Here is a 144,179-nt window from a genome sequence, read left to right as displayed (position 1 = left end):
AAGAACGGCTATCAAGGATGGGGCAGCTTTGGAAGGGACACACATGGAGTAGTGAGGGAGGAAGGAGACAACTACCTCATCAGATAGCTCAGCAGAATCAACCCTGGCGATGAATGGGATGACAGGTGTCAGTCAAATTGCTTCACATCTTCTTTATCCTTCTTGACCTCTAATGACTTCAGAGACCACTATCCTTGTTGAAACTTCTGCTTCCTTGGTTTCATGGCACGGATATTTAATTCTGTCTTCTTTTTCTTCCCTTCACCCATCCCAACTACTTTAGATGCTCCTTAACTAGTACACATGAGGATAGTTACTAGCATTTACGGAGACCTCAATACGTGCAAGAAGTTTCCTAAGACCCTTCCATGTTTTGTTTCATTTTGATCTACACAAGAAGCCTTTAATGAGTACTATTATTCCTTCCTCCCCACCCGCAACAAAGATAGTAAAGTTAAGAAAGGGTTAGCAAATCAGGGATGTGGCTCAAGCGGTAGAGTGCTTGCCTAGAAATCTCTCTCAGAGAGATTGCTAGAAGCTCAGTCTAAGCTCAGAAGCTTTCTTCTCATTTCCTAAATGTTAGTTTTCCCCCTCAATTCTTTGATTAATTTCAATATTTTAAGCATTTCTTTCTCTTTATTCTGTGTGTCCTCTCCAGGACATCCAGTTTACTTCCATTCTTTGAATCCTTAGATGTATATGATAACTCTGTGTCAGGTCAACTTATCCACAGGTGGTCACCAACGTGGACTGACACATACAAGGGTGTTATTTCTCAGGCCCATCAGGCAGTCATAACACTGCTGAGAAACAAGGAGAGACCTGAGACACAACAACAGGACAGAGTTTGTTTCATTTCAAGGATACCAGCGGGATTCAGAAAATCACTTTTTAGGATTTTGGGTTCCATGTATGCTGGAAAGGAATAAAGGAAAGAAGGAGCCAGAGCAGCCTATAGTACCAGTCAGACATATGCAAAAGGGAAGTGGGAAAGAAGTAGGAAGAGCCTCAGATTGTATTAGAGACATTCACAGGATATGGCTCATGCCTAGACAGACACTGAATAGAACAGCTCAGACAGGGCCATAACCCCTGCCAGTGCTGCAGTAGACTGACGGTAAAAGAGCAGAAAGATACCTGCCAACTACACTCCTTGTAGCTGCTCCTTCTTCCAGAGCTGAGCAACACTCCATGACAACCTCAAAGCCCAAGTCTAATTCCTAATTCCTGTTTGAACTCCAGTCACAAACTGCCTGCGCCCTGTATTCATTTATATCCCTCAGAACCTTAAATTCAACATGTCCCACAATTAGCTCAGGATCTTTGTTCATCACTCCTTAAAGTTCAATATGATTGGCCGGGAGTGTGGCCTAGTGGTAGAGTGCTTGCCTAGCAGCATGAAGACCTGGATTCGAGTCCTCGGTACCACCTACATAGAAAAAAGCCAGAAATGGTGCTGAAGCTCAAGTGGTAGAACTCTAGCCTTGAGAAAAAGAACCCAAGGACAGTGCTCAGGCACTGAGTCCATGCCCAGGACTGGCAAAAAGAAAAAAAGTTCAATATGCGTTATTGGGTCACCATCTCAAATCATCCCTCCTTTTGCCTCATGTCTATACAAATAATTGACTATCTGCAATGGATTTCATGATTGAAATGTTTATGTAATTACTGGTCATTTTTCATACAAACATACATACATATATATATACATACCATAATATATATTATTTCACTCTGTTTTATAATGGTTTTGTTGTTGTTGTTATTGTTATAGTAATACTGGGATTTGAAATCAGGGCCTTGAACTTTCTAGGGTTTCTTCACTGTGTTATAATAGGTTTATATCTCTTCTAATTGGACCACCAACAGTAATTCCCTGTACCCCCAAATTAACAGATATAGAATGCTATATGATAGTATAGTAAATGCTTCAAAGTGAAACTATAGTCTCTGAATTATTAAAAAAAATATCAGAAAAGGATATTTGGTCCTTGTGTGAGAGAAGCCATTGCAAAAGGAAAGTATTAGAAAAAAAAAGTAGAGCATTATTCACTCAGAGATGGCCTCCATGGCCAACAAAGATGTAGGCAGAGTAAAACATCATGTTATGTTCAAATAAAACAACAACAATCCTCAGTGGCCTGGGAAAGGCAAACAGAAAGGTGCTTCATGTTTCCTGAAATGTGAGGACCTTTGGGTTCACGATTTTTGTTTTAAGCACAGTCCACTTGAACCATATCTGCTGGATACATTTCAAGTTTAGTCCCTGACTACCAGAATGATCTCTGACCTCACCTCACACTTCCCATCTCCTTTGAACCTGAGAGGCAAGCTTTTTCTGTCCACTCTTCAGGGAGGGATTGTTTATTGTCTCTGGGAAGAGAAACTTGAGAAGGCCAGTAGCATGGGCCTCTCCCGCAGGCACAATGACTGCTTGATGGACCCGAGAAACAACTACAGAACAGAGTCTATTTCGTTTCAAGGATAGCAGAGGTCTTCAGAAAAATCACTTCTGAGTATCTTTGAGTTCAGTTTTAATATATGCCATTTGAGCTGCATGACTATACTACGTTCTGAGGGAAAATTTAATCTGCTGACTCACTTACCCTTTTTCTTCTCAACTCACCCAAGATACAGAAGTAAACATTTCTCTTCTTTCTGAAATGCTTAATTCTAAAATCTTTTGGTATTTATAACATTGTTCCATGTTTTTATTTGATTGTTTCTAGTGTCAGTCTATTGTTCACTTCACAACTTTCCTAGGGTTTTTTTTTTTTTTTTTTACTGAAACTTGATCTTTGTTTCAGGCACATCTGTAGCCTGATTTTTTTCTCCCTTGTATATGCTGTGCTGGAGAGACACATTTTATTCCTTTCGACTGCAAAGAATAAAAGCTACGGTGGCACTTTTTTTTTTTTTTTAAATCCCAGCAGTGAGGAGGCTGAGGCAGAAGGATCAAGAATTTGAGGCCAGCCTGGGCTACAACAGTGAAAAACCAAAGGGGAGAAAAAAGAAAAAGAATGAAGGGAATAGGAGGTGCAGGTGGCCTCTAGGTAGCCACTCATGCTGTTTAGACTCAAACAGACCACAGTCTGAAGGAACACTTTTCTGGTAGAACAAATGCCTGGCTTTCTATAGTTCAGCTAGACATCATACTTAAATCGCCACAAATAAACTTGTAGAATCCTCACTAATTTCAATCATTATGATAAATAAATGTGAATGGGCTAAGGCTTCCCTTTAAAATAACATCCTGGGCCAAGAGTTTGGCCTAGTGGTAGAGTGCTTGCCTAGCATGCATGAAGACCCGTCCAGGTTCAACTCCTCAGTACCACATACATAGAGAAAAGCCAGAAGAGGGCCTGTGGCTCAAGTGGTAGAGCTTTAGCCTGGAGAAAACCCAAGGATAGCTCTCAGGCCCCGGGACTGGCAAAAAAAATAAATAACATCTTGTTACTGGTGAATTTTATAAAAGAAAAAGAGCCCTGATTCTTGATGTCTTGAGCAAATGAGTGAATGAAAACACACACATACAAAAGTAAAGTGGCAAAGCAGGGAACTTAATAGAGAGACAAAAACACCATTAAAGGACATAATGGGCCTGACCTAGTAGCTCAAGAGCAAGCAAATGATTAAAATGTTCAGTTTTCCAGGGCTCAGAAAGTATAGGAAGAGTTCATAAGTAATTAATTATTGTAGGCTGTTCTTTGGCCAATGAGTGATTATGAGGGATTGGCAGATATTTGGAAGTGATCTGAGCATGTACAAGGCTGTCATCCCATAGTTTTATTAAGTATACATATGAGGCACAATGCATACTCATGAGGCCTTAAGTAGGAGTTTGCTGGTGCGTAAAGGTCAAGCTAATAATGTGAAGGGCTTTATTGTGCAGGAACTGACCTGAAGTTTTTTCACCTCTAGGAAGAATGGAAAACTGACCAGTAATTACCCTCAATAAGGAGTGGCTTTGGGAATGTACTCAGAAAGAGATAGGACTCAAGGAATGTGATTAGGACCAGGGGTTGGTTTCAGCATTCCTTCCCTATAGTTAACCTGCCTGAATCTCTCACAGTCCTTTCCAAAAAGTTACCTGGGAAATAGACTGAGGGAGGATGTGTGTTTAAGAGCCTCACAGTGGAGTCTAGTGCCAGTAGCTCACGTGCCAGTCACTTACACCTATAATCCTAGCCACTCAGGAGACTGAAAGCTGAGGATCATGATTCAAAGACAGCTGAATTTGGGGACATTACCAAAAATATGGTGCTATCATTCTTTTTTCATATATTTTTATTGTAGTTAATAGAAGGGTTACATTATGTTCGCCAGATAGGTGTATTACTTCACAAACATTGATACCTTTCTCATGTTTTGGTCCCCATTACCCTTCCCCCACCCCTGCCCCTCATCTTGTTTTCCCCCCTTCCCTATCCTATTTCAAATAACTAAATAAACATATATATTTATATATTATATCAGAAAACAAGGTAAACTACTGTAACAGTATGAGATAACCAAGAGACAGCAAAAGAGATGAGAGATAACATAGTACATTAAGGACAACAATCACAGGACCTTTAGAGGACACAAGAGAAAGCACCAGGAGAAAGACTGTATAACTGCAAAGAATGTGGCAAAACTGGTGGTCAATTTGGTTCATTTTGATAGAAACAAAAGCCATATAAGGTGCTATCATTCTTAAGGCCAAAGACTCCCTGTGGGTACCGAAAAGTAGGATGCATCATGGAAATAACAGCAGCTTAGGCAGCCATGAGGGGGGAGAAGATCTGTCTTAGGAGGATAAATTTCTATTCTCGACTACAAGTCATAAACATAAATGAAGATTTTCTGTTCTTACCTGTACCAGGTGTCTTCTTTCACCCACATCACAGAAAAAGAATCAGAGTAGAAAATCATTTTAGTTATGAAGATTCTATTGCAGATATCTGCAGAAATACCTAGAATGAGGCAAGTTACCTGGCAGAGTAATTGTAGAGTTAAGGCAGGATGCAGTCACCTAATAAAGAATTAGATTAGCACAAGTCTTGTGTATTTTTAAATCCTGGAACAAAAAGAGACTGTCAAAATGAATAGCTCTATAAAATGCTCTTATCTGGTTTGAAGATATTTTAAACTTATTTGAAAAATTATTGCAATAAGAGATAAATCTATTTTGTTCACAGGAGAAAAGAATGGCAGAATGAATAATGCATATTTCAATAGATTTCCATGTTATAATTCTATTTTTTTCAGAAGATTATATTCTCTATTCTATGTATGGTGCAAAACAGAGAGCTGGGAATGAAGACCCTCTAGAAAAAAGTCCTATTGTATGTAATTATGTCTTACTTTATCTAAAGAGACAACTCTAGTGAGAATTTGCTTTAATTTTATTATTTATGGTTTTATGAAGAATTCATTAATTGCATGTTCTATAAAAGCATTGCTTCAGATCTACAAATGACATTTTATACTTATGCAAACAAAGAAATAGATAATCCTGAAATTTTAATAGGGCAAGAATAAAGATTTCAGGAAAGTAGGCCATGCTGTCGGTCCCTGCTTCCTATGGGGAGTCCCCTAAGGTACATTGGTGATTGGAAGGTAAAGTTATTTGTTCTGTTTTGTTTTGTAACTGTATTTGTTTGTGTATCTTCTGGGTTTTTTTGGTGCCGGAGATTGAATCCAGATCTTTGTACTTTCTAGACTAGTTCTTTGCCACTGAGCAACATCCCAGGCTCAATTATTTTTTTATATTGTTTATTTTATCTTATTTTACCGTCAGGGTAATGTATAGAGGGGTTACAGTTACATTCAAAAGGTAGTGAGTATATTAATTCTTGAACATTGTTACCCTTTCCCATGTTTTTCTCCCACTTTTCCTACCCTCGCCCCACTCCCAAGTTGGAAAGTTAATCTCCAAAATATTGTCTTGTGAACATCACTGTTACACTGGTTCACCCTTTATCCTTTGTCTCATCATCTTGTTTTTCCCCTCCCCTTCCCTGGTTAAAATAAGCAAGTAAATGTATATATAATACCCAAAAGTTATTTGTTTTAATATAAATCTATCAGCTAACTTTTTAGGAGTATTTTAGATACTGATGCCAAAGATTATCAGTGAGATTAGTTACAGGCTTAGATCATGGAGTTAACAAAGAGACATTTCTACAATTATTTGTAGCACTTTAAGGGGAATCCTGTGTTTGTTCATTTCCTTCTTTGGCAAAGTCACCTGCTGATTGATGACAAGCAAATGAAATGTTAAGCTGTTCTATTTACTTATAAAAACAAAACTGTAGCCAAACAAGGTGGCTCACACCTGTAATCCTAGCTACTCAGGAGGCTGAGATCTGAGGATCATGGTTCAAAGACAGCCCAGGCACAAAAAAGTGAGACTCTTATCTCCAACTAAACACCAGAAAACCGGAAGTGGCACTGTGACTCAAGGGGCAGGGTGGTAGCCTTGGGCTCAGGGACAACACCCTGACTCAGAGTTCAAGTCCCATGACAAAAGGTAGGGAAAGGAGTCATTAGTGGGGTGAGATTGAGTGTAACACCAGCCTGCCCTACTGTTGGCCTAGGCCTATAGAGTGTCTTGAATCTTTATTTGCAAATATCTCCATCAGGGAGAACAAAGATGGAGCTTCCAAACCTGTATAGCTTGAGACCATATTGATCCATATGATTATATCTGAACTACCATGTGAGCATGCCTGCCTGATGGATTATGATGATGACAACAATGAGGGTGGAAGTGATGATAATGCATAGATGTCTTCAAGTAGTTCCTAATTTTTTTTTCTGTTTCTCCTCTTCCTGTGGTTTTAGAATTGGTTAAGTGTCTCTTATACTAAAACTGAATCCTCATTGTTGGGTATTAAGAGCATAGAAATTTAATCTGACTCTAGTGTACAGAGGCAGGGCCTTGGGAAACAGATTAGAATAGGTAAAGTCAGCAGGGTGGAGCCTGCATGATTGAATCGTAGAGGCTTTATAAGAAGAGAGATAGCAGAACACACACTCTACACTCAAGGCCTCTCTCTCTCTCTCTCTCTCCTCTCTCTCTCTCTCTCTCTCTCTCTCTCTCTCTCTCTCTGTGTCTCTCTATCTCTCTGTCTTTCTCCCTCTCCCTCCCTCCTCCTCCCTCTCTCCCTTCCTTCCTTCTTTCCCTTCCCTCCCTCCTCCTCCTTTATACACACACACACACACACACACACACACACACACACACACACACACACACACAGTCCCTGTCTCTTACTGTATGATTCCTAGCACAGTCATAAGACATCAAGTCTATCACTAAATGTACCCTCTTAACCTTGGATTTATAGTACTATAAGCCAGCCTCAGTTACTGGTAGCATAATTATGCAAAACATGCTAACATGTTACTTTTTGGTCTGGATCTGGAAAGTTTTAAAAGTGGATATTTAAAACCTCAGACTCTTCCCTCAGAGGAAGACTAGTGAACAGTACGAAGTTCTAAACCTTCTCTTTTGTTTGTTACTGATATTCAGCTGGACAAAGGTAAGAACTGCTTTTCTCATGACAAGGAGATGGAAAATAGAACAGGAAGGGGGGGTTAGGAAGATCAGTATCTGACAGAGATCTTCAGTAAGACCAAGTATGGTAGTATAGCTGCAGTTCCAGCACTTGAAAGGTTGACATACAAACTCGTGAATCTAAAGGATTAATTAGGAGGAGAAGGATCAGAGAAAAGGGAAAAAGAGAAATTGGAATACATTGCAATTATAGATAAAAACAAGAAGCACAAAGAAAGCCACTGGTGGATAGAGGGTTAGAGAGCTAGGAAAAGAGAAACAAGCTTTGTTGGAGGTAGGTTACTAGGAGGAGGTTGAGATAGAAAAAGAGGGTGAAAGAATGTGAATATGACTGGTGTAGATTGTTTGCCATATGAAAACAATAATAAAACCTGTTGAAGTTGTTTTAGGAAGGGAAAAAGGGAAGGAAGAGTGAAAGAGGAGGGGAGAGGTGAGGCTGATTGGAATATGTCATGAACATTCTGGGGAAGTGTTACAGTGAAATCCCCATACATTTTAAGAAAAAGAAAAGAAAAAGAAGTAAACAAACAAAAAAAAAGAAAAGAAAAAGAAGTACACAAATAAAAGCAGCAGTAATAAAAACAAAACAAGCTATGTGATCTTGAGTAACTTATCTAAGTTCCCCAAACTCTCTAGAAAGGGGATAAAGGTAATTCTCCTGGTAACTGACCCAGCAGTCCTGATGTTAAAGAAGCAAGATTAGCCACCCATGGAAAGTCTAAGCATTATGCCTGACACATACATTTCCAACCATTTTTCTTTTTCTTTTTTTTTTCTGTTTTCAGGCTTATATTCAAGTCTCTCTCCAATCTTACATGCTTTGCATATCATATGATTCCCAGATAAACTTTCAACATGGGCCTGGAGATTCTTGAACTTTCTGTAATGGACAATACTTTTTCAAACTGCACTACCAACATTGCTTATGCAATTGTTTGTTTTCCTATTGACCAATTTGTTTTAGTGAAAATAACAATGGAAGTTTTTATAGAGTTACACCCTGTGGGGGGAAAATAGGATAATATTTGCATTCATCAGATTGAAATCCAAGACATAAATACATCCTCTCCTCAGAGCTAAAAGCTGAAAGGAGGAGTCCCATTTTTATTTAAGACATGTTAATCTTGTGATTGCTCAAGGTTGCCATGGTTCCTGTTTGAAATATTTCTCAGTGCTTCCAAGACTTTAAGCTTGTGTCTCTACATCTGAACAAGTGGAAATAGCCCCATTGGCTTGAGACCCAGAGGCAGGGAGGGCAGATTCTTGGGAAACAGATAGGGCTGCAACTAGAAATGAAAGCTAGGACTTTGGAATTCCTGTCACAAACTGAGCCTTGCTGCCCCTGGCATTGCCTATTTCTATCTCCTTCTCGATGGTCAGGGAAGTTTATGTAGAAAACCAGAGAGGAATTGTTTTCCCTTTCTCTCCAGACTATGCTTTAAACTTAAAAGATGTAACCTTTTTCTTGTAGTTTTTGCTGGTACTGAGGTTTGAATTAAGGGCCTCATGCTTGCTCGGCTGGTGATTTCCCACTTGAACCATGTCTCCAGCCTGTTTTTTTTTTCTGGTTACACTGGCAAAAGAGTATTATAGGCCTTTCTTCCTGGGCTAGTTTCAAACCACAATCCTCTGGATCTTAGCCACTTAAATATCTAGGATTATAGACATGAGACATAGGCATCTGACTTAGTGGGGTTTTTGTTGTTTTGTTTTGTTTTACTAAAGGTTTTGTTTTTCTCAGTAAATTTTTATGGCCATGATCTTATTAGAGAGAGAAGGATTAAAGGATATCAATAAAATAAAAGACTGGTGTTGGGCACAGTGGCTCACACCTGTAATCTTAGCTACTCAGGAGGCTGAGATCTGAAGATGGCAGTTCAATGCCAACTGGGGCACTAAAAAGTCTGTGAGATTCTTATCTCCAATTAATCACCAGACAACTGGAAGTGCTGCTGTGGCTCCAGGGGCAAGGCTCAGGAACAGCTCCCAGGCCCAGAGTTAAAAAAAAAAAAAAGACTGCAAAGTTATAGCCTAAAAAGTAAAAGACTAAACCTATGAAAATTAATTTTGACAGTTCATATTCTTACAATAATTAAGTTCTTAAGCATAGAATTCCTTCAACAGAAATTAAAATTGTATTGTTGCTCTGAAAGTCCATATATATGTGTTTATGTGTATGTATATATACATGTATGTATGTATATATGTGTATATATTTGGGGGCATAGAATCTCTGCTTCGTCCAGTCCAGCCTTTACTTTGTTTATGCTTCTAGCACAGCTGGGATAACAAATGCACACTACTACACCCAGCTGTTTTTCCTTTTTCAGGGGAGAAGAAAAGTTATTCAGTCTCTGGAGTAGGTAGGATTACTGACATGAATTACTAGAGCTGGGCCAAAATTGTGTTTTTGATGACATCTGTGTTCCGTGACACTTTCTTTTTGACAAGTTCTTAGAACTCTTTGGTCTCTGATGTACACAGAAAGTAAAAAAATAATATACATATGGTGGTAATTACTCTTGGTTGCTTAAAAATGATCCCAAGATTTTATAATTTGATGCATTTCATAAGTCATTTTAAAAGACTTTCCTTTGTAAATTTAATATACAAGGCATACCATTATCTTTCTTCTGTTATTCTAAGTTGAATAAAATAGACTGGTTTGTGTAATAGAGTGCCAGCTTTGAGACTCTAAACTAGAACTCTGAGTTCAAGTCCCAGTAATGACATGGAACTATGATCCATGTAAAATCTAATCTATAATCTGTGAAAAATGTAAAAACTTGAAAAAAATAAAAATTATTATCAAATATCAGTTTTTACAGATCAAACATTTCACTGGGTAATGGTACCTTGTGTATGTTCAGTACCACAGTGACTTTGAGTATAGTGGCTGCCAACTCTCCAATTAACAGATTGTTTGATGAATCTATTGAAAACTGGGGCAGTTCTCAAGTGGTAATCCCACTAATAGATCATATGCTTGCTAAATTAACTTTGAGCCACTATATCCAGGCAGAGTAGATTTTAAAAAATGAAAGGAAAACAGAAAGTCAAGAGCACAGATTCAATTTTTTTATTTTACACAGAAATAGCCTGTGGCCACTCACACAGAAGAAGATGAACAGAAACAGGCATCGATGGAGGCCTGGAGCTCACAGATAATCACACTGGAGGTCTAGTTGAAGTGGCCGAATGAGGTAGAACGAGGCCTAGTCTTGGATCATGTACAGGAAGTGAGTGCAGAGCTCTCTGGCCACGATGAATTTACTGCTGTCTATGCAATGCTCATTCAACGATATGTGATGACCGATGTTTGTTTTTCAAAGCAGCATGCTAGGATCATTTCATTTGGACATTCTAGAACAACACACAAAGCAAGGACCCACAGGGGCTTGCATTGTATCTCACCAAGAGTTGCCCAGAAAACCTCATTTCCTGATTATGGCTGATCACTAATCATTAGCTTTAATATTTCCCTAATTTCTTTGCTTTTCTTTTTCTACTTTTTTCCTTTTCTTTCAACAAGAGTGGTATTAAATGATTGTTCATCATTTCACACATTATTTATGGCTTAACAACTCCTCATTTTTAAGTGCTTTTTATGAAGCTTAAATTAAACTTAGCTCCATTAGATTTAGTTTCCCTGAGGATTGACAAGGAAAGACGTATTTTTCTGCTTTTGAGAAGTGGGTGATGCTAGCGGTCTCAGGAATATAGACAGTAAAAGAGGACAGGAAAAATCAAAAGCCGATAATATGAATTTAGAAGATGTTATGCTTTGCTTCAGACTTAGATTCATAGGATTAAGCCTTCTGGGGGGAAATCTGGTAACATTTCTGAAAATGTGAGGGCAAAAATTAATAAACTCCTTGTAGGTATAGCATGATATAGAAAATAAAATAATAACAATTTGTTTTACTTTCAGCTGATTTTCTCAGACAAAGTATTTTTTACTGGGACCAGGAGTTTGGCCTAGTGGTAGAGTGCTTGCCTAGCATGCATGAAGACCTGGGTTCAATTTCTTGGTACCACATGCATAGAGAAAGCAGGAAATAGTGCTATGGCTCAAGTGGTAGAGCTCTGGCCTTGAAAAAGCCCAAGGACAGTGCTCAGGCCCTGAGATCAAGCCCCAGGACTGGCAAAAAAAAAAAAAGTGTTTTTTATATAGATTATTCCATTATCTCTTATTTTTAGACAAAATTTATTCTTAGTTAGAAGGTAGTAATTGTAATTCGACCAATCAGACTTCAAGCTATAATATAAGTTCATGAAATTGTAATTTATTAGATCAATTTTAAATGATTGTTTTATCTTTAAAATTCGTACTTAAGCAGACCTAAAAGAGTTAAATGAGGCATCCACTACCTAATTTTAACCACATTTATTGAGGCCAAAGAGTATATTTGCTAGTGAAATATACAAAATAACCATGGAAAAAATTTTGAATCAATGATCAAGTTGATTCCTGAGGTGGTACTTACTTTCTCTTCCAAATTCAACAGCAGGAGGGGAAGAAAGCTTATTCTAAGGAGAATTTTCTTTTCTATTCTTTTTTTTTAATGCTTTTTAACAAAATTCTTGGGATGATGTCATTCTTTAAGGAAATAGAAGAGGCAACTCAAATTTGTATATAGAACAATAAAAGATCCCCGTACTGCAAAGACAGTTTTTAGCAGAAAGAACAACACTGGAAGAATATCAATACCAAACTTTAAACTCTATTACAGAGCTACAGTAACCAAAACAGCTTGGTACTGGCACAAGAACAGGCCTGAGGACAAATGGAATAAAACTGAAGATCCAGACATCAACCCACAGAACTATGGCCACCTAATTTTTGATAAGGGAGACAAAAAATAGAATGGAAGAAAGATAGCCTCTTCAACAAGTGGTGCTGGCAGAACTGGTTAAGCACCTCCAGAAAACTAAAGTTGGATCCTTCTTTGTTACCCTGAACCAGGGATAACTCCAAATGGATCAAAGACCTCGAGGTAAAAGCAGATACACTGAAAACTTTACAAGAAGGAATAGGAGACACACTAGGGATCCTTAGCACAGGTTGAAACTTTCTTGATAAAAACCCTGAAACACATCAAATCAAAGAAAGTTTGCATAAATGGGACTGCATTAAACTGCAGAGCTTCTGTATGGCAAAGGGAATAGCTAGCAAGCTAAATAGAAAGCCCACAGAGTGGGAGATCTTCACTAATCATACAACAGACAAAGGCCTCATATCTAAAATATATCAACAGCTAAAACAATTGTATCACTCCAAAACTAACCTCCAAAGAAACAGCCATCCCATTAAATGATGGGCCAAAGACTTAAAGAGAGTCTTCTCTGAAGAAGTAAGAATGGCCTATAGACACATGAAGAAATGCTCGACATCTCTGGCCATAAAAGAAATGCAAATCAAAACAACTCTAAGATTCCACCTCATTTCAGTTAGAATAGCCATGATCAAGAAATCTAATAACAACAGATGCTGGAGGGGATGTGGCCAGGAGGGATAACTATTACACTGTTGGTGGGAGTGTAAACTCATTCAGCTACTATGGAAAGCAGTATGGCATTTCTTCAAAAGAAGCATAGAGCTCTCCTATGATCCAGCAATAGGACATACTAAATCCACTACCACAAGGATGTTCATTGCAGCACTATGTATCATAGCGAAAATATGGAACCAACCCAGATGCCCCTCGGCAGATGTTTGGATCAGCCAGATGTGGTATTTATACACAATCAAATTCTTTGCTGCCATCAAAAACCCAAAAAACAAACAACATCACCCCATTTGTAAGGAAATGTAAAGACTTGGAAAAAATCATATTAGGTGAAGTAAGCCAGACCTAAAGAAACATAGGCTCAATGGTTTCTCTCATTTGTCATAATTAGTATAAACCTTGGACTTTCCTAGCAGAGGATTACAATAGGTCAAAACCTAGATTCATAAGGCCATATAGGATGAGGCTAAATGAAAGGATCTCCAGGATATGGAAACAAGAGCCATATAATGTGTGATTGTTGTTCTTGATGTACTATGTTATTTCTCATCTCTTTTGCTTTCCCTTGAATATTTTCATATTGTTACAGTATCTTACCTTGTTATCTGGTATATTGTATATATGTTTATTTGTTTATTTGAAATAGAACGGGGAAGGGGGAAATAAGATGAGGGGAAGGGATGAGGGAAGGAAATGGGGACAAAAACATGAGAAGGGGTATCAATGTGTGTGAAGTCATGCACCTTCTATCTGGTGAGTATAATGTAATCCTCCTATAATTACAATTTAAAAAAGGAATTAAACAATGATAAAGTTATGATAAAAATTGTTGGGATGATGTATAGAAGGGTTACAGTAGCATTAGTCAGGTAGTGGGTATATTAATTCTTGAACATGGATACCCCTTCCCATTTTCCCTCCCCCAACCCCCTCCCAATCACCTTGAGATGAGGTATTACTCAGAATAAGACCTTGCTGCTTCAGATTCCCAAGTGTTGGGTTTATAGATGTACGACACCATACACAAACAAATAAAAATAAACAATAAAACAAAACCTACAAACCTCTAAAAGTTGGGCATTGTGATATAAGCCTATAATCCCAGTTACCAAAAAGACTGAGTCAGGAGGGTTATAAATCATAAGACAGAGTGTTTAGCATAACAAGACTTTGTCTCAAGATAAAATAAACTGAGGATGTAGTTTAGTGGTAGAGAACTTGCTTGTCATACTTGGGGCCCTAGGTTCAATTCTAAGTATCAAAGAAAAAGAAAACAAAAACATATTTTGTATTGTAAAGGTGATGTAGAGAGGGGTTATAGTTACATAGGTAATGAGTGCATTTCTTTTTGAATAGTATTGCCCCCTCCCTCATTTTATCTTACTTCTTCCCCTGCACACCCCACCTCAAATTGTACAGTTCATTTCCATCTTGGTGTCTGGTATCAGTATTGTATTGGTTCACCTTTTGTCTTGCAGTTTCTGGGACTATTCTCCACAAATCAGATAAGCTTATATGCAAGGCGAAGGGTACCAAAATAAAAAACAGTGACAACAAGGCATAAACCAAAAGGGAAAATAAAAAGAGAAAAAAATAAATAACTGAAAACAGTACATTATAAAAAAAACCCTCGTTTCCATTTCTTAGAGTTCATTTTGATAAGCTTCTTTTTATATGGTCACATACACCTAGCTATTGAGTTATTTTGATCCTCTGCTATGAACATCATATGCTATGATGTTCAAATGATGACATATTCTAGTTATTACAAATGAGGGAAAACACGCTGCCTGTGTTTCCTTGGGTCTGGCTTGCTTCACTTAATTTGTTTCCAAGTCTCTGCATTTCCTTGAAAATGGGGCAGTGCCATTCTTTCCAATGACAGCATAGAATTCCATTGTGTATATGTACCATATTTTCTTGATCAATTCTTGTACTGAGGGGCATCTGGATTAGTTCCATATCTTAGCTATAACAAATAATTCTGCAATGACCATGGTTGTACTAGTAGTTTTAGTGTAGTCCTGTTTGTGGTCATTTGGGTAAATTCCCAGGAGTAGGATTGCTGGGTCATAGGGGAGTTCTATGTTAACTCTTTTCAGGAACCTCCCTACCACTTTCCAGAGTGGTTGAACAAGTTTACATTCCCACCAACAGTATAGTAGCATTCCCTTTTGGCCATATCCCCTCCAGCATCTGCTATTATTGTTTTCTTGATAATGGCTATTCTAACTGGAGTGAAGTATAATCTCAATGTTGTTTTGATTCACATTTCTTTTATGGCCAGAGATGTTGAACATTTCTTCATGTATGTATTGGCCATTCTTATTTCCTCTTCAAAGAAGTTTTTCTTTAAGTCTTTAGCCTCTTATTAATGGCGTTGCTATTCCTTTGAGTACTTGTTTTTTGGGGGCTTACTTTTTTGAGTTCTCAGTATATTTTAGATACACCATTGTAGAGCTAGTAAAGAGCTTCTCCAAATCTGTAGAATCTGTCTTGCTAGCCATCTACATTGTTCTTTTATAGTCTATATTTATATATATATTTACCTGTCATATTGCTGCTTATTCTTTTTTGACTTTTTAAAAATACTTTTTAAATTTCAATGTATATATGTTACAGTTATATTCAGTTATAAGTTACATATTTATATATATATATAACTTTTTTAAGCTTCCATCTAGGATCATCTTCTTTCCACCAAAAGCTGACAAAAGTTAGATTCTCAACTTCTCTATTCCAGAATTTGTAAATGGCCTTGTAGGAAAATCTCCTTAACTGCCTTGCTTTTACATCTACAGGTTTTCTTCCCTTTTCTTATAATGTCCCTTGTAATTCTTATTCATTCTTTACTTCTTTAATGCCTCATTATTGTTTCTCTCTTGACATTTTATCCAAGTTGGTGATTGCAGATCTCATTATTGTTCACAGAGGGAGTATTCACTCAATTACCATTTTTACCATGTCAGAGGTAAAAAAAAATACGTTAAAAGTATAAGTGCAATATCTGCTGTATTTCTCAGAAATAAATGTAGTGTCTTTACAATGATCCAGAAGATCCACTCAGCTTTACCTCTATAATTCTACCCTTGCTAGCTCCAGTCTAGCCACATTGGCTTCTTACAAGTTGCATGCATGCAACATCACATACACTTAATAACAGGTCCTTTGCACTTGATCCCATTATTTAGGAGACCTTTCTCATAGAAATTTACATGGATTTTATCACTTCCTTTAAAGTTCTCTTCAAAGGTTAAAAATCATAGGTCATATTTTTAGGCACTCTTATTAATAGTAGTCTTACCCTTCTTTATCCTGCTGATTTGGAGGCACATTTTTTTATTAGCACACATTTGTTCTAAAGACAGGCTCATTGTGACATTCAGACAAGTATACCTTGTATCCAAATCTATCTCCCACTCTTTGTTATTGTCCCTTATCACCCTACATTTGTTTGTTTGTTTGTTTATATTGTGTAGATCCTGAGGCTTGAAATCAGGGCCTAAATGTTGCCATAGATTCACTTTCTGTATCTTTTTTTTTTTCATTTTTCTCTTTTTTATTGTAATTAATAGAAGGGTTACATTATATTCACCAGATAGAAGGTACATTTCTTAACAAACATTGCTACCCCTTCTCATGTTTTTGTCCCCATTTCCCTCCCCCACCCCTCCCCTCATCTTGTTTTCCCCCTTCCCTATCCTATTTCAAATAAACAAGTAAGTATATATACAATATATCAGTACTTTCTGTATCTTTGATAGCTAATTGGAGATCAACAGCGTCTCACAGACTTTTCTGCCCAGGCTGACTTTGAACCTCCATCGTCAGGTCTCACCCTCCTAAGTGTCTAGTATTAAAGATGTGAGCCACAAACACCTGGCTTCCCTCTCCCTTCTGAAAATAATTTCAACAAGCTTCTTTGTTCTATTTTTATAAAACTAAATAAACAACATTGCCTGTATTCATTTTCATTCATGATTTATTAGCCTTCCTCACTCCTGCCTCATCAAATTATCTTGAGCTAAGGCATAGCCCAAGCGGTAGAGCACCTGCCTAGCAATTTGCAGACCCTGAATTCTAACCCAGTACCACAAAACCAAACTAACAAAATCCCAAATAATCTTGAGCTAAGTGTGAAACAGATTATATAATTTGAGTTCGTGGACCTCTAATTAAACTTCTGATTAAAGGGGGTGGGGGAAGGGAAGTGGGGACAAAAACATGAGAAGGAGTATTAATGTGTGAGAAGTAATGCAACTACTATCTGGTGAATAGAATTGTAACCCCTCTATATATTACAATAAAAATTTTTAAAAAAACCTTTTGATTAATGTAACCTCTGTTTATATTATATTATATTTCTCCCCCTGTAATTTAGTATGGGGGACATAGAGTTGTTTATTAAATAGCTGTTAAAGTACTTTTTATAGCAGGATACAAAATTAACCCACAAAAATCAAGTCATTCTGTATACCAACAACACACAAACAGAGAGGGAAATCAGGAAAACAACTCCATTTGCAGTAGCCTAAGCAGGGGAAGAAAAGAGACAGGATCTAGGAATAAAACTAACCAAGAAGCAAAAGACCTTTCTAGTGAAAACTATAACAATTTGAAGAAAGAAACCAAGGATGACATCAGGAAGTAGAAAGATCTTCCAAGTTCATGGATATGTAGAATATTGTAAAATGACCATAGTGCTAGAAATGATCTACAAATTCAATGCAATCCCTATCAAAATGCCAATGAAGTTCTTTATCAACACAGAGAAAGCCATCCAAAAATTGATATGGGACAACCACAGACCCAGAATAGCCAAAACAATTCTATGCAAAGAAAAATAATGCTCGGGCTGGGAGTTTGGCCTAGAGGTAGAGTGCTTGCCTAGCATGCACGAAGACCCGGGTTCGATTCCTTGGTACCACATACTTAGAAAAAGCCAGAAGTGGTGCTGAGGCTCAAGTGCTAGAGCTCTAGCCTTGAGAAAGTCCAAGGACAGTGCTCAGGCCCTGAGCTCAAGCCCAGGACTGGCAAAAAAAAAAAAAAAAAGAAAAGTAATGCTGGTGGCATCAGAGTCCCAGACCTCAAGCTCTATTACATAGCTAATAGCTTAGGACTGGCAAAGAAATAGACCCAAAGATCAATGGACCAGACTAGAAGACCGGGGAATACAACCACGTATTTACAGTTGTCTGACCTTTGATAGGGGAGCCAAAGAGATACAGTGGGGGAAAAAAAAGCCTCTTCAACAATTGGTGTTGGGAAAAGTGAGTGTCCATATGCAGAAAACTAAGAGTGGATACCTGTCTGTCACCATGTACAAATATCAACTCAGATATTTAGATCAAAGACCTCTACATTAAACTTGAAACTTCCAAATTACTGCATAGGCAGAAATTTTTAAAAAGAGTCCGAGGGCACAGCAGATAGGAGGAAAACTTGACAAATGTGATTACATTCAAAACTTTCTGCAAAGAAAAAAATATAATTAGTATATTAGAAAAACAACCTATAGACTGGAAGAAGATCTTTACCAGCAATATATCAGAGAAAGGCCTAATGTCCAAAATATACAAGGAGCTCAGGATACTAGCTCCTTCCAAAGCTAATAAACCAATTACTAAATGGGCAAAGGAAGTAATGAGAGACTTCTCAGAAGAGGTAAGAATGGCAAAGACACACATGAAGAAATGCCCATATCCCTGGCTATAAAGGAAATATAAATCAAAACAACTCTGAGATTTCTTTTCACCCCAGTTAAAAGTGACCAATATTGTGAATTTGAATAACAACAAATGTTGGGGGCGCGGTATGCAGAAAAAAGAATCTTATTGCACTGTTGGAGGGAATGTAAACTGGTACAACCATGCTGACAACAGTCTGGAGGTTCCTTAGAAAACATACAATGCAATCATACCTCTCCTGGGCATCTACCCAGAACATCACAAGCCAGGATACAGTAAAGACACCTGGACATTCATGTTCATTGGCTATTCACTATAGCCGAGTTGCGGAAACAGCTCAGGTGCTCTACAATAGATTAATGGATAAAAAAAAAAGTGGTACTTATACACAATGGAATTTTACTGCTGTGTCATTTGCAGAGGAAAGAACGGACCTAGAACAAATCATGTTAAGTGAGGCAAACCAAGCAAAGAGAAAGCAATGGCCCGTTTTCTCTCATATGTGGAAGTCACATTTAGAACATAATGAGTTATACAGGTCTTTAGGCATTCACACAGTGAGACCAATGGAGGATATTCTTGGGAAAGGACAGGAAGGCACAATGCCTATGTGCATCTGATCATTCAAAATAATATTTATTGAAATGGCTAGATGAAATATCTCTGATACTGTAGGCTGACTGTTTTCATGATATAATAAATAATGTGTCAATACCTTTCAATGGCATATTCCTTAGGTGACATTACTTTAATCAAAGGAATTAATATATAATGATTAAATTCTAAGCATAATGACAGATGTTGAGGGAGCTGGTAGCTTGGAAGAAATAAAATTCTGTAAATATCTCTTCAGAAATCAAACCATGGAGGCATTTACCTGCCCAGCCAACATCAGTTGCCCACAAAGGGGACTGCAAGTTTAACATTTAGATTTCTAAGAAAAAGAATAGGGGAAATGGAGCTATGGCTCAATGTCATAGAGCACTAGCCTTGAGCACAAAAGCTCAGGGACAATGCCCAGGCCCTGAGTTCAAGCCCCAGACTATTGCTCTTATCTTTTAGGGATTGTTTTTCTTCATAGAAATGTTCTGAAATGCTTCAACACTAATTAGCACTTTGTAAAAGTTAGCTTACAAGAGGACGGGAGTATGGCCTAGTGGTAGAGTGCTTGTCTAGCATGCTCAAAACCCTGGGTTCAGTTCCTTAGTACCACACACACACACACACACACACACACACACACAAATTAGGCAACAGATAAATTTTAAAGAGCAAGAAAGGAAAATGAGAAAAGAATATATGCTAAATAGGAGAAGAGTGAAATGAAAAGGCCATGGGGATGATATCCACTAGTGCTTTTTCTTGTCATCATTTGTCCATTCATTGGATCTGCTCAGTTTTCTGTCCACCTTCATGCTTAAAGTTTAGGTGCAGCAAGTGTTGCTTACATAGTTATCAAATAACTAATTGATAGCCAAGGAAAAATAATAAACAGTTAAGGAATAAACAATGAAGACCAGAATGAAATTCATTGAAGAATATATTTTGAGTTCCTAAAGCAAATACTAAGAATAAATAATCCTAGTTTAAGCCTATATCAAAATGCACATTAGAGTAACTAGGGAAATTAGATTTATTGGGATATGCTAAAAACATATGTGAAAATGTAACAATGAAATACCCTACCTCCATATAACTAATAACCATCTTTTTTGCCAGTCCTGGGCTTGGGCTCAGGGCATGAGCACTGTCCTTGAGTTTTCTCAAGGCTAGAGCTCTACCACTTGAGCCACAGCACCACTTCCAGCCTTTCTGTGTATGTGGTGCTGTGAAACTGAACCTGGGTTTTCATGCATGCTAGGCAAGTACTCTACCACTAGGCCAAACTCCCAGCCCCTTGCTCAAGGCTAGCACTCTGCCACTTGAGCCACAGCACTAATTCTGGCTGTGTGTGTGTGTGTGTGTGTGTGTGTGTGCACGCAGTACTAAGGAACTGAACCCAGGGTTTTGAGCATGCTAGACAAGCACTCTACCACTAGGCCATACTCCCATCCCCTTGTAAGCTAATTTTTACAAAGTGCTAATTAGTGTTGAAGCATTTCAGAACATTTCTATGAAGAAAAACAATCCCTAAAAGATAAGAGCAATAGTCTTTTTTGAAGAATAACCTATGTAGAATTGACACCCAACAATAGATACTGAAAATAAAATGTGTTTTCTTCAGAGCAGAAGTTTTCCTCTGATTTTACAACGTGCAATCTTTGTTTCTTTGATAATTTCACATCTTTGGCATGACTAAAGGATTTTCAATTCAAATTAAAATCCTTGGACTTGACTAGTCCCTCTCCTTCCCCTGCTGATTTGAACCCTTGGGATTCTTTCTTTTCATTGCCAAGGATTAAATTCTGTGTGAAAGCCTTCAAGGCAACAGACAGCTGTACTAGAAATGAGATACAAAACTATCCAAAAAAGAAGCAATCTAAAAGCTAATATGTGAAAATAATTGAATTCTGATTCATATTGGGAAAAGTCTGATTTCAAACTGAGTTTCTTATTGACTATTTTTGGTCATTAGAAAAACTCCATCATTTATATCTAACAAGAAATTGTTATTCTCCTTTGCCAAAGATGCCAGTTTGGCATGTTTTAAATACCAAACAAACATCTCCATAGAGAATGGCCTGCTGCCAATAGCTGGGGTCCAGGAATCCCAAGTGATGTCATATCTAAAGCTTATTCTCACATACCAGACTCTTCATGTACTTTAACAGCAAACATGATTTAATCAAATGTGTGTATGTGTGTGTGTGTGTGTGTGTGTGTGTGTGTGTTTTAAAGAAAAAGGAAAGAAAAAAAAAGGACCTGCCTTGGTTTTTACCAAATTATAATTGAGAACAGAATGGTTCTGTGTTCTATATACATTCTAAAGTGAAGCATCTTAAGCTACTCACATTATGACTAAGAGACTTGTTTTGACCGTCCTACATGTGTGCAACTATTTAGACAACTTTAGGGTTGGTAGATGAGTGATGGGGAGGGGTGAATCTGCATTAGAATTCAGTCTGATCCTGCTTGTGGGGCTGGTTTTTATTAAGTCACACATCAGTGGTCAGCAGACCTACATGATCCCATATCCCCTCCTTAGATCACACATACAAATGGCACTGAGTTGTGAGTAATGTGCAACAGTGCATATCATAGTTCTTAATTAGTAACTTACTATCAGCCTGTCATCTCTCTGTCCTTAAATAAAAAACATATTTTACAATAATTTTACATGTGGTCAATTAGTGTATGAAGTCCTAAATTGTACCAAGAGAAATTGATGGCCAGTTTAGACCTGATGACATAGTATCATGACAACTGTATCATCTCAACTGTACTCAGTATATTAATCCAAAAATCCACGAGGAACTGTAATTGAATTTAGAAGAATATATTTGATGGGTAAGAGGTGAGCTGTAGCTATTAGCTTTTATAAAATAGCTCCTCCAAAATGCCTTTTCATTGTTATTTGTCATATACAATACCATCAATTTTTGCTCTCTGTGAGAAAGCATAGCCTGGAGCAAAATCAGTTAGGTTATTGTGTCAGGATGCCCAAATGAGTAGATGACCCCTCAATGGGGAAACCTAAGGGCCTTTTACTTTCCTTATACTTGCCTGGGCTTCAGTTCTATGGAAAAGTATGGTGGGGAGTCATGCTATAACATGAGTTAATATTTGATGAATGATTCAGTCTTGCAGGCCTACACAGTCACATCAGTTATATGTCTCAGCTAAGACTGCCTGGGTTCATATGGGAGGGTCATTAAGTAAACCTTTCAAGATGACAGTTCAGTTATTCTGTCTCATTTCTCAGCAAGATTTGAAAGGGAAAATCAATGGTTACATACACATACACACACACACACACACACACACACACACACACACACTTTCACATATCTATGTTTCTAGAAAGTCAATGTTGACTTTTCATAAGTTCTTTTCCAGGGAAAAAGCCGCAAAACGAATCGGACACATTTATATCTAAATCCTTATAACATTTTCATAAAATACTGGGATAACTTTATTATTAGGTGCTTAATATTTAGGGGTAATTTAGGCAAAGTGATGCTGAACAGTATATAGAATAGTATAGTATTCGTCTGAATTAAACCTAGGACTTGTTCAAATATCTTAGCGAGGGGAATGGATCTTCCAGCTGGAGAGTGAAATGGAGAACATAGATACTGATATTCAGTGTCCTGCTAGACCCAGACCTTATTTCCAGTCTAACCATAATGAGAGCTCTGCTTTTAACCACAGACTCAGAGTGTTCTGGCCTCTCCCAAAAAATGAGACTGTCAGGCTCTTCCTTAAATTCTTTCTCCCTACCACAAACTCCCATGCCCCAGGCCCTCTACACATACCTACCAGCTGGTAACCACCAATTCCCTCAAGACAGGGCTGACAAGAGAACTCTGCCTGTGGAAAAGATGGTGTTTAGCAGAGGCAGGAGCTTTTCAGCCACATTTTTCCTTTGGTCTATGTGGCTTTTTGCTTGAACCTAGGTCTTGCCAAAAGATAGAAAGTATTCATTGTAGAAAACGAGAGACATACATAAAAATTACTTTTTTAACATAATGTTTTAAATTTCACCATCAAGTGATGACTGTCAATATTTTCTTTCAGTAGAAACTTAAAAAAAAATGTAAATAAAACATGTTTATTGAAGCCAGGCGTGGAAGCTCACACCTGTAATCCTAGCTACTCAAGAGGCTGAGATCTGAGGATTGTGGTTCAAAGCCAGCCTGGGCACAATAGACCATTAGACTCTTATTTACAATTAATCACTAGAAAACAGGAAGTGGGGCTGTAGCTCCAGGGGTAGGGAGGAGCTGAAGAGTTTCAGGGACAACGCCCAGGCCAGAGTTCAAACCCCATGACCCACAAAAAAAAAAAAAAAATTATAGTAATCAAAGAGGAAACAAAAAACAGCAGAGTTGGAGGGGGAAGGATAAACATCTAAATACTAAATTGAAGATGGAAGAATGTTATCCCAATTTTTAATCACTAAAGGTTAACTCAAAAGGTTATGAGGGAGAATACTTCAAAGACAAATTAGGAACTAGTATAAGACTAACACATTTGTAAAATAATGAAAAGATAATTAGCAATGGTATAACATACAATATTTAAATATTAAGAGATTATTTGCCATTGTACAGGACCAAATTCTATGGTAAATTAACAACCTAAAGAATAAAGGAGAAACCTCTACATTTTCCAAGATGCACAGACACTCAATGCAGTAAGTGCAGTATTCATAACATGGCAGTGCAGTTTCTAACATTGGATTCCTTTGTTAAGCTTTAGTGAGAATTTAGAAAAACAGCAAGCAGCTGGACAATGTTGGAATACCCATTGTTTAGACAATTGTCCGTGCTGCCAGGCTTTGGCAAACAAACATTATTCTCAAGGGGAAAAATGAGGCAACAGTTAACCTCTAGTTAAGTATCTTGAGTCTATAGGACATTGATCCTGACACCACCAGCCCCTCCCTTTGCTCAGAGTGTTACCTCCCAGGTCCCAGTTACTGCTAGCGCAGGATGAGTGGGGACAGACCTGGGCTAGAGTTAGAAAGAGCTAAAATACAGGCCATGAGGGAAGATGGTGGGCTGTGAAGTCAGTCAGAAGCTTCCTTCCAATCAGAAAGTTGTCATTTTTGGTCGCTGAGACAAGCCACATGAACCTATTTCTTATAATAGTGTTTATGAAAGTGCTTATTACCATTTATAATTTTTATATTTAATATATTTCTATTTGTCTTTTTGCGTTGCGATGGAGTTTTGCCTAAAGTTTTGCTAGGCAGGTGTTCTACAGCGGAAGACATGCCCTCTGCCCATTTTTGCTTTCATTTTATTTTCAAACAGGATATTGCTTTTCTTCTTGATGGGCCTGGTCCATGACCCTATTGATATTTCTGTGTAGCTGGGATGACAGATGTGTGCCACTGTGCCTACTTTTTATTTATTTATTTATTTATTACTGGTTGGGATGTTATTTTGTGAGCTTTTTACCCCAGCTGGCCTTGAAATCTGATCTTCCTAATTTCAGTCATCCCAACTAGCTACGAGGACAAGCATGAGCCAACTTACCTAGCTTTTATTTGCAAATATGTTTATCATGTACTTTGTTCAAATTCACTCCATATATAATACTGTTTCTTATGTTTGTCTTTCTTTTTTTTTTTTTGAGATGGAATTGTATTTCAATAGAGGTTCCAGTTTCTACTCTTGGGTGTGTCATCTTTATCATTATTCAGTTGGACTTGTGCTATGATAAGCCAGATAGATTCCCTCTATTCCAGGATTTTTTGTTTTGTTTTTTGGTCAGTCATGCGGATTGAACTCGGGGCGTGGGTGCTGTCCCTGAGCTCTTCAGCCCAACATCAGGGCTCTATTAGTGGTAAATTGGAGATAAGAGTTTCACAGAGTTTCGGAGTTTTGGAGTTTTATTCCTGACTGGCTTTGTACCGTGATCCTCAGATCTCCTCCTGAGTAGCTAGGATTACAGACGTGAGCTACCAGTGCCATGACTGTACTCTTTAAACATTCATTAAACAAAAAAGCCTTCAATAACTTCTTTTATTGAGACTCTAATATGTGCTAATTACTATGCCAAGTGATATGTTTACAAACGAATAAATTCTGTCTGCATGATGAAGTTTAGGAAAAGGCTTAGGCAAATATAAAGAATTGTAACAGGTAGAGCCAATAAAAATGTGGGATTCTCAGTGAAATGTGAGTCAAAGATGATGTTGGTTTAATTCCAAAATGCTTCCTGATAGGGAAAGAATGTAAATTAAGGAATTGGAAAAGTCAGAGTAGAAGGGTAATTAGGAAACTTTATTTTCATGCCATGAATTATCTATACAATTTCAAGGAAGAGAGTCAGTTTTTTTTTAATACTTTATTTTCTTTAACTGTAAAACATATTTCAAGCCTCACCAGGCTACAACAATAACAACAAAACCACTGTCTAGAATGTATGGATTCTAGTAAAACGCACAGGAGGAATGATAAACTATGTATTTCTTTGTACAGCATTTTTCATCTGCATAGCTAATAAAAAACTTGTGGGTAATCAGGAAGATATTGGTAATTATTGCTAACTAAAATGAAATACATAAATACACATAAATTTAAATATAAATATATATAAATAATGAGCTATATTAGGAGTTCAAAAAACTAGTAGAAGCCAGGCACGGTGGCCCACACCTGTAATCCTAGCTACTCAAGTGGCTGAGATCTGAGGATGGCAGTTCAAAGCCAGCCCCAGCACTAAAGAACACGAAACTCTCCAATTAATCACTAGAAAACAGGAAGTGGGGCTGTGGCTCCAGAGGGAGAGCGGTAGCCTTGAGTTGAAGAGCTCAGGGAAGGTGCCAGGCCAAGTTCAAGCCTCATGACCCCACAAAAACAAAACAAAACAACAACAACAAAAACTAGTAGAAAACTAGTAGAAAAAAAAGAAACTAAACAATTAAATGAAAATTAAGGAAATTGAAAATAATAATAAAAACATAACCCCAAAACTACTGTTGTTTTTTTAAAAATAACCTAGATAAGCCAGATGAGGTGGCTCACGCCTGTAATCCTAGCTACTCAGGAAGCTGAGATCTGAGGAACAAGGTTCAAAGCCAATCTGGGCACTAAAGTCTGAGAGACTTTTATTTCCCATTAACCATTAGAAAACCAGAAGTGGTGCAGTGGCTCAAGGGGTAGGGCAGTAGCCTTGAGCTAAAGAGTTTAGGGACAAGGCCCAGAGTTCAAGCCCCACTACTGACAACAACAACCAATATAGATAGAAAGAAAAGTATGGGCTAATTTCAGATGTGAATTTAGATATACAATGTCTAAATTAAACATTAGCAGATAATGTAGCTCTCACATTCAAATCAATCACCAGGTCCTGATTTTTAGGAAATCAGCCTAGAGCTCAGATAAAAGCAATGTAAAGCTATGTTCAGGAGTGTAGGTTCTCTATGCTGAAGTCTTTCTTATTGTTTGAAGTTATGCTGTGCTCCTTAAGTAAATAAAATTTAGATGACCAAGTCAGAGATAAGGCACTCCTTTACTTTTTTATTTTTATTTTGCCAGTCCTGGGTCTTGAACACAGGGTCTGGGCACTGTTCTTGGGCTTTCTCAAGGCTAGAGCTCTACCACTTGAGCCACAGCACCATTAATGGCTTTTTTCTAAGTACTGAGGAACCAAACCCTAGTCTTCATGCATGCAAGGCAAGCAATCCACCACTACGCTAAACTCCCAGCCCTATAAGGTACTCCTTTAAATACAAAGAATTTTTTTGTTTGTTTTTATTTTTGTTTTTTTGTAAGTGGTAGAGCCACTTATTCCTTCAGAGACCTCTGAGTATTGTCCAACCAACTTCAGGGTCTGGAGAATTCTATGTTAATATCAAACAATAACTTTGATGCAATCTTTCAAGACTTTGGGACTGACCCCATTTTCTTACCTGTAGTATTGTCTCTTTGATGACCTGATTATTCCAGATGTCTGCTGGTTATATAAGGGCCAAACAGTCTCCAGCAATGTATGGCTATAATTATTCTATACTGATCTATTATGAGGTGTGAAGGAGCCTGAGTTTTCTACTCCACATTAAAGTGAGTTCTCCGTACAACTTTGTGGGTAGAGACCTCATCAGAACTACAGCAATCGATTCTTCGTTAACTTTGCTATTAGAAGAAAGCAAGAAAGCATTCATGGATTTCTTCCAAAATAGTGGATAAACTATAATAGACTGAATTAAACTTAATGGATTTCTTCCCACTCAGTGGATTTGCCGGCCGAAATTCTTTTCGTTGGTTCCAAATTTTGAATGATTTCCTGTCCCTTGTGCATACATTATGGTGTGAGGATGATGGATCTGATTGGTTCCAAGGTGGTCTCGGAATACAAACTACCCATGGGAAATTCACATGCAGATAATGAGGTGGTGGCTACATCCAAACTGTGGGTCAAAATGCAACTCAATTTGTTTACAGGCTCTGTTCTGGCCCTTGAAGTACAATGGCCATGTAAATGTCACAGGTCCTTTCTCATGCAGAAGACCATTTCTAAATGATCTTGGTGTTCCTTGTGAAGACTGGTGCGTGAGCACATATTTGCAAAACTTTATTTTTATGAAAATTCTGTCACTTTAATAGCCTGTCATAGGATAAAATTAATGAATGTTGAATATCCGAAGGATATGGTTTTATTTACTTATTTGGGAATAAGTAGCCTCACCCAGTTCTAGTATGCTGCTCTTATCACAACTTTCTGTTAAGTTTTGTGTTCTTTTCCTGGTATTACTAGCAACATTGTTAAATTTCAGACACTGGTTTTTTTTTGGAAGGCTTTTCTCTTAAATGCTTCCCATCCACCCACCCAATCAACAAACAAGCAAACAGGAAAAGCTCAACAAACTGAGACAGCATAACCAAACTCAGATACTTATTCAGAATCACTTTCTCACTAAGAAAGTCATAATTACAGGTTTTACATCTGTGCCAGGTTCTGACCATATGTTCATTTCCCAGCAGAAGCATGCTTCCGTGATACCTTAGCAAGGTTCCTATATTACACTCCTGCCATCATTTCACATGACAATTCTTTACTGATTTCCACAGACTTAGAATTATGCCTGCTGGTAATTGATGGATTATAAGTGTCTGTAATCATATGGAAGTCTCTGATTACCTTCATCTGCAACAAACGTGGTGAAACTTGAACCAAATTGTTTGCCAGCTTGCCATTTGTCCTCTGCTTACAGTAAGACCATGTAGGTTCACCTTTGAGGTAAATGGGAAACATTGTCTCCTATTTTGTATTCTTTAATATACTAAAAATCGAACAACCCTATTGAACAGTTTTGTCTCTTTAAGAAGTCCCAGAAGATACACAGTTAATGATACCAACAGTGGATCAATCTTATTTTCCCTTAAATTCTCTTAAAATTTCTAAGAATAATAAAATAATACATTTCTCACCCCAGTGCAGCAGCCTACAAGGTATTATGTTTGTGTAATTCTATTTATTTTGTAGGGAAGAATATATTTTAACCTAATAAAACAAAAATCATGTGTAATATGACTCAGATAAGATCCATCATTGTAATTAATGTGTCTATTTTACAGGTTTTGTGCTTTTTGTTGTTGTTGTTGTTTTCCCTTTTAGTTTTGTGGCAGTAACATGTAGTACTGTTCATGAAATACAAGTCATCATGTGCTTAGGATGAACATACTAGCAAACAGTGTTATTAGTTGACTGCCATGACCCATTTCCATAAACAAGAAAAGAAAACAGTACCATTCGGGTTTTCATCCAAGTGAAGATGGCTATAATTTCTGTTTCTAAGTGAGGAAAATGGGAATGGGAAGAGGAGTCAGGTAGAACAATGAATGGGAAGGGAAGAAAAAGAGGGATAGAATTTGGAATCTATAAGATCTAGGTCAAAACCATTTGAAAATATGTTAAGACTTAGATGAACTACCCATCTGTAATAAGGTAAATGCTAAATTAATATCTTGTTAGAACACATTGAAAACACTGCCAATGGCTATCATCTCTGGGGAGTTTTAATTAATACTGAGCTAGGGAGAAATGATGATATGTTTCCACTGAAGAGTCTACAGATGTAGGAGGCCATGAGGACCAAATCTCCCAGATCTTCTAAAGAAAGGGGCAGCTTAGGAAGTCCTTCTAGTCAATCAATATTTACTCACTGGAAATATATTTTAGCTAGTCATTATTGTTAAAAATGATCTGTATATGTATCTCTCTCACACACACAGCATAAAGAACCATTGTGAAAACTATGAGAGAAAGAAGGGGAGAAGTGGGAATATAATAGAAGGGCGAACATGTTCAATGTATATTGTGTACATGTATGGAATTATCACAACTCCTTCTTATTATTGTTTGTTAATAAACAGTGGTTAATATGCATTATACTCATAAACTGACATATTGAATTGCAGCAAATATTATGAACTTAATTTTGAAAGCAAATCATAATCATTGAGGTAGTTTCTTTTAATCCTAACTGTATAATGAAAAGTGCTTTTTAATGGTGCCACCATAAGTGAGAGAAATTTCATATATGGTGCAATGCAAAATAGTAACATATTGCATTTGATACTGATATGCTAAAATAGAAGCTTTGATCCACAAACAAATGTTTTAGATATATTGTCAAACTCTTACAAATGGATTATTGCTTCTGAAATTACTTTATTTATTGCAGACATCATATGATTTCAAATTCCAAGTAAATTTCTTAGAAAATTGTTCTGAAGCTTATCTGACTGCAAGATGCACAGAAATTCGATACATCCTTAGGCCAGGGTGTAAGGGATTCATTTCCAGAATCCACAAAAGCTAAAGATTCTAGTTCTAATCCATCTTTAACCTAACTGTAATTTCCACAAATAAATGCAAAATTATCAGAAAAGCAGATACAAATCCAACTCCTAGTTTGTTACCATTTTCACTACACTTTATTTCTTTAAAAAGAAAAAAAAGCTTTGGTATGATGGTCCATAAAAAGAGCAGTCAGCAAGCTGTTAAAGGCTTAGGTTGGGACAGGAGAATTTTTACAGAGATCAAGTAAAGAATACAGAAAGAAATTTAACACCATTGTATGTCCTTGACCATAATTTTAATGATGTGTTTGTTTGCCAATGTTGTGATTTCCAAACCTAATGTTCTTCAGAAATATGTGAAAAGTCTAGTAGTAAAGTTCATTTGGATAGATTGTTTTCATCACACCAAATGTAGGCTTTAAGGAATTCTTTGTATTCATCGTTTCTGCAATACTCTTGGAAAAATAAACTGAGCACTTTTCTCAAGATGTTTTTCATTGTAAGTCTTTCAAAACTCAGAATTTTATTTATTGAATAATTTGGGATCAATGGGGATTTAAGAGTGTAGACTCTTATTTTGCTCAAAATAGTCAAGTAGCTATATTTTAACAACCAACTTGTATGTTATTATGGAGTTAAGGTATTCTTTCCAAACATCAACCATTGGCATTATAATATGGTCTGAGGCTTGGTTATTAATAATTGGTTAAGAAAGCATTTGGATCTTCTCTTCCAGTTTTTTTTTCTTTGCCCGTACTGGGGCTTGAATTCAGGGCCTGAGCACTGTCCTTGGGCTTTCTTAAGGTCCAAGTCCTAACGCTTGAGCCACAGCACAACTTCCAGCTTTTTTTGTGTATGTGGTACCAAGGAATCCAACCAAGGGCTTTGTGCATGCTAGGCAAGCACTCTACCACTTGACCAGCCACAGCCCTCTCTTCCTGTTTTTGATGGAAAACTTTGTTGGCACATTTGCAATTAGCTTAGTGAAGAGCTTAGGTTAGTTACATATTTAACTTTTGCTTTTTGAGTTTGACAAATGTGTGTCTCTATAGATATAGATTAGACATATTGCATACAATAAAATGAATCAATTTGTTGAGCTTTTCTCTACATTAAACCTTAACATTCTCTGTAAAAGTCCAGCATTTCCTCATTCATCATTCTGATTTGTTGTTCCTAAAGAAAGATTTTGCAAGTATCGTTTCTGTGCAAATGGTAGTTACTTTCAAACTTTTGTGATCATATTAATAAAACCTTATTGTGTGATTTTTTACTTTAGCTTGCACTCCAGATTTTTTTCTTCTTTTATTAAGGGTATTAAAATCCAAAAAAATCTGGCCCCTAAGATTATAGACATTTTTTTTATCAAGTTTATAGTTCTCTTTATTTCTAGTTTTCTAGGACATGTATATATACATATTATATATTATAGTATATAACTAGCATATATTAGCCATATAAGAGGAAAATGTTACAAAGATTACAATTTTTTCTTCTATAATGATTTAACTGGAAATATCAATTTGTATATTACTAAAAACTGTTTAATCAATTCTTTTCTCCAGAAAGATATGTTAAGAGAAAGTAAACTGACTACATTGATTAAGATGCATTGTATTCATAAAGTGACATGTTGAATTGAAATCCCTTTTACAATTACTTAGAGTTAAAAATCTTCTTTTTCTAAAAAGAAAACGAAATGTCCAAGGAAAATTCTACACTAAGGGATACCTCCTTTTTCTCTGAGGTTGGTTTGTGAACCTAATCTTGAATAGAAAGGAATAATGATAGTTTTGGTTTATTTGTATTGCTTCAGTGGTTTTTATTCACAGGTCACTGGAAGAGGTCTGAAAACCCTGATCGAATACAGCAAATGTATTCATTTTTATAACTTTTTTTGTTAAAAAAGATGTACAAATGAGAACGGACCCTTAGAATATGTTGGAAAGTTTGGGTGTTTTCTCTATTTTATAGGCTCCCATGTTCAATAAATGTTAATTGCTCAAATAGAAAAACATTTATCATGTGCTATGCAGAAAACATGTCTCATTTAGGTGTGATTAATGTCTTTTCCCCAAACATTTGGCATCTGTTTGGATCAGTGAAGGATCATCCAACTTAATCAAATTACTTGTTTTGTTCACTTATGTTCATTTCCTGTGTGGCCACTGTAAGGTCCCTCAAGTGTACATTCTTTCCCGGATGTCTCTGCATAAGAAGCAAATGGTTATTATAGATGCCTTGGAGATACCTAATCAGAAAAATTAAAACCTGTGAGTCTTCTATAGAAATCTACTTGGGATCTGGAACCAGCAGTTATTATGCTGGTTCCCAGCACTAGCCATGTTGAGACTGCAACCACTAAACCTCACTTCCGATCTTGTAAAATACGGCCATTCCATCTCTTAAGTCTATACAGTTCTGAGCATGAAGTAAGAAAAAAAAAACACACAGCATTTACAACGAAGTGCAGAATATTGTGAGCATTAATCATTAGCCATCAGTGGAAATATCTTGGAAACGAATAGTTCTGTATCAGAAATTAGAAATGTTTTTCTTAAATTGTGAGAAAAGTCTCATTCCCGAGTCTGTAGACAAATCTCCAACACTTACCCTGTTCACACAGGGTAATATTCTTTTATCGTCTTTGTAAGAGGAGAAATGATTTTTGCATTAGTGTGTGTATGGCATGACTTTCCTGGGTATTCATAAAGCATTAAAAGGACACTAATTTCAGTAATTTTTGGAAGAAAATTTGTGCTTAGAGTTCAAACTTTATGGAAAAAATACTCCAACATAGAATCTGAAATTAAGAAGAATTGAGCCAGGTGTTGGTGGCTCATGTCTGTAATCCTAGCTACTCAGGAGGCTGAGCTCTGAGGATTGTGGTTCAAAGCCAGCCCGGGCACGAAAGTCCGTGATAGTCTTATCTCCAATTAACTACCAGAAAACCAGAAATTCGGCTGTGGCTCAAGTAGTAGAGCTGTAGCTTTGAGCTGATGAGCTCAGGGACAGAGCCTCAAGACTTACCAAAAAAAGAATTGAGTGTCCAGATTAGGGTGTAAACCATGAGAAAGTGATTACCTACTTCTGAAATGGTAATTATAATGCCTGTTCCCTCCAACAGTTAAATAATCTAATATAATACATTTGAATTTCTACACTTCTTTTGTTTTAATATATATGATCTTCTTTGGAAATGAAAAAAAAAATTCTATTTGAGCTGGGCACCAGTGGCTCATTCCTGTAGTTGTAGTTATCCTGAAACTGTGAGCATCAGGATCATGGTTCAAAGATGGCTTGAACAGAAAAGTTTGTGGGTTTTCATCTCAGAGAAAAACAAAACAGAGGCTGGGAGTTTGGCCTAGTGGTAGAGTGCTTGTCTCACATGCATGAAGACCAGAGTTCAATTCCTCAGTACCACATACATAGCTCAAGTGGTAGAGCTCTAGCTTTGAGAAAGTCCAAGGACAGTGCTCAGTCCCCGAGTTCAAGCCAGGACTGGCAAAATATATATATAAATAAATAAAAATAAAAAACAAACAAAAAACAGAGCTGAGGTGTAGCTCAAGGAATAGAGCACCAGCCTAGCAAGCTCAAGACCTTGAGTTCAAACACTAGTATCAACCTCCCGTCTGCTCCCCAAAAGGCTACCAATATGGAGAAAACACCATCTTGTTTAACTGAAATGTATTAAAAGTTTAACAAATATTGCACAGATTTATGTTATATGCTAAATTTGAATGGAAGCCCCAAAATAGGTACTTTTGTAACTTTTACAATAGTAAACACTATATTTCTGCTCTAGGAAATATGAAAAAATATTGTATTTTTGGCCATGCCTAGTTCCTTGCATGTAAAAAATGATTTTTCATAAACATTTTAACTTTTTTCAGCTATTTGAATTACAAATAAAAAGAGCAGATGTTGCCAAGACCGGGGGTGGGGGGGGTGGAGGGGAGGGTAATGGGAACCAAGGCATGTGAAAGGGTATCAATATATGTGAATTAATGCACCTTCTATCTGGCAAATATCATGTAACCCTTTTATTAATTACAATAAAAAAGAGCAGATGTTGAAATGGAATAGTGTATATTTTCTTTATATTTTTAGCTTCGTCAATCAGTCATTCTGGGTGTGGGTATTTTCTTCTTAGTGTTTGGGGGCATCACTATTAGAGAATTACTTAGATTTAAGTATTGACTTATTTTGCAGCTCTCAAAAATATATATAAATTGTTATAATAAACTTTGTATTTTGTGTTTGAATAAATATTAAACATAGCCAGAGGAACAGGCTTATTTGCAATGCTGTGACAATTGGGTTAAAGTGAACACTGAAATGCTAACAAATTTTTACTTGACAGGAAGTTAATGGAAACAGTTGAAATGGAATCTTCCAAAAGGCAAAGGGCAGCTCTAAGTGTGATGGGTTCAAAGGACTTCATGACTTTGTACACACAGTAGTATGAATTCAATATTTATACCCAAATATCTAGGCCTTTTAGAAGGATAACATGATAAAATCTGGCCATTCAGCTCCTTTTCATCATTTGTGGTGTAGAAAGCCCTCCACATCCATGGGTTCTACGTTTCCAGATTCAACTGAGAATCACATATGTATAGGAAAAAACTGCATATGCACATGCACATGCAAATGCATGTAGACCTTTTTACTGAGATATAGTTACACTATGTTAGGTATTAGACATAATCCAGAGATGATTTAAAGCATATAGGAAGATGTGCATAGTAAAGGGACTTGAGCATCTTTGGATTTTCATCTATAAGGTGGTCCTCATGGATACTAAGAAATGACTTTTGTTTGTGTTCATGGATTGCTGGCTGTACCATTTTAAGGGTAGAGGGAGAGGCAGGGGAGGAGACAGATTTTTGGATATGTCTCAGAGTTGTTCTTTATAGTTTAGTGAGCCTTGACACTCCCAAAACAAGAGTTTGAAAGGTGCAAGGCAGGTAAAAATTAAATACGTTTGAAAAGATCCTATTATCTTAAGCTATCTTGGAAATGTGTTTCTTTTAAACATTTTTCAAAGCAATAATATTTCTTCATGCCACACCTAATCTAATCTCCCGTCAAAACAGGGCCAAATCATGCCCTTATAAACTAGGGTTGTCTCAACTCTTTTATTCTGCCAATTTTGGGTAAGACATTTTATACATTTGATGTGCTCCTTTGGTCATATCAGAAACCCATAGTGAGTATTTAAGCAGCTCAAGAGGTACAAGGCTGCCTTTTAGAGGTAAATTAAGACTTTCACCTAAGGCAGCATTTTGAGAGACCAAGGGTACTTTCTTTCACAGTGTAGTCCAAAGAAACATCTTTCTGCCAATCTGCATTTCATTGCAGTTTTCAATGGTTTAACATGGTTTTTGTTATCCACTCAAAAACTCTTGAAAAGCATTTAAAAATATTCTGACAGCTTTATGACACCTGTATAATATATGTATTGCATACTGTATAGAATATATAAGGACTGTACAATATAAACTCTGTTCCCAGACTGACATGACAAAATGTCATTACTGAATTCCCTTTGAACTAGAGAGTAGAAGGAGCAAAGGGTAAATTAAACATTTACATCGTTAGTAAGGAAGATTACTTCCAGGTACGGTGGCTCACGTCTGTAATCCCAGCTATTCAGGAGTCTGAGATCTGAAGATCACGGTTCACAGCTATCCCAGGCACTCAAGTTAGTAAGACTCTTATCTCCAATTGATCACTAGAAAACAGGAAGTGGAGCTTGAGCTGAAGAGCTTAGGGACAAAGCCTAGGTCCAGGGGTAGTGTGGTAGCCTTGACCCTAAGAGCTCCCAGACAGTGCCCAGGCCCAGAGTTCAAGCCCCATGAACAACAGAAAAAGAAAAGAAGAAAAAAAAAAGATTACCACAATGTGTATTTTCAAGTAAAATAATGCATGCTGAAAAATGTTTACCCATTTAGTCTTATTAGCTTATAAAAATACAGAGCACTTTATTAAAAGTTTCTGCCCATCTGCAATCCCCGTGCTAGGGAAACTGAAGGATGATAAGGAATTGAAGGGCAATCTAGGCTGCATAGTGAGACCATATATCTTTGCTTCTTTCTTTTGCTGGTCTTGGGGCTTGAACTCTGGACCTGGGCTCTGTCCCTGAGTTTCTTTAGCTCAAGGCCAGGGCTCTATCACTTGAGCCACAGTGCCACTTCTGGGTTTTTTTTTCAATGTGTAATTGGAGATAAGAGTCTCACAGGCACTTTTCTGTCCTGGCTTGCTTTGAACCAAGATACTCAGATCTCACGTTCCTGAAGAGCTAGGATTACAGGCATGAGCCATTTTATTTTTTTTTAACAACATACAAATAAACTGTCATCTTGTTTCTCATTTTGCGGAGACCACACAAAAAGTAGTACACCACAGGGGTTTAATACCGCATAGATAAGGGAGTTACGGATTCTTTCTATTCAATAATCTGAATGCTGACATTCTTAACTATGAAGCATGGAATGACCAGAAAAGTTGAAAGAAAAACTAAAAGTAACATATTGAATGGCAATACATTCTTGATTAGTACTAAAGCAGTGGTTAGAGCTAGAACATGAACTAGCGGGGAAGTAACTTTCAGGGCAGTGTCTCCAAACGTGATTTCCGTAGAATGACGCTCAGAAACGTGGAATGTGTGTGTGTTGTAGTACGTATATATGTATATTAATTTCAGATGAGCCCTTTGGCTTCTCTGGTCCTGAAAAGGAATTCTCCATTCAGGTCCCGGGTCCTGGCATCCAGACCCGGCTCCCTGGCCACAGCCAAGGTTCAACCTGGGGAGCAGCAGCCCCGATCCATCGTTACCCACCCCACCTGTGGAGGTGGGAGGGCGTGCCCGGCGGCCTGGTCCCCGCAGCCCGCGAGGCCCCGCCGCAGGCCGGGCCCGTCGAAGGGCCAGGACCGCATGGCAGCCCCCGCCGCCGCCGCCGCCGCACTGCACAAAAGGCTACGCCTCTCGCGGGGCTGAGCCGCCGGGCGCTGCACACGGAACCCCGAGCTCCTGGGGACCCGGGCAACCCCGAAAAACCAAAAACGAGGGGAGGGGAGGTGGGGGTGAGCCCCAGGTGCGGCGAGGAGGCGGAGAGGAGGAGGAGGAGGAGGAGGAAGGCTCGCCACGCGCGCCAGGGGAAGAAAGCCTGACTCATGTCGTGGCCGCGGGCTCCTGGGAGTTGAAACTCGTGACGCCGCCGGTGGTGCTGCGGAGAAAAGCCTCCTTATCCATTCCGCAGGGCGGCGGCGGGGGGAGGGGGCGGGGGAGGGGAACACCACGCGGGGCGCGCGCCCCCGAGACCCCGCGCGGCCCTGCCCCCCGCCGCCGCCGCCGCCGCCGCCGCCGCCGCCGCCGCCGCACCCAGCTCGGGCTCGCGCCGCGGGTGGGGGGGGGAGAACAGCGGACACACCTAGCGCGCGCCCGCGCGGCGCGAGCCCGCGGCCTCCCCGCCCCCACCCGGCAGAACCCACCGCCCTCCCCCGCCCCCTCAGCCTTCCTGGCTCAGAGCGACCCGGATTCGCTCTCCCCGCGCGAGGCCCCACCCCCACCGCCCGCGGCGTCGGCGTCTCCGCGCGCCTTCGGCAATTTCCGTGGAGAGAGCCAGCGGCTCGGCGAAGGCCGAAGACCCGCCGCCTCCCTCCCCAGCCAGACCCGGCTTTATGTCTGCGGCGCCGGGGCGCATGCGCAGACGCCATCTTCCCTCGTCTCCTCCGCCGCCCCCTCCCCCCTCCTCCGCCGCCGCCGCCGCCGCCGCCTCCTCAGGCCGGCGGTCGCCCCTCCTCCTTCTGCGCTCGGGCGCTGGTCCCTCCTCTCCCGCTGCCGCCGCGAGAGACGGGGGGCGATACGGTGGAGCCCGAGGAGAGCGCTAGTAACAACCACCACAGCCCCCTCCCCGCCCGCCGCCCGCCCCCGGCACCCACCCACTCCCCCGCCCCGAGCGCCGGCACCGACCCACCCCACCTCTCGTTCCTTTGAACGGCGTCGGCTGCAGTCGCCGCACCAGCCGGGCCGGCCGCCCGCGCCGCCGAGGAAGGAGCCGCCGCCGCCGCCGCCGCCGCCCGCGCCCCCGCCCGCCCGGCCGGCCGCGGGAGCCGGGGCTGAAGGACCCGCCGGCCGCCGAGGAAGAGGACGCGAGGCTCGGCCCCCTGCGCTCCCGCGCACGCCCCGCCGCCCACCGGGGAGCCCGGGCGCCGGCCCCTTCCTCCCGGAGGACGAGAGCCGAGCCGAGCGCCTGCCCCGAGGGAGGAAAATGCTCGGGCTCCATGGCTGCCAGTGATGGAGCGGTCCCTGGGCTCCCGCCGCCGCCGCCACCACCGCCGCCGCCGCCGCCGCGCCCCGGCCGTGCTCCGCGAGGACCCGGCGTCTCTGCGCGCCCGCCCGCGCCTCGTTGCTGGGCTCACCGTACCGGGCGCCCCACCGCCGCCGCCGCCGCCCCGCTCGCAGCCGCACCGCCCCGGCCCCGGCCGCGGCCAGCGTTTCCTCCCGGAGCAGCCGCCGCGAGCCCAGGGGGTTTGAAAGGGTCCGCGGGGCGCAGGGGGGAGGGCGGAGCGGGGCCGGCCGGGGAGGTCTGAGCGACACCCAGCTCGGGGCTCGCCGGCGGCCGCGGCGCCGGGGGCGGGGGTGGGGGGGCGGCCAGGGCCCGGCGACCCGGAGCCGCGGGCTGCCTGCGTGCAGGGCGACCGGGAGGGCTTTGCAGCGGCCGCCGGTGACGGCGGCGGCGGGAGGAGGAGGAGGAGGAGGAGGGGGCTGAGGCGGCTCCGGAGTTGGCCGCAGAAGGTGGGCATTTCTCGCTTTTCCTCCCCTCGTCCGCCCCTCCGTTCTCCCCCCCCCCCGCCCTCTCCCTCCCCCTCCCTGGCTCCCCTCCCCGCCGCCCCGCACCCCACGTGAAGCGGCATATAAAGGGGGGTGTGTGACTAGAGGGGAAAGTGAATGGCGGAGGCCTGAAGGGGCGGGGAGGGGGGGCTCCCCTTCGGGTGCCTGGCCGCCCGGTTCACCCTGGTTCATTCTCCCTTCCCGAAGCTCGCCCCCAAAGGCAGGAGCGGCCTTCGATTGAGGAGGAGGAGGAGGAGAAGGAGGAGGAGGAGGCATCGCGCCGGGCGGAGCGTCAGGTCCCGTTTTCCTCCCCGGCGTCTCCAATACAAAGATTACGGTGCAGAAGGAAATTGCGCTCGCCTCCGACGCCCCCCCGGTCCTCCACACAATGCACCAGCCGCCTGAGTCCACCGCCGCCGCGGCGGCCGCCGCTGCAGACATGAGTGCTAGGAAGATGGCGCACCCGGCGATGTTCCCTCGAAGGGGCAGCGGCGGTGGCAGCGCCTCCGCTCTCAGTGCAGCAGCAGCAGCAGCAGCAGCAGCAGCAGGTACCGGCGTTGGTAGCGCAGCCACATCCTCGGAGGATTTTCCGCCTCCGTCTCTGCTCCAGCCGCCGCCTCCTGCAGCATCTTCCACGTCGGGACCACAGCAGCCTCCGCCTCCACAAAGCCTGAACCTCCTCTCGCAGGCTCAGCTGCAGGCACAGCCTCTTGCGCCAAGCGGAACCCAGATGAAAAAGAAAAGTGGCTTCCAGATAACGAGTGTGACTCCGGCTCAGATCTCTGCTAGTATCAGTTCTAACAACAGTATAGCAGAGGACACGGAGAGCTATGACGATCTGGATGAATCTCACACGGAAGATCTGTCTTCTTCCGAGATCCTGGATGTGTCACTCTCCAGGGCTACAGACTTAGGGGAGCCGGAACGAAGCTCCTCAGAAGAGACTCTGAATAACTTCCAGGAAGCTGAGACACCTGGGGCAGTGTCTCCCAACCAGCCCCACCTTCCTCAGCCTCATTTGCCTCACCTTTCACCACAGAGCGTTGTGCTCAACGGAAATGCTCACGCCCACCACCTCCACCACCACCATCACCTTCACCACGGGCACCACCTTCACCACGGGCACCACCATTCATCTCACGCTGCTGTGGCCAGTGCATCCATTCCCGGAGGGCCACCCTCAAGCCCTGTGTCCAGAAGACTTTCTACAACTGGAAGTTCTGAAGGCAGTGGTGTGCCAGTTGCACCAAGTGCTGCTGTCTCTGCGAGTGGCTCACCTGCACCTGTAATGACGAACATCCGGGCTCCAAGTACTCCAGGTGGTATAGGTATAAATTCTGTCACTGGCACTACTACAGCGAATACTGTTAGCACTGCTGCTGTGGGTACTTTCAGTCCTAATGTGACAAGCGGCATGCTTGGTAATACTAACATGAATACAAGCAATATCCCTAGTGCTGCTGGTATAAGTGTTGGGCCTGTTACCAGTGGTGGTAATGTGAGTATCTTGAGTGGCATGGGCAATGGTACTGCTGCTTCCTCTACCATTGCTAACACTGTCCCTAATGTAACTGCAGGGATGAGTGTGGGATTGGTTTCAAGTCAGCAGCAACAGCCAACAGTTAACACATCAAGGTTCAGAGTTGTGAAGTTAGATTCTACTTCTGAACCCTTTAAGAAAGGTAGATGGACTTGCACTGAGTTCTATGAAAAAGAAAATGCTGTCCCTGCTACAGAAGGTGTGGTGATAAATAAAGTGGTGGAGACTATAAAACAAAACCCAACAGAAGTGACTTCTGAGAGGGAGAGCACTAGTGGGAGTTCAGTGAGCAGTAGTGTCAGCACACTGAGTCACTACACAGAGAGTGTGGGAAGTGGAGAGATGGGAGCCCCTACTGTGGTGGTGCAGCAGCAGCCACAGCCACCGCCACCGCCACCAGGTCTTCAAGGCGTGGCCGTCCAACAGATGGATTTCAGTAGCCCTGGCCCTCAGAGTATTTCAGCAGTTAGTATACCACAGAGTATTTCTCAGTCCCAGATGTCACAAGTACAATTACAGTCTCAAGAACTGAGCTATCAGCAAAAGCAAGGTCTTCAACCAGTACCTCTGCAAGCCACCATCAATGCTGCAACTGGTATCCAGCCATCGCCTATTAATGTGGTTGGCATAACTTCAGCCGTAGGTCAGCAGCCTTCCATTTCCAGTTTGGCTCAACCCCAACTGCCATATTCTCAGGCGGCTCCTCCAGTGCAAACTCCTCTTCCAGGGGCATCGCCCCAGCAGTTACAATATGGACAACAGCAACCAATGGTTTCTACCCAAATGGCCCCAGGCCATGGTCAGTCAGTGACTCAAAATCCTCCAGAGTATGTACCACAGCAGCCAATTCTTCAAACAGCAATGTCCTCTGGCCAGTCCAGTTCTACAGGAGTGGGAACAGGAACAGCAGTGATTGCTGTGGCCCAGCCACAGGGGATCCAGCTGCCAGTGCAGTCCACGGCAGTCCAAGCACAACCTGCAGGGGCATCTGGCCAGCCCATTGGCCAAGCTCAAGCAGCAGTGTCTGTTATACCTACTGGTGGTCAAATGGCAAACATTGGTCAACAAGCAAACATACCTACTGCAGTGCAGCAGCCCTCTCCCCAAGTTACACCTTCAGTTATTCAGCAAGGTGCTCCTCCATCTTCACAAGTAGTTCCACCTGCTCAAACTGCAATTCTTCATCAGGGAGTTCCAACTAGTGCTTCAAGCCTTCCTCAACAGTTGGTTATTGCACCCCAGAGTACATTGTTAACTGTACCTCCTCAGCCACAGGGAGTAGAGCCTATAGCTCAAGGAGTTGTTTCACAGCAGTTGCCCACAGTTAGTCCTTTGCCCTCTGCTAGTAGTGTTTCTGTTACAAATCAGGTTAGTTCAACCGGTCCTTCTGGAATGCCTTCTGCCCCAACAAACTTGGTTCCACCACAGAATATAGCACAACCCCCCGCCACCCAAAATGGTAATTTGGTTCAAAGTGTTAGTCAGTCTCCCTTAATAGCTGCTAACATAAATTTGCCTTTGGCACAACAGATCCCACTAAGTTCTACTCAGTTCTCTGCACAATCATTAGCTCAGGCAATTGGAAGCCAAATCGAAGATGCCAGACGCCCAGCGGAGCCCTCCTTAGTCGGCTTACCTCAGACTATCGGTGACAGTGGGGGAATGTCAGCAGTTTCAGATGGGAGTAGCAGCAGCCTACCAGCCTCTGCTTCTCTTTTCCCGTTGAAGGTGCTACCGCTGACGACACCCTTGTTGGATGGAGAGGATGAGAGGTAAGATCATACCATATTTCTGCAGACGTTCAACAGATTTGAAATATATTTAGTAGCACTATATGGACAAAATATGCACAAAATTAAAGCATATGTTTTGTATATGAAAATTCATATTTGTGGTAAGTTTTGAGCAAGAGTGTTATGGAATGATTGCAGATTGAATAGAAAATGGTATTAGTTATGTCAACATTTGTGAGGTATGGGGTATATGTTTACATTGCAATAGGCGGGAGGGACACTGAGTAGTTTTAATTATTTATAAATTATTTTTAGAAGATTAAATACGAAAACAAGCTTCTATTTTACTAACCCACATAATAGTAAAATCTACTCTTTGTGGAGTTACTAAAATCCTTATGATCATCTCTTGGGGAGTTGTGGTTCCCATATTTGTTCTCCTTTACTAGACAGTCCTTTTTTTGTTCTACTGTGTTTGATCTTACCCTCTGGAAGATATTGTTACCTACTTTTCCTAGTCTGACACTGGAGGAAAGATGACCTAACCTGGACTTTAGGTTGCCTTCATCCTGTAATTAATCAGCTTTTGTAGACTTAATGGTTACTTTATTGAACAGAAAAGGAATGGGAATCTTAAAACAGTATTCTTATGTAGAGGAAGGCAGACACTCTCAAAATAAGTCAATTTATCTTTGTTGATAGTATGCTGTATATTTTTTCTTTTGCATAGCGTGTCAAAGTGGTAGCCATTTTAAAGTAAGTCTTGGAGGGTTGCATTTATATAGGCATGGAAATAGGATGTTCTGCTGATCAATTCCTCTTTGTTAAGAAATTCTTCCCTTACCAGAAAAAAAAAGTCTAAATTCCTTACTAAACCAGCATTTTTCACTTCAATTGGAAATAATGTGGTAATCGTGTTGGATCACGTTGTCTTTGAAGCTGACTAGCTAGAAAAGTTCTGAAATTTTGTGTTTTGCTTTAAGAGTTAGTTGATTTAAGACCTTGTTCTTTTTTTTTTTTAAAGGAATGTTCTTTCCACAAATGTGCCAGTCTTTGACTAATCTTGATCAAAATATCATAGGAATTATGAAAAGACTAAAACTTGCAGCAACACATTCATTTTATTTTAGTATTTGTTTAAAATTTTTGAGATTGAACTTCCATTAAACTAACTGAAATATTTATAGTCTATAAGAATATTTATGTGTTTCACTTCGGAAAATCTGAACATATTGTAAAGGAATTTTAATTTTAGAAAAAAAAGGGGGGGCAAATGTTTGGTAAGGTTTAAGATGAAAGCATGTAGTTGAATCAAGTTAAAGTATTTCATATTTTTAATTAACTTTCCAGTAGTCACAATTTCAAATCTTGTTACCAATCATACATATTCTGTATCCTTGTACAAAACTGTACTTTAAAAGACTAGGAGATAATTTTCGTAACAGTACTTCTGTAATTATTGTTCAACACTTTATCATCCTGACACCTGTAATTACAGTTTTAATAATTTTTTATGATTCTTGCTTTCTAAATCAAACAGATAAGTTCTAAAGATCATAAAGAAACAGTTACATTATATAGATGTTATATATAGATGTTAAATTTAGAGACATTTCATACAGAAATGAAAACTTGACATCCTGAATTCAAACCTGCTATGATTTTCTTAGTTAAAAATTTGTAGGCTCTTGGTATGACTTTGTCTTGTTTTCCTCCTGTTGGTAGGAACATGGCAGGGCTTTCCACCCAATCAGGATGTTGTGTAACTGTAAGGATAAAATCCTAATTTAAGATATTAGTACAAATTATTTTCCAGAAAGATGGTGACAGAGATAAATTTAATAATTAGGGGAAATTATTTAGAAGGGTGGTTTCTGTTTTCTTGTGGTGTTGAGGATAAAACCCAGGGCCTTGGGCATGCTAAGCAAGTGCTCTGTCATTGAACTACATTCTCATCCCATTTGTAGATTTTTGTGTGTGTATGTGTATGTGTGTGTATGCTTATGATAATTTATTAGCTTGTAGTGAAGAGATAGAATCCCAATCAAGAATTTTACAAATGTTTGCAAGGGCAGCGAAGAAACTGCTTGAGTACCTTTGTCAGCCCACCAAAACATCACTGACGTCTACCCTTGAAATTAGTTGTAGACTTGAAGCAAATAACTTTCATAAAGATTGCCACTTCCCTTGAGTGTGACATTACCTTATTAGAAACATTCTTGTCTGGGAAGGTGTAGCTATTACCATATTAATATACCCATTTTACGCAGGACATGGCTGAATCTTGAAAACTGTTGGCTGTAATCACATATCACATACTACAGGCATAATTGGTAATTATTGAGTACAAACAGATTTGGAGCAATTTATTTGTAGAAGGGATTGAGTCCTTTATAGGTCTATTTTATTGCTGGTTATTTTAACACTAGAGTTTGGAAAAAAATATTTTAAGGTTATCCTTATATGAGGATTTGGGAATACCTACAGGTTAAAAAAGTGTTCTAATTGTAAAAAAAAAAAATTCACATGTTGCTTGTACTTGCTTTATCACTTTTGTCTCTTATGAGACTACTATTATGATGCAGGAAATGCTGACATAAATATTTTGGGAGGTAGGAGAATGAGTGGTCATTTGTTAATCATCTGAGATACTCATTCCAAAAAAGATCTTCATGTCTTATCCTTTGATATGAGCTTGCTTTTATAAGAATGGGAAAGTAAGTTATTTCAGTCTGAAATAACATTTTGTTATTGTTAGTACAACCTCTTATATGAAATATAATTATTAGACCTCTGTTCATCTTTCCAGAATCAGGTTAGGTGTTCCCTTTGAAGGATTTTTTTTCCCCAGAGGATGTTGTTTCTTTAGTACTTTTACATGTTCCTCTATTTAAGCACTTGCAAGTATTTGATTATAATTATGTTTACCAGTTTTTCCCATAGGACTAGCAGTTCCTCAAGGGCAGCAGCTAAATAATTTTTGAACAAATTAGTGAGCAGACATTTCTCTGCTTTTCTTAGCAAGATTTAAAGTTTAATAATTTCTCATCTTAGAGATGCTGGATCATATAGTTTCTTCAATGACTTGAAAAGAAATGAATAAAATGACTTGCCAATCTTAATATTCTTGGAGGTGCATTGATATCTGTCTTCTATATGCAGTGTTTTCTTATAGGTAAAATAAGAGCAATATAATTTTTCTCAGCTATTAAGAATGGTAGCATCAGTTTAAAACACAGTAATGTGAACTTTTTTTTTTCTTTTTTTTTAAAGGTTGTTTCTGACTCTAGCCCAGATAGTCATCTTGGCTAAACCTTCCTAAGTACTGATGGTTTCAGCTGTGTAACATTGTACTTAACTCTAGTTTTAATTTTTTAATTTAAGAGTGATGGTCAGTTTAAAGAGTCAAATAGTTTTTACATGATTACCCAAAATAAAAAAGTAAAAGCTTCCTGCCTGTTTCTTTCCTAGGTTTCCTTTCCTAGAAACGCTTTTGCCTTTCTTTTTTTAGACGATGGTGATATTATCTAGTTTCTAATATACTTGTCTTGCTATTGAATATACAACATAACTTAATGGGTAGAAGCATGGACTCTGGAATTAGACTGCGTAGGTTAGATCTTTCCCGTGTCATCTTCTAGTTTTATGTAACTTTGGACCACTTAACCTCTTTAAGCCTAATTTTTTTCTTTTTAAAAATAGTATAATAGTATGTATGGTAAGATTATACACAAATTAAGCAAACTTGCAAAAATCCTTTAAACTTTGATTAATTCACATGTCCTTTAAATGTTAAAATACTCCTGGATTTATCTTTGGCTTTATTAGCTTCATGAGTAGAAAATGTTCTACTCAGCTGGTCACCCTTCTTAACAGATATTTCAGTCTCCTAGTAATTACAGTTGTGTTTTCATTATTCAATATTTTTGCAAAAGATACTTACTTTCCTAGTTAGTGCATGTGCTATGGCTACCTTTTCTTGTCTTTCTCTCCTCCAATCCCCAGCTATCTAATATATAGACATGCTGGGTTTCCTTCTCCTCTCAAGAACTCATTTATCAGCATAGTTTCTACAATTTGTTTCTGCCCTCCTTTCCAATTGTTGTATGTTTGGGGAATCTCTTATTTTTAATCTGAGACTGGGACTTGAACTTGGAATGTGATGATGCTTATTTTTTCTCATTTGCTGATGCTCTGTGACCTGAGCTATGCCTCCAACCACAAAGTGGGGCCAGGATGGGTGTGTGTGTGTGTCTTGTCTGTCTGTCTGTCATGGGGCTTGAACTCAGCCTGAGCACTGTCCCTGAGCTCTATAGCTCATGGCTACTGCCCCTGGGCCTAGGCATTTTTTCTTCAGCTCAAGGCTACTGCCCTACCCTTGAGCCTAGCCCCACTTCCCTTTTCTAGAGGCTAATTGGAGATAAGAGTCTTAGGTCCTTTTGTACCAGGATTGGCTTTGAATCTTGATCCTCAGATCTCAGCCTCCTGAGTAGCTAGGATTACAGGCGCTAGGGCGCTCTTTTTTAGAAGAGTCTTTCATGTACTTGATTTTTCTTGATTGTGTTCTTGCCCTAAGGATAAAATGGATTAAAAAGCTAATTGACCATTTCATTGTGATTTCATTGTTTGCTTTACCCTAGGGTTGATGCCGCTGGAGTTCTTGTTCCTCATGTAGTTTTCTTTCCGTTTATCATTAAGTACATATTTCATCACATGTCTCCAAACTGACACCAGATTATCAATTTTATCTTCCTGACTGATTGCCTTCTAGGCTTTGTACTTCATACTTGGATTCCCTTTCCTTTCTTTTGTGTTGGATCTTCATTTTCCAGTGACCAGCATTGTCTTGATTAGTGATTTACTTGGTATTCTTTTATAGTTTTTATCTTGCTTTCTAGCATCCATATGACTTTTGAGAAATCTAAACCATTTTATCATGTATTATATGTGAGTTGTGTTTTGTTTCCCTTCTTACTTTTAAAAAATCTGAAAGTTGTAGATTTTATTTTCAGCATACTGAAATTTTACAGTGGTAGGTCTTTTCTTGCTTTTATTCATGATGTTGATTTGGCATATGTCCTTTCAGCCTGGGAAACATCTCATAATGTTGGACCTTACCTTGCTTTGAGGTTGTTGATTACTTCTTTTATTTCCACCTTAAACTTACTTAGATAGTGGATCTTGACCTTTTAATTTCTAAGTTTGTTTTTTTTTTCCTCCTTGGTGGACTCGCTTGCTTGCTAGGCAGATGTTCTGCCGTTAAAACTATACCTTAACAGTCCTTTTTTTTTCCCCCTTTTAATTTGTTTTTATTTATTTACATTTTTAGTTTAGTTTATTCAGGTAGAGTCTTGTATTTCTGTATGGACCACAATCCTTCTCCAAATAATTTCTGCGTAGCTGGGGTTATCTACAACACCTAGCTTTTTCTGTTGAGACTGACCTTTTCTAGATTCACTTTTTATCTAGATGTGCCTTAAACCATAATCTCTCATTCTCAGCCTTCTAAGTAGCTGAGATTTTAGGAGTAAGTTATTTTACCTAGTCTGCTTTTCATTTTTCCTGTATATTTCTTGTATATTTTATTTCAAGAGCTTTTAGTTTAGGTTTTTTTTATGCTCTTTTTATAATTGTGTATTCCAGATTGATACTGATAGTACTTTGTTTTTGCCCTCTGAATATATAAATGTTAGATTCTTTTTTCTTTTAAGTTTTTTTGTTTGTTTTTGGTCAATCATAGGGCTTGAACTCTGGGCCTAGGAGCTACCCCTGATGTCTTCAGATCAAGGCTATCACTGTACCTCTTGAGCCACAGTGCCACTTCCCATTTTCTGGTGGTTAATTGGTAATAGAAGTCTCACGTACTTTTGTGTCCCAGGCTGGCTTTGAACTGTGATCCTCAGATCTCAGCCTCCTGAGTAGCTAGGATTACAGGTGTGAGCTACTGGAGCCCAGCTCTCATTTGTTTGTTTAGACAGGGTGTCTCTGTGTACATTAGTCTGGTCTGGAACTTTTAAGATCTTCCTGCTTTAGCCTACTAAATGGTAGGAATTACAGGCATGCAAGCCTGAATTATTTGTTTTGGTTTTCTTTTTGTGTGGTCTGTTCTCCCCAGTTTATATTCTCTTTCTACCTTTTTATCACCCTTTGGTCTTTGTCTTTTACATTATATGCTGTTTCCTCTGACAGTAATTGCGTGTAAGAATAAGGAAGTGAAATTAGGAATTCTCAAGGCTTACCAATTGTCAGCCTCTTTGCATGGTAACCTGGCTTGGTTGTTGGTTGGAGAACTCTAAATGTCATATCTTCATGCATTTTCTTCTAGCTGTTTATATTCCCATAAGAAAGTTCTTCTGATTTATGACCTGGAAATGAAGACCTGTCTAAGCTTTCTGAGGTGGGGAGAGGGATGAGAGAAATATGGAATAAGTCTTGGGCAGTCTTAGCATCCTCTGCCAAATGTTTCTTTACTCAGCTTTGTTTTTATTAAATATTTTCCTGCCTTCAACCATAGATCATTAGTCCTGAGATGTGTTTTACCTTCTTCAGATAAAATGCTTTTAGCTTTTGTTGGCAGTGGGGCGAGACAGTTGAGTTCTGTTGGACTGTAGAGAGTCTTCATTTTCTTAGAATACTTTATTCTTCTGTTCCCTCCATTCCATTTTATATGAATGTGGAAATGCCAATTCTTGGACCTTTGGGAAATTGGCATTGTTCTTGATAATTCTTCACTATTTGCTAAGCCATTTGTCAATCAACTATGTGCTTTTCAGATTCTAAATTTTTGGTTGCTGCTATCTTTCATCTCTTTGTCTTTATATCTTGAAAGATAAAAACTTTTTCTGGGTAGGCTTTTGGGAAAGAAGTGAAAAAATGGGTGTATATGTTTACTGTTATACATCTGTCTCAATGGTAGAATATGTCATTGCTCTGATATGATCTATAAATAAGGGTTGTACATAATTATAAGAAGGAATTGCTTAGCTTATATTCAACAGATAGGAGCTTATGATTTATAGAAATGATTTAAAGTGTTAGAATTAGATTTAGTTATCATTTTAACAATTGAATAACCTTGTATTTTCCTATTTTATTGGTGGTGAGTAAACTGGAACTTACTGAGTTGTCTAAGGCTGCTTACAGACTAGTAAAGAAGAGCTAGGACTCAAAGTCACTTTTGTGATTCATAATCTAGTACTGGTATTACTAGTAAAGATGAGATGAGATAAGGCTGATTGATATCCATAAATACATGAAAAAAGAGTACTGTTGTTTACTGGTATAAATGGTGGAATTGCTAGAGCATCTAACATAAGCATTTGATCAGAAAAATGTGGATATGGTAGTATTTATAGAATACAGTAGGCATTTAGCTATCAGTCAGACATAACTTGAGCATGATTTTTTCTTTTGAAATTCATATGGAAATATTTTAGGAAAACTTTATAAATTTTCTAGTAATTCAAATTCACTTTGTATCATAGGCTTCAGAAATGCAAGAAAGTGAAAGTGACTTTTTTTTAGAAAGCTCAATTTAAAAACATGAAGCTATGAAGTCTGAACATTGATGCTACAGTATTAGAACACTGGTGATTATATTTTGCGATCTCGCTGTTCTAATTGACCATGTCATGGTAAAATATGCTTTAAGGAGTCATTTAAAGAAAACTACAACTGGGCACTGGTCTCTCATGCCTGTAATCCTAGCTACTCAGGAGGCTGAGATCTGAGGATTGTGGTTTGCAGTCAGTCTGGGCAGAAAAGTCCCCATGAGACTCTTTATCTCAAATTACTCAAAAAACAAGAGGTGCCTCTGTGGCTCAAAGTGGTAGAGCACTAACTTGAGCAAAAGAGCTTAGAGACAGCACCCAGGCCCTGAGTTCAAGCCCAGTAGCTGACAGAGAGAGACAGAGAGACAAAGACAGAGAGGGGGAAAGGGAGGGAAGGAGGGTGGAAGGAAGAGAGCTAGAGAGGGGCACAGAGTGCCTGTGCGTGCTACAGGAAGAAAACATTTAATGTATCTACTTAAAAATACTATTTATAAAGAGTCTTAGATTCTGTGTTGAGTTGTTCCCTAGTCTCATGTATAATTTGATTTCCTTTTTACCAATCACATTCGCCAGGGATTCTAACTTGATTTTTCATCAATACTTTGGCCTAGTGGTTTGCCTCTTTGAGACACTTTTTACTTTAATATCCTGTTTTCTTTTCTCCATTCTTACCATTCCTCTCTTCTGGATTTTCTTCTTATTTATTTGCCAGATTTTTTTTTCCCTGAGTCCTCTTCTATCTTTTCCTTGTTTCCAAGGCATTAAAGCTAATCTGTGTGCTATCAACTCTAGGATTCATACTACTTGTCCAGCCTTCTTCTTAGCCTCTTATCCTTTGGTGTATATAGTCATCTGCTTACCAACACTTCTCTGCATTTGGTTCAGCTTCTTAATCTTAGCAAGTAGTTGTTGACTTAATCCTTGGTCCTTGATTTCCTAGTTCCTCATGCTTCTTCTGTTGTTGTTGTTGTTTTTTTCCTTTATCTGATATCTGGATTTGGGACCCCGTGTTTGGCATTCTACCACATTTGAGCCACTTCTCCAACTACAGTTGTCTTTACTTTGATAAATACCATTTTTCCACTTTAGAGTCATTCTTTATCCTTTTCTTCCTTGTATCCTGACCAGATTCATCTTTAGTTTTTTCCTCATCATCTCTACTGCCACATGCTAGATAACAGTACTCACTTCTAGTACTAGATGCAGATATTCTTGTATATGCTGTGCCTCTTTGATACTCTGTTGCAGCCAAAATGATACTTCTTACAGTAGAAATCTGTTGTTATATGTCACTCACTGATATCCAGTTGAAGGCTTCCCTTTTATTTTAAGGTGATTACGCTGTTCTATCTTTGTTTACTCTGGCCTGGTATCATGCTACCATCCCCTTTCTAAAGTCCAGTTGTACTTGACCTACTTTTAGATAGTTTTCCAGTTGTACTTGACCTACTTTCAGATAGTTTCTCACCATATTTTCTTGGTCCTGTAGGCCTTTGTGCATGCTGTTTAGACTGAACATTGCCTATGCTACTTTTTCATTCTCTCCTTAACACTTAACTGTCATTTTTTTGAGAGGTCTTCCTGAATTTAGATTCTGATGCTGATTAAAAGTGCTTTGCTGAATGGCAAGAGGCTCATAGGCTGTAATCCTAGCTACTTTGAAGGCCAAGATCTAGAGAACTGTGATTCAGAGTCAGCCTGGATAAAAATGTCCTTGAGAATTTATCTCCAAAATAATCTGCAAAATGCAAGACTGGAGGCATGGCTCACGTAGTAGAGTATCAGCTGAGCAAGCAATCTTAGCACCCTGCGTTTAAACCTAAGTACTTCCTTCTTGGAAAAAAGATTTTTAAGAGAATACAGTGTTTTGTACAGTTTATGTTTAGTTTTTATTTTCTGTGATTATTTGATGATTTCAATCTTGAATGAAGATCTATTTTGTTCTGTTACTACATATTTCAAGCTGAAAATTTCAGACCAAACAGATAGACACTCAATAAAAGTCTACTTTAGTAAGGAAATGTATTGTTAATATTAGCAAAGACATCACATAGGAAATTCATTCTTTTATTTATTTATTTGACTTTTTTTCCCTCTTCCTTACTGGAGTTTGAGCTGAGAATCTGGTAGTTAGTGGGCAGGATTCCTCTACCACTTAGGAAACTCACCCTTTTAAAAGCATTATGGTAAATTTAAAAGATAAATTTTTGATAGATGATCATAGAATATCACTTTTTTCTTCTTTAATAATCAATTGAAAATTGATTTGCTTTTGCTGTATTTATGAGTAAAAAATGTAACAGTTGGATATTTGTAACAAGCAATGTACTTTGTCTTGTATTTACTTATGCTTATTCTAACAAAAATTCTTTAATTTGGGTAAAACAAAGTTCTCTACTTTCTTCAAAATGGAAATGACCAGTTTTCCATTTTTGACTAATTATACAATTATTTGTCATATGATTCTTAAGTAAACATTATTTTGGAAGTTCTTTTGTCTTGTTACAAATTTGTAAAATGCCACCAGTTTGTATTGTTTTCTTTTTAACAGTTTAGTAATCATTAAGTAACTGCTTGTTTAAATGGTCATTTTAGTTAATATTATTAAACCAGCAAGGTATATAGCTAAAAGAACCAAGGAAAATGGGTTGGCAGTGGCCATAACTAGCAGTTAACTTAATGTCTGTGGGTACTAAACAGGCATAAAAGTGCATTAAAAGTAGAAGCCTTTACTTTTTAGTATTGGAACAATTAAAAACAGGAAGGAAAATTATATCATAAACGTTGTGGTGTTTGAGGATAGTTCTAAATCTCTTTAAGTTTTCCCACACTTGAAAGGGACATTTCAGTGTTAATCCTGGTTGCCTGGAGTAAAACTTGTTTATGTTGATAGGGGAGATCTAGTGTAGCTTGGTTTTATTCAGGGTTAATTTTAGATCATGACTCATGGTATTGCCCTTCTGTACCCAAGGAACTTAAAGGGTTACTCTGTGTTTTAAGTGGATAAGATAGGCCTCCCAGATTATTTTTGTAAAATCAACTGGCTATGCAGGTTGGGGGAATTCCTAATATCTTGTGTACATGCCTTACTATTTTCTTTAGAAGTGAATTATAGATTATTGATTTATAAAACTCTTCCTTTCATTTCTGTCTCAGCTCATTTAGTTAATTATGTTGTTTAATGAGAGTATCTATATCCAGGAAGTAATAAGCAGTATATTGACTAGTTCTATTTTTGTAGGTATAACAAATATTTAGCATAAATTTTTCCTAGTGTAATGATACGTTTTTAATACTGGGTCTAATAAAGATATTTTTATATCACATTTTTAAAGATTGTTTTTAATTTAGGGCTTCAAAATGGATTTCTTCTTGATGCCTCACAGTCTTGATGCCTATAGGATTTCTGTGGTCAAGTTTAACAGAGAAAATAGTACACCTATTTTTGTTCACTCTCTAATTAAATATCATGTTCCTGTTTTATGTTATGTGCTGTTTCTAGCTTGTTTATAGTTATACAAAAATTTAGTACTTACAGTAGTGAAAGTGACATGGAGTAGTATTTGGAAATCATAGTTCTTAAATTGTGCTGATAAAAGTACATTACATATGTTAATTTACTTAATTCTCAGAACATTGTCATGAATTGTGCCATTTTTGTCCTCATCTTACAGGTGAGGAAACAGGGTAAAATGAACATCTTTTCAGGGTTATGTAGTGGAATTAAATCCAAGCAGTTGTATTCCGGAGCTTGTGTTTAAAATGACTTGGCTCTATTGCCAATGGACTATATTATCAGAACTGGGATGTTATGTTTGCTTGTCAGTTAAGTGCATTGGAAGGCTTTGGGAACTATAATGACTTAGTCTGTTTTCTGTTACTATAATTATAATTATAAAATTTATTTGTAAAAAGGATTCAAAAAGAGAAGAGTTGGTAATTTATAAAGAGATTTTGGAGGTTGGAAATTGGAAGTGCAGCAGCTTTATTAGTGCTGCTTCAACACATGGCAGAAAGCAGAAGCACATGCCAGCTACAAGTGAAAGAGACAGGCAGTTAGTGAGACACTGTCGCTTTATAACAAGCCATTCTCTTGGTAACTAGGCCTGAGAGAATCAGCTCTGTCTTGAGAAAGGCATTATTTCCTCCTTAAAACTTCACTTTTTACTGAAAGGCCCACTTTTCCCCAAATACCACAATGATGGCAGTCAAATTTCAATGTAAATTTTAGAGGGGACAAACCATATTTGGATCTTAACATGCTGATATATAAGGGTCATTCCATAAGTTAGTTGAGTCATTACATTCTTCAGATATTCTTGTTTAGATCTTGGATTTTGAATGGAGATTCTGCTCAGTCCTGTACTTAAGAATGTAAGCTCCATGAGAGCAATACCTTAAACTGTTTCCAATTTCCTGTTTCTAGTTTCCTACTATAATGTCTGGCTTTCATAAGTTCTGAGATGTTTGCTTGATAGATGAATTCAGACATATTTTAGGAAGAACAGGAATACATCCAGGATAGGGATTGAATGATTGCTAAATATTTGTCTTCTTGCTGCCATTGTATGCATTGGGTGGATAAGACATGGGTAGGGAAAATAATGACAATATAAAGGCTAAGTATCAGTTAAAGCAGTGTGAAATATGTAATATTGTTTTCTCACTGCAATCTTAGATCATGATTTGAATCAAGAATCAGTGACCTTGTTCTCAATAAGAAAGGTAAGGTGTCAGAACTCAATTTATAGTAACACTCCACTTATCCACATGTCAAACACTGGAACCCAGTCCTTTGGAATACAGCTCTGATGTGATATGTAGGACCTCATGAGCTACTTGTGGAGCTAAGAACATAGTCTGGTGTGGAGTGCTTGTCTAGCATGCCAAAACCCTGGGTTCAAGCTCTAGCACTGTAAAAATAAAGAGAGACAAGAAAAAACCCTGAATTTGCTATCATAAATCCATTTGGAACACACCCCCTTACCACTATAATTGCATAGCATATTTTGACTTTTTAAATAAGTCTTTATTTTCGGTAGCTTTATAGCTATAGAGCAGATAAAAAGTAGGGAGGGAAAGAGAAATGGCGTTTGGAGACACAGTAATGACAACAGAAAAGTAGAAACTAGAAATTTTAAGGAAACGGAAGAACTGTGATAGGTATTCAACATTCACTGATTGAAAGTTAAGTGACAGGGGCATATTGGAGTCAAAGCCTGTAGTCTCAGTCTGGAGCAAGACTGTCTCAAAAAATGGTATATTATTTCAAGGAAGTATGAATGGAAATAATAAATTTCAGTCAGGTGACCCTGGCTCCCACCTATAAATCCTAGCTACTCAGGAAGTTGAGATTTGAGATTTGCAGTTGAAAGCTAGCCTAGGTAGACCATCTTCTTCAGTTAGCTAGCAGAAAGCTTGAAGTGGAAGTGTAGCTCAGGTGGAAAGTAGAGTACCAATCATGAATGAAAAGCTGAGTGAGAGCTTGGGAGGAAAGAATAATTCCAGTACTGTTAGTTAATGAGGTGTGTAAGTATAAAGAAACCATTAGTTGAATCTCCTTCTGCGGTGATATTTATCTGTAGTTAAATCACTTTACTGAGTTCTTACTACTTTTCTCCTTACCCCATTCTAGATAAGGAAAAAAATTATGGAACTGTAAGGTTGTTTTGTAAGATAGCTGTAATAAATGTTCTAAGAAAGGCTATACTTGTATATATAGAAATTAAAAAGAATAGTATTCATTATAGTAAATGAGACTAGAAGCCCCTTGTAGATGCTAATTGTTTGTTTTTGGTCAGTCATGGGGCTTGAACTCTGGGCCTGGGTGAAGATCCCTGAGCTCTTTAGCTCAAGCCTACCGCTCTACCCCTTGAACCACAGCACCACTTCTGGTTTTCTAGTGGTTAATTGTAGATAAGAGTCGAACAGGGGCTTTCCTGCCTGGGCTGGCTTTTTATCTCGTTCCTTGGATCTCAGCCTCCTGAGTAGCTAGGATTACAGGCATGAGCCACCAGCATCCAGCCCAGAGGCTAAGATTTTAAGTATTTGATTGAGATGACAAACTTTCAATTTAGCTCAGGCTCTTGCCTCAGACTTCTGAGGAGCTGGGAGTACAAGCAGGTAGTGCTACATCTAGATCTAGATGCAAAGTAATTGATCATGATTTTTACTTTTAGTTGCTGATAAATAAATGACATATCAGGTACCTACTCTTCAGAAGGATTTTTAGACAGAAGCTGCTGTAAATACTTTTGAATGATAGAGGTCTCAGGTTTTGTTTTGTTTTGTTTTGTTTTTGCCAGTCCTGGGACCAGTCTTCATGGCCTAAATATCATCCCTGAACTTCTTTGTGCTCAAGGCTAGCAGCACTCTACCACTTTTTGGCTTTTTTCTGAATTGTTTATTGAGACAAGTGTCCCACAGACTTTCCTGCCTGTGTTGGTTTCTTATAGAAATTCTCCGACCTCAACCACCTGAGTAGCTAGGATTACAAGCTTGAGCCACCAGTGTCTGGCTTGTTATTATTATTATTTAGATTTTTTTTATTTACTATTCATGTTTTTGCAAAGGAAATGAACCTGGTAGTTATTAATTTTATTTTATTGGTGTGTCTCATAAAAATCAGTTGTATTTTTGATGATTATGCTCATTGGTTTTTAGAGAAATATTTATGTTTTAAAAATACTTTATAAAGATGATACTCAGTAAAACTCAATTAGTGAGTGTGTTTTAAAAAATCCACTTCTTTCTGAGTGAATTGTTTATGCCTGGTTTTCTTGTTTGTTTTTTTCTTCCAAGTGTTTCCTCTTGAATGCAAGCACTGAGATAATGTAGTTAACAAAATCCTTGGCTTGATCATGGTACATGGATTAGCAACAGTCTTTTAAATTTACTTTTTATTTTTTATTTAGTTTGCCAGTCTTGGGGCTTAAACTCAGGACCTAAGCGCTGTCCTTGGACTTTCCTTAAGGCTAGCACTCTTACTCTTTTTTTTTTTGCCAGTCCAGGGCCTGAGCACTGTCCTTGGGTTTTCTCAAGGCTAGAGCTCTACCACTTGAGCCTCAGCACCACTTCCGGCATTTTTTCAATGTATGTGGCACCGGGGAATCGAACCCAGGTCTTCATGCATGCTAGGCAAGCACTTTAACCACTAGGCCAAACTCCCGGCCAAGGCTAGCACTCTTACCATTGGAGCCAAAGCACTACTTCTATGTATGTGGTACCAAGGCATAAAATATGGGTCTTCGTGTATGCTAAGCAAGCACTCTATATCTCCCAGACCCTTTCTTTTTTCTTTTTTTTTTTTTTCCTTTTTCTGGTTTTTTTTTTTTTTGGTCCATCATGGGGCTTGAACCACAGTGCCACTTCTGGCTTTTTCTGTGTATATGGTTCCGGGGGCTTGAACCCAGGGCTTTATGCATGCTGGGCAAGCACACTACCACTAGGCCACACTCCCCACCCCATTTATAGAATTTTTAAACCAATTTTGAGGATCCAGGCAGGAAGGGTAGATCCAGAATGACTAGATGGAAATAAAATTTTAAAACGATACCTTCCGGAGTTTCTGCCTCCTTCCCTGAGTCCTGTAATTTTGGATGTGTACCACATCCTTCTTCTAAGAGCAAATACATATTATATACCTGCAAGCAAATATTGCTTGAAGTTGGTTAATTCTGTAACCAACTTAGTGCCTTTTCTTATAATTTACTGATCAAGTTTATAGAGCATTTGAGGATTTTATAGAGGGAGATGGTTCAAATTTATCCAACTGCTCAGGAGGCTGAGATCTGAAGATCGTGATTCTCAAAGCCAATAAACAACAACAAAAAAAAAAGGTTGGAAGTGGAGAAGTGGAGATGTGGCTCAAGTGGTAGAGTGCTGGTGTTCAGCAAAAGAAGCTCAGGGACAGAGTCCAACCCCCTGAATTTCAAGCCCCAGGACTGACTGACAAACAAGACACACACACACACACACACACACACACACACACACACACACACACACTATTATAGATAAAATATTGTGAAGTTAAGTAACTTGGTCATATTTGCTAACTCAGATGCTTAAAATTTTCACATGTATTGCTATAGACTAAAATGTAAATTTGGAAAATTTGCTTAAGTAGAATCCAGTTTGAGATGAATAACTGTAGAAACAGTTTTATGATATGAACATTTTAATGAGATTAGTAGCCTTCAGTTGGTCTCTGTGATAAGATTCCCATACTTTCTTTAAGCTTAGTCAGGTTACATGAAAATATTTACAGTACTTCATTTTAATTGATTGAATCTAACAGACTTTTTATGCCTCAGATCTTTAATTTTGAATTGTTGCAGCTTATGTTCACAACATAAATTTCCAACTTAAATTTTAATATTCTGTTGAAAAACAGGATTTTTCTTTTTTTTCTCATTATCAATTAGTTTGATTTTTTTTTTTTTTGACAGGGTCTTCATAGCCCAAGGTGGTCCTAAACTCAGTCTTTCTGAGTGCTGGAATTACTGTGCTGCATCATACCTGGCTTTTAAAAATAGTTGCATTATTATTCCCTTCCTTAGAAGTTTTTATAGCAGAGTTGCTTTTATTCATCACTATTTCCCTCCTCCCAACTCATTGTAAATAAAGCTATTGAAAGAAGCAATTGGAATTTTTAAATGTTTGGTAGATGGTAAAGAAGATGTTAGGAGATATATGGTAGCTTGATTTATGACTAAATAGTAATGCGGTATGTCTTGTTTTCATGTTTTATAGTTTCCACTTTTCACTAATATGAAACAGACAAAAGCTACTAAAACCCAGTGTTTAAAAAATTTTTTTCACCTCGTGTATAGAATGAATTTCTAGATACGGTACTTTGTATGTTTTTGCCAGACTAAACTTATTAATTCTTCTAATACAGTCAAGAGAAGAGTGACTGTTTTAGCTGAGTTAGACAAATTCAGGCCCATTTTGGTTGTTTCCTTTATTTAGAATTATATTTCTGGTTATACTGATTCTTAGCTATTTGGAATCTTAAAGAAGCTCCTTTAATTGCTCCCATATGTAAAAACAAAAACTTTTAATAATTGAACACTTGGGCTTAACAAAACCAAGTTGTGCTATATTTGAGCCTTGTAAATATGTGACCTAATCATTAGTACCAATGGTCTGCACAAACAAAAAGAAATACAAAGGGAGTAGAAGACCCTTACATGAGAAAGAACAAATTTGTTGATAGATGATTGATAAACGTGTGAACAGTTGATAAAGTCCACCGTCAGGGGGCACTATGCCTCCTTGCCTACATCTAAATCTAGATAAAGAAATGACCTCTGCTACAAGGAATTGTTGATTAGTCTGGAAGGCTTTTTATACTCTTCTGTTTTTTTCTCCTGATACTGTAATTCATTTATTTCAGAAATACTTACTGAATCCCTTTTTATGTTTTTAGTTTTGCCAGAGTTACTAAGGGTAAAGAAAAAAAGACACTATTTAGGTCTACAAGCTGAAACTAGTATTCTAAAAGAAGTATTATAAGATGTTTATCCGTGTCTTCCATTAATTAAATTATGTTAACTATGTATATGGTGTGTAGATAAGCTTTTTAATTCAATTTAGTTGATTGAAACAGCTAAATTAATGAGCATTAGCCTTGGCATCAGACTTAATATCTAACTTTTTTTCTACTTCATTTTATGAGCTTTTTAAACTAAGTCCAAGTATTTTATATTATTATGTTACATGATGGTAGTAGCTACTTTTGTACTATTTGGGGGGCTACTAGTTAAGTTCTTGCTAACTTTATAGGACAGCTCCTACTACTGTGCCAAATAAGAAGTACCGTCTTTCCTAAAGAGATGTAATTGTTACAGAAAAAGATTGGCTATTTTTTTCAGTTCTAATAAGAATGGTAAATAATACCACCATTAAGAGAAAACTCACGGGAAGTGGGGCTGTGGCTCAAGGGCCTTGAGTACCCAGGCCCAGAGTTCAAGCCCTGTGACCCACAAAAACAAAACAAAACAAAAAAACCCACAGAATTTAGGCCGGGAGTTTAGCCTAGTGGTAGAATGCTTGCCTAGCATGCATGAAGACCCAGGTTTGATTCCTTGGTACCACAGACATAGAAAAAAAAAGCCGGAAGTGGTGCTGGGGCTCAGGTGGTAGAGCTTTAGCCTTGAGAAAGTCCAAGGACAGTGCTCAGGCCAAGGACTGGCTAAAAAAAAGAGAGAGAGGACTGTGCTCAGGCCAAGGACTGGCCAAAAAAAGAGAGAGAGGACTCACTACATACAAAAGGAGACATCAGGAATTCTTTTGCTGAATTCCATATTCTGCTAGGATTTTATTATATAGGGCTGAGAAGTGCTTCAAATTGTTAAATTCATAATAAAAGTTGTGGTTTTTTTTTTTTTTTTTTTTTTGTGATTCAATTTGTGCCCTTGATTTTGCAAGGCAGATGCTCTACTAGTTTAGTCACTCCTCCAATCCCTTTTTGCCTTGGTTATTTTTAAGGTACTATCTGCTTTATGCCTGGGATAGCCTGGGCTGCTATTCAACTTATGCTTCCTCATATCTCTTGGAATGACAGGCATGCACTGCTCCCCCAAGCCTTTGTGCTTCCACAGTAGCTAAGATAACCAGTGCTTACCATTGGTGGCTCAGCCATTGGTTGAGAATAGAGTCAGTTAAACTTTTATGCTTGGGCTGCCCTAGTGCTGTGATTTCCTAATCTGTCTTCCAAGTAGTTTCGATTAAAGGCTGTAGCCATTCTGCCTGGCTCTGTCCCTTCTTAATAGAGGTGAAAAATACTTAAGAGAATACACTGTCATGTAACAGTTTGTTAATACTCAAAAGTAGAACCATTATCCAAATCAGGTTATTTACAAACTTTTTTTTTTAATCTTAAAGATTGTTTTAAATGGACATAGTTCCTAAAGACCATCTGTTCCATTCTCAATCTCCTGTGGGACTGAAAACTAACTCCTTAGAATGAATGAAATTAATCAGTTTAGATAATGAGTCAGTATCTTTTTTTTTAAGTTGTGAAGATTAATTGAACTGGATTTCTAAGTTGAGTGTAAGATTTCAAAACCCATAGCTTTGTGTTAACTAGTTCTTGAAGTGGGGAAAAACCAAAATAAGTTATAGAACCTAGGAATTTTGCAGGAATTGTCCCTCCTTCTCTCTCTCCCTTTTTCTCTTGATCAAATGGTAGACCACTCACTAAGGTATATTATTGTCAGGTCTTTTTGAGCTATATGTATATGTGAAGAAGATATTTGACTTGCTAAGCAAAGAATGTGAGTTGACTCAGAGATTTTAATAAACTGACATCTGTTATCACTTTTACTGATAACTAGTACAATGTGACTTAAACTCCCAATTTTGACATCAGTTATGTCAAAGCTTATTTCATAAATAGTTGGGTGGTACACATCCTTTTCCTTTTACAGCTTTTTTTTTTTAAACCATTTTCTTCTTGGTAACGTTTTCCTCTCCAGAAATGGGTTATGACAGTCAAAATTCTATTCCCAAAATGTTCAAAAAGTAGAAACAGCTATGAATATTTGAATAGTCACCAGAATTAAAATGTTCAGGATTTAAATTTAGGTACTATGTTGGACATTTTAAGCCTTTTGAGTTTATAGCCTAATTATCATTTGGAAATTACTAATGAATAGATGACAGCATGGGTTTTCTTAACTTCTTTTAGTTTGATGATGTGGGTCCTAAAGTTTGGGATGCCTATTCTCTGAGCCTAGTGGATGCTACTGTCAAAATGTTTCTTTGTTTTGTCATCAGGCTCAAACACTACAGAACTGACAGAATTATTTTTAGATGGCTTTATCTTTTTTTTTTTTTTTGACAGTACTGATGCTGAAACTGTGAGCATTGCACTTGGTGCTCTACCACTTGAACTATACACTCTTTTAGTTATATTTTAAATAATATGTATTCTGGGACTAATTGTGCCTTCCAGTCGTGGGTCTTGAACTCGGGGCCCGAGCACTGTTCTTGGACTTTCTCAAGGCTAGAACTCTACCACTTGAGCCACAGCACCATTTCTGGCTTTTTTCTATGTGTATGGTGCCAAGTAATCGAACCTGGGTCATCATGCATGCTAGGCAAGCACTCTACCACTAGACTAAAATCCCAGTCTTTTTTTCTTCTTAATATAGTAGATTAATTGCTCTAAAATATATTGTATTCTGGATTTTTTTTGTCTATTTTACTTTAGCTTATGCCTGTTCACTGGAGCATGAAGACAGATTTGAGTTAGATACCTTTTGCTGCCTTTTTAAATAATATGACTTTTAAAGGTAGAGGAGTAATTTAAATCCTAGCTGCATTTTTGAATAATACTGTTTCCAAAAGGATTAGAAAATGTGTTTATAATGGTCAACTCTTGGAGGATTCTGTATTCTGGGCTTTTCCTTTTAATTATAACTTCTTTTATGTGTATATCCTTATAATACCATGTAGTCTCTTAAGTTAACTTTTACCCTGGTTTTCCTAAAATCTATTTCATTTGACCTTAGATTTCTGGTTTGTTTGTTTTTTTTAAACCTTCCCTGGAGTCAAAAATAGAAACAAAGTATTTTGTTTGTGGGAAGTGATATGATTGTTCACTTTTTGAAGTTGAAAAGTTTGAAACTGAGTGTTCCAGCAATACTTTCATTTGCTTTCTTGCACTATTATATCTCTTAAAAAAAAGCATTAGAACATCAATAGTAGGCTTTATGGTATGGCTAATAGTCTTTAAAAATCTTTGAATTTTCTTCTGGCCAACTCAAAAATTAATCCTAGAAGTGATAGCCTTCAAAAGAGATAGATCTATGAAATATTTGTATGTCCTGTAGCTTTAGGAAGTTGAACCTTCTTGTGTCTACTTTGATTGTCACCACTTGACAGATTTCTGTTTTACTTCTTGATTAAATTTCATGTGCTGGTGGGGCTGGTGATATGAAGACTCTGTTTTTGTTAAAAATGTTACTTTCATCTTATGGCCATCTTGAATTGTCAGACACTGATGAGAAATTTGTGAGAATTTCCTTTTCATCTCTAGACATGCCTTTGAGCCAGTAAGAATGAGTGATAACAGAAGAATTACTCAGTAGAATATATATAGTACAAATTATGTTGTATATGTATTTACATATATTTTGTTGCTTCTGATTTGAATATAATGATCTTCAGTAACAATCATTAAAATTGTTTTCTATTTATATTACATGGTAAAGTAATTTTTTCCCCTCCGTGTACTGAGAGATTAATAGATCTGATTGAGGTTGTATCATAGAATTGCCAATATTTGTTAGCTTTGATTTAAAATTTGTTTTTGATTTGTTAAAATGTTATTCCTTCAGTGAAATATTTATTTAAATACTTAAAATATTGCATAGAGGCGTGCTGTCTATTAAAACAGAATTAGGCAAAGTCTTACTGTATCATTTTTATTAGTCTGTCGATGATACTCTGACAAAGACAGCTCTTAAAATAATGACCTTACATTGAAAGTACTGTAAATGCTTCCATATAAGTGGTATGTATTCAAATCCACAGTCTTCATGAATTAATAACTTGTAGCAAAGGAAAACCAACTCTCTTGAAATATTTCAGAATAATTTGTTTTTTAGCAAAATTTGTGTATCATTCTGAGTTATTAGTATGTGGAAGCTTTTCTTACTATGTGGAAGTTTTGATACTTTGGGCAGAATAATATGTTTGAAAGTGATTTGACTTGGGAGACATTTAGCAATGGATCTATTTCTCTACCACTTATTTTACTTGATCTGCAACTTTACTTAAAGATAGGTCAGATTTGTTTAAATATATGGTGGCTATATTTTTATTACACGTTTTGTGGGATGTGATAAATCAAAGGTTAGGAGATACTAAATTTCAAGCTCCTACTAAAGGTGAAATTATAAATTGAGTCTGTTATTAATCTGAGCAAGATATGATTTCTTGGAATTTGCTTTTCATTTTCAAGCTTAAAAGAAAGTTATGTGTTTTTCTATTTCAAAATAGACATTTTTTGCCTCTATTTTACCATTGATTAATATTTGAGAATTAAAGGAAAACTTGAAAATTTCTTGAATCTTGTTTATAATTTCTTAATCTTTTTAACTGTCTAGATCACTGTAATTAAATTTTACTGGATTAGTGAATTTATAATTCTGAAGTAATTCCTATGGCTTATGTTTAAACATTACAATCTCTTAAAAGAAGTGGTTTGTCAAAATTGGTTAGAAAAGACAGGATGTTTGCTTAATAATTCGTACAGTATTTTTGTCATGCCTATTTGCATCTTACAGGAATAATGAAAATGTATATGAAAGTTCTGTTATACAGAATTTTATTCCTTTCCACCCCATAAGAACTTAGCTATAAAATGGTTTGTTAATTTGAGGATTTTTGAAATTACATTTCTTGAAGTATTCAATATTCAAATCTTTTTTTTCCTAATTTGTTCTTTCCTCTTTTCATTCCGTATCTACCTCCTCAAAGCAGTAATACTGTATAATACTTACTTTAAAATCTTGGATCTGAAGGCAGATTTTTTGAAACCCAAAAGACTTTTAAGAACTTAAAGTTGAAAATTTTTAAGTGGGAAAAACATAGCTGCTGTTTTGGTTCATGAAATACTTCTTTAGTTATTTATTTGATATCTCAGACAGCAATTTCACCTCCTTGACTTCTTTCAGATATTCTTTTCCATTTTCTTTATTTTTGGCATTACACATTGGATAGTTAAAGTCACAGGTTATCATTTCTAAGGCCCAGCTGTTTACATTTGTACAGAGTTGGCTATGATCTCAGCAAAAGTAAGGTTAGTTCACTCTTCATCTTTAAAAGATGAATCTAAATATTGTTAGGTAATGGAATAACTATTCCTTTTCAGCTTTGGGTATAATAAAAACTGGCTGCCAGAGTCAGTACCAAAGCACTAACTGATTGGTTGCTACCTTCTTAGAGAACAAGAGAGCACAGTCCTCGTTCTACTAACAGGTAAGGAAACCTTGTGATAACTAGTTGGTGTGAAAGGGAAATTACTTGGCAGCATTTTTCATAATTTATCCCAAAATACAGCATCCCCCAGAAAAATAGAACACTGTATAAAGCAAGGACACACAGCACCTGTAAATTTAGAATAAGATCTGAAATTTACTAGGGACATATCACTCTGTGCCACAAAGTATAATTCATCCATTTTCCTGAGGCAATATTTAAAAATATGTCCTGCATTCCCAGTAACTTTAAATATATACCTGCCTCTCTTTATTCTCCTTTCAACTTTTCCTTGATCAAATGCTATGTGCTTTGAACTTTCTTCTCTTTGTTATCTATTCCAATAATAAAGCTATTTTCCAGTATCTTTACCATCATCTGTAGTTTTATATATCCTAATGCTTTAATTTCTACATTGTAGCCATTAATATTACTCCTGGTCCATCTTAACCAAAAACAAAATGATCATGCATTTTAAAACAGATTTTGAATCTAAATTATGTATGCCCATTATTCTGCCCTTCAGTTGCAAAGATGGATGCTTGAAGAATAAGCATTTTTCAGTGACAGACGTTACAGCTTTGACATAATGCAAGTTTAGCCTTGTGTTACTGTAATATTGGCCTTTGTGAGTTTAATTCTTTAAATGGTTGAAGACTTGAAAACTGGCAAATTCAGCTTCTTAGACATTGCTAATGTTTAGTAGCATTCCTGTAAATTTGCTTGATTATTCTTTCTACTTTCCAATCCATCTTCTTCTCTTTAACAGAAGAATGAACTAAGACTCCCCCTGTCCCTTTAAGATAATTATGATCTGATTTCCAGTCATAATTTAGTTTTTGCTTCTATCTTCCACTTGAAGTTGAGTGGTTTGTCACAGAGTATGTTATGGCTTAGACCATTGCAGGTTCCTTCTTAATAGCTCCTGAGGATTTAATCATTTGTGGTAATAGACTTCTAAAATTCAAATTAAGAAGGCACTTAAGGAAGTATGCCCAAAGATAGTTCCTTTTTGTCCTAAGGATAAGTCATTACAAACTCAAATGACCAGAGAATGTGATTTCTTAATAAGAATTTTTTTTAAATCTATATTCAGCTCTCTATTTCAGTGCTTCTCTCCTACCAGAGGTGCAAGGAGTGATCCTAGAACCACAGATACAGCCAAGACTACGGAGAGCTTTTGACGTCAGGGGTCCACTTTCTCCACTGAACCCTTGGAGACAGAATATCCAGCTTCTGGAGAGAGTGGGAAAGGATAATAAACAAGTGGGTGCTTTCCATTATTTACTTGGGTTTATTTCTAGATTGAAGTGTCCTTGCATTGCCCATTTTATCCTATTGGTAAACTCCTTAGGTTCTTAAATGAACCAGGTGGGGCGATAGCCTGTTCATTTTTCTGAGTGCCAGCTAGTGCCCATTCATAAAAAGAAGCGTAAAATTTATTTAATTTTCTCTCCAGATAATAAAAGCAGTGGATGTTTTGGGGCACATGATTTGTTGAATGCCTATCTAGTCTACATAAATTTACAAAAGAAAATGTTTACCTGTTGGCCTTTATGGTAATAGGGGACTTCTAAGTGCCCTTTTATAAAATTCCAGTAATTTAAAAGTTTCTTTATTTCATCTTTGGGCAAGGTGGATATCTGAAATCTCTTAATTTGTACAGTTCAGATGTCCATATATTATCCTACCCTGCTAGTGAGAACTTTTTGGTCTTTTTCCTACCTTATTGTTAGGCCTTCATATTAGATCTGTTGTGATTTTACTGTCAAATCTAGGCTTCATTCTTAAAATAAATATGAATGTAAGTTTCAGGATGTGTAATATTCCTGAAAGCTGTATATACTCAAAAGTGGTTTTCCAATCCCTATTTGTGACAAAAGAACCTTTTGCTAGATTTTTCCAATGGCATTAAGATGGTTTTCTCTTAGTTTCATTGATGCCAAGGGTAGGATTTGATTCCAGGAAGTTCTTATCATCTACAGTGGGTAGAATGTGAACTTGGTGCCTTTGGCAAGTTTTCATTTTTCCTTGGTGGATTCCTTCTGTGACTCCAGGTATCTTGATAATGGGAGACCGGTTTATTTGTTCTCTAATTGCCCAGATTTCTTTCAACTGGTAAAACATCATACTTCTTCAGCAAAAGGAATTCTTCTAGCAGAGCCTTCATGGATGATATCTGTCACACATGCCAGCATCTGCAGTTTGGAAGGCAGTGGTGAATGGATCCATGCAATATGTCTAGAAGACACAAGATGAGCGAGCCACCTGATCTTGTTGTTTATAAACTTTTAAGATTTATTCTGATTTACTCTTGGTCTGAAAATGGAAAGGCTCAGATAATGAAAAAATTTTTTCAGATTGGAGTTTTATATGGCCATAAAAATAATTCCTTTTTATTCAGAAGACTGAAATAGAGGAAGCTTGAGAGACTTCTTTCTATTAAAGCAGTTCTCTGTATCTATTTCACAAAAAAAAAAATTGGTTGGGACTGAAAATTACTCTTACTAAAGTAGGCAAACTTACTTTTTAATTTTAAGTATAGAAAAATCCTAAAAGCTTTGTGAAACTTTTTTTGTTACCTGATGCTATAGGGGAGCAGTAAAGGGTGAACATCATAGTTACTGCAGAGTTATTACAACATAGTCTTTAGTTCATCTTTTGCTGGTCTTGAGCCTTAATATTACATTTTGAGATCAAAAGCTTTATCTGTCCTCTAAAAGAAATACCTTTTAAACATGGAGATATTATTTTTGTACTGAAGGCATACTAAATACTGCCACAATGCAGTAGTTTACAGAGTTAAGCTGTTTATAGTATTAGAATAAGACTATAGGTGTGTTAGAAAACAGGCAAACAATCCATTTCTCAGAAGAACTAATTATCAAAATGTTTAGTTCCTTCTTTGGTTTCTAGTTACTGGTCAGTCAAAAACTATTAAAGAAAAATTTAAAAAATTACTTGATGTTGCCAATTTTTGTTTTATTTTGGTAATAATGGAAGCAACTTAAATATTTTAGAAATTTGAAATGTTTTAGAAGCCACATTTACTAAAATATAACCTGGCCATTAGTCTTCCTTGGCTGTAAGGACTGTTTTTTCCTCATTAATTATAAATACATTTTCATAATATAATACTAAAAGTAAGCTTTAAAAATCAATTTGAACTAAAATTTTCCCTGGAAAGCTCTGAATTCCCACAAGTGATTCCATCTTTATTTTAAATTTGTTTTTGCTAAATGTTAATAAGACAGTTTATAAACACATAAATTGGAACAAAAAACCTACCTAACACTTTAAAAATAATTTAGGCAACTGAAAGTAAGATTTGCTTAGAAAGTAAATTGGAGTCCTTTGAGCCACAGTACAAACTATTTTATGGCCTGTAAGATGATTAATTTTTTGATTTAGCTTTGAAGATGAAAGTGATTTAATCTCTTAATCTCATGCTTTAATTAAACCTTAGCCTCTGTTCCTTAAAGTGTGCAAAGAAATGTAAGTGCATTTCTATTTACCTCATACCACTACCACAGCTATTTAAAAGTGAACCTTTTTGTTGTATATTGATGTGAATTGATTTGTTTGAATTTTTATTTTGATGCATTTTTCTTTCAGATTTTTAAAAAATTTTGTGTCAAAATACACAGTCCTATATTTTTTGGTGTTTATGAATATTAATATAAGCTATTTTTTCTAGAATGATAATTGTATAATATTTGTATTTGTGATCATTTGAAAACTAATAAATATTTTCTCCATGAAAAATGCACTTACTGATAAATGACTTATTTCTGTTTCAGGAGTAGAAAGTGAAAACTGCAGTAGTACTTTTTAGTGTAATTTATTTTTATGTGTCATTCTCTAAACATTTCTGAATATATAATCTTTTCTGTATACTATACTTTTTTGAGGAAAAAAGCCTTTAATCATTAAAATTCCAGAGTCAGTATTGTAAATACCAAGAGTGAAATTTGGTCAAAAATTTTAAGGCTACATTGATCAAAATATATCTTCTTACAAAATAATATACATGGCCAGTTTTTCTACAAAAAAAGAAAAAGAAAAGTAGAAACAATTGCTGATTGAAAAAGTACACAGTACATGAGAATTGTTAGCAACAGAAGACACATTTTATATTTTAGTTTTTCTTGAACATTTAGAACTACAGAAGGAAAAATCATGAATTCAGTCTCTTGCTTTTAACTTAATGAAGACAACGTAGAAGTCCTTTTTGTTTCAGTGATTCTTGTCTTTACAGCCATGTAAATATAGTTGAAGCCACTAGAACAATTTACCCTTTCTATGCAGGATCTGCAAGTGGATTTTCTATTAAAATTGAAGAGTTATATAAGAAATGGACTCTAAAACATTAATATAAACATTTAGAGAGGGTCCTAAACAAGAGATGACAGTTGAATTAGTAATTCATAACCTGGATTACCATGAAATAGTTTGGTTCCCCTAAGGAATTACACTTTGAAACAAATGAGAATTACCAGTGAAAATTGTAATTTGGAATTGCTACCATATTGGGGGCAAAGAAAAAGAAGCCAAAATACTTGGCTTTTGTTAATCTGGTAAGTTTGGCAAAGATGAGTTAAAGATTCTGGAGACAAAGTTCTTAATTTTTAGAATCATAGTCATTAAAAAGTTTACATGATATATTTCAAAGTAAGGATATAGTTTTATGAATATATATGTAATGTGTTATGTGTGTGTATTTAGATATATAGATACATATATAGATACATTGACCATATCTGTATATATATAGTTATATCTAGATACATAAACATATGTATACACATAGATATAAGCCTTTCTTACATTTGTATAAAAGGGCAGGAAAAGGGAATGGGGGACCAAAAGTATCCTGCATCACTGAAGTTTATCAGAAGTATTACAAATACAATGGCAAAATGAAATTTTAAATAAATAATTTTCCATCATAGACTTTTCTCTACACTTTCAGTAGCTTTCAAAATAAAATATTACAGAATGTTGGTTTTGGCTTACCATTATGTCTTCAAAGTTATAAAAGCTAAGCTTATGGTTTCACCAGCATTAATTAGATGAACTATAATATAAAATTGATTTTTGATTAATCTTTAGTAAGGATACAAAGGTTGAGTTTTTATTTTTTGGTGGGAGGAGTTGTGGGGGTTTTTTTGTTTTGTTTTGTTTTTTTGGTAGCTTCTGTTTAGAAACAGCCACTGCACAATTTTTTCTTTTGTTTTTCTCTTTTTTTTTTTGGTTGTTTGTAAGGCTTGAACTCAGGGCCTGGGCACTGTCCCTGAGTGTTTGTGCTCAAGTCTAGTGCTCTACGACACTTTGAGCCACAGCTCCACTTTCTGGCTTTTCTTGTGGTTAATTGGAGGTAAGAGTCTCATGGACCTTCCTGCCTGGCTGGCTCCACTTCTGGCTTTTCTGGTGGTTAATTGGAGGTAAGAGTCTCATGGACTTTCCTGCCTACCTGGCTTTAAACTGTGATCCTCAGATCTCAGCCTCTTGAGTAGCTTTCAGGAGTGAGCCACCAGTGCCCAGCTGCAAAGTTCTTATTTGCTATATAAAAATGGTTGGTCAACATGTTAGTGCTTAGCTGTCCTAACTAAGTTGTTCATTTAGTCCTAAAATATGAACAGTAGATGTTTCAATAAGAGCACATGAGAACTCCAGATTTTTTTTCCTGTTCACTATATTTATGTAAGGTAATTAGGTTATTACAGTAAAAATGTTAGGGCACTTTGAAGTTTGCATCGGAATTTTCAGGAATTATGATCAAAGGGATCTCTGCTCAAGAGGTAAGGTATGAATGAAATAGGTAGGAAAATGTTCAAAATAATTTTCCCTGTAATATCTGATGACAAAATAAAATATAACAAATATCTTTATGTTTTCAGAAAGCGGGTGAAGAGGTAAACTTGCAAAGTTTTAAAAGAAAAGTTTAAACAAATGGATAAACAGCAAATTTTTTTTATAGGAGTTTGAAGTGGATTTAGAAACATATCCATGGACATTGTTCATGAAGCTTTTGATATGACAAGGCATCTGTACCATGGTTCTCTTAATGCTTATGACCTATATTTAATTTGGTGGGTTTTTGTTTTTTCTTTTGAAATAGTGTTTTCCCTGTGTTGCCCAGACTGGTCCTAAACTTGTGATCCTCTTGTGTCAACTTCCTTAGTGGATGGAATTACAGGTGTGCATCACTATACTCTGCCTTTAGTATTTATGGATTTCTGAGCTTTATAAAAATACTATCCTTTGCATGGAAAGTTGGATATTTGAAATTTTGGGGGCAGTGTCTATCTTATTTTCTTATTGAATGACACTTTGGACCTAAAAAAACAACTGATTTAGCCGGTGCAGTGGCTCACACCTGTAATCCTAGCTACTAAGGAGGCTGGGATCTGAGGATCACGGTTCAAAGCCATCCTAGGCGATACCAAGTAGAGAGACATCTTATCTCCAATTAATCACTAGAAAACGGAAGTTGGACAGTGGCTCAAGGGTAGGGCAGTTGCCTTGAGCTGAAGTGGTAAGGCACAGCACCCAGGCCTCGGGATAGGGCCGTAGCCTTCATCTGAAGTGCTAAGGGACAGTGCCTAGGGCAGAGTTGAAGCCCTATGACCCCCCAACCCCCCCAAAAAAAAACCCCAAACAATAAAAAAACCTAACCTTTATTTTTGTTTAAGGAAAATTAAGGTACTTTATGAAATATTTAATTACAATAATTTGTGAATTCTTTACTCCCAAATGTAAGAAATAATATTGGGCATGCTGCTGGTGGCTTACACCTGTAATCCTAGCTACTCAGGAGTTGTGAGAATCTCACTCAGTTCAAAGCCAATTCTGGCAGACAAATCTTGGAGACTCTTATCTCTAGTTACAATCCAAAAGCCAGAAATAGAAATGTGCTCTGGTTATAGATCACCAGCCCTGACTGAAAAAGTGAAGGGAGAAGCTCTTGAGACACAGCCCAGTACTACTAGCACAATAAAAAAATAATACTTGTTGCCTTGTATATAGGAGAGGAGAAAATGATACTAGTATTACTTATGAAATATTAAATAGGTTCAAGGAATTGAATGTTAGCATATCTAAAACTCAACAATTTTGAATACGAATGATAAGTGAAAACTTTTCCTGAGGTTAATCAAATAATATGGATAACTCAATAATGGGTACCATATAAAACCCCCAAATCTTAGATCATATTTAAGTTCTTTTTATAAGAACTCATTGGTAAAGCTAGCTGTAACAATTTGCTGTTTAGTTCATTTTATACTATATAAAATAGTTATTGTGAATTAGCCATATAATGTATCACTTTATGATGTAGATTTACTTTTTCAGGAAAGTCAGTTGTTAAATATTGATTCAGAATTTGCTCCTGTGCCTTTTTTAATTTGAAAATTGCCTTAGATTCAGCACTCTCATTTTACATATAAGATAATTTACCCAGAAACATCTCATTTCTAATTTGATACTACTGATGAATAATTAATCCTGGACTGATATCTTCACAATCAGCTCAGAGATAGGTACCTTGTTACCACTAGTTTTTGATCCTAGTTCTGGACAATGGAGTAGTTCCTTTCATTTATGACAGTTTTCAAGATAGCTATTTACCCCTTAGTTCTAAGCCCAAGCTTTCTTTTCTACAAGAAAAGATTCACATGTTCTTATTCATGACACATTTTTGCAATCTTTAAAGGTCTTGGGACCATCTTCTATAAACAATAACTTGAATTTCTCGTAGTTTTTAGTGTGTGACACTGATCCCAGCCAGATGTATTTTTCCTGGTCTGTTAAAACACATGGAATTAAGTTTGTATAGAATTCTTATACCAATTTGTTCTCATTTGTTTATTCAGTAAGGCTCTTAGATTTTTGCATATTGAGATTCTCTTTAGAAGAGAAATGGTGTAGTAGTGTGTGTGATGTATATATATATACACACACACAAAATCAGCCAGTAGTCTGTTTTATACAGAAAAATAATAAAGTTGACCAGCAATAGCTAAGACCTTGAAAAATCAGATACAAAAGTATAATTTCCAAGGTATTTTTATTTCTTGTGTCAAAAATTGGTGTAATACACCAATTATTACAAAATAAATGCAAAATTATTTCACATTGTTCTCTTGCAAATTTAAGGGTAACCAGGTCTGTTTGAGCTAAACTGTTGTGAAGAACTGTGTTTAGGAACATAATTAAAATTAGAAAAACAGTGCTTCAGTGGAAAAGTTTGGGAAATATATCAGCAGTAGATGATGGTGAATAGCTCTGGAATTTTTGAGTTTAATGTGAACTTGAGCTTGTTTTGCATCTTGAAGTATAGTGCATACATTTTGCCATAGAAACATTGTTGATGTAACCAGTAGTTACAAGTTTTAATATTCTTCCCCCCCAAATATTAAAAACTCCTAAGAAAACATAAGATGTTTATTAGTGGTTGAATATACATCCAAGGTTACTAATAAAATCAATTAAAAAGAAAGTAGGACAAAACAGTGGCCACTATAGTTTCCTTAGGAGACTGGTTTCAAGAACCCCTGTGACTGCCCAAATCCAAATGTTCGTCACTTGTAAAATGTCACATCTGCATTAAAGTGCCCACATAACATACCTTAGAATATTTCTAGATCCAGTATACTATTCGGGGAATGCTGGAAAGAATGTGAACAGCCAAGTCTACAGGTTTTGTATAGGAGCCCACGTCCCAATGTTTTCAATTCATAAGTTCAAAATACTGAGGTTGAATTCATAGATTTGGAACTCATGGATGACAGAGGACTATTTTATCTGATTTAGAATTTTGGGAATAACAAGCCTACTAGATGTGTTTTACATCTCCTTTCCTAAATTCGTAACATGTATAAATCTTTATACATGAAGTTCAGAGGTAACGTCTTGACCAAGAGCAGTGAACAAGCAATGAAGATAGCATTTGGAGGCCCATCTGTCTTAATGTCGTTTCAATACTGACTGAAATGGCTTTGCCTAAAGAAGGGAATCTCACGTAGAACCTTGATATGTTAAGTAGATAAAAAAAGTTATTTTACTTCGTGTGCATTGATCACATTTTTTTTTTTAAAGAAGTGTTTTAGGTTTATAGACAAATTTGGCCAGAAAAGTGCAGTTTCCATATTGGAGTTCCTCTCCAATATTTTTTCACCTTCAGTTGGAATAGCACATTTGCTGTAATTGATGAACAAATATTAATATATTATTAAAGACTTGTTCACTCAGTTGCCAAAGTTTGTGAATTTGCCATTTTGGTAGTATACAGAATAATTTCAGTGTCCCAGAAATAAAATGCAGTCCCTATTCATGTTTCCCTGGGTCATATAGTAACCTTTTGCTTGGCTCTTATGCAGGGACTAGCGGTCTGTCATCTAAATGAAACTGGAGTTGTGTGGCTCTACTTTCTCACCAGTGTCCTGTGTTAGCAGGATTTTGGCTACCCTGGAAGCCTCATTGCTAGTGCCTCATTGCTTCACAGCTCATCTGAAGCTCAACATCATTTTCAAATAATTTCCATCCGTTTTCTTTAATGAGCTATCTGCCAGTGACTTTTTGCTCATCCTTGAAAATCAGTTACTCGTTTTCTTGTCGAGACCCAAGAGTTCTTGGAATATTTTGGGTACTGGTCCTCTATAAGTGGCAAATATCTTTCCTTCAATGGCTTGTCTCTATTTTCTTAAAAAGGCTTTATTTTTAATTAAGTCTACTTAGTAATTTTTTTTCTTTATGTTAAGATTTGGCAGTGTTTCTAGAGACTGACCGTCAACTGCCAAGTTCACCTAAATAGGAAACACAGTTTCCTATGTTTCTTCCCTCATCTTTCCTTCCTATTTTTCTCTCCCTCCCTCTGTTCCTTAACTGTTCGAGTTTTGTGTTTAAAATTAGATCTATGGCCCATTTTGAGCTAATTTTTATGAAAGTGTAAATTTGTGTTATACTTTTGAGGAGAAAGTATTCCTCTGATTTTTTTTTTCTGCATTGTTCTAGCTGTTTGAATCTTTTGCTTTTCGGCTGTCTGCATACACAAAATAACTTGGTGAGATTTTTGATTGGGATTGCAAATTAATTTGGGGAAAAAAAACTTACATCTTGGCATTTTTGAGCCTTCTTACATGTGATAGAACATTTCTCCAGTTTTTAAAATTTTAGATCTTTAGTTTCATCAGCATCTTTTAGTGTTTTGCTCCTGTACATCTTATATGAAATTATATATTATTAGATTTATTCCTAAATTTCCAATCATTATCAGTTTTCCCATATTTTAATTACTCATCTTTTTGTGTGTATGAGTCTGTGTACTATAGACTAGCCTCAAGAGTTAGGGTCTTCCTGACTCCCCCTTGTGAGTGCTGTGATTAAAGCTGTATACTAACATGCTTGGCCATTTGGGGGTTTTAATATAGTGTTGCAGCTCTCCTTCATATCCCCAAACCTGTAACTGAGCCTTCACTCTTCCACCAGTACTGCAGATTGAACTCGGGGCCTGTAAAATGTTAGGTAAGTGCTTTACTACTTGAAACACAATCCTAACTTTTTTTTTTTTTTTAGTTTAGGCTTTGATAATGGGGTGGCCTGGAGTTTGTAATCCTGTCTGCACCTTTCCATTAGCTAGGATTACAGATAGGTGTAATATCGTGCTCAGTAGCAGTGTTGTGTTTTCATGTATTCTGTTACTCCTTTTTTTTTTTTTTGCCAGTCCTGGGGCTTGAACTGGGGTCTGGGCATTGTCCTTGGGCTTTTCCTCAAGGCTAGCACTCTATCACTTGAGCCACAGCACTACTTCTGGCTTTTTCTGTGTATGTGGTACTGAGCAATCAAACCCAGAGCTTCATGCATGCTAGGCGAGCACTCTACCACTAGGCTACGCTCCTGGACTAGGCTATGCTCCTGGCCCCATCTGTTACTCTTTTTTAGGTGGATAAGAAGGCAGTTCCTTCCCTTTTGGTGTTACTAGGGTTGGAATTCAAAGCCTCAGAGTTACTAGGCAGGTGTTCTTGTTACTTGAGTCAAACTCCCAGACCTGCAATTGATTGTAGTATATTAACTTTGTATTCTGCATTCTTACTGTAATATATCATAACTTCATTGGTTATAGGAGCACTTAAAAAATTCCTAGGAATTTCAATATACACAGTCTTAAGTACCTGTGAACAAAGACACTTTGATATTTATTTTGTCCAACTACTTAGAAGTACTGTTTCAACTCAGGGCCTTGAACTTCCCAGGCAGGTACTCCACCACTAGAGCCACACAGCTCCAAAACATTTATTTTTTTCATACTTTATACCTTTAATTTCCTCTTATACTAGCATGGCTTCCCCATCGGATGTTCTGCTAATATTTTGTCCTGTTGCCATTGTAGGGGAAAGGCATCAACTTTCTCACCAGGAAGTGTGATTTTAGCTGTAGGTCTTTTTGTAGGTACTCTATTGGATTTTTTTTGGAGCCATCACCCTCCCACATCATTACTTGTCGCCTCAGTTTTATTTTAATATAAAATAATTAAGTAGTTGAACAAAGGAGTTTCAATTATGCTTGGAGTTTTTAATTGTGAGGTAATGTTTATTCTTGTCAAATGCCTTTTCTGCATTTATTGGTATGGCAATGACTTTTCTGCATTTGGCCAGTTTGATTGATTCACTGTTGAAGCAGCCTTTCATACATGGAATCAATCTCATTTGTCTATGGTCTATAATTTTTTGTACATATTGTTGGATTTCATTCATGAACATTTTCTTTACAGATTGTAGAAAATTGGTATCATTTCATTTGCTGTTTAGTTGAATTTACGAGTGCAACCAGCAGTCTAGTGCATTCTGTTTGGCAAAGTTACTGACTACTGACTTGGTTCCTTTAATAGGTAGTTTTATTTTATTTTTCCTCCCTATATTGGTTTAGTAGTTTGTGTCATCCAAGGAATTGGTTTAAGTTATCAAATTTGTGACAATAGAATTCTTACACTATTCATCCATGGAATCAGTAGCTATGGCCCCTCTTAAATTGTTCTCTCTCTCTCTCTCTCTCTCTCTCAGAACTAGATTTTGGTTATGCTGATTTTTCTGTATTTTTTTTAGCATATTCAAAACTATTTTCACTATTTGTTTCATTGATTCCTGATGAAATTTTCTTGCTTTAGGTTTATATTGTCCTTCTATTTCTAGTTTTCCAAAGATAAAGTTTAGATTATTGATTAATATGTGGACATAGTGCCATATATTTCCCTCTAAGCACTTTTTTGTTATAGCTCATTTTTCCTTTAGCTTAAAATATGTTTATTATTTTTACATGTTATTATAAAGGTGGTATGCATAGGCGTAATTTCATAAGTCAGATATTTATAGTCATTAATATTTTATTTTTCAACAACATCATCCCTTCCTTCTCTTTCTACCAGTTTTTCTCTCCTGTCCCTACCCACAAGTTGTATAGTTTGCTTTCTACATAGTGTCTAGTGAGTAGCACTAGCTTAAAAATTTTAAGAATTCTCTTGAGATTACTACTTTGACCCATGTGAAGTTTAGAAGTGTGTTGTCAAGTTTCTGTGGATTTACGAGTCTTTTGTCTATCTGTAAATGATTGTGTATTCATTTTTAGTTTAAATTCCATTGTGATTGAGATCATGATTTGTATATTTTTACACTTTTTGTTATGTTTTAGTATTCAGAATGTTATCTGTCTTGTTGATTATTCTACATGAGCTTTGAAAAGAACATGATTTTGATGATATAGAATGAAGGAGTCTAGATTTAGATTTGGTTGATTGTGCTACTAAATTCTCCTATATTTTCATTGATTTATGCTCAAATGATCTGTCAATTACCAGTAGATATTTAAGTTTGTAGTAGCAGATCTCTTTTTACATTTCTGTTAGTTTTTATTTAATGTATTCTGGTGTGTTTTTTTTTAAATGATGTTTGTGGAGTATTACTTTAAGTCATTGTGTAATACTCTATCCATAATTGTTTTCCTTGTTCCAAAGTCTGCCTTGTCTGAAATGAATAAAGGTCTTCCACTTTCTTTTGAGGAGGAATGTTGGCATGGTATCTATCTCTGTTCATCTACTTTTTGATGTTGTCGTTGCTAATTCTGGGGTTTGAACTTGGGTGTTGTCTCTGAGCGTTTTTTGCTCAAGGCTTCTACCACTTGAGTCACAGCTCACTTCTGCTTTTCTGATGGTTAATTAGAGTTAAGAATCTCATCGACTTTCCCAATGGGGCTAGCTTTGGAGTAGGATTTTCAGATCTTAGCTTCCTGAGTAGCTGGGATTACAGGTGTGAGCCACTGGCATTCTCCTGTCCATTTACTATTAATTTGTATGCTTTTTATAGTCACAGTGAGTTTCTTGCAGATATCCTATATTAAAGTCTGTTCCACTTTCTCACCAGTGTTTGGTATTACGAGTGTTTTGGAAAGATACTCTAATTGAAGTGTATAGACCTCATAGCTTTTAACAGTTCCCTGGGATCTAATCATCATCTTTTTCATATGCTTCTTTTCTATCTCTTTATCTTTGCTGAAGTTTCTCTCATGTCTTTTGCCCATTAAAAAAAATCATTTGATTATTTTCTTATTGTCAAGGTTGAAGAGTTTTGGTGTATTTTGGATACTGGTCCTTTATAAGATATGTCTATTTTTGGCAAATATCTCCTGTTCCGTAGTTTCTTTCATTTTCAGCATTGTCTTGCAGAGGAGAAAATGCTTAATTTTAATGAATTCTACCTATGGAATTTGGTTTTGGTAGTGTTTGTAAAATCTCATGTCTAAACTCAGAGTTTTTTCCATGTTGTCCTCTACAAATTTTGATGTTGAAGTTTTGCATTTGGGCTTATGGTTGATTTTAAATTCTGTAAAAGGTATGAGGTCATTGTTTAGAGTTTTCTCTTTTGTGACACTTTTTTATCCCCCAATATGGATGTCCTATTTTTCTAGCCCGATTTCTCCAGTGTTCTTTGCTTCTTTGCCATAGTTCAGATTTGCCTACTAAATCCCACTCAGACCTGACCACTTCTAAACATTAAAGCACTTAGAAATTTCATTTTACCTCTTGTCCATTTCAGGCTTTTTGGTGATTACTTGGAGATAAAACTCTTGGGATTTTTTTTTGCCCAGACAGGCTTTTGACGGTGAGCCTCACATTCACACTTCCTGAGTAGCGTTATAGGTGTGAACAATCAGTGCCCAGCCAATTCATTATAATCTTAAAATATGTCTATCTCTGTAATATTCAGTTGCTTTCCCTTTCACAAGCAATAACATAACCCATGGTGAACCTTAACTTTTCTTCCAACTTTACAAACTTCACTCTTCCTTGCCAACCATCTTGGGCTTATTCATTCAATATCTGAATTTGTAACTATTTTCTGCCCCTTCAATTTTTATATCTCAGTCATCAAAATGTTTAGTTCTTTAATAGATTGGGTCCATCTTAGTATCCTCTCAGTTTAAAGCACGTATTGTTGGTTTGTTTACTGCTTGACTTGCTGAGCTCCAGAATTGTGCCTGTCCTATACCATTTCTTTTTAATACATGAATTCTACATAGTAGGCACTGAGCAAATGTTTTAATAAAGAATACTTACACAACCTTTGAGATTCCCAGATGTTGTAATGGAGGTTGATTTGTAAATAAATTATAGTGTTGCTTAGTGCTGTTAGGAAGTTGTCTCAGAAAGCAGGAATTAACAAAAGAAAAAGGAAAAAAAACCTTTCTATTCTCACTAGTATGACCTAGTGTTATATGTCAATTTATGAGCCTGGACTTCTTGGTTATAAGTAAACTATTTTAAATTATTGGATAATGAGGGAAATAATACAGCTCTTAGCTGTCTGGAGTTAATTAAGTATCCCAAGAAACCACCAGTGGTATTATAGTGCTGTTAAGATCTTCTCCCTGAGCTTTGGCTCTCTAAAGTCACTGTTGGAATCACTATCATTGGCCACTCACCTGAGGCAGGTCAAGTGTCTCTATTTCCTGTGAAGGGAGGGACTAACAATAACATACATAACTCTTAGGAGTTTCTTTCTTTTTTTTTTTTTTTTTGCCAGTCCTGGGCCTTGAACTCAGGGACTGAGTACTGTCCTTGGGCTTTCTCAAGGCTAGAACTCTACCACTTGAGCCACAGCACCACTTCCAGCTTTTTTTAAATCTATATATGTGGTACCAAGGAATCAAACCCTGGTCTTTGTGCATGCAGGGTAAGTACTCCACTACTAGGCCAAACTCCTGGCCCTCTTAGAAGTATTTTATTTTCATATTTTTTTATTGTAATTAATAGAAGGGTTACATTATATTCACCAGATAGAGGGTGCATTACTTCACATACATTGATACCCTTTATTATGTCTTGGTCCCCATTTCTCACCCCCCACCCCCACCTCTCATGTTGTTTTCCCCCTTCCCTATCCGATTTCAAATAACCAAATACAAATATATCCAATATATCAGAAAACAAGGTGAAATACTGTAACAATGTGAAATAACCAAGGGACAGCAAAAGAGATGAGAGATAACATAGTACATTAAGGACAACAATCACTCATTATATGGCTTTTGTTTCTATATCCTGGAGGTCCTTTCATTTAGCATCATACTATATGACCTTATGTATCTAGGTTTTGTTCTATTGTAAATCTCTGCTAGGAGAGCCCAACGTTTCTACTGATTATGACACATGAGGGAAGCCATTGAGCCTATGTTCCTTTGAGTCTGGCTTACTTCACTTCTGGCTTTATTTCCATTTCCTACAAATGAGGCAGTGTCATTCTTTCTGACAGCAGCATAGAATTTCATTGTGTATAAATACCGCATCTTATTGATCCACTCATCAACTGAGGGGCATCTGGGTTGGTTCTATATCTTTGCCATGGTAAATAGGGCTGCAATGAACATCGTTGTGCTAGAGTCTGTCCTTGCTTCTGGACAATTGGGTAAATGCCAAGGAGTGGAATTGCTGGGTCATAGGGGAGCTCTATGTTCAGTCTTTTGAGGAACTGTCATACTGCTTTCCATAGTGGTTGAATGAGTTTGCACTCCCACCAAGAGTGTAGTAGTGATCCCTCCTGGCCACATCCCCTCCAGCATCTGTTGTTATTAGATTTCTTGATCATGGCTATTCTAACTAAAATGAGGTGGAATCTTAGAGTTGTTTTGGTTGCATTTCTTTTATGGCCAGAGATGTGGAACATTTCTTCATGTGTCTATAGGCCATTCTTACTTCTTCAGAGAAGACTCTCTAAGTCTTTGGTCCATCTTTTAATCGGATGGTTGTTTCTTTGGAGGTTAGTTTTGGAGTGATACAGTTGTTTTAGCTGTTGATATATTTTAGATATGAGGTCTTTGTTGTATGGTTAGTGAAGATCTTCTCCCACTCTAAGCTTTCTTATTAATTTGCTAGCTATGTTGTTTGTCGTACAGAAGCTCTGCAGCTTAATGCAGTCCCATTTATCCAGACTTTCTCTGATTTGTTGTGTTTCTGGGTCCTTATTAAGAATGTTTCAACCTGTGCCGAGGAGACTTAGTGTATCTCCTATTCCTTCTTGTAAAGTTTTTTTTTTTTTTTTTTTTTTTTTCCAGTCGTGGGCTTGAGCTCAGGGCCTGAGCACTGTCCTTGGACTTTCTCAAGGCTAGAGCTCTACCACTTGAGCCTCAGCACCATTTCTGGCTTTTTTCTATGCATGTGGTGCCGAGGAATCGAACCCGGGTCTTCATGCATGCTAGGCAAGCACTTTAACCACTAGGCCAAATTCCCCGCCCCTTCTTGTAAAGTTTTAAGTGTATCTGCTTTTACCTAGAGGCTGTGTTTCTTTCATTCTATTTTTTTTTTTTTGTCTCCCTTATCAAAGATGTGGTGGCCATAGGTCTGTGGGTTAATATCTGGGTCCTCAGTTCTATTCAGTTGATCTTTAGGCCTGTTCTTGTGCCAGTATCAAGCTGTTTTGGTCACTGCACAAAATAACATACAGGTTTCTTACAAGGTAAGAAAGGGTATCTGGTGAGACTTCATTATCCTGATACCAAACATGAATATACCTTCTTGAACACGTATCCCTTTTAACTCCAGCTAGATCTTGATCTCATTACCTTTTGTTGTCTTACTGTATATCTTAAAATTTTGTATTTTCTACATTTTTCTGTTTTTATACATAGAAACATGTTAAAACCTCTCAGACTTCAGTTGGTTAATATCTAATGTTCTATAACCACTGCCCCAAACTTCTGTGCACTCAAACATAGTCATCTATAATCTCCATGTCTTTCTTCTTCCTTCCTCGGCCCACTTGTTTTTGCTTTCACCACTCATCACACCACTGAAGTAGTACTATTGAGATTATTGGTGACTCACCATTCTTCCTGTATCTTGTTTTTTTTTTTTTTTTTTTTTTTTAATGCCAGTCCTGGGGCTTGAACTCAGAGCCTGGCCACTGTCCTTGAGCTTTCTCAAGGTTAGCACTCTACCCTTGAGCCACAGAAACACTTCTGGCTTTGTGTATGTGTTAGTAAGGAATCGAACCCAGGGCTTCTTATATGCTGACAAGCACTCTTAACATGAGGCCACATTCCTGGCCCTCTACCTTGGTTTTTTAGAAGGGAGTTTCTCAGTTGAGGTCTTGATTACCATCTATCAGTTCGTGGGCATTTCTACCCCTACTGTAGGTAAAATATGTTTAAACAGATGACTCAAGCTTGTAATACTGTCCAACTTTATGAATTTATCTACCTTTTGACACTCATGTAGTCTTATTTTTTCATTTTGTCTGAAATGTGTCCTGTCCCCCCCCACCTACCTCCCTCCTGTTCATTACTCTGGCTTACTCCTTTACCTACTACCTTAAAGTATTATTGTAATTGATCTCCTGGGTAGAAACCTTTGTGCTAGTAAGCACACTCATCTTTGCAGTATGGCCTGAGGGATCTTTCTCAAGACACAAGTTGAATTTCTTGTTCCAGAAACATTGAGTTGCCTTCCCATTTTGCTTTCAATCTCTATGGGTAGAACAGAGGCAAAGTCTTCATAAAACTTATGAAATGCAGAGAGAACCAGTTCCATTTTGCCCCTGCAGTCTTAATAATACTGGATCACTTCTTGGTGGTTCTCCTCTTTGTAGCTACCATCTTTTTCTCTTATTGAAGGGGAAAGAAATCAGTCTTACAGTCTCTTGACAAATTAATAATTGTCACTTAATGACTTCGTAATTTGGGTCTACTAAAACTGAAAAATTAGATGTTTTATCTCTTGGCCTCTGCTTGGATATGATTCATCATCCTTTTGTTTTGGTGCTGGCTCGGGGGTTTGACCTTAGCCCCAGGAAAGGTAGTATGAAAAGAGAAAGTAGTCTTAATTTATTTGTCTTTAGTGCAGTAGGTTTGATAACATTTTGAACTCTTCCTAAACTGTGATTGATATTTGAGATGCTTCAGAGGAAGAGATTACTGTTTTTTTTAAATGAACTCTTCTTCACCAGCTTTTGCCTTAGAACTTGCTGTCATTTGTTTTCATTCTTCAGTTTAGGAAGCTCTCTGCTGTGCCTTTTCTGGAATTGGGATATGTGTGGGAGGTGGCGGAAACCATTTCTACAACAGAAATTCAGTTTTTTTTATCTTGACTCAATTTACGCCTGTATAAAACAAATTTAGAATGGGAACTTGCCAGTTAGCATTGTATTGCTTTCAAAAGAAACTTTAAAATCCAGTAGATATTTTTAAGGTCTGTTTTACTAAGGTCTGATTAATAGGATCTTCTGGTGGCCTGGTATTTGATAGCTGGAATAATTTGATTGCTTCAGCCTTTTGCTGAAGTCACTTAAAATGCTCTTTAAGGGTAAGTTATGGTTTTGAAATCATGTATATCATAGCTTCTTGTTTTTCTTGCTTGAGTTGTCTGGGATTTGTTTGTTTTTTGAGCAACAATTTTGTGGTAGTTATGAGTGTAATGTTCACTTATATATACATATATATTCTTTTGAAACTGGGTAGTGTCAAACCATTGCTAGATAACAAACACAGTCACAGTTGATTTGTATTTGTAGAGCAAATCAGATTTGTATTTGTAGAGCAGAAAGTACATTGAAATTCAGAACTTCTTCTTTGTTGAGGTACCAAGAAGTTTATTTTGAGAAAATATGCATTTTTGAATGAATAGAATTTTTAAAAACTTTTAAATATGTTTATATTTCTTTTTGTTTCTGATACAATTTATAAAATTTGTTAATAGAATAATCACACTTAGCAGCTAAAATTCAATAGATTACTTCTGGTGAAAATTTCATGCAAGGTAGTTTATTAAGTGTTTGCAAATATTTAACCATATAGCAGCACTTTTTCGTAAGTATTTTAGTTGGGTAGTCTCAAATTTTAGGTTGGTGGTATTCTTATCAATGTTTTCATTTTCCAAGTTTTTTCTTTATAGAAAATGTGACAGAGGCTAGGAATGTGGCTTAGTGGTATAGTACTTGCCTACCATGCATGAAGCCCTGCATTTGATTCCTCAGTACTACATAAACAGAAAAAGCCAAACGGTCCTATGGATCTTCTTGAGCAAAAGAAGTTCAGGGACAGTGCCTAAGTCCTGAGTGTAATCCTGGCAAAAAAAAAAAGAAAAAAGAAAAAAGGAAATGTGACACAAATAATGAACATGTCTTTCAACAATGCTTTTTTTTTTTTTCTTAAAAGGTATTAGTAATACTAATAGTGTGCCTTAGTACTAATAGATTTTTATTTTTCCCAGTCCTGGGGCTTGAACTCGGGGCCTGAGCACTGTCATTGGACACTTTTTGCTCAATGATAGTGCTCTGCCACTTGAGCCACAGCGCCACTTGTGGTTTTTTCTGTGTATGTGGTTCCAGGGAATCAAACCCAAGGCTTCATGCTTTCTAGGCACACACGCTACTACTAGGCCATGCTCCCAGTCCTGGCTATGGGATTTTTAAAGACAGCTTTCCATAGAAACTATTAATGATACTAGAGCTTTAGTGTCTTATTTACAAGAGCATGCTCATCAATATAAACTAGTAATCCTCTGTAGCAGTCACTTTCCTTTCTCTGTGTGTGTGTGTGTGTGTGTGTGTGTAGGTGTGGGTTTTTTGCCTGATTTATGGACTGAATTCAAGACTTGAGCTCTGTTCCTGAGCTGCTTTTGCTTGAGGCTTGGGAGGCATACTCCACTTCTCAGTTTTTTGGTAGTTTATAGAGAAAAATAGTTTCACAGACTTTCCTGCCCAGGGGCTTTAACTGTGATTCTCAGGTATCAGCCTTCTGAGTAGCTAACGTTACAAGCTTGAGCCACTAGTGCCCAACTTGTAATAATCACTTTTGTTGCATGAACTTATGTCAGAGGTGGGTATGAGACTATCTGGAGATATAGTTATACACATTTTCTAATTAGATAAACTCCAAAACTCTTATTTAAAGAGTACCTTCTTCCTACAGTATAGTTTTAAAATAATGTGTGTGTCAATATTGCCGAATTCAAATTGCTTTTCACCTATTACAAATATTAGATTACCTTTAACCAGTTTGTGATTTTAAAATGTGAGACCTCTTCTGGGAACAAAAATGTTAAATCTTAGTTCATTTTTGAACTGAGATGCTGTTTCTTTTTTATGGGAAAGCTAGAATTTATGGAAGAACAAAATTGGTAGTGTTAATTTATTTTTATTCTTTTCTGTAAGTCAGAACTGTATTATTAAAGGTTTGCCACTAATAAATACTTTGGGTTTAAGAGGGGTTTTAGATCACAGTCTGGCATTTCAGTGCAGAACACAGAATGATAGAGATTTTTCTAGACATTGATCTCAAACATGCTCCCTTATTTTTTTAAACCTCAGTTAAATATTTTGTGATTGCCCCGAGTCTGACACTGCAAAGTCAGTGTAGTCGGGCATGTTTTATGGTTGTCTGAACAGCCAGGCGATGCGTGAGTAAACATGGGCTCTGCTGGTAGTATTTCAGAAGTCATGCCTGGGATTCCCTCTAGCAGTTTCAGAGGTATTCAGTGAATTCTCTGCCCTAGTGCCATTCTGTTCTTGCTTGCAATCAAAAGATTTTAAACTTCTCTCTCATTTTAAGAAAGATGTTGCAAACTTACTGATGCACTTCTTTCGGAACTTGTTTAAGACAAGCTTTAAATTGAATTTCAAGGTTTTGTGCATGTAAACGAGGAGTGTTAATTACTCCAAAATTTTTTGGGTACAATCCCAAATTAATGTGAATGTTTTGAAGCATCTTTAAGAATTATCCATAAGATGTGATTTTAGAGAAGTAATTACTTCTCTATAAACAGCAACATTTATATTTTTATTAAAGAATTTATTAACATTGATTTTTATATCATATTTCAAATGTCATATTCAAGAAGGGAATTTCTATACAATCACTGGCATTTAGGTTTTAGAATATAATTAAAATTAAGCCGAGGGTTTGTGTGTCATAGATACATATTTATCCATGTAATAAAGTATTACGTCTATAGAGTATATATCCCATCATAGATTTTTATGTCTATGTAGTTATGTTTATATCTTTAAGAATATTTTAGGGCTGGGAGTTTGGCCTAGTGGTAGAGTGCTTGCCTAGCATGCACCAAGACCCAGGTTCAATTCCTTAGTACCACATACATGGAAAAAGCCAGAAGTGGTGCTCTTGCTCAAATGGTAGAGCTCTAGCCTTGAGAAAGCACAAGGACAGTGCTCAGGCCCTGAGTTCAAGCCCTTGGACTGGCAAAAAAAAAAATTAATGACTTTTCTTTTAAAAGATGTATATATGTATGAATGCATGTATGTATGTGTGTATGTATGTATGTATATGTGTGTACACACACACCAGGTTGATGATAACTTTTATGTGCCCTTCTATTTCAGTTTCTCTGGTATAACTATATTTGAATGATTCACTGAAGAATTTTCATGAATTGCTGCCTATAAATTTGAGAATTTCCATTTTAGTTGAAATAGAACTTATACATGACAATTTATTACAGGAGAAAGTTACTGTTGACATCTCCAGAAGAACCTTTTCTTTTTGCCCTTCACATGCAGGAGGAGCACAATGTTTTAGCAACACCCCTTGCAGTGCCAATGTTTCTTTACTGAGAATATGTAGCCAGGCTGGCCTCAATATCTCTGTCTACCTGTGTTGGCCTCCCAAGTGCTAGGATTATAGGCATATACCACGTGACCAGCTTAAATGCTCACATGTTGAAAGATCAAGGAATACTATTTCTGGCACCCTTCTGCCTTCCAATTTGTAGGGGATAGTTCTGGGAAATTTTCGTCAACATTTTAGTGAAGGGGGAGTTCATTTTGTTTTGCACAGTAACGATGGTCACTGTTGTTTCTATAATCCAGATTAAACCTAAGTAATTTAGGGGAGTGCATACTACACAGAGATAAATATTGTGAAATTGTTGCACAATATAGATGCATTTCAAGAAAAGCAGCTGTTTCAGTTGTTAGCTCTGAATAAAATAAATGTAAATACAGTTTATAAATATATGCAGCTCATATCCTATGTATGTGTGTATGCTCATGCATATACATGTGTATATATTTGTATATATACTTCATTGGTCCCGGATGAGAGAGAATGTGGACTTTTTAGGATTGTTTTGCCTTGGTAGAGAGCTCAGAAATCTGGTGGTGTCAGAAACAGGAGGTAGCTAATGACTAGGCAGATGGGGGAAGAGATTGCTGTATATCTTTTTTTTTCTATGCAGTGGCTGTGCAGACAGGCTACTTTGCTGATTTTTTTTTTCCTTTGAGAAGTTCCTGTAAATAGTGTTGCAGTTCCCAAAAATATAGAAGAGAGAAATGAATATATTTGGGGGAGAACTCAATTTGTTAAGATCTTGGCTTTGAGGGAACAAAACTGATCATCTAGACCTCATCTTTTTTACCTAGTAGATTTTTAAAATTAGTAGACAGCAGGTATACGAAGGAGGCTTCCTTGTGACATCTCCCCCTCCCACATAGATCTTTAGCAACTTCATACCCCTACCATCACTCCCCTTCTACTGCTTCCTCAGAACCATTCACAACAGGCGTCATCATTCCATTCTTTTATTCAGCCTCCTGACAAGCCCTCTCACCTTCTTTTGGAAAACCTGTTTTCCCACCCCACCCCACCCCACCAACAGAGGCAGCTCTGTTTTCCTGTCATTTATTTTTTTTAAGTGTGCATCAGTTGCACCATGGGGTTTTTGCAATGGTATTTCAGATGTATATACATTATATTTTGTTCAGAATAACCTTTATTACTTTTATTTCCTTACCCCTAACCCTTACTGATGTCGCTTTCATTGAAGTTGCATAATTCACCCTTAATTTTTTTCTTTTACCTCCCCTTCATTATCCCAAATAGTCCCGTAGTTTAAGTCCTACATATGTATATACATATATATTTGCTTATCTTTATGGGTGTATATAGTGCATGTATTCATGAATATATATGTCAGCAAAATTGTACAGAATTCAACTTTTTGAGCTTGGCTTGTCTTGCTCAATATGATATTCTACAAGTCCCTTTTTCTGCAAGTGACATAATTTTATTTTTTATGGCTTTGTAATATTCTGTAGTATATAAGTCCCTTTATCTTCTTTATTCAATTATCTGTTGTTGGGTACTTAGCTGGTTTCATCATTTGGTTATTTTAACATCCCTTCAGTAAACATAGGTATGCAGGTGTCTTGCCTGTTTGTTTACTCTCCCTTAAATGTATGCCTAACACTGGTATGGTTAGGTTATATGGAAGGTCTGCTCTTTGTTTTTCCCCTCCAGTTCTGGAGCTTGAACTCAGGGCCTGGGCACTGACCTTGAGCTTTCTCTACCCTTTGAGTCACAGCACCACTTCTGCTTTTTCTCTGTATATGGCACTGAGGAATTGAGCCCAGGGCTTTGTGTATGCTAGGCAGGCACTCTACCTCTAGGCTGCAGTCCCGGCCCAAGGAGGTCAACTTTTAGCTTTCTAAGGAGCCTTTCTACTGATTTGGAATGTCTATATGAATGAGGCTTCTCCCACTATACATTCTTACCAGTATTTGCTCTCTATTTTCTTGATGACTGCTATTCTGACTGGAGTGAAATGAGATCTTAATGTAGTTTGGGTTTGTATTTTACGGCCAAGGATATTGAACATTTCATTTGTCTATGAGCCATTCAAATTTGTTCTGAGAGCAGTCTGTTCAAGTAATTGCCCATTTATGAATTAAATTTTTTTGCTTCTTATTTTTTTAGATTGTTTATTCTAGATATTAATCCTTTGGAATAGCTTTATCTTTCTTGAATAGGTGGCAAAGATTTTTCTCTCATCTTGTGTGTTGTCTTTTGGTTCTCATAATTGTTTCTTTTGATGTGCAGAAGCTTTAATTTGAGGTAGTTTTTTTTGGCGGGGGCAGTCCTGGGGCTTACACTAAGGATGTAAGCACTGTCCTTGGACACTTTTTGCTCAAGGCTAGCGCTCTGCACCTTGAGCCACAGCACCACTCCTGGCTTTTTTTAAGTAGGTGGTACTGAGGAATCAAACCCAGGGCTTCTTGCATGTTAGGCGAGCACTCTACCATTAGGCTATGCTCCCAGCCCTCGAGGTAGTTTAATGTGTAAATCATTTTCTGTTTTTTTGTTTTTTGAGAAATTGAAGTCTTATTCAGGGGAAAAAAACTGTTCCTATAACTTCCAGAGTTTTCCCTATGTTTTCTGCAGTAAATTTACATGTTTCAGGTCTTACCTTGAGGTTGTTGATGCATTTGAAGTTTATTTTTGTACATGGGGAGTGTTAGGGGGTCAAATTTCAGTCTTTTTCAAGTAGATACCTAGTTTTTGCAGAACCATTTATATATTATACAAAGGAGTTGCTATTCAAAAAAGCAGCTTATGAATATAGTACCACATTCTCATCCATTACTAGATCTTCTATTTCGTTCCATTGCTTTTTTAGGTCTGTTTTTGTTCTAGAACCAAGCTGTTTTTGTTACTGTGGTTTTGCAGTATAATTTGAAGTCTGGTATTTGATAACTTTTCACTCAGGATTGCTTTCCTATTTGGAGTCTTTTATGCCTCCACATAGATTTTTTTGTTTGTTCTTTTTTTCTTTTTGTTTTCCTGTGAAGAAATTGTGTTGGCACTTTGGTGGGTAGTAAATCTGTAGATTGCTTTAGGCAGTATGTTTTCCTGATATTCTACCAATCCATGAACGTGTGAAATCTTCATATTATCTTGTGTCTTGTTCCTTCAAGTTTTTATAATTTCTTTCTTTCTTTTTTTTTTTTTTTTTTTTGGTGGGTCATGGGACTTGAACTCTGGTGCTGGGCAATGTCTCTGAGCTCTTCAGCTCAACACTACTGCCCTACCCCTTGAGCCACAGCTCCACTTCCCCTTTTCTAGTGATTAATTGGAGATAAGAGTCTCATAGTCTTCAGTGCTTGGGCTGGCTTTGAAATGCTATCGTCAGATCTCAGCCTCCCAAGTAGCTGAGTAGCTAGGATTACAGGTGTGAGCCACTGTGCTCGGCAATGCTGCATTTTAAAAAATGTCCTTTCATACATTCTATATTCATATATTCACTCAATATACCACTTATATTTTTAATTTCCCACTTAATTTTTTTTACTCACATAGGAAGCATATCAACTTGGTCTATGCATTGTTGTACTGTATATTTTGGGGAGACATCCCATATAGTAAATACACAACTTCTTTTCTGGTTTTAATGAAGGGTTTCATAGTTCTACATTATATGGGTATACCATATTTCCTTATCCATGCTCTAATGATATTTAGATTATTTCTTTGGTTACTAGGAATATTACTGTATTGAATAACCTTGTACAGATGTTCTTTTCTGTCAGTATATGTATATGTGGTACTGAGGAATAGAACCCAGGGCTTCGTGCATGCTAGGTGATCACTCTACCACTAAGCTACGCTTCCTACCCCCCCTTTTAATATATAGTTGATATTCATCATTTGTTGTTATTGTTGTTTTTCACAATTAGAGTTTTAAGTCAAAAAAGGCTTTTTACTTTTTACTCTTAAGATTACAAAGAAAATGTGTGTCTGTAAAACTGAGTCTTTGATGCTTATTTAGGTACACTGGGTAAACCCAAATTTTTGCACATGGCCCTTTAGTTCTGACAATGAATATTGATATTTAATGAATATTTATATTTTTCTCCAGCTGATCAGATCATATTTAGAATGAATTTTAATTAAAGTGTCCTTCAAATATTTTGTAGGTTAAGAGTGATAGAATTAATGAGTAATTGAAAAAGTAACTTTTTATTCTCCATTCCTTTATTCAGTTACCAAAACTAGTTATCCTCAGCTACCCATAAATTGAAAGAAGCTTTTCTCAAACTGCTTCTCATTTTTACTTAGGACAGGATTCTTTTTTTTTATTAAAGAATTTATTAACATTGATTTTTACATCCTATTTCAAACGATGTGTTTAACAAACAAGTATTCAGGAAGGAAATCTCTATACAATCACTGGCACTTAGAAGGACAGGATTCTTTATGAAAATAATTTTAAATTGGTTTCCTGGCTAGTACACTAATGAGCAAAAGAGAGGATAGCAGAGACATTCTCTATCATGGTTCATTATAGCATTGGTTGATACTACTCATGATGAATGTAATTGAATATGTCTCTAGTAAGTGCTTAGGATTTCCAATAGTTTGCACAGATTCTGAATTCAAACAAACTGTACCACAACCAGGGCTTATAAGCTAATCTTTTTTTTTTTTTAGCTAATTTGCATTATTCTTGAAGTGCTATTATTTTACTCTTTGGTTAGGCCATTTTCTTCCTAACTCAATTGTTTGCATTTTCACAGGTGAAAACATGTATTTATTTATTATTTTATTGTTGGGATAATGTATAGAGGGATTACAGTTACATTCATCAGGTAGAGGTTGCATTACTTCTCTCACATTGATACCCCTTCTCATGTTTTTGTCCCCGTTTCCCTCCCTTTTTTTTTAAGTATCAAAAAGCAGTTTTGTTTTGTATACCGTGACTAAGAAAATGCATGACAGAACCATTTCTAGCAGGAAGCTTTAAATTAGTAGGGTTGGTTGGAGAAGCCTTGTATGATACACCACTGTTAAATCCAGCCTGTTCTGGAGAACTGGGAAGACATGCTTGAGGAAATGACATTGGAGCTTATCTTTAAAGGGGATTCATGAAAGGGAAGGTAGGAGACCAGAAGATCAACTAGGAGGCAATTTGAGAATTGGGGAAGAGCTTATATAGGTCTGAACTAGGACAGAGGCTTTAGAGATGGCAATGCAGAGATTGATGTAGGTATACTTGGGAATACTTGAACTGTTAATTGATGCATGTAAATGTAGGAAATGGTATAAATTAAGAATAAATTTTCTAGGTGGGAAGTTCTTTTTTCGCATATATAGGCAATATAGGAGTAAGCACATAAAATCAGATTTAAGTATGTTGAGTTTGAAACAAATATCCAGATGACCAGTGGGCATTCGGATTTGAACCTGATGTTTGAGGTAAAATTTTGAAATGAAAATATTGATGTGAAAGCTATCATCTTAATGGTCATAGGTAATGATACAGAAACAGATGTGATTGCCCTGACAGTGTGTGTAGAGTGTATATACAGAAAATTAAAGGTAGAATTTTGAGACTATCAACCTTCATGGGGTAGAAACTGCTTATTGTGTGCTTGGCCCCATAGTTCTTTATACAAATTCCTTCCAAGCTTTACTTAGCTGAAAGCTAATCAGTAATCTTTGAATTAAACATTTCTTTATCAAGAAACCATTGTTACTTTTTCTAAGACTAAAATGGCAGCATTTTAAAAAAAATCATAGTCATGTACTACTTTTGACTTGGCTCAGTGGTTCTGATTATTTCAAATTGTGTGCGTGTGTGTGTGTGTGTGTGTGTGTACATACATGAAATGTTTCTGTGTAGGAAGTTGGCCATTTGGATTTGTAGATATTTTGTACATTGTCATATTGAACAGTTACTACTATATGTCAGCCAGTTAGTTTATGTGCTAGATGTTAGAAGTAAATAAAGTTCCTGATTTACAGCAGCTTAATAGTGAACATAGGTGGGTTGATATGTTACAGAATTCATGGCTTCCTTTATTCTTTCCTCACAAGTATGGTGTAGAAGTAGTTTGTTGTTAAATTAAACTTATTCTAGCATCCCTTCTTTTTTTTTTTTTTTTTTGCCAGTCCTGGGCTTGAGCTCAGGGCCTGAGCACTGTCCTTGGACTTTCTCAAGGCTAGAGCTCTACCACTTGAGCCTCAGCACCACTTCCGACTTTTTTCTATGTATGTGGTACCGAGGAATCGAACCCGGGTCTTCATGCATGCTAGGCAAGCACTTTAACCACTAGGCCAAACTCCCGGCCTCTAGCATCCCTTCTTTGCACCATTACAGAGACTTGAACTTAGCTATAGGGAAACAGAAGAATTATAGACAGAGATTTCTGTTGTCTGGAAATATTTGAGATTACAAAAATATCTAGCATATACAACTTATAATTTTTTTTTTTGTCAGTCCTGGGCTTGAGCTTAGGACCTCAGCATAGAGCTCTACCACTTGAGCCTCAGCGCCATTTCCAGCTTTTTTCTCAAATTTGATATACCAGAATTTTATTATTGTCAAGCATTAATTTTCCTACCTCATTATTGATGGTGCTTTAATGAATGTTTATATTTAGACAATCTTTTTATGTATTCAGACTGTTTCCTTAGGGTTTTCACAGAAGTGAAATTAGAGTAAAAAAAATCTAAATATTTAAAAAGACTCCTTATCTAAACAGAGCCTGACTTGTTCTCAGATTTATTGCACACAGTTTGACCAAGCATAAAAAATAATTTTTAAAAACCAAATATATTCCAAAACAAAAATTTTAAGTTCCCACATGCACATTTATGTTTGTAGCTCAGTCCCTCATTATCATCAATTGTATTAAATCATTGTGGGATTAGCAGTGTTTCTTTGCCCTTAATTTTGTGAAAAGTTGTCTTTTCAAAAGTCAGAAAATGAAGCAAAAGTTAATGTGCTTAGTTTAAATGATAAAGTTTTTGGATTTGTTGAAAGGTGCAGTGTCATTAAGAAAAATTGGGTAGCATTATGGAGAATATCAACCATCTATAGTATTTATGATAAAGAGCATGAAATAAGGTCTTGTTTTTGATGGGTAGCACTAATGTGTAGAAAAGTAATTTTGTAAGAGTAATGTAGCCTACTCAGTGCAGTTTTAAGATATGGATTGTTCAGATATAATAATGCATGTATGCTACAGATTAAGTCTGAATAACTTGAAAGTACTGAAGTCTGTATCCTGAGCATGCCAGTCCTGAGGTTGAAATTGGGTGCTGTCCTTGAGCTTCATTGCTCAAGGCTAGTGCTCTACCACTTAGAACTTTTTCTGGGTAGTTTATTGGAGATGAGTTTCACAGACTTTTCTGTCCGAGCTGGCTTCAAACAGTGATCCTCAGATCTCACATATTTTTATAGCTAAAATTACAGGCATGAGCTACCAGCACCCAGCTGATGCACTCTTTTGTTGCTGTTGTTGTTTGTTTGATTTTGTTTTGTTTTTTCTAATCCTGGGCCTTGAACTCAGGGCCTGCATGCTGTCTGTCCTTGGGGCTTTCTCAAGGCAGAGCTTTACCATTTGAGCCCCAGTACCCTTTCTGGCTTTTTTTCTATTTATGTGGTACTGAAGAATTGAACCCGGGTCTTCGTGCATGCTAGGCAAGCACTCTACCACTAGGCTAAACCCCCAGCCCCGATGCACTGTTTTTTAATCCATAGCATTGTCCTTGGAATAATATGCCTGAAGATACCAAGAGTCTACTGTACAAGAGTCTATTCCTTTTCAGAAGGGCCTTGACTTTTCTTTTCCAACAGTATTTGGAAATTTTCTTCTACATCTCTTTCTTACTAATTTTGTGGTTTGATGAATGAAAATAATGTCTTGTTTTATAAATGTGTATTTTTCTACTAGTGAAGATAAACATCTGAAGGAATATTTTCCCCAAATGTTTATCTCCTTTTCTGTCCTTTTTGTTCCAATAGCTAATTTTATGAACAGTTGAATATTATTGTGTCTTTCATGATTTAATAGATGCTTTTATGCTTTTAATGGTGAAGAGGTCCACAATTTTAGTTTTAAAACCATACTGAAACTGTCCTACCCTCTTTTTTTTTTTAATGTTAACTTTGGTAAAGTACATATAACAAAATTTGCTGTCCTAACAATGCATACGTAAACAATTCAGCTATGTTAACTATACTCATGTTAATGTGCAACTGTCTCCACCATCCTTATCCTCTGGTCCTTATGGTCCTTCCTCTCATATGATACTAGTGTCATCATTTAACAGTGTTGCCTGGAGCATTTTCAGTATTGGTAAATCAGTCTTGGTTTCTGGTAACATTATTGGCTTGTCTGTATATGGAAGCATCCATTTTGTGCCTAGGTATGAAATCTGATATTTTTAGTTTGTTTTGGGTCTAGAGTTGTTACTAATAATTTAGAGTCCTTTACTCAAAGAGTGCAGCTTATTAGCATTAATTAAAAATTCTTCCAGAGTTACTGTCTCACTAAGATTGACACTCATCTGCTACTTCCTGATTGCCACATGCGCCCTCATGTGATTTTCATTTATATTTTTAAATTTTTATTTTTTGCCAGTCCTGGCTCTTGAACTCAGGGTCTGAGCAATGTCCTTGGGCTTTTTCAATGTTATAGCTCTACCACTTGAGCCACAGCACCACTTCTGGCTTTTTTTTTCTATGTATGTGGTACCGAGGAATCAAACCCAGGTCTAAGTGCATGGTAGGCAAGCACTCTACCACTAGGCCAAACTCCCGGCCCCCTCATGTGATTTTTATATGGCTAGCTGTTTGGGATAAGACCTACTCCTCCTCAGAAGCTTTTATCTCTTAAAGGATCAGAGGTGTGTATCTATGTCTAGCTCTGTACTGGCAGAGGGCCCACGAGGGACAAAGGCTCTTCTGTGGGAAGGAGTTGGACTTGTTTGGGGAGCTGAAGGGAGGCCTGGGTGGCTGAAGCAAAGGGACAGTGGTGTGAGACAAGAATTGGAGAGGAATCTAAGGCCAGATGCTGTAGGGTCCTGCAAGAGGTAGGTTTTTTACTGTATTGAAGGATTGTAAGTGGAGCTGGCAACAGAGTCACCCTAGTCTAATGTGTTTTTAAAAATCACTCTGGCTTACTGGGTGGGGAAATGGATTATAAAGGAGTAAGAGTGGAAGCTGAGAGATAATATGGGAAAGTGATTTGTTACCCAGGTGACAGTGTTATAGTGACTCATTTCTTCTTCCTTCCTTCCTTTTTTTTTTTTTTAATAAAGAAACTAAATCCATATTGTAAACATCTGTAGCACAGCGGAAGATAACAGACCAGGTTTACCTTGTGGAAAAGGGCCATTTATTATATGGTGTAAGCATTAGAATCAAGCGTTCATTCATATCCTGTAGCACAGCTAACTAATCCCAGGCTAAATATAGATTGTGTGTGGATCCCAAAAGTGTTGGGAGCCAGAGTGGAATCAAACTGTACCTTGATTTGCATCAGATAATGGCTTTATTGTCTTATTGTTTTCTGGCCTTATTCTGTTTAAATGACCTGAGATTTACCATATGAATGTAACACCTGGAAGTTCCCTGGGTCTCAAGGAGGGAAGAGGTGGAAGTGGAAAATAAATGCGGCAGTCTCGGCAGTCTTTTCCTGGACTTCAGACATCCCGGACCCGGTGTGTCTGTCTCTCTTCTATTTCTTCCTAGTCCTTGCCCCCTATTTCAGGAACCCCAATCTGCGAACCCTGGTTTGCTGCCTGCTGGCCCCGGCACAAAAGTTCACTGTCAACTGTCTTGAATGTCCCTAGGAGGTTAATGAACTTTAATTGTAAGAGGCATATTCATATTCCTATCTTATATATGGAAAGTAGGAAGTGTGATCATTTGTAGCACTGAAATAAGCAATGCTTTATCATTTTCTCCTAGCTTGCAGGCACTGTTTTGTCAGCATCATACTGTTAGTCTTATTCCTTCCAAATCTATTCATAACTTCAGTGTGTAGAGGGGGTTTAAGGGTTTTATGCAATTTTGGCATTTATTCTTCAGGCACATGTTTGTATCTTGCAGTGGTATTCTAAGTTAAAAGTGGGGCAGTTCCTTGGGAAAGCTTCTCTGACTTCCTTGGTGTAGTGATGGGTGGGTCTCTATGCTCTGTACCAGCCTAGCACCCGTACTCCCCCAGTGCTTATCATTCCTCATGGTGAATTACATGGTATTCCTGGAACAGAGATAGAGGTTGAGGAGAAGCGATCCAAATGCAGAGGTTGATGCAAACAGAAGCAAACCTACCAGGATTTCAGACAAGAGTGAAGCCTTATGGATCTTCTATTTTACTCCATGATGCAAGTTTCTTTTGCTATAAAGCACATTACTTAATATCCATAAAATAATTGGAGGATATGGCTGTATAACTTTTGGTTAATTGTTATTTCCAGTGTGAAGTGTTACTTATTTATTATTTTCCATTAGAGAGTTTGAACTTCGGGCCTGGGTACTGTCCTTGAGCTCTTTTGCTCTAGGCTAGCACTCCACCACTTTGAGCTACAGTGCCACTTTGTAGTCTTTGTACTTTAAATGTAGGATTTTGTTGGTGGTAGAGTTGGGGGTAGGCTTTGAAAGTTAAAAAATAATTTCATATGAGATAATGACTTTGAGTATAGAAAAGTTTGTAAAGAATTCAGTTCCTTCATTATTCAGTAGATTGACGTGGTTCCTGGCCTTGCAACAGCAAAGTCTTGTCTTTCATTTCCTAATTTTGATCTGTTCTTACCAGTGATATTTTTTTTATCTCTTAACTATTTAACAAACCTCCCAAGGACTACTTGTAGATTTGTAAAGGTCATTTCCTTATTTCTGTTTCCTTCTTTCACGTTACCCCTAAGGTAACCCCAGATCCTCCTCTGTATCCTAGGTCTTTCCTTATTGCCTTGTTCTGAGTTGCTGACTGACTACTTTTTATTTTCTGTTAGCTCCTAGTCTTAATCTTGTAACTTCTGTCCCCTTTGCCTCTCATTTTCCCATGCCTTGAAACTTGACTGTTCCTGATCTCTTACATCCTGGGACACAGCAAGCACTGTATACAGCTTTCTAGTTTAGCAATACCTGGTTTTGTAATGTATCTTACCTTTTTGTTTGTCTCCTTTCCTCTTTATCTCTTTCTCACCCCCATATTCCAGGTTGTTAAGATTTTGGACTATTAGTGAGGGAAACTTTAGTGATCACTCATGGTCTAAGCCCACTTCTCTCCTTCCCAGCTGTTACCCTCTCAATATCCAGCTCAGAAGTGCTCACTGGTTACCCAGAGTTCCCTTTGTGCTGACTTCTAATGTATTTAACTACCTCCACCCCTTATCCTTGTGCATCCTTTTTGCCATATTTCAAGTTCTTCCTGATGATATATGGTCTTCTTTTGGAAAAATGAAAAGTATTTGCACTTTTAAAAAACTGCCACCAATGGTTTCTTTGCCCATCTATCTTCATTTCTGAAGAATCAGCAGGACAGTTTGGTTCACAGTGTGAGCTCTGACACTGCTCTGCCTGCATTTCATACCCTTCATTCAACCACTTGGTGCTACCAGGCCTTTGTCTGGTTATTTATTCTCTCTGCACCTCATGTTTCTAACCAGTGAATTGGGAACACACTAGAAGAACATACATTGCAGAGCGATTGTGAAGAATAAATAAGTTGAGATGTTTAGAACATGTAAGATGCTACTTTGTAGTGTGCAGGTGTTTGCTGTTGATTAAAAAAAAAGACTTATCAAAAATTCTACACACAGTTCTGCTACTCCATAATGTAGGGATGTTATATTCTTGATTAAATAGCTCCTTAGAATCTAGAATCTATTCCATAATACTTATTGAGTAAAATTGTAGCTTATTGAAAAACTCAGTTGTCCAGTAACAACTATGGGTTTCAAAATGAGTGACTTGATCTTTAGAGTACTTTCAGCTGTCATAAGGGAAAGTTACTGGGTTTGTCAGGAGTAAGTTAAGAGTATAGTTTTATTATGTAATTATATAGTTTAGATAAAAGCAAACTAGAATTTTTTACATGTATATTTTAAGCAAAATCATACAAAAGACAATGAAGTAGCAAACCTCTAAACTCTCATGCATAAGACACAAACTTTGGTGTTTACAAAGAAAAGCTCTAACACTCATACTAGTCACCAGTTTTCATGTAGTGAAGACAGCCTGCTATATAGATACATCCCAAAGAACTACCAGTAACAGTATTCTTTCAAGAACACTTGTTTTTAAGCTCCATTCTAGGATTGTAAAACTCATGTACGTGCTGAGCTTTTTAAATGTAGGTTTAGTACAGTGTTGTAATTCTTACAACTGAATGAGGTGTCCTGAATTAAAAATTTGCTGTTGGTCTTGATATATTTAAATACCTTGTAAGTATAATACTGACAGGTCAAGCCTAAATATTTGGCGTGAATTTGTGTATTAGTTTTATTTATAAGATTTTGAAACATAATTGGGATAAACATTTTGCATTTTATGACTTCTATCAAGTTTTTGAGATTTACTAAGTATTTAAGAAAGCTCTAAAAACTAAGCCAGAGGAAAAATACACAGGAATGTTTCTATGACTTAAAAATGGAAGAAGTACCCATTAATGACATGCTTAAGTCTTATGGTTACCAGAGAAGAAAAGCTTCGTTTGCCAGTCAACCAAAACCCAATGTAAATGTCCTGAGACCTTTTAATCCAGGTGGTAATATTAAGTAAAGTACCCACCTCCACGCCCAAGGTTTTATAAGATTCTAAGTATGTCTAGTTGAAATAAAAATTAAATATCCAAGAACCTATGTCTAGTTAAAATGAAAAGTAGATATGCCCAAGAACTTATAAAGTTGGTTTTGCGATGGGCCTGCATTTAGGTAAAAGAAGGAAAGGTATCAAGTGACTGTGATGAAATATTTACACATCACCTACTTAAATTTGCCAAGAGTTACTTCTGTTTCTGTTTCATTCATCTTTGCAACTTCTGGGTTGAAACACTGCAAAGTTTCTACTCTAAATCTCTTGTTTTCTCTGTTTTGGAGTTGGGAAATATTCAACAATTATATTGTATATTGCTTCATTTTTCTTTCTTCCCTCAAATTGAAGAAAACTGTTGCAGCTGGATTATTTACAAATGCTTAGCAGTGGCAACTATGAAAAATTAAAGGTATTTATGATATCATGTAACTTTGATGGAAATCATTTATCTTCCTTTCACTTATAACATTTTAACTTAAGTCTAGATGTATAGACTCCAAAGTAGAGCCCCACCAGATTTTTAGAGACTTTCATTTTCATGTTACTTCCTGTCTTGTTGTGTCTTTGTATTCTAGGATAATTAAATGGGAATGTTAGAGGTAAAAATTAGAGGTTGCTGAAATAACAACCATCAACTTAGTATCATGTAATTTGGAAATGATTTGTTAATAGATAATATTTTTGTTTTGTAAACCTTGTCCAAACTTTTGTTGTTTTGGATTGTTTCATGTGTCCTAATGACCAATGACTATAGTTTGAAGCACATTTATTTCAAATAATCTAGTCATACCTGTTTGAATTGACTGTTTCTTAATTTCTCATGACTATAATTAGTTGCGATGATTAAGTAAATCTTGAATGCTTTTTGTTAAGCCAGCACAGTGGGATCACAAGGGAAATTTATTGTGGTCTTTATTTTAAAACCTTTGATTATGAAAACAAATTGGAAATAGTCCTTAATTTTTTAAAAAGAGACTAGATCTTTAAATAGTAGGTCTTTTGGTTGACCTTACTTCAGTAGTAAGGATTCAGGAGTTGAACCCTGGTTCATCTAGGAAACTGGCTATGTAAACTTGAGCATATAACTCAGCTACTATCTCAGACTTCTCTGCTGTCAAGTGCGAATGTGGATATAACCTGCCTACTGACTTGTGGCCTTTTTTTTTTTTTTTTTTTTTTTTTTTGCCAGTCCTGGGCTTGAGCTCAGGGCCTGAGCACTGTCCTTGGACTTTCTCAAGGCTAGAGCTCTACCACTTGAGCCTCAGCACCACTTCCGACTTTTTTCTATGTATGTGGTACCGAGGAATCGAACCCGGGTCTTCATGCATGCTAGGCAAGCACTTTAACCACTAGGCCAAACTCCCGGCCTTGTGGCCTTTCTTAACTGGAGTTTCTTTTGGAACACTTAAGATCTAATGTCTCCTGGTATGCATTGTACAAATGAATTGACTTTCTACTTATGACTTAAGAATTAAATGAGTTAATATATAGAATAAGTCATACAGGACAAGTCCTGAAAGTTTTAGCTATTATTATTGGATTTGAAAGGAGGATTTTATTAATCAGGTAAAGGGCTTTCAAATTAAAGAAGTCAAGGAAAGGTTGTATGAAAGTATTTTCCATCTTAAGTACGTATGTATTATCTCTCTCTGGTACCTGTGGGGTCCAGGAGGACCAACAACTTAAGTCATCAGTCAGAAAGGTGTTGAAAATTCATTTGAAAAGGAGAGTTACACATAGGAAAGTGTTCATTTTGTTTGTGTGGTGGTACTGTGGATTGAGTTCAGGGCCTCACACTTGCTAGGCAGGCATACTCTACTACTTGAGCCCACCCTCCAGCCCATAGAAGAGTGCTTCCTCCAAAATATATAGCTGTATCTATGTTATCTTAATCACCAAATGTTATATTGAAAGTGCATATGTATGTGTGACTGTGTGGCTGTGCATGCATGTGTGCATGCGTGTGTGTGTGTGTGTGTGTGTGTATTTTATGGCAACTAGAAATTAAACATAATAGAAGGAAAGTTGAAGAGAAGCATTTCATTTTTTTACAGTGTTATGTAAGTGAAATTTTAGAAGCAGTACTAAAAGTTGGCAGTGAATATAAAGATCATTGGGAAAGAGCTATCTCTAAGAGCATCAGTCTACTTCATTAGCATTTGGCATTCATGTTTCCTCTTTTCCACTTTTAATTCTCACACTTTTCGCTATATTTGTAAGTTGATGTCCATGTGGCTTAGATAATAGGCCGTTTAAGTTTATTTTAGGTTTTTATTGTTGTTATAGTAGATTCTAAGTTGGCCATCCTATAGTCATAGACCCTCTATCCTGCACTCCATCCTACTTGCCACCATTACGATCATTTTCATCTTTCTACTCAATCTCCACTGGTATGCTCACATTCCTCAGTCCAGCCTCTGGGACCAACTGTGAAAAATTGAGCTTCAACTCAGTACCAGGGGATTCCGCAGCAACCATAGTTATGGCTAGTTTAACTGTTTGCGTTATCTTTTAGTATTTGTAATTGATAGGACTACTTTATTGCAATGGTCAGTTCTCTATCCTGTACTCCATTCAGGTTCCCAAGCTATTTCCATTTTGCTTTATGAAGCCCTTACTCTGATGATACTAAGCTTTTGGAATGACTCTTAATGTGACATTTGTGATGCCTTCCCTGTAGGAGTTTGTTAATTTATGCCGGAACGCCTCATGCCAAGCGCTTGCCTACTTACTGTTGCCCATCGTAGTTTTATCTATTTTCTTTGCTCTTTCCTTCCTTCCTTCCTTCTTTCTTTCTTCCTTTCCTTCCTTCCTTCCTTCCTTCCTTCCTTCCTTCCTTCCTTCCTTCCTTCCTTCCTTCCTTCCTTTCTTCCTTTTCTTCCTTTTTTTTTTTGTTTGGTCATGGGGTTTGAACTCTGGGCCTAGGCGCTGTCCCTGAACTCTTCAGCTCAAGGCTAGCGCTCTACCACTTGATCCACAGTGCCACTTCTGCTTTTCTGGTGGTTAATTGGAGATATGAATCTCACGGACTTTCATGCCTGGACTGACTTTGAGCCATGATCCTTAGGTCTCAGCCTCGTGAATAGCTAGGATTACAGATGTGAGCCACAAGCGCCTAGCTACTTTATCTGCTTTCTACCTACTAATTTTTCTCTCATTGCCTACTAAGGGTTCACTACCTCACCGTTTCTATTTCATATTCATGTTTTAGTCTCACTGTAAGAATTCAAAGTGAGGGAGTTTAACTCATTGGCTTTATCATATCAGTGGTTTAGAAAGAAACATTGCTTATTGATAGTGAATAAAAAGATGAGGAGGAAATGAAGGAAAGGCTATACTCATTGATATCCCCATATAAACCAAGAGTGAAGACAAAAAAGGTTAAATTGCTGTGGAATAACTTTATGTATGATTCCATAACATTTGGAAGCCTAGAAACATGTTGGCTATAATTAGTTAAGTGTATGTGGCAGACATTTAAGGTATTATTTTCCAGAAGGAGTAAAGGCAGCTTACACAAATATATCTCTCATGATAAAATTAGATATATGTTGTGGCAAAGGAGTAAAAAAGGTTAAAAAGAAGGTAGAGCTCAGATCAAGAATAATATTCTTATACTATAATGAAGAAGCCTAAAAATGAGCTACAGGTTGGCTTTGAGCTTTCTAGCAGCCAAAGGAAGTTATGAATGATATTTAATGATCCTAAGCTTGTAAAACAGAACAAACGGGTTATATAAGCAGAACACAAGAATTTCTGACATTGAGAAAATGAAAGCTTTGGGTCTAGCAGAAACAGCCACAGTTTTGATGTTGAGCTTTTATTTATTATTTTTGGGGGTTGAAGTCTATAAATAATATGACCAGAATTAGATTAAATTTGAATAATTAAGGGTAAGACTAACCCCATTAACAATGGTTTATCATAGGATGGAAGTTATGGGCTGGGATGTGGCTCAGTAGTAAAGCACAATGCCCTGGGGTTGGGTATCCTCTCCCCCCAAAAGAATGCAGTTTTATAAATGCTTGCACATTTTAGACATTTCCAGGTATTAATACAGATATCAGGTATTTATTGCTGAAATAAAAGGAGAGTAGAGAATATTTTGTTAGAAAAATATCCTGAAAACGTTTACTTTCTAGTATATTGCCTAAAAGAACCAGATGCTTGGTAGTGTACCTAGACATTTGATAGTGTGATATAGATGTGTGTGCTTCTGTGCACTTAACTGTAAAATAGAGAGAATTTGTATATTTAGAATTTTCATTGACTATAGATTTTACATTGACTATAGCCTAATAAACTTGTTATTGCATTTCCTTACATCAGGTTAGATGCAGTTTTGGTTTTATAAGTTGGCTTAGAAATATTCTTTGAAGTATTAACATCTGAATTTAAGTGGAGGCCTCTTGTTTTAAGTAGTTTGAAGATGGACTACCAAACAGAAACTTGGGGCAAACAAGTTATTATTCTCCTAAATATTGACCGAAATTGACCTATGGTCAAATCACAAAGGAGGAACAGATAGATCTCTGAAATAGTTTATATTTGACTCAGTGAGTAAATAATCAAATATATAAATGTTTGCCACAGTAGATATTGCGATATAAATAATACCACAGTATGTCCTTTGCTCTCTTGAGTTTATAAGGGGATTGTAACTATAGGGAATTAAGTTAATTATACTGATGTCTGGAAAGTGCTCTGCAGCAAATGGTTGATATGCCTTTAAAGCAAAGAATTGGGAGGCAAGGACTAATCCCCTATGAAGGATAAAGCATTTACTTAAATTTTCAGGATGATAAGTTACTTGGAAAAGGATCTCTTAGAAGCGGAGGCACAGAGATTGCACACAACATAGATCTTTGAAGGAGGAAGAATATGCCCTGTATATAGTAGAGCACTGGGAAGGAAGATAGGAGGATGAGGCCAGACAGATAGGAAGGAGCTAGAATAGAAAGGGCCTTTTGTCCTGGGCTAAAGAGTTTCACTTTATCCTAAAAACTATTGGAAAACATTGACAGCTTTTGAATTGAAAACTTACAAATTAGATTTATAGTTTGGATCTGACAGATCTGTCTCTTCTGGTCTGATGGATTAAATACAGAAAACATTCTTATAGCAGAAGCTTTCATAATCACCAGGCTAGCAAGTAATAGTACTTTCTTGGTTGGATCAAGGAAGGGACAGTGGCAAGGAGAAGGAGGGGTAAAAGAATCACATTCTAAAGAGAATATACTTTAGATCAACATCACTGTCAGTTGGGATATGTTGATTATGAGGGGAAAAACCAAGATAGTTTGTGTTTTTCTACTTCGGGCCACAAGTATGTTTTTGTTTATCTTCTGGTTTATGTTGAGGTGAAATTCAAGTTAAAATAAACATCATAGAAATAACCATTTTAAGCTTTATAATTCAGTGTCATTTAGTGCATTTGAAATGTTTGTAAGTACCTTTTTTTTTTTTTTTTAATCGGTTCTGGGGCTTGAACTCTAGGCCTGAGCACTGTTCCTTGAGCTCTTCAGCTCAAGGCTAGTGCTTTACCACTTTGAGCCACAGTGCTACTTCTGTAAGTACCATTTTACAAAAAATCAAGTTCCTAACTATTTTCAACACCCCAAAGAAAACTCTAAACCCTTGTCCCCAGCCTGTGTTAATCATTAACTGGCTTTATATGTTTATGTACTTTCAATAGTTTATGAGAATGGAATAATGAATACCTGGCTTCTGTTACTATATTGCATATAAATATTAAATGTTTGTGATTTTGAGGCCATTTGTGTTTTTCCTCTTCTGTAGAATTCATTTTCTTATTTTTCTGTTGAATTGCTTGGACTGCCTTGTTTGTAGTAAGCCTTTTCACTTTTTTTCTTCCTGGTACTAGCGCTTGAACTCAGAGCTTCACTTGTCTTTTTTACTTAAAGCTGGAGCTCTACCACTTTTGACACATCTCTACTTCAAGGCTTTTTTTTGGGGGGGGGGTGAGGTGGGAGTTGGAGATAAGAATCTCATGGACTTTGCTGCCCCAGTTGGCTTCAAACTGATCCTCAGATCTCAGCCTTCTGAGCACCTAGAATTACAAGCATGAGCCACCAGATCCAGGCCTTTTTCACTTTCTATAATGATATCCTTTGAACAGATGTTCTTAATTTAGTGAAAATTTTGATTTTTTTTTTTTTTTGTGGGTCATGGGGCTTGAACTCTGGGCCTGGGCGCTGTCCCTGAGCTCTTCAGCTCAAAGCTGCCATCCTACCCCTTGAGCTACAGCCTCACTTCCCATTTTCTAGTGATTAATTGGAGGTGAGAGTCTCACTGACTTTAGTGCCTGGGCTGGCTTTGAATTGTGATCCTCAGATCTCAGTCTCCTGAGTAGCTAGGATTACAGGCGTGAGCCACTGGCTGAAAATACTCTTTATGGTTAACGACTTATATGTAAGGGACTCATTACCTAATTTCACCAAGACAATTTCATATAATTTCTTCTAAAATAATGTTTTATACAAATTTATACTTTTATTCAACAGGATTATTATTTTTTAAATGGAAGTGTAGGATGGTGAGAAGAAAAACATTATAAATATATTGCTTGGGCTTGGGTCGAGTACTTGCTTATTGTATGCAAGGCCCTGGGTTCCATCACTGACACTAAAAGATTTATTTCTGATTTCCTTGCTCAGAATTATATTTATGAGATTTATTCATGTTATTTATTTTAATAAGAATATTTGTTTTCTTAGCTATGTACTATTATTTCATTGTATATATTTCACTCTGTTTGACTTGTCTTAATCTAGCCATAGATCTTTTAAGTTATTTTTACTTCATGACCATTATGGGTAATATAATTATGAGCATTCTTCTACATGTCTTTGGTTTACATTTTATTGTATGTATTCCAACAGAATAGAATACTGCTGTGTTTGTATATATGTTCCTTTTTATTGGTGTTTCCATAGTGACTGCATCTCATGTACTATTTCAAGAGTATATGAGTATTTCAGTTGCTCTATATTCCACCCATCTCTAAAGTTTAAACCCACTTGTTAATTTCTCATTTTAGCTATCTTAATAGGCATGTATTGGTACCTCATTTTGGTTTGAAATTGTGTTTTCCTTATTGCTCATGAAATTAAGCACAGATAGATGACTATTTGAATATTTTGTAGATGCCCGTTCATATAATTTTCAGTTTTTGTTGAATAATTTTCTATTGGTTTAAAAGATTTTTAAATATTTCTGAAATGATGTGATTATTATTTTATTATGTTTTAGAAATAAGTTTTGTTTTCATGAGTAGAGCTATATATAACCCTAATTTTATTTTGCATTTTTTTTTTTTTTGGTCAGGAAGAGATAGGTAGAGCTAGTGTGCTGAGGCAGGAATTATAAATATTTTTCCTATATGAAAAGCTACTTGACTTAGAACCTAGTAGTTGGAAAGATCATTTACTGTGTGTATGTATATGTATATAGGTATTTATGTATGTATGTTTGCATACATGCATGCATGTATGGCCTGTTTGTTATTTTTAGTATGCTATTTCTTTGTTTAAATTATTGAAATCTAGGAGATACTTTCCATCTTATTTAATATAATTAGAATATTAATGTGGTTTTTGCATGCTAACTTTTTGTAAGTACTGAGGTTTGAACCTGAGCCCTTGAAATTGCCAGGCAAGTGTTCCATTACTTGAGCTGTGCTCCTAGCCCTCTTTTTTAAATACATCCTATGACTCTTCATGAATCCATTTTGAGGTTTTAATGGACAATCACTTGAATCTGCAGTTTGGTTTTGTGACTTATGATATTGGATCTCAGTTTAGCTTTCTATAATGTATTTCAGTTAAATTCAATGTATCATTATTTTGGGAGGGGTACTGGGTTTTGTATTCAGAGCCTTTCACTTAAGCCATACCCCAAACCTTATTTTATTGCTTTCATGAATGGTATCTTTTTGACAATTATATTTACAGTACAAGATATGAATAGACAGCCTTCTTGTCAGTATTTGTGTATTTTTTTCTCGGTGTGCTTTTTTTCTCATTGATCTCTCTTAAACTGGCCTGAGTGTTGTCCCTGAGCTCTTCAGCTCAAGGTACCGCCCTACCCTTGAGCAAAGCCCCAGTTCCTGTTTTCTAGAGGTTAATTGGAGATAAGAGTCTCAGGTCTTTTTGTGCCTTGGCTGGCCTTGAACCTTGATCCTCAGATCTCAGCCTCCTGAGTAGCTAGGATTACAGGCACCTTTTTCTATTTTTTAAGTTTCAGAGTTTGTGACAGTTTCTTATATTTATTAGCCCATTTTTAATTTTTTATTTTATGTAGAAGCAATACAATTTAAAAATAACTTCTGTATTCAGCTAATGAAAAATGAGGTTGGAAATGAAATTATATGAATGTTACAGTTTATTTAAGGTAGCCTGGAATGCGTACATAAAATGTATTCCAGAAGGCATAAATGGCCAATTATCATAGGATGTGGTGTATTGGCGCCATCTACTGTGAAGTAGGCATAATCGCTTCTTGGTGTGCACTAGATTTTTTTTTTTTTTCCCCCAGTCCTGGCCTTGAGTTCTGGATCTGAGCACTGCCCTTGGGTTTTCTCAAGGCTAGAACCCTACCACTTGAGCCACAGCACCACTAGTAAGCTAAAAATACAAGGAAATTTCTTTAATTACATAAAACATATCTACTAAGCCTGTAGAATACATTCTTTTAAATAATAAAATATCCGAAGTATTTATTTCAAAGGCAGGAATAAGCTGGGAGCAGTGGCTCATGCCTGTAATCCTGGAGGCTGAGATTTGAGGATCAAGATTCAAAGCCAGCCCAGGCACAAAAGGACCTGGGACTATCTCCAATTAACCACTAGAAAATGGATCAAGGTAGCCTTGAGCTGAAGAGCTCAGGGATGATGCCCAGGCCCATGGTTAGTGCCATTGCCTTGGGCTGAAGAGCTCAGGGACAGCGCACAGGCAGAGTTCAAGCCCCGTGACTGACACACACACACACACACACACACACACACACACACACACACACACAAAAGTTAGGAATAAGGAAAATAAGAGGTTCAGCATTCTCCTGTTATGTCAATACTGAAACTGCCAGCTTCATATGGCTACAATATAACTAGCCCAAATTGAGAAGTGATGCAAATGCAAAATATACACTGGGCTTTTGAAGATTTGGTACAAAAAAGTAAAATCTCTCTTAGATTACCACTATAGGATTTGAATGCTTTGTTCTGTTCAAATTATATAGTCTCTGTGTTTCCGGTTGGCCAATTTTCAGCAATCTTGCTTCAAGATCCTTATGAAATGAAAAACTTCTCATAATTTTCTTGATATTTCAGGATAAAATATAGCTGATTGAGAGCTTTCCATTTAGAATCATTGCTTTAAATTTTACGAATCAAATGGCTACTATTACAACAAACATTAGTGGATTAAAATTGGAATTTTAATAGAATTTTCTATCTGTAGCTCAAAAATTGTCCATGGAAACCTGTCTTTTAGTGTGTTATGATTAATTACTTGAATGTCAAAATCTGCATTCTTGAAGCATTGATATTTCAGTGGGAAAATTATTTAAATAATATGGTTGTTATCTTGGGAGTTTAACTTTTTTTTTTTTCTGTGTGTCATGGGGCTTGAACTTGGGTCTGGGCACTGTCTCTGAGCTCTTCAGCTCAAGGCTACCTACTGCCCTACCCTTGAGCCAAGCCCCGCTTCCCATTTTCTAGAGGTTAATTGGAGATAAAGAGTCTCAGGTCCTTTTGTGCCTGGTCTGGCTTTGAACCTTGATCCTCAGATCTCAGCCTCCCGAGTAGCTAGGATTACAGGCTGGGGTTTAATTTCTTAATAGAAAGGATGTGTAAAATAGTATCTTTTTTTTCCCCAGCTCTTAGCATCATTCTTTTAATGAACACTACGGAAGAAAAGAATCTCATTATCCCCATATATAACAATTTTCAAAAGTATTTTTAGGTAATTGAAGTACCTTCTCCCAACAATGTAGTAGGTATTTAGTTAAAACAAGTCTTTGAACAGAAATAAAATTGTCATGCTTATTAAATTAGAGCAGTGAATCTTTTGATTTTTTCCTTTCATCAACACTAGTTGTCATGCAAGTCTATTTAAAGAGATCCAGGGAAGTCAATTAAGGCAGAAAATTGTGCCCCACTATCTTTTCAGTAACTTGGTAGAGGCAGTATGTCTCTGTATTTGGAAGGTCCTTTCTTAGAGCATGCAGTTTTTTCAATTTTCTAGTCCTCCACATTTGTAATTAATTCTTTCTCCCCCTCCCCCTCCTCCTCTTCCTCCTCCTCCTCCTCCTCCTCCTCCTCCTCTTCCTCCTCCTTCTCCTCCTTCTCCTTCTCCTCCTTTTTTTTTTTTTTTTTTTTTTTGCTAGCCCTGGCTTAAACTCAGGGCTTTCACAAAGCTAGAGCTCTACCACTTGAGCCACAGCACCACTTGGCATTTTCTTTGTATGTGGTAACAGAGGAATCGAACCCTGTCTCCAGAGTCTCATACTTTCCTGCCTTGCAGGCTTTGAACAGCAACCTCACATTTCAGCCTCCTGAGTAGCTAGGATCACAGCCATGAGCCACTGGTACCTGGCATAACAGTATACGTTTTAAGGTCAGACTTTATAAGTTTAAATCTTGATTTTACCATTTGGTCCCTTGTGATCTTGAAATCTTCAGCTTTAACTTATATGAACCTCAGTCTTCCTATCTGTTAAGTGAGAAAAGTAACAACAGTGCCTAGGTCTTAGAATTATTAGGTAGCATAAATAAAATCCTAAAGCATGATAAGAATATCTGTCATGTTAGTAAACACTCAAAAAAGTTAGTTCCTAAAATGTATTGCCATTAATATTTGCATCAGTGATTACATGTTCAAAATGAATATAGTTTGATAAATGCATACTAATTTGAGAACTGTCATTTAAGGAGCAAAACCTATAATGCTTGACAGTATATATATTAAGAATGCTCAAGTTGTTTATAATTTGTCTCTGGGATTCATTTAGATGGTGGTATATCAAAGTGAAAAAGAAATACTGGGCCTTTAACCTTGTTTCTGTCAGCAGCAACAATCTAGTTTTCAGTAAATTTCTAATCTGTCTAAAGCTCAGAGTATAGATGGTTGTTGTGTTTATATGCTCACATAGCAGATATTCATTTTGTTGCTATTCGTTCACTGCCAGGGTGCTTGCTTACTGTCATTTGTGAAGAGTGCTTCCCAATGCTTCCTGGGTCCTTCTACTGATTGCTAATAGAGAAATAAATGATTGTACTTGCCATGAGTAGTTGGATATTCACATATTTTTTGATCCTCCAATATCATCCTCCCAAGTGCTAGGCTTATGGAATTACAGGAATATACCATCTGGCTAAAACATTTGCACTTAATAGTTGAAGGACTCAATCATATGGACACTTGATCATTTTTTTCCTTTGTAAAAAGTCAAATACCAGTCCGTGTGTGTCCGTGTCCGTGTGTGTGTGTGTGTGTGTGTGTGTGTGTGTGTGTGTGTGTGTGTACGTATGTATGTGCTGTGTGAGTCTGAACCCAGGGCCTTCACTGAACATGCTAGGAAAGCACTCTACCACTAGTCTACATCCCCTAGACTCTTGTTTCTGTACGTCAATACTTTTTAGATTACTCCACTGGTTACGCTGCATTTATTTCAAGCTATTAATAATTTTACATTTTAAATTGATCAACTTAGACCTAATAATTGTTTCATAATTCTGATGTGTTTCATATATACAATTGACCCTGTAGTTTGCATATAGCTCTGTATAGTGGTTAAATTAGAAAGTTGTGTAGATATTGAGTAATAACTAGTTTGCATATTATGAACAAGCACATTACAATCAATTTATGCAAATTCCTTATGGTCTAAACATTTCGTTGGACTCTTAGTTTTCAGTGATCATCTGGTCCATGTTTCTGTAACAGTTTTCTGCCTACTAAGAAACTGGTCCCCTTTTCTCTTCCCTCTTTCTCCATCTTTGGCCTCTTTTTGCTTTCTCAAGTCTTCTTTCATTTGCAAATCCTTACTTTTCTTGTTTCAAGGATTGAAAACCCCCCATTAGATCCTCCTAGATTTTGGAGGAAAATGACCAGAGGCTACACATTTTTAAGTAATTATGTTACACTCTAAGGAAACCTAATAATGATCTCCTATGCACTTTTAAAGACTGGAAATGCAAGTTACTATCTTCTATCTTCACTGTTATCTTTTTTTGTCTTTGAGTCAATGAGTATGGTAAATTGGGTCCCTACCCCTTTAAGTAGAAACTGCCTTGAGGGACTGATGGAACTTGGGACCTCTTCCAGAAGAACTTGCTGGTTCCCCCAGGAGTGTCAGTTGGGCCTGGGTGGGAAGAGAGGCCCAGGACAGCCAACTTTGTGCCCCCCACATGAAACCTTATTCGTAGTCTAGTGATAAACCTGCCGTGAGTACTAAGATATATTTGAAGTCAGTGATCTTCTCCCTTGTCCTAAGCACTGTTTATAACCTGAGAGGCAGTTAGTTTCTATACACACAGATACCCATCTTGAAGGTGATATTAGGTTCAGTTCAGCCATTTTTTTTTGCTTCATTTTGTTTTTCTTAGTTAGATATTTTTAAGAGATTTTTAAAATTACTTAAAGGATTATTGGAGAATTATGATGGAAAGATTTTTCCCTTCATTTATTAATTGATGAATTGTATAAATTTTTTGTATGAATTGTATAACTTTTAAAAATTCAGTATTTTTAAAAAATCAAGTTGCATAACAGAATTAGGTTTTTAATTTGATACCTCTATTGAGGCCATTATGGATTGGTTCGAAACTATTTTTATATTGAATCTTTCAAAAATTATTAGCTTAATTTGTTCATACTTGAGAAATGACATTAGCTGTACTTAAGTTTGTCTTTGAAATAGATCCTTTATATGTACTATATGTTGGATACTTCTTTTGAAGTATTCGTATTTTGTGAATGCTTTTAGAGCTATCACTAATATAAAAACATATAAGCATTTAAATTTAGTCCTCTGTTTCTATAGGTTTTCAGATTCAATTAACCTCAAATTGAAGAATCTTAAAAAATAGCAATTGGCACCTGTACTGAAAATGTTCAGACTTTTCCCATGTCATTATTCCCCAAACAATATAGTATGACAACTATTTGCACAACCTTTCTATTTACTAGATGCTATAAGTAATACAGAGTTGGTTTGAAGTGTCAGACATTGCATTGTTTATATGCAAATGGTATTCCATTTTATATAAAAGATTTTGGTATCTGATGGGAAAAGGGTATGCTAAAACCAAGATCCCTGCAGATACCAAGGGTTCACTATAGACAAATAATAATGTTGTAGATATCCTGTTTCTAAATGCAGCTTCTGCAGCTGAAATAAACTGGTTTGAATACTGACAAAACTACTCATGTATTTATGTGGCTCTAAACAAATGTAAAATAGCCCCAAATAATAAAGCCATGAACATGTGGCTCACAGTTGTAAGCCTAGCCATTTAGGGGCTGAAACCTGAAGATTTGGGTTCAAAGTCACCCCGGGCAGCAAAGCCCATGAGACTTCTATTTCTAGCTAACCACCAATAAGCCCAGAAGTAGAGCTGTGACCCAAGTGGTAGAGTGCCAGCCTTAAGCAAAAATACTTTGGGACTATGCCTAGGCCTTGAGTTCAAGCCCCAGTACTAGCATACCCACATACAAACACAAATACAAATAATAAAAGATAAACATTAGTTCTGAAATTACAAATAATTTGTTTACTATAGAGTAGAAATCTTGAATCCTAAAGAAGAAACAATAATTTAGGCTTTCTGCCTAAATTAACTTTTGTATGTGATAACAGAATGTTCAGAATCTGTTTTGTGGAAATTCTAATTTCTCTTTTATCTGTGGATTCTGAAGTGTTTGTAAACTTTCTATTAAAAGAACTTCATAAAGCCAGGCTTGCTGGTATTCCAGCTATACATACTATGAGGAGATGGGAAGAGTTGGGAGGATTGAAGTTGGAAGCTTGTCCTGGATAAACACAGAGACCCTATCTGAAAATAAACAAAAGCAAAAGGATATAAAGTAAAAAAGGGTATAGAGTAAAAAAGGGTGTAAAGGAGCTGGGAGTTTGGCCTAGTGGTAGAGTGCTTGCCTACCATGCACGAAGACTCAGTTTGATTCCTCTGTACCACATACATAGAAAAAAGCCGGAAGTAGTGCAGAGGCTCAAGTGGTGGACCTCTAGTCTTGAGAGAGAAAGTCCAAGGACAGTGCTCAGGTCCTGAGCTCAAGCCCAGGACTGGCAAAATAAATAAATAATAAATAAATAAAATGTTAAAAAATGAGTCCCTGGATTCAATTCCCAGTGCCACCCCCATATCCCCCCCACCCCTGCAGAAAAAGAACGTCTCATAATTTTAGACTTTGGGAGCTAAGAGATTATAACTTAAAACACTTTAAAAGATACATTTAGGTTTAACCTAGTAGAAGCTTGTAATTCACAATAAATATCTCATTCAAGTGTCTGAAGGATCTATGCCAGGAGACAAGGTTAAAAAATGCTGACTCATATTTAATTTTACAAAAATGAAAGAAAGCAGCAGTTGTGAAATCCTAGGATAAAAGAGATGGGCAGTATTTATTAACTTGAACATAATTCAAATGATACTGTAGAGTTAAAAAGTATAATACTCTGTTCCTCCCTTCTGGAAGTCTTATAGTAAGCAAGAATACACAAAGAAGGGATGTTTTAGGAATCATCCATCAGCAATAGTAAAACAAAAGTCTTTAATGAAAAGATGGTATCACTTACTTAGAAATACTTTAAGCAGACATTTCATTTTGAGTCTTTATGGTTATCCTGTAGGATTTGGTAGTTAACTTTATGAACACTGAAAACAGTGTTCGTATGCTGCCTAGAGCAAGTCATTGGGCTCTAGGAAATGAGGACAAGATTAAAGGAAGGTTAAAGGAAATGAATTAGGCAATGCACAGAAAGCAAGTTCTTTGGAAGCTACTGCTAGTTATTACACTGAGATACCACATATGTAACAGTTTGGGGCTCAGCCAGATTTATCACCATTATATGTTTATGTCATTGGTGGCTCATATTTTCACAGGCTACACTTCCAGTCCTTTATATACCAAAGGAGACTTAATCATCATTTTATAATTTTCTAAAAGGAATGAATTAATACAGATGGTGCTCTCAAAATGTTGATGGTTATTTTTATCCACTATTTTAGAAGATCTTTTTAAAATTAATTTGTTAAGAAATAATTCTCTAGGTCCACTGGAAAGTCTTAGCAATCTAATTATGAATTAGGTCTGTATACTTACTAAAGTTATTATAGACATTTATTGCAATTTAATTCTACTTCATAATGTAAAATTGGCCAAGCATTGCTACCCAGTAGGCAATAAAATTTTATGCAATTCTTATTTGATATTGTTTAACTGTTAAAAAGAAAAATATGACTGCAAGAGTTCCAACTTCTAAGAAACTACATTTCTACATTGTGAGGGTGTGGGTGTTGGTGGGCACGCCGGGCACTAGCGTGTGTGTGCCATTCCTGGGGCTTGAATAACATGGATGCTATCACCAAGCTTTTGTGCTCTACCACACCCTTCTGGCTTTTTGGTGGTTAGTAGGAGATAAGAGTCTCATGGTTTTTCCTGCCTCATTTGAGTTTGAACCACAATCCTTTGACCTCAGCCTTCTATAAAGGTAGAATTACAGCTGTGAGCCATCCCATTTCTACATCTTATGTTTGAGGAGTTAGTTTTGCCCTCAAGTAATTTCATTAAATAAAACATTGATAATAAATTGAAGTGATATTTTGGTGAATACCAGAACCAACAACAATGCCTTTAAATAGTTTAATGCTTTCAAACCTTAATTTAGAAACAAAGCTTAGTAATTTGTCTGAAGTGAAGCATGCACTTTTGAATCAGTACCACAAGGTGGCAGGATTGTTTCTTTTTAGGGTCCTTCATTTTTTTAAAAAATTTATTTAATTAATTAATTTATTTTGTTATCTAAGATCAAAGTTTTTTCCATGTGGTTAAATTTGTATATTAAAATTTTAAATTTTTAACTTTTTTGATGGAAAGCTTTCCAAACTATATTCCTTGTTTTTGTGATTTCTTAAGGAGTAGAACTTAACCATTCTTAATGTGTCATTCAAGTACAAGTTGTTGGATATGATTTAGATGGACCACGGGTGACGACTGGAAGAAAGGAGGGAAGAGAAGTCCTGCAAGATTTCCAGGCCTTTGCTGTTTATTGCTGCTGGTATCAGCTTGCTTCTTGCTTATCTAAATAATTTTTTCTGTTAGCAAGTAAAGTAAATCTTGCCCAGCGCCAGGTTTTTTCTGTATGGTAAAACATGGCTGCTTTCTGCAAAATTAAATAGTAAATGAAGGCAGACCCTGCTTTTTCTTGAGCCCACTGAAGTTGTGACAGGACATTTGAAGAAGGAAATAAATTATGCTGTTTTTAAATGTTTTTACCAAGACCACCCTGGTAAAGGTGGCATCTGTGAGGAATAGGATCCTGTAATTATGAGGAATATTAGAAAGTAATACAACTACAAGACATCTTCCCTGTAATAATCTTTTAGTTTCTGAGCTGTACGTAATTGGTATGGGGGAGATAGTATCAATTCTAAAGCTTGTGGCCAAATGTAAATTGGTTCTTGTGTTGTAATCATTAGGGAGCTGTTCCACAGCCCTTGGTCCCTCTGTTGGTGAGGAGACAAGCACTGAGTTTAGTCTGTAGTGAGCAGATGATGCTTTTCCCCAGAGCTTCTCCCCTCTTCCCATATAATATCCCTGGCTATAGCTGTAGTAATACACTGTGAAAGATAGGACAGTGGAGAAGCTCTCTTCCTTCTCTCCTTTGTTTTTCTAATTTTTTAAGTGATGTGACACATAGAATCCCTTGGACCCCAGTCTCAGGATGGGTCATTATAGCTTCACATGCATACTGGTGGCACAGTTGGACTCTGCTCATTAGAGGAAGAGAGGAAGGGGAGGGGGCATTCCCGCAGCCATCTCCTGCTTTTCTGGCTTTCTGAAACAATCATCAGTGGTGCTTCCAGTTTTTCACTTGTATGAATTTTGCACAATTGTAATTAACAGAAATAATTCCTTCCCCCACCCCGTCTTGCATTCACGCTCTGGGGTAATGGAGAATTTTTGTAAATGCTCTAGAAGGGCTTGTGGGGGCCTAACTGATAAATGAATTTTACCCTAAATGGGTACTAAAAAGCCTAGACACTTGATCCTTTCTTCTCAGCCTATCCTGGTACCAGATCCTTTTAGCATTTTTTGTGTTTCGTTTTAATGTCGTAATGGAGAAATAAGTAGCATTCTCATGACTAAAATATGAGATACATTTCCTTAGTTTGTACCTCTTCAATATATTTACATTTTCTTTCTGGTCCAGTATTCTGTGCTTTAAAGTAAAATGGTCCTATTAAAGATTAGCAAACTGGTTTAGTGGACTATATTTTTAAAAAGTTGTGCTTTAATATGCAGTCTATACCTGCTGTGTTGTCTTGAGCAGGGTTTTGTGTTGACTGTACACTGAAACTAAATTAATTCTTAACTTTGAGATTATCAGAAGGATTGGATGCAAGAGCTTAATTTGCATTAAGAACATTCTCTTTCATGTTCTGCCAAAAGTGTAAGAACTATTAACAAAAACAGCTTGTTTGACGTGTTGTGAAACGTAAGCATTTAATTCTAATATATCTAGAAGTCCATTAAAATATTAACTAATTTGCTTGTGACTTAAGTATTTTTTCATATAAAAACAGTTTAAGACACATTTACTTTTTACTTTCAATTGACACATTTAATTTTTGCATTGTAATTGACTATATAAAAAGAAGCTAGAGGTAGCAGGGGTGGGGATGTTACAGACCTCGTCTGTTATAGTCTTCAGATTGGGGACTTATCCTGTAGGTTATCTAATCAGAACTGCAGGTGTTTTATGGCTAAATAACATCAGATGTGCATATTTTGTTTGTTTCCTCCTAAAACCTATTTTCCAATCCTCTGATTGTAGCTGGTGCCTCATTCTGGGCTAGTGATTTGTATCTCTGGCTTCACATTTAGTCACTCACACAAATCAGTCTCTGAGGGATTGGCGTAAGCATCTATTTTTATTTATTTTATTGTTATAAAGGTGATCTACTGAAGGATTACAGTTGTATAAGTCAGGTTTTAGACATTGTCACTTCTTCCCTCCAGAGTATCTATTTTTGAAAAGCTTCCTACTTGAAGCCAAAATTTAGCCAAGGTTGACTTCTGACTTAGCCTTATCATTGTCATACCTTTACACACCTCTGAAAGCAAAGCTTCATCCATCTGAAGTAAATGAGACTTTCTTGGTCCAATGAAGCTTTGGGGTAGATAAGGACAAAAGGTCACTTAAGTCTGCATTGTTTCCTGGGATATCTTTGTATTCCTATCTCTATCCCTCTTGACAGTCGCACATTTCCTTTGTTAGGTCAAGGTCCTATGTTATTTACTGCCCTAGAACTATAAAAATTTCCTTAAAAATGCAATCATTTCTTGTGTGCGCGCGCGCACACACACACACACAAAAAAACACACACACACACACGCACACAATTTCTGTAAGCCTTCTGTTTCTGTAAAAGTATGTTATAAAAATATGTCAAGGCGGGGCCAGGAGTTTAGCCTAGTGGTAGAGTGTTTGCCTAGCATGCACGAAGACCTGGGTTCAATTCTTCGGTACCACATACATAGAAAAAAAATCAGAAGTCTTGCTGAGACTCAAGTGGCAGAGCTCTAGCCTTGAGCAAGTCCAAGGACAATGCTCAGGCCTGAGCTCCAGCCCTGAGCTCAAGCCCAGGACTGGCAAAAAAAAAAAAAAAAAAAAGTCAAGGGAATAAAAAAAAGGTAGGGGTAGCCACAAAACCTGCATAGCGTCATAGCACTCAGAAAAAGAAAATAGTGCCAGCTCCATATAGCTGCAAGCTTTTATGGTAGATATTAAAAATATATAAAGACATTGAGTGAAATATCAGCAACATTACTTAGAGCAGAGGCTGCAGTTGTTGAGCTAGCACAGGGGTGGTCCCAGGCTTCAAGCCAGTACACTGCATAGAGGTTGGGGATAGGCCCTGGTAAAATCTAGTAGGACTGCCAGTGGATGCTTGCCTTTAAATTTGGTCAGTAAGTTTTGTTAAATGCAAATGAAAGGACTCTTGCTGCTGTTGTAGCGTGGAACTGAAAGCTCTCTTTTCTTTTCTTTTCTTTTTTTTTTTTGCCAGTCCTGGGCTTGAGCTCAGGGCCTGAGCACTGTCCTTGAACTTTCTCAAGGCTAGAGCTCTACCACTTGAGCCTCAGCACCACTTCCGGCTTCTTTCTATATGTGGTACCGAGGAATTGAACCCGGGTCTTCATGCATGCTAGGCAAGCACTTTAACCACTAGGCCAAACTCCTGGCCCAAGCTCTCTTTTCTTGCTACTACTTCTGTGTGAAGGAAAACTACTGTGACCCTGTGCAACTTTTGTGTCAAACTGACTTTTTTTTTCATTTACTAATCACTTAGGCTCTGGAAGGAATTAATTTGCCACCCAAAAATGTGTGATGCAGTAAAAGGAAAGAAGGAAAGAGGGAGAGAAGAATGTGGTGGATGGATAGACTATAGATACACACATAGATATGTAGATAGATGTGGTTACTTAGGATCTTTCCTACCAGCTTGTGAATTCCATGAGGTCAAAGATGGCATTGGATCAGTGAGTGAATAGCTTAGAGAAAACTTCTCAAGAAAACGGTAGGAGTGATATGTGCAGTGAATGTGCTTTGAATAAATGGAAAAATGAAAGTGTTGTATATAATCTAAGTGAAAGCTGAATAAGTAAAGGAATAAACCACTGTTTTGTTACGAGTTATGCTTTAACAAGGATGGTTCATGCACATCTTATAAAATTCATTATTGTCTGTGTTGCTATATAACAATTACCATAAAGTTCCTTAGCTTAAGACAACAAAATAAGCATGTATTAATGTGTAAGGGTAGGAATTAGGGAGTGGCTTAGCTTGATGATTTTGGCTCAAGGTCTCTCAAGAGGTGACAGTCAAGATACCAGCTGGGGATGCATCATGGGAAGACCTGCCACTGGGGCTGGAAGGTCCTTCCAAGATGGCCCACTGTCATGGCCAGAAAGGATGCTAAGCTGTTGGCAGGAAGCTTGTTAGTTTTTTGCTATACAGGGCTACACTAGGGCTGTACAACAGGACACAATAGGGAGGCAGTGTTCAAAGAGGATGCAGCAGAAGCCTTGTACTTAGCCTTAGGCACCGCACCCCATCCCTTGTTCAGCATTTTTCTCAGGTCCACACTGCTCACACCTATACCAGGAAGGGGAATCATGGAGCTATCTGCATGTTTGCATTCATGATTATAGTTGTCATTCTAGGATCTATAGTAGTCCTCCATCTTTTCCTTCAATTAACATGTGCTTTTCCTATCACCTATTTATATTATTTTTGGTGAGTGTACATAACTTGCTAGTTTCTTTTGTTTATAAACATGAAATTCATTTTGGGATATTGTGATTATCCTGTGCATAGGTAGGCATTTTGAATTGTTGATTTATTCAAAATATGAAAATACAAGTTAGATACATGTGAAATAACAATTGACACAGTAAACTATATGGAAAAGGCTGGTTTTCCTTTGCATTTTTCTGTCATTTGATCCACTATCCTAGTGTTCTCTAATGATGTTTTGTACTACTATATTTGTATTATAAAGTTTCTTTGAACCTTTTTCTCCTTTATCTTAATAGTAAATAAGTACTCATTGTAAATATCTTTTTGACAGTCTCTAATCAAAATACATGAATTTAAGGATTTAGACATTTGTTTTACATATTAAAAGAGAGGACTAGTTTGTAAAACTAATAAATTCAATAGTTAAGCTGACTGATTGGTTTACCTTCACTTTTAACTCAGCCACAGACTGCGGTTTAGCTGGGGCTATTGTTTGAATAATCCCAGACAATCTGATGAGTAATACAAATGTGTGAAGTTTGTGAATATATCCAGTCAAATTTGCTGGGTACCACAATGAAAAGAAGTTTCCATCCAAAAGATTGGAAATTTCAGACTAGGAGGACTGGGAATTTCAGGCCAGCCTAACCTTCCCTAGAAAGACTCTATCTCAAGAATCCAAACAGAAGTTTCCATGGACTTTGTACTAAACATTCATCATTTCAGGAAATCTGGTTTTTATGCACATTTATTATTTTCCCTTGTGATTATACATAGATGGTAATTATACTTTTGTTACTTTTTTCAAGTAAAATTGATCTCTATAAATGAATGTGTGAGAGACATAAATACAATGTTTCCCTATATAATAAAACTTTAGGTTTTTAGGTCAAAAATGGGATTCAGATTAATTCAGATGGAAGGAAGGACTAAAAAAAAATAGTATATTGCCAGTGACATTTAAAAGAGCAACATGTATAAATGATTTTAAGTGTCTCAAGCTCTTGGTGATTGTAACTAGCATGCATCAAATTGGTTGTAATTATACATCAGCTTGCAGGTTTTTTTATTTTTGCGGCTTTCTTTTTTAAAATTTTTTATTGTAATGTATAGAGGGGTTACAGTTATATTCATCAGATAGTAGGTGCATTACTTCTCACACATTGATTATTCTCATGTTTTTGTCCCCATTTCCCTCCCCCTGCTGCCTCCCAATCATCTTGTTTTCCCCCCTTCCCTTTGCTATTTCAGATAAACAAAGGTATATACAATATACCAGCTAACAAAGTCAGATACAGTAACAAGATGAAATTAACCAAAGGGAACAAAAAAGAACATGTAAAAAACTTTTCTGGCCCTGCCATTTTAGTGGACTGACATATAGTGCTTTTTTTCTTGGTTTTTTATTCTTCTCTAGTTTTATAACTTTTTTTTTTTTTTTTGGTGGGTCATGGGCTTGAACTTGGCCTGGGCATTGTCCCTGAGCTCTTCAGCTCAAGGCTACTGCCCTGCCCTTGAGTCAAGCCCCCTTTCTGGAGGTTAATTGAAGATAAGAGTCTCAGGTCCTTTTGTGCACTGGCTGGCTTTGAACCTTGATCCTCAAATCTCAGCCTCCTGAGTAGCTAGGATGACAGGCGTGAGCCAACGTGCATGCAGCTTAGTTTTATTACTTTTAAAGCTATTCTTTTGTTGTTAAAAATTCTCTCTTTTTTCCCCCCTAGTGCTAGGGGATTGAACCTAAGCTTCCCCTCTGTGCATGATAGATAAGTGCTCTACCACTGAGCTACACCCCCAGGCTCTATTTTTTTTCTGACTGTGTGTATATGTGTTGTTGTTATTTAAAACAGGGTTTCCTTGTGTAGTCCAGGCTGGCCTAGAAATTTTGTTCTAGGGATTACTGGCATAGACTACCATGCTTGGTTTATATATATTCTTTAAGATCCAGGTAAATACTTTAAATAACTTTTATTATTTTATAGCTCACAATGGATGTTTAAATTCTGTCTATATATTTTGATAGTGTGTATGGTGTGTATTTAGATCTTCAACTAAAGATCTTCAATCTGTTTACTGCTGTTTGCAGAATTATAAATGATTTGTTGGGGATAAATGGCCCATATAACTCAAAGTCTCATGAGTTAGGGTATAGCTTTAATGTTTGCAACATCTAAGCCTAAAAGATTGAGAGGCTTATTAGAAATATGTCATTGCTGCTGCATTTTCTTGCATAAAATATGTTCCATTTTTTTTCATAAAAGACTAAATTAGACCATTGTGATGTAGTTTGCATTACCATTTCCTATTTCCCAATGTATTTCTAAAAATATTTACATGTAAAAGAAATGTGAAATCTTCCAAAGCATTTTATTTTTTTAAATATTTTTTATTGTAATTAATAAAAGGGTTACATGATATTTGCCAGATAGAAGGTGCATTAATTCACATACATTGATACCCTTTCACATGTCTTGGTCCCCATTACCCTCCCCTCCACCCCCCCATCTTGGTTTTCCCCCCTTCCCTATCCAATTTCAAATAACCAAATACAAATATATCCAATATATCAGATAACAAAGTGAGATACTGTAACAATATGATAAAACCAAGGGGCAGCAAAAGAGATGAGAGATAACATAGTACATTAAGGACAACAATCATTCATTATATGGCTTTTGTTTCAATATCCTGGAGGTCCTTTCAATTAGCTTCATACTACATGGCCTTATGTATCAAGGTTTTGCTCTATTGCAGATCTCTGCTAGTAGAGCCCAAGGTTTCTACTGATTATGATAAATGAGGGAAACCATTGAGCCTATGTTCCTTTGAGTCTGGCCTACTTCACTTAATATGATTTTTTCTAAGTCTTTCCATTTCCTAACAAATGGGGCGATGTCATGCTTTCTGACAGCGGCATAGAATTCCATTGTGTACAAATACCACATCTTGTTGATCCACTCATCAACTGAGGGACATCTGGGTTGGTTCCATATCTTTGCTATGGTGAATAATGCTGCAATGAACATTGTTGTGCTAGTGGATTTAGTATGCCCTAGTTTCTGGATGTTTGGGTAAATGCCAAGTAGTGGAATTGCTGGGTCATAGGGGAGCTCTATGTTTAGTCTTCTGAGGAACTGCCATACTGCTTTCCATAGTGGTTGAACGAGTTTGCACTCCCACCAACAGTGTAGTAGTGATCCCTCTGGACCACATCCCCTCCAGCATCTGTTATTAGTTTTCCTGATCCTGGCCATTCTAACTGGAGTGAGGCTCCAAAGCATTTTAAAACCAGGTATTTCATAAAGTTCTTATTCTGCTAGAGTAACATTTTAGGTGTCTGTGGTCTCAATTATTCTTACTGTATAAAGGCTTCTGTATAATAATATGTAGAGAAATATAAAGGGTTTTTTTTTGTGTGTGTGTGTGTGTGTGTGTGTGTGTGTGTGTGTGTGTGTGTGTGTGGTATTGGAGATTGAAGCTAGGACTTGGACCATGCTACCATATGATCCACACCCCAGACGTGTGGGGGAGGGTGGGTGAGTGAGGGGGCTTTACATAGCTGATTCAGTTGAAATAATTCTTGTGAACCCGGTTACTTTTAAACCACTCTTCTCCCTCTCTGTGAGTGCAGTTCCTTATCAGACTGTGTTCCTAGTTGTGTTTTTGTCCTCCCTCCTACTGGAGGCTGTCTGCCAGAGCCAAGCAGGCTGCTTCTATGCTTCAGTGAGCCCTTTCCCTACAGACAGAGTTGATATTAGTTTGCACCAGTGAAATTTTCTGGCTCCTTTTTTACCCGAGAATTTTTACTATTGCCTAGGGTTTGTGTGCTGTGGGGTATACAATTCTAATACCTTAACATTATTTTCAAGGTGAGAATGGGGGCTGAAAAGCTCTGAATGAATATTCCACCTTCGTCTCCTACCATTCTGCAGTCCTTTCAGGTGTCCTTACATTTCAGGTCCTTTCCACAAAGATGCTTTGACTTCCTGCCTCTATTTGGATATGCTGTTTATTTTCCTTCATCTGTTTATTCTCTAGTCTTGTGATCTTAAGATTATTCTCTTTTTTTTTTTTTTTTGCCAGTCCTAGGCCATGAGCTCAGGGTCTGAGCACTGTCCTTGGGTTTTCTCAAGGCTAGAACCTACCACCTGAGCCACAGCACCACTTTTGGCTTTTTTCTACATATGTGGTACAGAGGAATTGAACCTGGGTCTTTGTGTATGCCAGGCCAAACTCCCGGCCCGTATTCTATTTTTTTTAATTATTTTTTGCCAGTCCTGGGGCTTGAACTCAGGGCCTGGGCACTGTCCTTGGGCTTTCTCAAGGCTAGAGCTCTACCACTTGAGCCACCGTACCATTTCTGGCTTTTTTCTATGTATGTGGTACCGAGGAACCAAACCTGGGTCTTCGTGTATGCTAGGCAAGCATTCTACCACTAGGCCAAACTCCCGGCCCCCCAGCCTGTATTCTTAAAGATTTAGTTTAGGAGGAAATCCTTTTGTGTGAGACCTTTCCTGTCAATCCCCCTTTCCTGTCTTGCCCCTTGGTTTTCTCCTCTTAGGCTCTTATGGCTGACACCTGCCATAAGCCATCACCCTTCTTACTTTGCCCTGTAATTTTGCTTACAAGTCTACCTTCTGGACTTGATCCCCTTTCCTGGGTAAATAGCCCTGATGTATCCTGGATGCGTCTCAGCTAGAGGTGTCCTCCTCAGGCACAGCTGCTATTTGTGACCTCATGCCTTGAAAAAGACATGTGATCATGGGATGGTCCCTAGACATGTGAGTATGGGATATGGTCCCTACAGACCACCAGGGATATGCCTGGCTTTATGTTGCATTCTTCTGCATTCTTTTCACATCTGTTTATTTGGTGTCTCCATTCATCAGGAAGAATAAGTATTTCATGGTTTAACTTCTTCTGACAACTAATTATGCCCTGATGAATCTCCCTTTTACTCTGGTGGCAGTCTTCCTTGCTAGCCTGTCAATCCATTTCCATCACTTTCCACTCACTTTTAGTTTTTTGTCTTCCTTTTGAAGTTTGATTTTAATGTCAGCATTGAACCTCTTTTCTCTGTCTACCCTTCCTCTGTAAAAGAAAAAGGCAGTCTGGCTTCTGGCCCCTGGCAGGGTCCTTGTTTGAATTTCACATGCATCCCTTTCTCTTCTCATTAAAGCTGCTCACATGATAGTATTGAGGCAGGTTGGAAGAAAAGAGGCCAGTGTCTGTGTGCCCAAGTTTTAATGTTCTGCATCTTGATGTTGGTTGCAGCTGTTTTTCTGACTGCCTCTCTGTTCAATCTGCCATTGGAGGTTCTCTAGAAAATTGGAGATCCGATCTGACACTTTCTTGTCTGCTTCCTCCATATGAAACAACCTCTGTTCTTGTTTTTACCCAGAAGACTCCTCTCTCAAGGAAGACTTTTGAAAAACAGTTCAAGCCTAGTCACTTTCTTTTTTTTTTTTTTTTGGCCAGTCCTGTGGCTTGAACTCAAGGCCTGAGCACTGTCCTTGGGCTTTCCTCAAGGCTAGCACTCTACTACTTGAGCCACAGCATCACTTCTGGCTTTTTCTATGTATGTGGTACTGAGAATCAAACCTGGGCCTTCATGTATGCTAGGCAAGCACTTTACCACTAGGCCAAACTCCCGGCCCCATAGCCTAGTCACTTTCTATAGTGAATACTAGACCTACAGAAAATACATGTCATTGCCAAGGTAAATGGCTGCTCTATGGCCATGTAATCTGTCAGTTCCTTTATATTTTTCCTGCATAATTTCTGAAGTAATTTTACCTAATCTATGAATATTTACCTGATTCTACGAATAGTTATAACTTGAAGCCCAGTCAGCGTCTGAACAGAGCTAACAGAGGACCAGCTCCCAGCCAGAGCTTACCATTATCACCTAAACTAGGCCTAAACACCTTGTACCAGGTTGTAAGGTGCATATGGCACATCTGGACCTTGATTTAGTCTCCCAACTGGTTTCTGTAAAATGGGAGGCTCGAGGTGACTGTTGTAGTTGCATTGAGATCAGCAGAGTTGGCACTTTACAAGCTTTTTGCCCTTCTAGTTCTAATGTTCTTAGGTTTAGATCCATACATGGATCTAAAATTTCTGGTCTGTGTTCCTAGAGTACAGTATACTGAGTGAGAAGTTATCTCTATGTCCCATCTCATGATTAATAGTAAAGCCTGGACAAAGCAAGATTTGTCCTTGAGTGTCCATTTCCAACCTAAGAATAAGTCTACTGGAATTAAGTCATCTCTGAGGTCCATTTTATCTAAAGCATACTGATTTTTACAGTAGACTTAAGTTAGCTATTTTTATTTCATTAGCATATGTGAAATTGTATGTAGAAGTTTGATCATGACACTCCCACACACGTGCATAGACTAGACTTGATCACCCCCTGTGCCTCTCTTAGGCCCCCTCTCTCCTTTGTTCCAGCCTTTGCATCTCTTTCCCATGGCATGAGATTTTTGAAATAGAAAGCCATAATTGGGACTCTGTTCACTTCTTCAGATTTTAATATAGAATGTCATTTAGATTCTAAATGTGTGCTCCCTTTTTTGTTCATGGCTCCTGACTTTCATAATTGGCACCAGTATGTAGCAGAATGGTGTTTATGAAGAAACTTGGCTGCAAAATGATGATTCTCATGAAGATGAAAAATAAAAACACGTTTACTATTTGAGTCTTCTTGCTTAGAGGCAAGGAGGAGAGTTGTCTCATCTCCTGCCTTAGCTGCAGAACTCCCTCTGCAGCTGTCCTCTCGAGTGAAGTCATGCTCACAGTCTTTGAAACAGGAGGATAAGATACATTGAGTCTTTCAGCACGTGTGGGTTCAGAAATAGTTTCATTAAATAAGGAAAAGAGAAAAACAGGAATATATAAACTGCCATTAGAGACTTACGGATTGTTTTTAGAATTATAGTTAGTAATCATAAATGTTAGAGAAAAGCACAGAAAAAAATACTTTTTCAGAGAAATTTATGTACTAGATATAGGACTAAAAAAGTAAATTATTGGCATCTTGTTAGTATTTTTAATTTTTTTATAATTGAAGCAAACATTTATTTTCTGTATTTTAATACTAATATGGAACCTAGGGAACCAGTATTGATAGAGAGATAGATAGTAGATAGATAGAATCAATATCTGAGTTACTTTCTTTTGCAGATTAATAGTCAAATGTAACAGCTTTGAGAAGAAAAATTGTTTAAATTTTAAGCTCCACAGTTTATTTTCTAAGATCATAGAACAATTGGTTGTAAAATAAGCATTTAGTGTCTTTTACAGTGAAGATACATATATCTTTGCTTTGTCTTTAGTAGTATTTCTTTTTCTCTTATTCTTTGAAATATTTTTAATGTTTTTCAAGAGCAGATGTCTAGATATCTGGTCAACTTCATAGGAACAGAAGGTTGAATGGTGGTTACTAGGGGCTGAGAGAGGGGGAAATGGCAAGTCGTTTGGCTAGTTTTTTTTCTGCAAGATGGAAAAGTTCTGGATTTCTCATTTACAACAATATAAAATACTTAACCCACTGAATTGATTGTATATTTAAAATGAGTTGAAATAGTAATTCCCATGATGTGATTATTTTTCCTGCAAAAAAAGGTATTTACGTATATAATGATCAATAGAATAAAATAGAAAAAAAGAGTTCCTTTTTTATACCCATTCTTCCTAGAGACAGTCATATTTTTAAATAAATATAGTATACAAGTGTACAAATTTAGAAACGCAAACTTGGGTATGCCACTACATTCAAGACAGGGAAAAGTTCAATCAGCACAAAAACCTCCTTCCTGTCTGCCAAAATTCTGTCACATATGATCTGTGTCTTGCTTTTATTGTGTTACCTCTCCTAGAATGCTGTGTAAATGAAGTCCTGCCTATCTTTGCAGTCAACATCGGCTTATCACAGTATATTTGAGGTTCATTCATTGTTATGAATATTAGTGGCTCATTTCTTTTTATTGCTGTGTAAGTAGTCTGTTATATGGATGTATCACGGTTTCTTTATCAGTTTTTCATTTCAGTGATATTCAATCTGTTCCCAGTTTGGTTTAATTGTGATGAACCCACAACAGACTTTGGTGATGATGTGTTTTTATTTCTCTTAAGTGGAAATGTACTGGGTTTTGTGGAGCATATATTATACTTTATAAGCAGCTGTGAGAAAATGCTTTTACAAAGTAGGTGTGGCATTTTGCATTCTCACTGCTGATACATAGGTATTATTCCAGATGTTCTGCCTCTTTGCTAACATTTGCTATTTTAAGGTTTAATATTATTAAAATTAAAAATCTTTGTCCATTTTAATAGGTATATTCTATAAGGGTATCTCATATTTTTGGTTTATATTTCTTTCTTTTTTGCCAGTCCTGGGGCTTGAACTCAGGGCCTGGGCACTGTCCTTGGGCTTTCTCAAGGCTAGAGCTCTACCACTTGAGCCACAGTACCATTTCTGGCTTTTTTCTATGTATGTGGTACCGAGGAACCAAACCCACGTCTTCGTGCATGCTAGGCAAGCACTCTACCACTAGGCTAAACTCCCAGCCCTGGTTTTTATTTCTGTAATGATTAATATAGAAATACTTGCTTGCCATCCATTTATACTTCACAAAGAGATTTACTTTGATATAATTCAAACTTATCTGTCATTTGTTCATTTTTTAAATTTTCTTGCCATTATATTTTGAATTCTTCATGATTTTAATCAGTAATATGACATGCAATAATCTTGTAAAAGTATATTGAGAGAACAGACTTCTGCATTTAAGTTTACTTGATCAAGTATTTTGATAAAGTTGATCAAGTTTAACATGAATTCTTTCATGGATCATGCTTTTGCTGTCATATTTAAGAAATATTGCTAACCAACCAGTAAATTATTTCTCCTTTTTACTTTTATTACTGTATATTATAGAAAAAAGTTTTGTAATATTTCTGTGTGCCTAAAATATACACCTATCAAATTCATCTCCTCTATAGCTCTTATTCCCCTCTTCAAACAGTCTTGGGTTTATTATTCTATGCCATCCTTTCATGTGAAGTGCTTCCATCATACGTACCAGCCCCTTCACCCTCTCCTTTCTCCTACATTTTCTTACAGGAGATTTAGAGTTTGAGATTTTATATTTAGGTCTGTGATCAATTTTAAGTTCAGGTTAAAAGCCTTTTTCTAAACATTTTTATTTCTGAACTTAATTTTAAAATAAGTTGACATAAAATTTGTGTGAATTCATTGTCTAAAACATTGAAGTATATGTATATGTTGCTGATAAGTACTTATCTAAAATAGCTAATTAGTCCAGCTACTAAACAAATGCATTACTTCACCTAATTAACATTTTAAATGAGTGTACTTAACATCCCCTCTTAGCATTTCCAAAAGTACACTGTCATCACTAACTGAAGTAACTATTCTATACACAAGCTTTCTCTTGAGCTTATTCCTTCTAATTGTGATTTTATATCCTTTGACTAACATCCTCCCTCCCCACCTTCCTAGCTTTTAGTCACTGTTCTACTCTCTTTTTGTGAGATCAACTCTTTTAGATTGCATATATGAGAATATTTTTTCTGTGTCTGACCGATTTCATTTACTAGAATATCCTCCAGTCCCATCCATGTTGTTACAAATGGTAAAACTTTATTCTTTTTTAGTAGCTGAACTGTATTTTGTGGCATATATATGTACCACATTTTCTTTAGCAGGCCATCTCACGGTTTTATTGGCTAAACCAGGTATCCATGCTTAAGAAGAATCCCTTAGACTCCTGTGATTTGGATGTGGAGTGAGTGACCTGCCTTATCTGTTTCCTTGGAAGTTACCTGTACTGTTGGCTGAATCAGATCAATTTTGGTGAAATACATAGACCTGTCTCTTCTGTCACTTCTCCTTGTTTGATTGCAAGATGCAGTAGTGGATGAATTGGAATCCATTGGCAGACAACAGCCAAATGCCCCCAATCTCATGTGACCAAACTTTCTGCTGTGTCACATTATTCACTCAGCCAAGAGACCTGATCCTTTCCCCAGTGAGTCAAAATAACTTGTTTGATTCAGCCATTTCAGAGCCTTTCCTGGAAATATATAGTGTTTTTCCCATCCTATTTAGTAGTCTTTGCTGAGATCTGCCTAGGCACAAGATTTGCAGGGTGGTCTGGCAAGTAGACAAATCTTTGTTAGTACTTCTAACCATTTGTGCTTCTGACCCAAGGAGTTTCTTCTATGGCATCTATTCCATGCCCTTTACCTTCTTTTTTCAAACTGCCTTCTCAGTTTCATGTACAATTTCAATTTTAAGGTAGTCCAGTTCACTTAAAAATACTAGATTTCTAATCATTTTTGGTGTCATTTGGTCTTAGTAAATTCCCCAGAAGTGCATTCATTCATTCTCTCTTCCCCCCTCATATGCAAGGACATATCTTGTAATTTTACTTAAAAAAATTAGTAGGAATAGAAAGTATTGGAAATAACCAAAATGTTCTTCAATATGGATATGAGCTAAAGATAGTCTCCAGTTGCTTCTATATGCTTCTTTGCTTCAGTAGGTGGACAGCTAAAATGATTGCAATAAAAACATAACTTATCTCTATGTTCAAGAACAATGTGAAAACAATTCTGTCAATTCAGCCAAAGACAGTCTAAAAGAACTGATGTTGATTTAGGAAAGGATGCCCAATGAGATAAAATTTATTTATCCTTAGTATACACATGTGTGCAAGTATGTGGGAAGGTAGGATGGGTTTACAGTCATAAAATTATGAAATTTACAAGCAGATTTTCTGTTGGAATTATTTTTGATGCTACAAGTTGCCTATGGGTTGTTTGTTTTTATAATAGTCTGCCGTTAGAGGGCAGCATTGTACAACTTAAATTTTTGTTCCAAGTATTCTGCCAACCGTTTATATTGAGTAATAATCAAGCAAACTTGTAACCTCATATTTGTTGTTTATTAAATTGTAACCCTAATAGATCCTTGCAAATTTTTAAATTATTACAGTCAGTTCTGCAAAGGTTAAGCCACTCTCCACCCAGATCTCTTGATTTGGGGTTTTTGGTGATAGAAGTTTGGTTAGTGTGAGACTCTTGAGGTAGAATAGAAGTGAGCCTGCAGAATTTGTCAAACTCTGTGTGTGTGTGTGTGTGTGTGTGTGTGTGTGTGTGTGTGTGTGTGTGTGTGTGTATGTATGTGTTGTTACGTGTACCAGTACTGGGGCTTGAAATTTAGGCCTGGGTGCTGTCCCTGAGTTGTTCTCGCTAAAAGCATGAATTTTAGCTCTTGAGTCTCAGCTCTACTTCTAGTTTTTTGTGGCTAATTACAGATATGAGTTTCTGGGATTTTTCCTGCAGGAGCTGACCTTGAACTGGATCCTCAGAACTCAGCCTCCTAAGTAGTTAGGATTACAGGTGTGAGCCACTTAACATCACACTTGCTGATCTTTAACCACCAGTGAATCCTTTCTAATGAGTTCTGTACCCTGTGAAAGGAACAAGTGACTACCTTCAAACTTTTTCTTTGAACACACACACAATGTAATTTCTTTGATATAAGAAGGCCATAGGATCCAAAATTGAAGAAATTGCCGCTGAACCTCCCAAAACTTGCCTTAGGAATTGAAATAGAGCTATTTTAGTGTTCTATCTGTGGACTGACTTGTCTAGCAACTTAATAGAAGGCATAATTACTGATACTGCTAGGGAGGTACAAATTAAGGGTTTAGTTTCCTTGGGGACATTTGGGAAAAAATCCCAGTGTTTCACCCTGTAAATTCCCTTAATTCTATTTTTATATGCTTAGAAAAGGAAATGTTTAGTTGTTGTTGTTGTTGATTTTATTTCAACAAGTAACTGATAAAGGCATGTCCCGGTATCTCCAAAAAAAAAAAAAAAAGCAGATTTAATTATCCATATACTATTTACCAGAATTTCAAGAAGTGTTTCTGCAGTACAGTTGCTATCGTTATACAAAAAAACAAAACCAGCCTGTAAAATGCTCCCATTACGGCTGCCTGTAAGCACCAGATAATTGAAACCGAGACACACTCATTCCTGCTGGTCCCAGGCGCTGGGACTGGGCATGCCCAGTAGCTCAGACGGTTCTGGTTGCAAATAGGAAGCTTTCTCCGTCTGCAAGCCGCGGGGACCGGCCGCTTGGGAGACCGGGGTCTGGCCCCTTTAAACGTAAGCAGGTGCGGGCACAGGTGGTACTTCCAGGGGACCCCCCCCCCCTCTCCCTCCTCTCGGTAGAGGCCGTGGTCCCGCGCTCCCCGGCCACGGAGGCCTGGCGGCCTGCGCACAGCCCCCAGCCCCCAGCGTGGCCTAGCCAGCCCGCCCGCAGCCAGAGGGACTGGAGACGTCGGGCGGGCGGGGGAGGCCGGAGCGAGGGGCGGAGGGCGGGCCAATCGGCGCGGGCCAATCGGCGCGGCTCCTCCCCGCCTATATGTACCCGGGGACCCGAGCCGGTCCGGAGCTAGTGCAGCCGGCGGCCGAGCAGGAACTGTAGCACTGCTGGGATCCCGTCTGCCTCCCCGTCGCCAAACCCGAGGAGCCGGGTTTGCTTAGACTAGCCCTGCTGTCTGCTTAGCTCTCTTCCTTGGGCTGCAGAAAGCTGCCAGGTTTTAGCCTGCTCAGACAAAGCTGCTCGTGTTCCCTCTCTTTTTTTTTTTTTCCACGCGGGTGTTTTTGGCTGCAATTGCATGAAATCCCAATGGTGTAGACCAGTGGCGATGGATCTAGGAGTTTACCAACTGAGACATTTTTCAATCTCTTTCTTGTCATCTTTGCTGGGAACTGAAAACGCCTCTGTGAGACTTGACAATAGGTAAATGTCTGGGATAGTTTCTTTTACATTTATTCAGGAGATCCTTGTAATAATGCAGGTAGAAGATAGCCAGGCGAATTCCTTTGTCCATTGCTAAGGGATTACTGTGACATGGATTTGCTTTTTGAAATGTTGAGAACAGCCTTATTTTTGCAGGTTTGGGCAGAGAACAGGCTTTCCCACATTATGTAATTTAGCTCTTTGTGGTTCACTAAAATAGGGAAATGCCTGGATATCCGTCAGTAAAAGAGCGGCTGGTATTTTCTGGAGGATGATATATTTCGTAGCTTGAAAAATATCCAAAATAAGGATGCTCGTGAAATCAACAAATTGGAAAGATCTATCTTTACCTTGGATGTTTAAAATAAATTCCATGTATGGGTGATTAATCTTTATCCTTTCTCTTCTCTAGCTCCTCTGGTGCCAGTGTGGTAGCTATCGACAACAAAATCGAACAAGCGATGGTATGTACTTATTACGCATCATTTGTACTAAACGTGGGCACAGTACAAAAAGCCCGGAGCCTTGGGGTGGACCCCGCGGGTCCCTGGGTTCAGCCTGCAGGGCCCTCCATCCATTTAGAAATGCCGGTGCTCCCTCCTGCCTGCGGGACGCCGCATGCCATGGCTGCCGGGGGTGGGCGGAGAGGGGGCCCTGGAGGTATGAACTGTTCCCCCTCCGCGTCGGGGTCTTTTCCGATGACCCCTTTGTGGCGGGGAAGCGCCGGCCCGCCCGCCGGCCCCGGCCCTCGTCCGGCGGGTGGGTGCTGGGCAGTCCTCGGGGGAGGTGGCTGTACCTGGGATCGGGCGCCGGGAGGGAGGCCCGGCGCGGGGAGCTCGGGGAAGGGCCTGGGTGGGCGCGCGCACGCGGGCTCCTTCCCCACGCCGCGAGCCACGGCCCGGTGAAGGGGAGTGGGAGGAAAGTTTCGTCCCCTCGGCCTGCGCTGGATTTCTCCCTATTTTTGATTTCCGCCTTGGCCGTTCTTTGTTATTGGAGCAGCGCCCGTGGCTCTTCTCACGGGATTCTCTGCCCACTGTTGCTAGGCAAACTCCGAACCTTTAATTCGGAGCTATAAATAACTCGGGCTCCCATTGGCTGCGACCTCCGCAGGTTTCTGTGATGTCAGCTTAATCTGGAAGGGGCGGGGGGTAGGGGAGGAGGGAAGAAAATGCGGCAACACGCTTGGTAGGAACTGGCTGCAGCCGGTGCCGAGGGAGGGGGGAGAGGGAGCCGGCCGGCTCGGGCGGCGGGGCGGCGGCGGGCAGGCCAAGGACTGGGGGCGGGGAAGCCGCCCGGGGCTGTGGGCTGGACTGACTGCCCAGGGCCAACGCCGGGAGCCGGCGCGCTTTACCATCTGGATAGAAAAAAGTAGCCTGTGCTTTCCTGGCTGATGTCTACAGTGAAATTAGAAATTTTTTAAATGTTTTATCTGTCACGAGGCCTGAACTCCGGGCCTGGGCTCTGCCCCTGAGCTCCTCAGCCCCAGGCTGGTGCTCCTTGGGAAGGAGCCGCAGCCCCACTTCCGGTTTTTTGGCGGTTAATTGGAGATGAGCGTCCCAAGGCCTCTGGAGCCTGGCCTGGCTTTGAACCGCGATCCTCAGAGCTCAGCCTCCTGAGTAGCTAGGATTACAGGCGTGCGCGTCTAGGAAATAAGAATTTTTAAAAGCTTGATCACTTACACAGTTACAGTTGTAACTATATCCAGATCTCCTAGTGCTTTTAATGAACTTTGAAAGCAGGGTACATAGAAGTAGGCGAAAACTAACGCTTTAGAAATCCAGAGAACAGGAGATGGCAAGTTAACTCCTTTCTTTTCATCTTCCTTTCAGGATCTGGTGAAGAGCCATTTGATGTACGCAGTTAGAGAGGAAGTGGAGGTTTTGAAAGAGCAAATCAAAGAACTAATAGAGAAAAATTCCCAGCTGGAGCAGGAAAACAATCTGCTGAAGACACTGGCCAGTCCTGAGCAGCTTGCCCAGTTTCAGGCTCAGCTGCAGACTGGCTCCCCTCCTGCTACCACGCAGCCACAGGGGACCACACAGCCCCCTGCCCAGCCAGCGTCCCAGGGCTCAGGACCAACCGCATAGCCTCCTATGCCCCGCAGAATGCAGAACTGGCTGCTGCTGTCTGAACTGAACAGACCTAGAAGATGTGCTAGGGAGAATCCGCCTCCACAGTCACCCATTTCATTGCTCGCTGCAAAAGAGACGTGAGACTGACACATGCCATTATCTCTTCTTTCCAGTATTAAACACTCATACGCTTTTGGCTTGAAGAAATTTACTAGTTGGGTGAATTAAAGGTTAATCAGAGAATTAGAATGGATGTTCCCTGTGCAGCTTGGCAGATATCTGAGGAATGGTTTCGTTGCTGATGAGGAGCTGTGTGCCTTTCCATCCCTTCCTGCTGCCTACCCCTTCCAAGAGTCCTCTCTGCTGCCTGCACCTTTGCTCCATGGGGCTAGGAAGTGTGGGGCTCCTCCTGGACTTTGGGCTCTGCGTTCTCCTCTCCTCCCACATGAGGAACTAAAAAGGAGAGACCAGAGACAAACTAAAATGAGGGTGGATGCAGTCATTGTACAAGTTGACGACTGTCACCAAAGTCCATTAAAAAAACACTATAGTACTGTGCCTCTTTTCTGAAACATCGGATGACACAAAACTATTAATGACAAACAGTGACAGGTAGCTGGGACCTAGGCTATCTTACTATGAAGGTTGTTTTGCTTATTGTATATTTGTGTATGTAGTGTAACTATTTTGTACAATAGAGGACTGTAACTACTATTTAGGTTGTACAGATTGAAATTTAGATGTTTCATTGGCTGTCTGAAGAGGTGTGGATTGTCTTTTCTAGAGAGATCAACACAAAAACTGCGATATGACAAAAAAAATCACACCTGAAGAATTTTGAAGAATTTGGCACAGTTTAGTCACATTGTGTATTTTGAAATGTAGCTGCTGAATATCCTGATGTGAATCGCTGTTCACTGAAGTCTTTCCATTGAGCTGGTTGAATATTTGGAATAATGATCAGTCCTAGCTAATGAGTGGATTTCCCAGTAGGAGTTCCTGCATATTACCTGTATAGTAGTTATATGCATATGTTTCTGTGCATGTTCTCTACACAGTTGTAAGGTGTCACTGTATTTAACTGTTGTACTTGTCAACTTTCAATAAAGCATATAAAATGTTGATAAACAAGTGTTTTCACATTACAGTGTTACTAAGACTGAATGAAGCCATTTCCATAACTTTCCAGAAAAATTTAAAAGGTCAGTTAATAAAATCTAAATGGGAATGAAAGACTTAGACAAAGGGACCCCAGAAGCGTACTATAAAAGTAAGAGGAAACCAGTATTGCTTTGGTTTAGCTAAGAGAAGAATGAAGGGATGGCTCAGTTTTTTGTTTTTTTTTTTGCCAGTCTTTGGGGCTTGAATTCAGGGCCTGAGCACTGTGTCCTTGGACTTTCTCAAGCGTAGAGCTCTGCCACTTGAACCACGGCACCACTTCCAGCTTTTTCCTATGGATATGGTACTGAGGAATTGAACCCAGGTCTTCGTGCATGCTATGCAAGCACTCTACCACTAGGCCAAACTCCCCACCCCGGATGACTTGTTTTTAAATACTGCAAGACATGGACAAGTTGCTTTACCCTGTGGGCTGAGGATTGAAAGATAACGTCTTAAATTCTTTTATAGAATTTTTATAGAATTCTTTTATAAAACTTAGTCCTGAAGAGCTTCATCTTAAGTGTTTAGTGAACTAAGAAGGGAATAAGCCTTATTCTGGGTATAATCCTACTTATAGAGGAGGTTAGAGTAGTTGATGAAGTAGGACCTGATGATCAGGGGAGTTAATTCCTCCTGGTTGATTCTGTAAGACTGAAATAGGACACAATAAGTACTGGGATCCTACAACAAATGTAGTGAGCCTGTGGTCTCCCCATCTACTGTATGTGCACTGGTGGGCAGCAAATCAAAAGAGGACCTGGCTCTACCCACCTGTGTCGTTTATCCCAGCCCTTTGCCCACTGGGAATTGGGACATGCTCATACGTTAAGGCTCACCTACGTCGTCCTTGGGCAAGGACTTAAATTTCTGGAATGTTCATTTCTCTAACATAGACGTAGAAGGAAGACTGAAAGGTACATGGGCACAAGCGATCATACAAACAATTGTTGGACAGCGTCTGTGTGTTTACAGAGTAGAAGATTGAAGCAGTGAGCTGTGGGCCTCTACAGGCTGGAAATGTCACTGTGGCTCAAGTGGAGGAACGCCACTTGCTTGTGTCCAAGCACAGTGCCCAGGCCTTGAGTTCAAGCCCCAGGACTGGCTTTTTGCTGAAGGTTGACCTATACCTCCATTTTTTGCTGATTAATTGGAGATAAGAGTCTTAGGGATGTTTCTGTTGGAACTGGCTTTACACCTCAACCCTCAGATGTCAGCCTCCTGAATAGCTAGAGGCATGAACCACCAAAAACAGGTTTAAAGAAAAAGTAATATTTTTCATTTACTTCCCTCATTTTTGTAATTGCCAAACATAAGTTAATGGATTGACTTATACCTAGGCATATTTAAGGTGATTTTTAAGAAGTCACTTTGCTATTAGGCCTTATCTGTGGGCTGTCATATAATTGGTTGTATCACACTTACATTAGAGCAAGAACATTTTCCAAGAGGAAATGAATGTTGTAAGAGCACTAGATGCTCATGACATCAGCAACTGCTGTGTTCAGAGAAGGAGAAAAAAAGGAAGTTTACTTGACCTTAATGATGATTGCCTTGCTTTCTGTTTCAAATTAATTTAGAATTCTGTGAACCTGTGGTTTTACTTTTGCGTATTTTAAATGAAAAAAACAAAAAACAAAACGTTTTTTCATTCAATGATGAGTTTGCCATGCCAGGATGAACTTTTATAAATATCCCCAAGAAATATGTAAAATTTTATTAGAACCCAAATTAGAAATGAAAGTACAACTTTCAATAAATGCAGTACAGTCAGTACTGCCGCCTTGCATTGTATAAAATAAGGAGGTGATGCTGCCAATATGATTGTGTCTAGATGTCCACTGGAAGTCCATTCTGCATGCCATCATGAAATACGATTTGAAACCAAGGTAGAAAAGAATGAAATTTCCTCCCATTCTTAGATAAAATGGCCAGGAAATGGATACTGTGCGGGAAGGTATCTGCGTCAATGTGGAACGACACGGAATTGAGAGATTGTATCTGCTGTCCTGCCGGGACTGGGCCTACAGGAAGTAGCTGTTTGACCTTTGGACAAGGAATGGAACCCTTCAGATCTGCTTTCTCATCTACCTAAGGATTGCGTCAGATTACCATGGTTCTGTCCCACCACAGATACCACACAGCGTCCCTCCATAGCTTTATTTCATTCTTCTGACTTTTGGGAGAGGGGTGTTGCATCTATGATGTGTCAGTTATTTAACTTCTTTAACCAAAATTCTAATCCTAGTTCTTCTACACCCTAGCTTAGTGACCTGGACAAGTAGCTTGTTGGTGTCTGTTTCCTCTTAGTCTGCTTCCTCCTGTTTAAAATGGAGGTGTGCTTTCTCTGTGCCAGAGGGGCAAGGTGTAGGCTTGTACCAGAAGGTAGTAAGCCCAGAAATGGGTTCAGAACAAGTCTTCAAAGGGGGTTAGCCAATTGCTCCTAATTTTGAGTCATTCATTCTCTCATATTGGTTTATATGTTTAGTACTTTTTCCTAAGAAAATAGCTTTTGGCTTCACATTGGATAATGATGGCTGTTTAAATTTTGATATGATAACACATGTAAGAAGAAAAGACAGCATTGGTGGCTTAGACTGGGCATTGGTGGTTCAAGTCTATAATCCTAGCTGCTTAGGAGGCTGATATTAGAAAGATTATGATTTGAGTCCAGATTGGGCAGAAAATTTTACTATATTTCATCTCCAAAACCAGCAAAAAATAAAAACCCGTAGGACTGGCAGTGTGGCTCAAGTGGTAGAGCATTAGCAAGCATAAGCCCCTCAGTTCAAACCCCCAATATCACCTAAAAAGAAAGGGAGAAGTAAGGAGGAGAGGAAATGTCATTTAGGATATGGACAGAAATGCACCCTTCTATATCTAAGAAGTAATATCTGGTTCCAGGTTAGCGGTTCCAGCAGGGTGTGCTACTTTAGTTATTCTGACACCAGGCTGATAGAGTCATTGTCACTGCTCTGGTGACAAGAGTTCCACTTCATCAGTGGAAGGGGAGGCAATGAAACAGGTCACCAAGAATAGTCCCTGGTTTTACCTAAGTCCAAGGAGAGCAGGGAAAATAGTTCATCTATATAGCCAAGTAGAAGAGGAAAAGGGGATTTAAACTGGGATCAGCTTCTCCCAGTTCGTTGGAGACTTTAGGTCCAACTTCCAGGCAGGCCAGTAGAGTTGGTCACTCTAAGACCTACCATCACAGTCTAGGTCCTTAAAGACTCTTAGTCTGCAGTGACTACAAACCACCCATCAGGAATAGATAGATTGTATTTATGTATTTATGAAGCAACAGAGCAGAGTTTTCAAAACTAGTTTCAGTGTTTTGAGAAAGAATCTAACTTAAGTAGTCCAGGTTATCCTGAAACTCATGATTCTCCTGCCTCAGCTTCTCAAGTGCTCCGAGTCACAAACCACCCTGCTTCGTTAGTGTAGATAATTTTAAATGGAACACACACACACACACATATATGCACCCAGATAATTCTAAATGGAACACACACACAAATGCATACACACATACATTTTATCGCTGGAAATTCTGAGCAGCATAGTGCAATCTCACAGCACACACTTCTGCAGTCAGCTGTGAAATGTTGTATAGGTCATCCTGCTGTGAGGAAAGGCTACCTACTTAACTGGGCTATAAAAGGAACTCTCAGGAAACAAAACCAAATGTTTCAAAAGAATGATTCAAATTTATTAATCATTCTGACTAATGTTACATAAGACGAACTAAATCATTTTCTTTATAGCTGTTACCCCAGCATCGGTGGCTCATACTTGTAATCCTACTCGAGAAGCTGATATCTGAGGCTCATGGTTCAAAGCCGGCCTAAGCAAAGTCTGCAAGACTTTTGTCTCCAATTAACCAGCAGAAAGCAAGAAGTAGGGCTGTAACTCAAGTGGTAGAGTGCCTAGCCTTGAGTGAAAAAGCTAACCCTGACTTTAAGCCCCAGGACTGGCGCGCGCACACACACACACACACACACACACACACACACACACACACACACACACACACACACACACACACACACACACACACACACACAACCTCCTGTGGACATATAACAAGCATCCTAGACTCCCTTGCAGCTGGATAAACCATGCATTGAACTCTTGCAAAAGAAAGGAAGGGGAAAAAAGCGGTGTCATTTCAGGCCTGTTTCATAAGAACTAATGATGGATAATCTGACATGCTCTTTCCCCCTTTAGTCAACTGGTCACTACACTCACTTTGAAACACAACTACAAGTTATTAGCCCTGCCTTGTTAGCCTGGAACCCTGAATGCATGAGTGGAATAGCCTCCTGCCCCCATCTCCCCAGCCTGCGCCATTTGTAAGAGAACAAGAAACAAATATCCATTAGATATGCTTTTGAATCTCTTAACATATAGAATTCGTGAAACTACAGCGCAGTTTAACCATACAGTAACAGATGAAAGTGGTACATATCAAAGGCAGTGAATAGATGGATAAATGTGGGTTTTTTGTTTTTTTATTAAATAATTTTTATTGTGATTAATAGAAGGGTTACGTTATATTCACCAGATAGAAGGTGCATAACTTCACATACATTGATACCCTTTCTCATGACATGGTCCCCATTTCCCTCCCACCCTCCCCCTGCTTATCTTGATTTCCCCCATTCCCTGTCCAATTTCAAATAACCAATTAAACACATATAAAATATATCAGATAACAAGGTGAAAAATTGTTACAACATGAGGTAACCAAGGGATGGCAGAAGAGATGAGAGATAACTTAGTACATTGAGGACAACAGTCACTCATATGGCTTTTGTTTCCTTATCCTGGAGGTCCTTACATTTAGTGTCGTACTATTTGACCTTATGTATCTAGGTTTTGCTCTATTGTAAATCTCTGCTAGGAGAGCCCAAGGTTTCTACTGATTATGACAAATGAGGGAAAGCATTGAGCCTAAGTTCCTTTGAGTCTGGCTTACTTCACTTAATATGATTTTTTCTAAGTCTTTCCATTTCCTTACAAATGGGGCGATGTTGTTTTTTTCTGACAGCAGCATAGAATTCCATTGTGTATAAATACCACATCTTGTTGATCCACTCATCAACTGAGGGACATCTAGGTTGGTTCCATATCTTTGCTATGGTGAATAGTGCTGCAATGAACATTGTTGTGCTAGTGGATTTAGTATGCCCTTGTTTCTGGATGGTTGGGTAAATGCCAAGTAGTGGAATTTCTGGGTCATAGGGAGTTCTATGTTTAGCCTTTTGAGGCACTGCCACACTGCTTTCCATAGTGGTTGAACGAGTTTGTACTCCCATCAACGGTGTAGTAGTGATCCCTCCTAGCCACATCCCCTCCAGCATCTGTTGTTATTAGTTTTCTTGATCCTGGACATTCTAACTGGAGTAAGGTGGAATCTTAGAGTTGTTTTGATTTGCATTTCTTTTATGACCAGAGATGTCAAGCATTTCTTCATGTGTTCATAGGCCATTTTTGTTTCTTCTTCAGAGAAGACTCTCTTTAGTCTTTGGCCCATCTTTTAATGGGATGGTTGTTACTTTGGAGATTAGTTTTGGAGTGATTCAATTTTTTGAGCTGTTGATATATTTTAGATAGAGGCCTTTTAGATGGATAAAAATGTTTAAATGTAAAGATAAATCAAGGTTGATTTTGAAGAAGCTATAAATTCACACATAAGAAAAGTTAAGTATAATTATTTAAAAGTTTAAAAAAGCATAATTATTTAAAACAATTACCACCCTATGCAGTCAGAATGAATTGTTTTCCTAAGAATTTAGGAAAATGCAGTGAGAATTGGCCTGCTAAAGTAAAGTGTAACTCATGTTGAGAAACACCCCTGATGTCTGTGGAGATCAGCGCTACACTCTGGTATCCCCAAACACATTAATCTCACTGACCAGAGCTGGCTCTCAGGTGTGTGTGTGTGTGTGTGTGTGTGTGTGTGTGTGTGTGTGTGTGTGTGTGTGTGTGTGTACAGGCGCGTGTACACACATGCATACACTCTAGCATTTTTCCTCAAGGCTAGTGCTTTACCACTTGAATCACAACTCCAGTTCTACCTTTTGGGTGGTTAACTGAAAATGAGTCTCAGACAGTTTTGCCTGGTCTGGTTTTAAACTGTGACCCTCATATCTCAGCCTTCTGAGTAGCTAGGATTACAGGTGAGTCTCCAGTGCCAGGTTCAAATATGCTTGCTTGCTTGCTTGCTTTCCCCTTTTTCATTAAGATTTTATTAACATTGATTTTTACATCATATTTCAAATGTCATGTTTAACAAACAAGTATTCAAGAAGGGAATCTCTATATACAATCACTGGCCCATAGATTTTAGAACACAATTAAAATTAAGCTGAGGGTTTGTATGTCATAGATCCATATCAATCTCAAATATGCTTTTTAAGAAGTAAATTAGTATGTAACCATAACTCCTCCATACATCACCTTTAGTTTTTATTTGAAACACACATCACACATAAAAGTAAATTAGTGACATCTAGCTGCGGTGAACCTGTTGAGCCCTCATGAATCTGGTTCCCTCCTGAACTTGTCCCTCATTCCTGTCTCCAGCTGCTGCTGACTCATGATGGCTGCCTGGTCACACTCGCCCCACCCCCTCCAGCCACCACCAGTCAGGACCAACAAAAGAAAAACAAAATCTACTGGGTAGCTGGGTGCTCATGGCTCTTGGTTACAATCCTAGCTATCTAGGAGGCTGAGATCTGACTATCATGGTTCCAAGCCAGCCTGGGCAGAAAAGTTGTGAGATTCTTATAAAAGCCCAAAGTGGAGCTGCCAGCCTTGAGTGAAAAAGCTCAGAGACTACACCGAGGCCTTGAGTTCAAGTCCTAATAATGGCACACACACACACACACACACACACACACACACACACACACACACACACACACGCACAAAGAATCAAATAGTGCCCCCTTCTCCCTGCCCAGCAGAGACTGATTGTGAGGATTGCACAGCAGCAATGAAATGCCCACACTCTCCATTCTCACCACATAGTCACTTGATGCACAAAACTCAATTTGGGAGGCCTTTTCACTCTTCTATTTCTCTGGCATCTGGTATATTTATTAAAGCATCTACAGTGTGCTCAGCATAAGGAATGCCCAAGGAGCCGAGGACATAAAATTGGAACTCCCACTTCTGCTTTTGAGGTACTACAGTCCAGTGTCCCCAGAAGACGTATTATGAACTACTGTGATGCTAGGTGGGGAACTGTCTCCCTCCAGAGCCCTGTTCCCTGAGGTGTGGTGATAACAGAGGAAGAATCAATTCTGCCTGGGAAGTGGGTGACTGAGGGAAGGAAGAGGCACAGCTCCAGAGAGGAAGTTTGCTCTCCCACACTTGTTTGGGGAAACCTTGTCATACCATCTGCTGTTTGGTCCCTCTCCTGCCTTTGGGGAATCCCATGTAATAATATAGACATGAACTTGATTGACATATGCCCACCCCCATGGTCACAGGAACCCAACTTGGTCCAATCAGGTTCAATCTCCTCCCATCTTCTTCCCTCCCTTTCCCTCTCCTCTCCTCTCCCCTCCCCTCCCCTCCCCTCCTCTCCCCTCCCCTCCCTTCTCATCTCCTCTCTTCTCTTCCCCTCTCCCCATACCCTCTCTTCCCCTTACCCATTCTCTCCTCTCCCTGCATCTCTGTAGAAACCATTAGGTGTTGCAGAAGACAGATACAGCGGAAAGCAAACTGGCTGAGCTGTGGATCCTTGTCATAACATATGATTCCTGAAGTCACATGGGTCTGAAGTCAGGTGCCCATCCTGGATATGACTTT

General features: G+C 37.9%; 1 protein-coding gene across 4 annotated transcripts; it reads left to right on the top strand.

Moving 5' to 3' along the window:
* The first annotated feature begins 38,756 nt into the window (after positions 1 to 38,756).
* Tsc22d1 (TSC22 domain family member 1) lies at positions 38,757 to 136,331 on the top strand. Of its 4 annotated transcripts, XM_090342095.1 has the most exons (4): positions 38,770 to 38,984; positions 39,228 to 42,332; positions 133,541 to 133,592; positions 134,958 to 136,331. In XM_090342095.1, exons 2-4 carry the CDS (start codon positions 39,409 to 39,411, stop codon positions 135,213 to 135,215), a joined length of 3,234 nt encoding a protein of 1,077 aa, XP_090198221.1. In that variant the 5' UTR covers positions 38,770 to 38,984; positions 39,228 to 39,408; the 3' UTR covers positions 135,216 to 136,331. The 4 variants fall into 4 exon arrangements, with proteins under 4 accessions (XP_090198223.1, XP_090198221.1, XP_090198222.1 ...); XM_090342097.1 differs by lacking the exons at positions 133,541 to 133,592; positions 134,958 to 136,331 and adding an exon at positions 65,934 to 66,103 and having other exon boundaries at positions 38,757 to 38,984; XM_090342096.1 differs by lacking the exon at positions 38,770 to 38,984 and having other exon boundaries at positions 39,182 to 42,332.
* Positions 136,332 to 144,179: the final 7,848 nt, after the last annotated feature.

This window comes from Megascapheus bottae, chromosome 11 (assembly GCF_031878675.1).
Source record: "Megascapheus bottae isolate mThoBot1 chromosome 11, mThoBot2.hap1, whole genome shotgun sequence".
NCBI lineage: Eukaryota > Metazoa > Chordata > Mammalia > Rodentia > Geomyidae > Megascapheus > Megascapheus bottae.
Note: the sequence above shows the minus strand (reverse complement) of the source record. Positions and strands in the feature narration are given on the sequence as shown.

What these genes read in the sequence shown, in the direction of transcription:
- Tsc22d1 (XM_090342095.1), top strand. Translation starts at nt 39,409, where the DNA reads ATGCACCAGCCGCCTGAGTCCACCGCCGCCGCGGCGGCCGCCGCTGCA. An exon ending in TTGGATGGAGAGGATGAGAG is followed by an intron (nt 42,333 to 133,540) that starts GTAAGATCATAC and finishes TCTCTTCTCTAG; the next exon opens with CTCCTCTGGTGCCAGTGTGG. An exon ending in ACAAAATCGAACAAGCGATG is followed by an intron (nt 133,593 to 134,957) that starts GTATGTACTTAT and finishes TCTTCCTTTCAG; the next exon opens with GATCTGGTGAAGAGCCATTT.